The sequence below is a fragment of the Rana temporaria genome, chromosome 9 (genome assembly GCF_905171775.1).
Source record: "Rana temporaria chromosome 9, aRanTem1.1, whole genome shotgun sequence".
Classification (NCBI taxonomy): Eukaryota; Metazoa; Chordata; class Amphibia; order Anura; family Ranidae; genus Rana; species Rana temporaria.
This window is the reverse complement of record NC_053497.1, coordinates 113,568,244-113,712,422: the sequence shown is the minus strand read 5'-3', so window position 1 is coordinate 113,712,422 and position 144,179 is coordinate 113,568,244. Positions and strand designations below refer to the sequence as shown.

The window sequence follows — 144,179 nt, the reverse complement described above, 5'->3', positions numbered from 1 at the left end:
AGAGAGAATTTCCCCGAAGGAAATTTCGCTGTTAGTTATCTCGGGAACACGTGTCCCCCTGTTCTCTTTCGTTGATTACTGTAAAGTTTTGGATTTTCCATTACTTTATACTCCAGTAACTGTGGTCACCAGGGCTAATAGAGAGGGCAAATCTCCCCCAGCGGAACATAAACAATAATATAACCCGGACAGGGTTTCAGAATATCCCATCTTCATCTATAACTAAAAAACTTTTGGCTTTAGAGCGACTTTTAGGGAAATGCATCAAACATTGATGTAAAACCCTCCTAGTTTAGAGTAGGCTGTTAGGCAAATTTAGTTGGCTCCTCTGTAATCAGTGGAGCAGGGTTTCATTGCTTTGGGCTGTTCAATGTCTCAAAGGCTGCTGTTCTGCTACTTTCCCCTGTCTTTTGGAGTTTTTCTAGAAGTATAATGTGAGGGCAAGCAGAACAGGCATTGTGAATAATTATGAAACAGCCAATCCCTGGAGAGGTGTGCCCAGTAGGTGGCAAGATAGCCTATAATTGTTTTGAGGCCTTGCAGCAGTGTGCAGACTTCAAGGGTCCAGCCTTCTGGAGGAGACCCCTGTGAGACAGTGGAGAAGTCTGAGGAGTCCTTTTTGAGGACATCAAGGTCTCAGCTAGGCTTAGCCAGAGGTACCTACCAAAGAGACAGAGCCTGGATCAGAGCCTGAATAGAGCCACCAGAAGAGGGGTGGGGAAACTCCATTATTCTAGGACTGAGTGAGTACAGGCAGCACAGTGGTGTAGTGGTTAGCACTTTCACCTATCCGTAAAAGGGTCGCTGGTTCAATTCCCGACCACAACACCATCTGCCTGGAGTTTGCATGTTCTCCCTGTGTCTGCGTGGGTTTCCTCCGGGTACTCCGCTTTCCTTCCACACTCCAAATGCTGGTAGGTTAATTGGATCCTGTCCAATTTGGCCCAGTGTATATGTGTGTATGACTGTGTGTCCCAAGCATGTCAAGATCCTACGAGGTAAATGACCGCAACCTCAGGAAGACACTGGCTGCAAAAAGCGCCTAGAGGCGATTCATTTCGCATGTGTAGCGCTATACAAGTCACTCATTCATTCATTCTTATTCCTACTACACAGAGGAGAAGTGACTGTGGGGTGCTTTCCCTTGAAATCTGTGCAGTGCAGCCAGGAGCTGTGCAATACAACCAGGAGTTGTGCATTACCGCCTACGTATCTCCAGTGCAGCCAGGAGCTGTGCAATACAGACAAAAGGCAGCGAAGACATTACAGTGCATCCTAAAGTTGTGCAATACAGCCAGCATTTTGTATAAAGAAGCCAGAAGCCTAGCAGTCCTCAAGTTCTTCAGTTCGGAATATCCCATGCTCCCCATCTCTATCCAAGTTCCTGTTCAATAAAAACCTAACAAGAAACCATTGGACTGATTCTTGAGCCAGTGGAAGAATGCCAAACATTCCATGTGCCTGGCTGTGCATGCTGTGAGGGGAGAAATCATTTCAATTACCAGTGGGGGGAACACTACATAGAGATGACAATGATTGGAAAATTTGAATGAAAAAAGTTGTCCAGAAGAGAAACCTGGCAGACACTAATAGTTCCAGACTTCTGTCTGTGAGTACCGGTATTTAGAAAGGAAATGTACTCCCAATCAGAGCTGACATCTTAAAATCTATCCAAAGCCAAAACCTTTTTGTTCTGGATTAAGTAGAGAAAGATTAAAACCTTTTTTTTCTCCTCTGCTGAGATTTTCCATCACAGAGTGATTTCTGCCTGGCACTACACATATAGTCCTAGCCAGATAGAGGGTACAGAGGGGAGCAAGTGAAGGGGTGAGGTTAAATCTAGCTGCCGCTATACTAGGGTGGGTTGAAAGAAAATGCATTGCCACTGACCACAGCTGGGGGGGACTTAAAAAAAACACTGCCACTGACCACCCTTGCGGTGAGGTTTAAGAACATCACTGCTATTGGCCACTTCTGAGGGAGGAGAAGGAGAGGCTTAAAAAAAACACTGCCAATGATTATCACTGGAGGGGGAAGAATATTAGCAGGTACAGTTAGTTTGCCTGACACTAGATGGCTCTGTTGCCATTATGGTATGGTAAGGGGTGGGGAAAGTTATGAGCAGGCAATAGCTCCCCTATTGGACCCCTTTCACACTGGGGCAGTTTTCATGTGTTTTAGCGCTGGAAATAGCCTCTGCTAAGCACCTGAAAACCGCCTCCCATTCATTCAACTGTCACAATTCACACTCGGCGGTGCGCTTGGGGGTTCTTCCGAAATTGAAAAATTGCTAGACTTCAGCTACTTACCAACCCCCCCCCCCCCCCCCCCAACAATTAGCTATGACCCTTAAAACTCGACCGTTCTTTTATTTTTTTTCTATGTTTTTTTTTTAACCTGCCCCCGTCTGCACATCGCTGATCTACCAGGATGATGAAGATGAAACAAGGGTGGAAATTTCAGCAAGACAATGTTTCCAAACACAAAGCCAAGGAAACCCTCAATTGGTTTCAAAGAAAGAAAAGAAATCTGCTAGAATGGCCCAGCCAATCACCTGAAAATAGAAAATCCATGGAAAGAACTAAAGATCAGAGCTCATAGAAGAGAACCTTCAAGATTTGAAGACTGTTTGTATGGAACGTGGGCCAAAATCATACTGAGCAATGCATGCGACCAGATTCTTCATACAGGAGGCGACTTGAAGCTGTCATTACCAACAATGGATTTTGTACAAAGTATTAAATACATTTCAGTTAGTGTGTTCAATACTTTTTTCCTGTGTCATTCCATTTTATTACACATAACTTTATTTCTGAATGTATTTGTTTGGCTTTATGTATGGATTGCATGGGTTGTTACCAAGATGTGGTGAACATTTCATGTCAATAGCATCTTTAGAAACATATTTACCCAGGAAAATGGTGACGTTTTCAATACTTATTTTACACGTACATGCCCCTATGTGTGTTACATCACAAATATGGGGTTTGTGCAACGAGTGAAGGGAGGGCTTTTAAAATAAAATAAAAATTATGATTACAGGTTCTTTTTATGGAGACAATGGAGGGGGGAATATTAGTTTCCTTCCAGTGCTGCTGCATCCATGGCTACACTAGCCAAGAAATGATAGCTGTGACCCTGAAAATGGCACCACTGGTGGGTCTGCCCCATTTTGAAAGCCCCACAAATGTGATTGGGCAGTTCTAGAGCCACCTGATCACTTTCATGGGAAAGAAAATTATTTTTTGTTGAGGCAATAGACTGTAATGGTACCATACAGACGCTTAAAAAGTGGGTAATAAGTAAAAAATTAAATTATTTTTAGTTTTACAATATATTAAAAAAACATACAATATAAGCTCTGTAGAATATCTTGGATGAAACTGTAGGTATTAGATTTACCAGTTCACCCAGTATGGACTGTGTTGTTTGTTTTTTGGTTTTATATGACTAATATGTGTTTTTTTTTTTTTATTCTTAGTATGATATTTCAAAATTTGCTCTGTAAACCTCACCTCATACATATGCAATAAGCTCCTGAAGAAGCGGTGTACTGTCCCACAAATCATGTTGAGTGTGCTAAATACAGTCCATACCCGGTGAACTGGTAAAGCTAATATCTACAGTTGCACCCAAGATATTCTACAGAGCTGTTATATATATATATATATATTGTATGTTTTTTTTAATATATTGTTAAACTGACTAAAATTAATTTTTTTTACTTATCTTCTTTTGCAAGCATGTGTATGGTACAATTAAATTCCACTATAGCCTCAACAAATTTTTTTTTTCTAAATTTCTAGGCACTCCTAACACTTTCATGGGAAATTCCTTTCCAGCTCTTAAAGCCAGTATCAGCTGTGAGCTTTATTTAAAGGGTACCTTTAAAATAGCAAACAAAATATACAATTGCTACACATGTCATATTGTAATTGAATGTTATCAAAAATGACCTTTCATTTTTAATCTGTATCATAGTATTTTTCTGTAAATTAAAATGCAATGTGGCAAACTGGAGACAATCTGTGCAGACATGTCATTTCCTGCTTGTGTGATTGGCTCACTGATTTTCCCAGAAGTCTGCACCAAGATACAAGTCAGATTTTGGGCATTGCTTGCAACAAAACAACTATTTTTGCTGTGGTATTTTCAGAGGTAATTTACATCTAAAGGGGTGCAGACCCTACACCTTTGCTTGTTGGCACCCTGCAAGTGCAGCAGCTGATTGTTCTTTATAAATTCACTCCCATTCACATTCACTGTGCACATGGACACAGGCAAACCGCTTTTTCTTCAGAATAACTAAAGGTAGAAACCTGTGACAACGTTCTTTAAAATCCCTGCAATGTACCTAGATCACCCAGAGGGTTTTCTTTTCTCTTTTTATTCTTTAACCATTTGTCTTCCATGGCGTTTATCAATGTACCTTGGTAGACAACAAGTGGTAAATGTAATGAGTGTATCTTTAGTACTCCTTTAACTGTAAGTGAAATGGACCCATTTTTGCAAAAGAAATTGCAGGATTTAGGCTGCATTCACACCTTGGCGTATTTACGCCCGACGCTCGTGCCGCTGGAGGGGTGATTCAACATTGATGTCTATGGAGATGGTTCACATCTCCACATCGAACGCCGAAACGGCGTACGCCTGAAGCCCAAAACAAGTCCCGGACCCTTTTTTTCAGGCGGCTTTCGGCGTTCGGCATAGACAACAATGTTGTAAAAAAAAAAAGTTAAAGCGACTTGTTTGGTTGCGGCAAAATACGCCGCGTTATAGTGTGAATGCAGCCTAAGGGATTTTCTCAGACATTTATAAATCGAATTAACAAGTACAGATCAAGGTTCTAAAAAACTCTTGTGTGTGTGCAATGTTTAGCACCAGCCGGCCTTGCCGACATCACTACACCCTTGCCGCACCCACCCCACCCACTCAGCTGCCAGCTCATTATTTTCAATCCTCTTTGAGGACCTGGCAAAAAGTCACTAGAGAGATGATTTTTTATTGTGCTGACGATATGATTTTTATCAACATACTGATTCCCTTCCCTCCAGGAGAAAAGCAGCTACTTTCTGCTTATCATTAACTGTTTTTGTTTTCTATGTATTTTGTGATCCCCTCGAGGGCACGTTAAAATGCGTCCTGCCGGGCCTTCTTACACTGCATTATGCAACCCAATAGGAGGCAACGAGAATGTTGTTTGATGCGCTTGACAGTGGCCACATGACCTGCTACAGAATTACTGCTGATTCTACAGCTGTTGAGAGTCTAAATTGCCAGGCTAAAGAAGCAGAGGAGTTTGTTGCTATAAAGCATGGGTATTGAATTAAAATTCATGGAGGTCCGGTCACAAAGATTTCCTTCCACCAGAGGTCCAAATTGCATGTCTGTGCAATGACTCAGGTCCTTCATATCCCATCTCCCCTCCTCTTATATCACACACCCCTTCTAAAATTCTCAGCTCCACTGTACAGTATATCACAATCTTTATTTTTTTCCTCTGTCACTTCCTTTACATAACCCCCCCCCCCTCCCATTGCAATGTCCTCTCCCTCCCTTTACATCACCCTCCACAGTAGTGTTCTTTGCTCCCCTTCACATTACCCCCCAGTGATGTTCACTGCCCCCAGGGCCGACCCTACCATGGTTTCCGATGGATCCATGGGACCCAGGCGGCACTTTAAGGAGAGCGGTAACACGGGCAGATTGCCTGAGGCTCCCCCCTCTAGCATGCAGTGTCATGCTGCTTGCGCTGCCTTCAAATTTGGGGCTGCCCCATGCCACACTATGCCACTAGCATTGAAGCAGCTGTAGTAGTCCACAAGAAGCAGGGGAGGGAGCGCCACTGACTCTGACCCCGCCCCAATGTATCGTCAGGAGAAGGCTGCAGGTGCAGCTACGTAAGGGGTTCAAAGTGGGAGTGGCCACGCTTGGCTCCCTGGAGCACTGATCGGATGTGCAGCAAAATGCTTGGCAGGTACGTCCTTTGGCTGCTCCCCAATGCGATGCCTGTGTGTATTTTCTGACGAGGCTGCATTAATGGACACTGATAGGCTGCACTGGTGGGCACTGATAAGCATGCCCATTCAGCTCCACTCGAATGTTCTTCTGCCTTGGCTCAAGTCCCGGCCAGCCGCCTGCCTGCTTATCTCCTTGCCTTCCCTGGTGGAATGATCTTCCTCCACTCCCCACCCAGTAGTAGTCGGGCTCCAGAGAGTAAGACTTGACAGGCTGTGAGGCGGACGGCGATGGGCAGAGAGGCAGCTGAGCTCAGCTGAAGGTGTCTAGCAGCAGGAACAGAGGGGAAGCGGATCCGATCGTGGGGCTGCCAGTGCCTTAATGCTTCAACACAGGTGTGCTTTGCAGGTGTCTGTGAATAGACTCCATTGCACTTTGTCTGTCTCTCTGGCATATTGGTCATAAGTTACAAAATCGGCACCCAGCAGCCATGTTATGTGATCCACTGTGATGGAGCCAGCCAGAGCCATGATAGAGTGCCTGCTGCCTGTGAGTTATAATGCTGATGATCTTAACCAGTTGCCGATCGCCTGATGGCAGGTTTACTGCTACAGGGCGGTCTCGCTGCGAAGGATTGCGAATATATGCGATTCTGCATTTCTGGGTCCACCGGTACCCGCTGATCGTTATGTACACAGGCAAAACAGTGGTCTGTCTATGTAAACAAGGCATATCGCTGTTCTGTCAGTATGGGAGACATTGATCCTGATCCCCCACAGTGAGAAAACATTTGTTAGGCACACATTTAGCCCTTTGATTGCACTGGATCCTCTTCCCAGCCAGTGTCATTAGTACAGTGACAGTGTATATTTTTAGCACTGGTCACTGTATTAGTGTCACTGGTTCCCACAAAGTGTCAGAAGTGTCACTTAGGCCCTGTACACACGACCGGATCTGTCCGCTGAAACTGGTCCGACGGACCAGTTTCAGCGGACAGATCCGGTCATGTGTAGGCCCGACCGGAAAATTGTCCGGCGGATCGGACAGTTTCCAGCGGACAAATGTTTCTTAGCATGCTAAGAAATCTGTCCGCTGGAACCATGTCCGTCGGACATGTTCGGTCGTCTGTACAGACTCACCAGACATGTCCGACCGACCGCCATCCCTCGCATGCGTCGTACTGAATCGACATGGAATTACCTTATCCTATATCACAAAACACTGTATACAGGCACTTTGCACCTGGAATTTCTCTAAAGGCCCATACGCACGATCAGACTTTTTGCAAAGGTCTGTTTTATCAGACAATTCGACCGTCTGTATGCTCCATGGGACAATTGTTTTCAGTTTTTCAATGGACAAATGTTTGCTGTGAATGCTCGCAAACAAATGTCCAAAGTTCAAACACGCATGCTCAGAACCAATGCTAAACATCAGACAACAATAGCAGAAGTTGCCCAAAGGGTGGCGGTAAAGAGCTGAAAAAACACGTGATTTGTTCAATGTTGGCTGAAAAAGTTCTGCCGTGTGTATGCAGAACAAGTTCACGGCCAACGCCCCTTCTGACAAAAATCCACGGAAAAGTCAGATGGAAGCCCGATCGTGTGTATGAGGCTTAGGGATTGCTACTAGACTGGCACAGCTGTTTGCTTTGATTACATAACACTCAGGATTCTTATTCTATGAGCTCCAATTTGCCGGTGAAGATCATTTCGAGCCCTTGCATCCTGGACATTGTTATCCTATTGCTACTTAAAGGGACACACCACTAAGATCTAGAATTAGGATTAAAGGCATAATAGGCCAGCCTGGGATTCCCCATTTTGCAGTGATAGTATAGACGGACAGCAATTGGTAGCTTTCCTTAGATATTCATGCACATATTGTTTGTTCCAAGTTGTTATTTAATTACCGTATTTATTTTCCTATAGCGCGCACACATACTCTAGAAGGGAAATTCCTGGAAAAAAAATTGAATTACTTACAGTTTGTCCAAACGCCCCAAAACGTAGTGGGTAGGGGTATTTTCAACTTGAGTACCAAAGCCTTGACAGACTCTGAAAAATCTTTATTAGATAAGGGGTTAAAGTTTGCACCCCCACAGAGCCTAAACAGGTTTGGTACCTACATGGATATACACAAATTCATCAGGAAGATTCATAGAAAAGGGTACATGGTTGGAATTACTCCATCTGACCGACACTTAACTAATGGCTTTGTTCATTCTGGCCTATCCAATTCTTCTTTGTTCAACCCTCCCGGTGGAATGGCACCATCCTTAAGAACTTTTAGGGATGTTTTATTAAGAGACCTGGAGGGTATGGAAATTAAGAAGGCCAAACTTAATAAAGTCCTACAAGAGGGTCTGGATTCCCTTTGCAAAAATAAGGATCTAGTTATCCGACCGGCGGATAAGGGGGGGGGGGGGTATTGTTGTCTTGGACAAGGTGGATTATTTAAAAGAGATGCACAACATTGTTGACGACACCGATACCTATTCAATTCTCCCTAGTGACCCCAAACTTAAATTCAAAAGGGAATTGGAAATCCTAGTGGAGAGGGGATTGTTTGAGGGTATATTAACTATTAAGGAGAAACTCTTTCTCATTCCCAAGGCCCCCCGGACTCCCACTATATATTACCTCCCAAAACTACACAAGGATCCAGTCTGCCCCCCGGGACGTCCCATAGTGAGTGGGATAGATTCCATCACGTCCCGGGTGGGCAGATATATTGATTTTTATTTACAGCCTATAGTAAAAAAGATGCCCTCCTATGTCAAGGATTCGAGGCATATTATGAACATCCTAACCAACTTCACAGCTGCCTCTGGGGTGTGGATGGTTACTATCGACGTAAAGTCGTTATATACCATCATACCCCACGCCCTAGGTATGGAGGCAGTCCTGTATTTTCTTTCCAAGGAATCTGGGCTTTGTACTAAACAAGTGGAGTTTATTATGGCCTTGTTAAAATTTGCTGCCGGATCAAACTATTTCTGGTTTGATAATGTGTTCTATAAGCAGGATACGGGGGTGGCCATGGGGGCTAAGTATGCCCCAAGCCTGGCCAATTTATTTATGGCCAGGTGGGAGGAGGATGTCATCTATTCACAAAATGTACCCCAGGTTGCCCTTTGGGCAAGGTACATTGATGACATCCTCCTCCTGTGGGCTGGTGAACATGAGGACCTTGTTGGTTTCATTAACAACCTCAACTCTAATACTAGAGGGATTGAGTTAAAGTATGAGGCCAGCCAAACTAGTGTCCATTATTTGGATCTGACGATAAGTGTTAGGGATGGTTCCTTTGCCACCTCCACTTATTTTAAGGACACCGACCGTAATGCGTTTATCCCTATCGATAGCTGTCATCATGCCCCTTGGCTCAAAGGAGTCCCTAAGAGTCAATACCTTAGGCTAAGGAGGAACTGCTCGGACCACCAGGAGTTTTTAAATCAGGCTGGGGTTCTTACAGAGCGTTTCCTAGAAAAGGGTTACAATGAGAGAACTTTAAAAGGTACCCTTGACCAAATCACAGCTATGGATAGAGATGAACTATTACGTGAAAAGGAACATGTAGAAGGAAATCAACATTTTGAGGGTGTGCCTTTCGTCACCTCCTATTCCATCCAGCACCGGTCCATTTCACACCTGATCCATAAACATTGGCATATTGCAAGGAGTGACCCGGTACTGAGGGAAATTTTGCCAACAAAACCGAAGGTGATTTTCAAAGGGGTACAGTCCCTTAGAAATAAGATTTTTGTCAACGTGATTGACCCTCCCCTTAGAAGCATTGGCTTTTTTGACCAGCTTAGGGGCTATTATAAATGTAATAGGTGTCGTGTGTGCGCTCTTAGTAGTAACCAGCGAAGATGTGTCACCACATTTATTTCTACAGTCACCCAGAAGGAGTTTAAGATTGTGCCATGCGTTACCTGTGCCTCCACGGGAGTGGTATATTTGGTACAATGCCCTTGCGGGCTACAGTATATAGGCCGCACGAAGAGGTCCTTCCAAATAAGGGTAAACGAACACATCACGAACATTCTAGCAGGTTTTAGGAACCACTCTGTATCTAATCATTATAGACTCAAACACCATAAGGACCCCTCTAACACCTTATTTCTCGGAATCGATAAATTCAAGGTGCATTGGAGGGGTAGCAATTTGGTTAGGGAAATTTCCCAAATGGAAATGGGGTGGATCCATCGGTTGAAATCATACAGTCCTCATGGCCTTAACATTGAAACTGACATAAATGCTTTTATTAACAACGCCTGATGTGAACCTTTGGAAAGGGCCCTATGGGAACAGACGCGAGTTTTGCATTCTCATTCTTATTCTTATTTTTATTCGTTCAGGGTTATATATATATATATATATTTTTTATACTTAAAGAAAATCTTCAGGAGAAGTTCCCTTTTCACTTGTTGTAAATATTGTAATTTCACCTTCACTTTTTGTAGTGAGCACATTTATTTATGTTTAATCTACAACACTTGTGTCCATTCCCCCCCCCCCCCCTGGGGTATCTTTTCCCTTGAGGGTGGGTTGGACACGTACTATTTTTCTTTTCACGTCATTAAATTTCCCGACCTTTGTTGGGACTTATTAATTATAGTAATATTAAGTAATTAAGTTTATGTAAGTGTTTATGTATAAATTTAAACACATTTATCCACTGATCAATTTTTTGTTAATGGTTTGGTATACTATTTGGATTACTACCATCTAGTTAATATAAACACTAAACAGCACACTTAAAATATATTTTTGTCACTTGAGGTGTTTGTATCCTCTATATGTATAGAAATTTGTTTTTCTATTACATTAAATCAAATGACACTTAGACTAATAGTATAATTTTTATATTTTTTTGTTAAGATGTAGGCTTTTGGTCTCCCTAGGTTTTATATTACCATTATGTTAGACCTAACAAGTGGTTTCTATGTTACCCACAAGATGGCCACAGTGAGCACCGAGGAGAACTATCCTGTGCCGGATACAAACCTTATGTTTTCTCGGTTTATCTGTGTGCCAACTTCAATTAGTTTTTATATAGGTTCTATAACTTTTAATCTTTTTTTAAATCATCGCTTTTTGCAGCGAGTGGGAGTTCACTCCGTTGCAACAAGGTACTGTTTATATAGGTTAATACTCTTTGCCCGGGCCGCGTATGATATGCGCGGTAGTATGGGCAATTTTTCCCTCAACAAAGATGGCGGGGTCTGTTCCCATGGATCGCCCTTTGCATTGAGTGGCTGCTATATTATGGTGTCTCACTGCTGCTAGCCCTACCCCCATTGATAACGTCCATTAGTGACGAAACGCGTCTGGGAGGCTGCGTCAGTGACGTCACCACGCCAAGGAGGAGGGCTCCTCAAGCCGGCCGGCTTTATTTCTCGTTGCTACACGCTGTTTTTATCTTTACTTGTGTAAGTACACTACCATTTTAATATTTGTACCCTGCGGTATTACGCTATTGCGTCCCTTTTTTATCTCCCGCTATATATTTTTTGGACCACTTGATTGCTGCCGTCTTCCGATGGGTTGTAAGTGCGGGTGAACCGCAATCTATTTCCACCAAACTGCTGAGCCTGGGATCCTGCTGCTGATCACAAAGTGTCCTAACCTAAGTGTCCAGGGGATTGAAAGGCCGTGGCTGGGCTATAGCCAACTGTATTAAAGGCTTGCTGTCTGGTAAGCTGCTTATTCTTATGGTGGAGGATTTGCACTGAACGCATGCATGTCACCTGGTGGTTTGAGGTTTTGACTAATCACAGTGTCATTATACCAAGCAACACTAAAGGCTCCACCTGAAATATTCGATTGATTCTACGGGGGATTTCAGCATTTTTCCATCCGTTGAATGTTATAGACTTTTCTAATTTTAATTTTAATTTAGTTTGGCGCGGCTTTTTCTACTATTTATTTGTCGGTGTCTTGCCCGGCGTCCATCTGCGGCCTCGGTGGTGTCCTCCCCGCTTCTCCCGCGCTGTCTCTGAGCTCTCCCGCGCTGTCTCTGAGAGCCGCCGCCGACATATACCGAGCGCAGTACACCTGGGTACACTCGGCTATGCTCGGCCAAGCTCGGCTGCTCTCGCATAAAGTCTAGGAGGCGGCACAGGGCGTGACCGCGAGCCGAGCATAGCCGAGTGTACTGCGCTCGGTATATGTCGGCGGCGGCGCTCAGAGACAGCGGATCGGTGTATAACACGCACCCACGATTTTCCCCTGATTTTAAGTGCGCGCCGATAAATACGGTACCTCAGGGGACCTTTTCAACTGAGTTTTGATTGTTTACCCAGGACTTGGCTGACTACCGTATTTTCCGGCGTATAAGACGACTTTCTGGATGCAAAAACATGCATCCAAAGTCGGGGGTCGTCTTATACGCCGGGTACGCTCTCGGTACTCACTTTTTTTCCCCAGCGCTGACAGTCTAACATGCTGCGATCGCGATCGTGAATGATTTCAAAGCCGCGCCTTCACTGCAGAGTGTTCTGTGATAGGAGGAACAAATATCTTCCCAGCAGCGCCTCTGTTCTTTGTTCCTCCTATCACAGATGCCTTCTCATCCTCGGACGAGATGAGAAGACGTCCGTGATAGGCGGAAAACATAACAGAGGCGCTGCTGGGAAGATTTTTGTTCCTCCTATCACAGAACACTCTGCAGTGAAGGCGCGGCTTTGAAATCATTCACGATCGCGATCGCAGCATGTTAGACTGTCAGCGCTGGGGGAAAAAAGTGAGTGTTATTGCACTGGGGGGGGCAACAAGTTCAGGCACAGTGGGGGCAAGTGATGGCAATGTGGGGGCATGTAATGGCAATGTGAGGGGCAAGTGATGGCAATGTGGGGGCATGTAATGGCACAATGGCAATGTGGGGGCATGTAATGGCACAGTGGCAATGTGGGGGCATGTAATGGCACAGTCTGGGCATGTAATGTAATGGCACAGTCTGGGCATGTAATGGCACAGTGAGTAATGTAATGGCACAGTGAGTAATGTAATGACACAGTCTGGGCATGTAATGTAATGGCACAGTGAGGAATGTAATGACACAGTCTGGGCATGTAATGTAATGGCACAGTGAGGAATGTAATGTAATGGCACAGTGAGATTTGAATAAAGCCTGTTTCTGTCAGCGGTTCTGGCTCCCCCTCAGCTTCCAGAAAGACAGTAAGAAGGGGGTAGTCTTATACAGTGAGTATATCCCAAAATCAAAATTTTTCCTGGAAAATTAGGGGGTCGTCTTATACGCCGGAAAATACGGTAATACCCTGTTACACGACTCTCCCTTTGAACGAGTAAAACCAGAGAGAGATAATCAATCTGCATTGTGTCGGTGTGTTATTTAAAAGGTACATACAGCATGTCTGAACCTAAAGTTTCAGGAGGGCTCGCAGTTTACAGGGTCAAAGTGGCGCAGATGAACATGCAATTCTAAGCAACCCCCCCAGGGGGCAAGTGCTACATACAGCTTGTGTCTATTTGTCCCATGTTGGCACTCTATACATATGTATTTTTCAAAGCATAGTAGGGACTGGCCAGAGAGGGATTCCTTTGGTACAGTTGGCTAGCTTAAACATGTATTGCAATGTATGTGAAGCAAAAAAATCCCTGTTTTATGTGCAAAGTTTGCTAGAAAGGGTGTATAGCAGTGTTCAGATTGTGGGCAGAACGTTTGCTCCATTTTTTTGTGTTAAGAAGAGTAGTGCAAGTCTGTGCTTACACAACTCTTGGTTAACACCACCCCCCTTTAGTGTTAACCCCTAAACTTAACCTAACAACCTCCAGATTCATAACTTTAACCTTGAACATTTAACCTTAACCCACACCTTAACCTCATCTTTATTTCCAGACCAAATTATTACCATACCTTTTTAAAATGTTATACTTGCCTTATCAGTTCCATATTGAAAATTACCACTAAAACGCTTACAGTCAGGGAACTGGCATTTAAAAAGGAGGTCGGCAATGAGAGGGCAGATACCCCAATAATGTTACATAGTTACATATTGGGTAGGGTTGAATAAAGATAATAGTCCATCCTGTTCAACCTGTGTCAGTGTCGATAATCATTTCCCATATTCCTGTATGTTGTGTTCACTAAGATGCATGCCCAGGAGTCTTTTAAAAATATCAATACTCCCTTGCTGACACCACCAATTGTGGAAGAGCGTTCCACATCCTTATCGCCCTGACAGTGAAAAACCCCCTGCGTGTCAGGGTACCAATTTCACCAGACACAGAATCGCGCACATGCGCGGTAGAACAGCGCACGCACGTGGGCCCTTCGGAACCAATCAGAGGCCTGACCGGCCTATTTAAACCAGCTTCTGCCCTATGACAGGTTGCTGGTTTGTCATTAGCTGTATGTTTCCTGCTGCTGCGTTTACCCTGTTTGACCCGGATTTCCTGACGACTCTACTCTCACCCCTGAAACCTGACCTCTGGCTTACGTCCCTGGATTGCTGCTGTGTCCTGCCCTTGACCTTTGGCCTGTATCTCTGGAACTCTCTGCCTTCTCCAATCCTTGACCTACGACTTGCTCCTTGGATCCGTCTCCAGTTCTTGTTCCCGTCTACGTGCTCTGAGTTCCCGAACTGTTGTTACCTGATCCTCAGTTGTCACCCGTGAACCACCTCTGCTCAGCCACTAACTAGTGCACCAAGTCTACTACTCCACTCCTGGTACCGGTGCCTCCTTGCGCTCTCCCCTCTCTGTTCCAACTCCAGGGGGCGGATTGCGCCGGGTCGCAAAGGTGAGCCGCCCTCAGCATCGCGGCCTCTGTAAGTACGGTTCCTGATAGTACAAACCAGCCAGATGTCTGAGGCCGACAGGGCGCGTTCACCTTTTGAGACCCTCTGTCAGCAAGTCTCTGCTCTGACCGAAGCAATACAAAAATTACAGGAGGGATATCTGCAAATCGATGGCCGCCTTCAGCAACTGGCCGGTTCACCTGGACCTTCTGTTGCCTCTGCAGCTCCAGCTACGGGTGCTTCAACCTCTCAGACTCCCACAAGTCCGGCTGTGGTGGTGATTCACCCTGAACCTCGAGTACCCACACCCGAACGTTTCGCAGGTGACCGCAGGAAGTATCGGGCCTTCAAAAATGCCTGCTCATTGTACCTGGCCCTCCAACCCAGAACTTTCTGTTCAGAGGCCGTGAAGGTGGGGTTTGTGATCTCCCTTCTTTCAGACGAACCCCAAGCATGGGCTCACAGCCTTATGGAACCGAGAAGCCCAATACTAGACACCATCGACACCTTCTTTGGGCATATGGCTAAATTGTAAGATGATCCTCTGCGCTCAGCCACAGCGGAAGCCACCCTTCATAATCTGAGCCAGGGGAGGAGGCCCGTGGAAGACTATACTGCGGAATTCAGAAAGTGGTCAGCTGACACAGGCTGGAACGAGGTGGCCCTAAAACATCAGTATCGCCAAGGACTCTCCGAAGCTTTTAAAGATGAGCTGGCGAGAACTGAGATTCCCGCCTCGCTAGAAGATTTGATCCAGTCCGCCACCCAGCTTGACAGGCGCCTACGGGAGCGGCGTTCTGAACGATTCCAGGCCACCTGTCCCAACTGGACCCCGCCAAGATTTACTCCGGCTCCTTCACCTCTTCCGGCTCCTCCAACCACCTTACTACCAGACCCTGAGCCCATGCAGCTCGGCCTAGTTCGGGCTCCTCTCACCCCTGAGGAAAGACAACGTAGGCGCCAAGCCAACCTTTGCCTCTATTGTGGAGGAGCTGGCCACTTCCTCCATACTTGTCCAGTAAGACCCAGTAAGTTAAAGCCTCAACCTGCTCTCAATTATCATGTCTCCAACATTCCACAGACTTATGTTGTTCTCTTTCTCTCCCTACAGCTCCCGGAAGGGACAACCCGTCTACCAGCAATTGTTGACTCTGGAGCTTGCAGCTGCTTCCTGGACTCCACCTTGGCCCAGCAGCTGCATGTTCCTTGCCGCACCAAGGATTTCCACCTACAAGTCCACTTGGCTGACGGCTCTCTGCCTCGTTTCGGACTAGTCACTCATGAAACCCATCCTATTCATGTTATCTCTGATTACAGGCACCAAGAGTTTCTTCTTCTGGATCTCATTCCGTCCCCCATGTTCCCCATCATTTTGGGTCTCCCGTGGTTACAGGCGCACCAACCCTGTATAGACTGGCTTAAGAAAGAGGTTAACTTCACGTCCTCTTATTGTTCCCAACACTGCCTCTCGCCAACCATGGCCACTTGCTCTACTCTGACATCTCTACCAGAAAACCTTCAGCATGTGCCCTCTGTCTACTTGGAATTCAAGGATGTCTTCGACAAACAGCAGAGTGACCGCCTTCCCCCGCACCGGCCGTACGACTGCCCCATCGACCTCTTACCCGAATCCTGAGGTCCCCTTCGGTCGTATCTTCCCCTTGTCAGAAACCGAGTTAAAGGCCCTCAAGGCCTATATCGACGAGAACCTGGAAAATAAATTCATCCGCCCTTCTTCCTCTTCAGCCGGGGCTGGAATCTTTTTTGTTGAGAAGGACGGTTTCCTCAGGCCTTGTATTGATTACCGGGAACTAAACAAAATGACTATGAAAAATAGATACCCGTTGCCTCTTATTCCGGAATTATTCCAACGCTTCCGATCAGCCCAAATCTTCTCCAAGCTCGACCTCCGGGGTGCCTACAACCTCATTCGGATCAGGGCTGGGGACGAGTGGAAGACCGCTTTCAGATCTAGATTTAAGCACTTTGAATATTTGGTAATGCCCTTTGGACTCTGTAATGCACCCGCCACGTTTCAGCATCTGGTCAACGACCTCTTTCATCAACATCTGGATGACTTCCTAGTCGTGTACTTAGATGATATCCTCATCTTCTCGGCCTCAATTGAGCTGCACCGGTACCACGTCAAGAAAGTCCTTGCATACTCAGAGAACACAAGCTGTACCTCAAGGCGGAGAAGTGTGAGTTTGAAAAGACTTCGGTGCAATTCCTAGGGTTCATTAAACTTAAAGCAGTGTTCTCTTCTGCACCCGTTCTACGACACCCAGACCCAGCATTGCCCTTTATTCTGAAAGTCGACGCCTCTGAGTCTGCTACTGGCGCTATTCTGTCACAGAGACAGGGTTTAAAATCTCTTTTACACCCAGTAGCCTACGCTTCCCGGAAACTAAGCCCTCCGGAGAGAAACTATGATGTCGGGGACAGGGAGCTACTAGCCATCAAATTTGATCTGGAAGAATGGAGATACCTGCTGGAGGGGGCAGCTCATCCCATCATGTTCATTACTGACCATAAGAACTTAGAGTACTTACGATCTGCAAAACGTCTAAGACCCAGGCAAGCCCTTTTCTTTTTTTTTTTTTCTTTTTTTTTGGATGTCCCTTACATTGGTGGTTAGTGGGAGCAAGACCTTTTCTTTACCCGCTTCAATTTTCATATCACCTACAGACCCGGCTCGAAGAATGGGAAGGCAGATGCCCTCTCTAGGATGTTTCCTGAAACCCCCGGTACATCTGAACCCAGTACCATCCTAACTCCTCAGAACTTTTTTCTAGTCTTTCAAGCAGACTTACTAACTTCTCTTAAAGCGGCATCTCGACAATGTTCCGACCAGGAGGCTTCCTCCCTGGAGAGGTGGGATGACTTACTGTGGTCTCGAGGCAAGATCTTTGTGCCAGTGGAAGTAAGGCAGTTGCTCCTGAGCACTTTCCACGACCATAAACTGGCAGGCCATTTTGTAACACGCAAGACCTCCGAATTGATCTCTCGCTCCTTCTGGTGGCCAAAATGGAGACACGACTGCAAAACTTACGTTACGTCATGTACTCGCTGTCAGCGCAATAAGGGACCAAACACTAAGACCTGGGGACTAATTAAACCACTACCCATGGGCAGAAGTCTCTATGGACTTCATTGTAGATCTGCCTCCATCTGAAGGTTTCACCGCGATCTTAGTCGTGATCGACCGCCTGTCCAAGATGGCACACTTCCTGCCCATGGTGGGCACGCCCTCCGCTACAGATACGGCCAGAATTTTTTTCAAAGAAATTGTTAGGCTCCATGGGGTACCCAGGAGCATTGTGTCTGACAGGGGTACACAGTTTACGTCTAAGTTCTGGAAGGAGCTTTGCAAATCTCTCGAAGTAAAAATCTGCCTTTCCTCTGCCTACCACCCTCAGAGCAACAGGCAGACGGAAAGGACTAACCAGACGCTGGAACAGTATCTTCGCTGTTTCTGCTCAGTCTCCCAGGATGATTGGTCATCCTTACTACCATCTGCCGAATTCGCCTATAATAATTCCGTTCATTCCACCACCAACCAAACTCCATTCTGGGCCAATTTTGGCTTTCATCCTTCTTTCCTCCCAGATTCCATTCCTACGGCACCTGTTGCAGCTGTCCAGGAGCATATAACCTCCATTCAGCAAAATTTCCAGAAGCTGCGGGAAGTGATGCAGCAGGCCCAGGAAGATTACAAGAGGTTCTATGACAGGGGGAAGAAGGAGTGCCCGGCTCTTGAAGTTGGGGAGAAGGTTTGGCTGTCTGCTACTAACCTCAAACTGCCAATTCCCTCACTGAAGTTGGGCCCAAGGATTAAGCAGAAGATCAACCCCGTGGCCTTTGAACTGGTGTTACCTGATTCTTACAGGATCCATCCTGTTTTCCACGCCTCCTTACTTAAACCTGTTGTGTCAGATCCATTCCACGGCAGAGAAGAAATTCCACCTCCTCCATTGGAGATTGAAGGGGAAAAGGAATTCGAGGTGGAATCCATTTTGAGCTGTAGAAAAAGAGGGGGGCAACTCCAGTATTTAATCAAATGGAAGGGGTACCCCCCGGAAGATAACTCTTGGGAACCCTCCAGGAATCTTCATGCCCCTCAACTAATTTGAACCTTTCATCAGGAACACTCGGAATTGATGGCCAGTTTGGGCATCCGAAGTCCGCTCCTTGGGGGGGGGGGGGGGCACTGTCAGGGTACCAATTCCGCCAGACACAGAATCGCGCACATGTGCGGTAGAACAGTGCTACCGCGCATGCCTGTGCACGTGGGCCTTTCGGAACTAATCAGAGGCCTGACTGGCCTATTAAAACCAGCTTCTGCCCTTTGACAGGTTGCTGGTTTGTCAACAGCTCCTGTATGTTTCCTGCTACTGCGTTTACCCTGTTTGACCTGGATTTCCTGACGACTCTACTCTCACCCCTGAATCCTTACCTCTGGCATACGTCCCTGGATTGCTGCTGTCTCCTGCCCTTGACATTTGGCCTGTATCTCTGGAACTCTCTGCCGTCTCCAATCCTTGACCTACGGCTTGCTCCTTGGATCCGTCTCCAGTTCTTGTTCCCGTCTATGTGCTCTGAGTTTCCGGACTGTTGTTACCTGATCCTCAGTTGTCACCTGTGAACCACCTCTGCTCAGCCACTAACCAGTGCACCAAGTCTACTACTCCACTTCCGGTACCGGTGCCTCCTTGCGCTCTCCCCTCTCTGTTCCAACTCCAGGGGGCGGATTGCGCCGGGTCGCAAAGGTGAGCCGCCCTCAGCATCTCGGCCTCGGTAAGTACGGTTCCTGATACTGTGCAGCTTTAGGTTAAACCAATCTCCAATCTCATTGTGTTGCCCTGTGTCCTCTTACACTCCCTGAGACCGAATAGCTTTTCTATGCTGGGGATTACCATTAAGGTATTTGTCATCATATCCCCTCTCAAGCATCTCTTCCCTAGTGAGAAAAAAAATGTAGTGCTTGTCATTCCTCATAATTGAGGTCTTCCAATCCCTGTATTAATTTTGTTGCCCTTCTTTGGACTCTCTCCAGCTCCAGCACATCCTTTCTGAGGATTGGTGACCAGAACTGGATGGAATACTCCAGATGTGGCCTAACCAGAGTTTTATAAAGTGGCCGGATTATATTTTAATCTCTGAAGTATATCCCCATTTTTTATGCATGCTAATATTTTGATGGCTAATGTGCACTTGCCGTTCTCTAATCGTGAGCTGCAGCCAGGGGCGGACTGACAACTCATGGGGCCCCCGGGCAATAGAAGATTATGGGGCCCCCGGGCTTACAGATGGCCACCAAGCCAGGAGGCAGTACAGAGGAGGGGCAGCTAAAATCTCAGGATTTTCACATCAAAATCATGTCGGTTTTGGACATATCAGGGACAGATGTAAAAAAAAAACACAGATTTTGATATACTGTTCCTGGTTTTACTGAGCCTGGCAACCCTGATGGGGCCCCCTAGTGGCATGGGGCCCTCGGCAGTGCCCGAGTCCCTCAATGGTCAGTCCGCCCCTGGCTGCAGCAGGACCTGAGATGAAGGTTGTTTTCAGCTAAATGTTTATTCCTCTTTACAGCAGTTTGGGGTTGGAGGTTTTTTTTGGGGTAGCTGCTTTCTGAACGGTAATGTTGCACTTTGCATACCTTCCAACTTTTTGAGCTAGGAAAATACATCTTTTAGGACCAAATTTTTTTTGGCACAAGATACACCTCCATCACGCCCCCATTTTGTAAGATTTTGATTGGCAAATGTCAAATATCTTTAAAATTATTGAAAACATTTATTTTTTATTTTTTTAATGTCCCTTTCACACAAGCCGGTTATCTGCTCTTCTCTCCTCACGCTGTTCGCACAAGGAAAGGAATGGAATGCCGACAGCCGACTGATCGGACACAACTGATCACGTAGTAAAGGGATGCTGTGATAGGCTATTTTCCTTGATCTGTGATCAGCTGTGTCCTAAGGGAAACATTTTATAGTAAAAAATCTTTAAAGGATATTATAAAAGTTATAGATAAAAATAATGTTGTTAGTATTACCATTATTCTTTTTTTTTTTTTTTTTTACAAGTAGAAAATGTTTATTGAGGGAAAGATCAATCAGATACAAGCAATGCAGCATATAATACACAACATAGAAGATACAGGTATAAGAACATCTTCGCACTTAAACAAAAGATAGACGCAAGAAGTTCAGCGTGTATTCCAAACATATGATGAGATATGAGTTATATTTAGCTTTAAGGTAGGAAAATCCCATTAGTCTCCCGTCTGACAGGCAAACTACTCCTCGGGCCGCCCACAAACTCGGATCAGGGATACTACGTAGATGAGATAGGGTGGGATTACCCCACAAGAGTGTATTTGGAGAAATGGTCAGAGGAGAATGGCATTTAGCCCTGGCATTATGGCCACACCACAATGAGTAGTCTTCATTGGGCCGGTCTGACAAGTTCGATCTAGGGCCCCTAAAGAACAGGTTACCTAACATAACATAAAAGGGCAGACTCCAGAGTGGCTGCAGGGTTATCTCTGCCATTCTTACTATTTATATTATATTTATAAGAGCCATAAGTGCACCTATCCACCTTAGGAAATGGTGGCTGCACATCTGAGACCTGGGGCTAGCGCCCAACATGCCAGGGTCTAGCAATGCCTCTGATTCTAATGTCCCACCACAGTCACACACTAATATTATTATACCTTTTATATAGTTCTGACATATGCCACAGTGCTCTACAGAGAACACTGACTCATTTACATAATCCTCTGCACCAGAGGAGCTTACGCTCTGATGTCACCACCACGGATGGATATACATTTTTTAGCTCCGATATATTTTGCAGTGCTGTATAGAGAACACTAATCTATTTACATGTGTTTCTGCAACAGGGAGCTTACATTCATATTCCACAGTGCTGCTGGCCAACAACAGTAAAGAAAATGTAACATGCTAGTATATGTTTTTACCTGACAAGGAACATTGTGTTCATTGAACATTTTTTTGTTTTTCTAACAGTGCACAGAAATGACAATCTGGACTGATGTAGATGGCTGTTATTGCACACACACCACACATCGGTATCTGCTTTTTGGATGGAACAAGGACACGCCTTCAATGTGACATCATAGTGTCAGAGGACTCATCGTTCCCATTAAATGGGTGGGTTGTCTAAATTTCCAAATTAATTTACTCTAAGAAACATGATTTTATGTCAGTGAAGAACAGCTTGCAGGTCAAAAATGTTGAAAACAGATTGTACTGTTGCAGACCCCATCTGCTGCAGATTATTCATCTTTAGCTCTATGATATCGGCACTTTTAGTTTTCGACTTGGAGCTGTTATCTTTTGGCACTACTACTCCTGTATTAGAATAAGGTAGTCTACATGGTCAGTTATCTGCACCCCATTAACAAATCAATTAGTCATAAGCCTATTTTTTACAATGTTCATTCAATATGTATGGCTTCAGTTTTGTCATATTTAGCAGTAAAGTTGGATAGTTTGTTTTTTTGGGGAACCCAGTGCCAATATAATGTTACCTATGCATTTTCCTATAAGCAGAGCTCATTGTCGAATAAGATTTCACTGTAGTGAAGGTTTTAAACATCTACCTGGTCTAGTTGTGATAAAGTACAGTAACACGTTGAGTGTCACTTTCTATGTAGAACTGTAATATTATTATTTTCAAGCTGAATGGACAATTCTTGCTGTGTGGGAAGTGGTTGGAGAACATATTAGACCTTCCTTTTTATGTTTTTACAAATATCACAATGTAATAATTGGTACTATTGTGTGAGAAAGTAGGCAACATCCATTACATATTAAGGAAGAGGTTCTTCACAGCAAGAACAGCAAGTACTAATGGAAAAGTGCTAATGGACGATAAAGGGCTGGAATATTTGCTTATGACATTTGATATCATTGAGTATAATTACTGAAAAATAATAAAATAATATTTTTATCCAGGTAATAGCATTTTACAGTCCAGATTTATGCTTTTTTCCTTGTGAGGTAAAAGTGTCCACAATCACTCAAGTAACGAATGTTTTGTCTCCTCTGGATCAGAAATGTTATTGGTGAAATTACATTTCACCATTTTATTTTTACAATATAAGTCTGTTTTACTTCCAGAATTACCCTCTTTAAAGATAGTTCTGAGATTTCAAGAAAACCATATTGAGGTTGCCAATGTCAGGTCAATGGCCTTTCAGGTCAATGACCAATGTCAGGGCAGCTTCCTGAATATTCTAGTTGACTGGCTGTTAATCTCAGCTTTTCCTGAGTTACTAACCTGGAACAAGTTCTCAGAACCGGAAAGTCTAAAGTCCAAATCTTGCATACTTGACTTAAAATACTGAAGTGTAGGGGTCTACAAGACAGCCATTCAACTAGCATTTTCAGGTGAGGTCAACAATGGCAGATTTTATATTTCTTTTGTAACAGTTTTTCTGTTTAACCTTAAAAAAAATGTATTCTATTTTTTTTATCCACTTGATGGATCAACCCATTTGCCTTTCAGACAAGAAAACCATCTGGAATTACATTTGGAATTAAAGCAACACCATTTATAGGCAAAAACAACACCTAAAACCGCAGGCTTTCCAAACAGGTTTGTTTGTCTTGTGTCACACATTACTTGAAAAACAGCGCATTTCAAAAGCTTGTCTTTTTGGTCTATTTCGTAAGCAGATAAAAATGAGTACGCGACCCTGCGAGGTCGAGGTTATCTTTTGCCTATACCATTGCTGTTGGACATGTCTTGTATGTGTTACCTACAAAATTAACAATAAAGCTGATTATACAAAAAAAAAAGAGTGTGAAAACCCAACCTTTAACCTCTTCCACGCTGAGGGCAAAAACAGAGTCAATTTACCTGGAAGTGTATTTCTGGGTGCTGCCATCATCGTAGACGAAGGTCTGGTTGGTATAGCACTCGCTGCACATCTTCTTGTCCCCTGGGTGATGCTGGTGCTGATGGTGGACGGTAGACTTGTAAATCCCCTGAAGGCTTCTTTCTTTATCCGCAAATGGCATCCCAGCAGAGACTTGCAGCTGGTGGATAGGGGACACAGCATCAAGTTTCCAATTGCAAAATTACAAAATGTTTGATTCTTGGCTCTAACTTGTCCCCCCTGATTCTGCTGATGAGGGCAGCAGTGAAGCCAGTAGAGTGTCCCCTCCTCTCATGTCCTGCAAATGGACTGAGGCAGTCTGCTTCACTTTAATAATTCCAGGATCCAGGAAATGGAAAAGAAGCCCACATCAGCCTTCCAGCATCACCTGCCTGACATGTACAGCTGATATGTCTACATATATCCAGCAAGGAGGTCTGGGGACTTAATGAAACATTGAGTGGAAGACCCTTCAAAAGACATCAAGGCTCTCCCTTCCTTCTTCAATGTTTCATTTATCCATTGACGATGCTTTCTGAATTACACTTTTTCTTCTTTTGTTACGTTCTGTGCTATTTCTTGCTTTCTCTTTTTTTTTCTCTCTCGCTGAGAATTGATTGCCCACTTCTCACCGGGGTCTTAATATTTTCACCAGTCCTGTTGCACCACCTCCTGGCCAGTCCAGAATTGCATATACTGGTTTCTGACTGGTGGGATGGTTTATTTCTTTAATTGTATTCATTTCAGTAAAACCTTGGTTGCGAGCATAATTCGTTCCAGAAACATGCTTGTAATCCAAAGCACTTGTATATCAAAGTATTTTTTTATAGGGTATAAAAGAGAAGAGAGGCACCTCTAAGTGTAGCAATAAGTTGCTTAATGTTGTACCTTCATTAAATGTAACCATATTGCTACACTTGGAGGCTCCTCTCTTCTTTTTTTTATACTCAGTTGTGACATGACACTATTCTTACATCAAGACATCACTTGTATATCAAGGCAAAATGTATTAAAACATTTTGCTTGTCTTGCAAAGCACTCTCAAACCAAGGTTTTACTCTATATAGCACTGATATATTCTGCAGCACTGTACAACAACACTAAGCCATTCACTTTAGTCTCTACATCATAGGAGCTTACACTCTAGCATCACCACACAGTTTTGCAGTTTTGTTATAATGCATTTATATATCACTGCCATAGTCCGCAGCAATGTACATAGAGTAGAGACATTCACATCAGTCTCTGCACAAAAGGAGCTCACACTCTTATATCCCCACTACAGTCACTCACTATTATTATACATTTATACTTTTCTTACGTTTTCCACAATGCTGTGCAGAGAACATTTTTTTTTTTTTAAAGTGTATTTTGTGCGTGTACTCGAGAGAGGAGCCGGACTGCAGGAGTTGTGAGTAGGCAGGCCTCCCCCAGAGGCAATATGCCACCTTTCTCCATGCCCCGGGTGGCAATGGTGGGTGTGTGAGGGGGTCCTCCCACACAGCCCGCCCTACCTGCTCCGCTTTGAAGCCCAATGGGGCAGAGGGACTCCCTATAAGGGAGTGAGAGGATCTAGCCCGCTCAACCAGCCCCGTTAGTCCTTCGCCTCTCTTATTAGAGACCGCGTGGTCAAAGTGCGTGCATGTTAACCCAATTTCGAGTGCGTGTAAGTGTGGTGGTTTTTGTGGGAGGGGGGTGGGCGTACTAAGCGCAGGCTTACCTCGCATAGCACACCCACCGGGAGCCGGGCTGAGACCACCAAACTCAATTCACATGTAGCCGAGACCGGGATCCGAACCCCTAGCTGCAGAGGTGAGTGGCTTGTCAGCGCAGTGCCAATCGCGTTGAGCCACCGCAGCTTCCAGAGAACAGAGTTACAGTATTTACAACATTCTCTGCAGCAGTGGGTCTCATACTTAATGTCTATATCACAGTCACACAAGATTATTATCAGACCTTTCTATAGCTCTGACACTTTCTGCAGTGCTGTACATAGAACAATGAGCCATCAGTGTCTGCACCAAAGGAGCCTACACTCTAATGTTCCACCACAGTCACAAGCTATTATTTTTATTATTATATATTTATATAGCACTTGCATATTCTGTGCTGTGCAATGCTGTACCATGAACACTAATGCCCCGTACACACGATTGGAAATTCCGACAGCAAAAGTCCGATGTGAGCTTTTGAACGGAAATTCCGACCCTGTGTATGCTCCATCGGACTTTTGCTGTCGAAATTTCCGCCAACAAAAGATTGAGAGCTGTTTTTTACATTTTCAGACGGAACAAGCCATTCACATCAATTTCCACACCAAAGGAACTTACACTCTAATGTCCCCACATAGTCACATAATATTATACAGTGCCTTGAAAAAGTATTCATACCCCTTTACATTTTCCAAATGTTGTCATGTTGCAACCAAAACTGTAAATATATTTTATTGGAACTTTATGTGATAGACCAAGTTTTCATCTTAATGCATAGAATACATTAAGAGAAAAAAAAATTCTGCCTTTACAATCACTTTCATTTTAAATTGCATTAACCACTTAAGGACCGCCTCCTGCACATATACGTCAGCAGAATGGCACGGCTGGGCATATGTACGTACATGTACGTCCTGCACTAGTACCCAGCCATGGGTTGCGGGCACGCACCTGCGACGCGGTCCGAAGCTCCGGGACCAGCAGACCCAATCGCCGCTGGAGACCCGCGATCGGTCCCCGGAGCTGAAGAACGGGGAGAGCCGTGTGTAAACACGGCTTCCCCATGCTTCACTGTTGCGGCTGCATCGATCGTGTCATCCCTTTTATAGGGGGACACAATCGATGACGTCACACCTACAGCCACACCCCCCTACAGTTGCAAACACACTTCAGGGAACACATAACCCCATCAGCGCCCCCTTGTGGTTAACTCCCAAACTGCAACTGTAATTTTCACAATAAACAATGCATTTTTATAGCATTTTTTGCTGTGAAAATGACAATGGTCCCAAAAATGTGTCAAAATTGTCCGAAGTGTCCGCCATAATGTCGCAGTCACGAAAAAAATCGCTGATCGCCGCCATTAGTAGTAAAAAAAAAAAATGCAATAAAACTATCCCCTATTTTGTAAACTATATATTTTGCTCAAAAACCCACCGATAAATGCTTATTGCGATTTTTTTACCAAAAATAGGTAGAAGAATACGTATCGGCCTAAACTGAGTAAAAAAATATTTTTTTTATATATTTTTGGGGGATATTTATTATAGCAAAAAGTAAAAAATATTGATTTTTTTTTTTCAAAATTGTCGCTCTATTTTTGTTTATAGCGCAAAAAATAAAAACCGCAGAGGTGATGAAATACCACCAAAAGAAAGCTCTATTTGTGGGAAAAAAAGGACGCCAATTTTGTTTGGGAGCCACGTCGCACGACCGCGCAATTGTCAGTTAAAGCGACGCAGTGCCGAATCGCAAAAAGAGGCAAGGGGCCATATTCTCAAATAATTTACGCCGGCGTATCAGCAGATACGCCGACGTAAGTCCGATCCTATGTTTAAGTGTATTCTCAAACTGAGATACACTTAAACATGCCTAAGATACGACGGCCTGCGCCGTTGTATCTTAGGCTGCAATATTTACGATGACCGCTAGGTGGCGGTCAGCGTAGAATATGCAAATGACTAGTCACGCCGATTCTCTAACGTACGCTTGCCCGCCGTAGTGTTTTAACGTCGTTTCTGTAAGCGATACGCGGCGTAAAGATAAACATGCCCCCTAGGTGGCGTACTCAATGTTAAGTATGGCCGTCGATCCCGATGTCGAAATTTGAAAATTTAACGTCGTTTGCGTAAGTCGTCCGTGAATGGCGCTGGACGCCATTTACGTTACAGTCAAAACAAATGACGTCCGTGAGACGTGATTTAGCGCAATGCACGTCGGGTAATTTACCCGACGGAGCATGCGCATTACGATCGGCGCGGGAGCGCGCCTAATTTAAATGATCCACGCCCCCTACCAGGATCATTTGAATTAGGAGGGCTTGCGCGGGTGGACTTTACGCAACGCCGCCGCAAGTTTACAGGCAAGTGGTTTGGGGATCAGGCACTTGCCACTTAAACTTGCGGCGGCGTAACGTAAAGGACATACGTTCCGCCGCCTCAGATCTTTAAGAATATGCCCCAGGGTCCTTTAGCTGCATTTTGGTCCGGGTCTTAAGTGGTTAAAGTGTTGCTAAACCCACAACAGAACAAAATCAGTCTATATAAGCAGTAAAACATGCTTGTTATGCTCACTGTGGAACTGTGGGGTTAATTTTCCGCATTGTTTAAAAAGGTTGTTTGATCCTGTCCCCTCTAATCCTCCTCTTCTTTTACCATCCCCAATCCATATCTTGATAGTAAAAAGCCTTTGGAGTCACTCTCTGCACGTGTGCAGTTTGGTGTGTATTGCTAGAGAGGTGTTTTGTATTTGTTTTTTGGGAGGGTGCATGTGATTAGCACAGGGCCAATCAGCACTGTCCAGACAGAGGGTCAGGGATCATGCAGCTTCATAGGACAGTCAGAGGAGAATGAAAACTCCTCCTACAAGCTTTAACCAGTGCTGGGCTGTATCATAGAAGTCAAAAGACTGCTATATACTGCTGATGAGAAAGGGTATTTAGCAGTTTATATTTACTAAAATAATTGCATTTCTGTGTACTGTGGAGGACCAAATATAGTGAATGCAGGGTCCTGGGTTTTATAACAATTTAAAGGCACAGATTGGTCAAGAACAAACCCCCAGTCTGCTGAATGGACAATGAAGGAGAAGCAGCACTATTAGGTGTTATCTGACATGTCAGTCTGTTTCTTGTCAGCACATTTGCATCCAGCAGACTCTGATTGGCTTCTAGAGTTGCCGCTCCCTCTCCCAGTCTTAGTGCTGCTGTATAGGATATGCCAGGAGGCTGATATAAAGACATTTTAGGTACTCGCACTAGCTTCATATAAAACTCAATGTAATATTTTTTAATGTATCATTTTATTAAACTGTGTATAATGTAATACCTTACCATCACATTGCTGGGTATTACACATATGCGTGTTCCTTTTAATATGGTGGGTCATTTCAGGACCCCATTGTTGTAAGGCAACAATGGTTATTACTGAGCTGCCATGCTAACCCATGAGCTAGCCATTTCAAAAACAAATTAGACAGAGAAAGTCAGATGTTCACGCCAAATCAATAGGCCTTCAAGGAAGCTGCCGGGGCTAAATTGCTGTCATTGTGTTACCAAAGGAACCTCTGTGCTCCAAATGCTGAATGCATAGAAAAAGCAGGAACAAACGTCCTTGTGGATAATGAGCAGACAGAGGACCTGCTAAGTAAAAGCAATTAACCTTCTTTTATCCTCACCCAGCCTGCAGCAGGAATCTGACTCCTCACCCTATACCACTATATAAATCTCCCTCACATAATGCTTCTATTTTCACCAATGTAACCCCACCATTGACGATGAACTACAAGACACAGAATGCCCTTCTGCTAGTAGAGGATGGAGACATCAGGAGCAACAAGAGGAGGCAAATGTCACTTAACTTATCACTATAACATAACACATGTGGTAATTTCACCACCACAGACCTATTAAACTTTTTTTATATTAACCACTTGCTTACTGGGCACATATACCCCCTTCCTGACCAGAGGACTTTTTGCGATTCGGCACTGCGTCGCTTTAACTGACAATTGCGCGGTCGTGCGACGTGGCTCCCAAACAAAATTTACGTCCTTTTTTTTCCCACAAATAGAGCTTTCTTTTGGTGGTATTTGATCACCTCTGCAGTTTTTATTTTTTGCGCTATAAACAAAAATAGAGCGACAATTTTGAAAAAAATAATATTTTTTACTTGTTGCTATAATAAATAGCTCAATTTTTAAAAAAATATAATTTCTCAGTCTAGGCCGATACGTATTCTACATATTTTTGGTAAAAAAAAAAAAATCGCAATAAGTGACTGGTTTGCGCAAAAGTTATAGCGCCTACAAAATAGGGGACAGAATTATTATTTTTTATTATTTTTTTTTACTAGTAATGGCGGCGATCTGTGATTTTTATTGGGACTGCGACATTATAGCGGACACATCGGACACTTTTGACACATTTTTGGCACCATTCACATTTAGACTGTGATCAGTGCTATAAATATGCATTAATTACTGTATAAATGTGACTGGCATTGAAGGGGTTAACACTAGGGGGTGAGGAAGGGGTTAAATGTGTACCCTGCCTTGTTTTACTAACTGTGGGGGACGGGGAATGACTGGGGGAGGTGACCGATCTGTGTCCCTATGTACAAGGGACACAGATCGGTCTCCTTTCTCCCTGACAGGACGTGGATCTGTGTGTTTACACACACAGATCCACGTCCTTGTCTCTGTAACCGCCGATCGCGGGTGCCTGGCGGACATCGCGGCCGCCAGGCACGCGCATCGGCATCTCGGTGATGCGGCGGGCATGCTCGCGTGCCCCCCAGTGGCCAGGTGGAGCGGAGGCCGTAAAAAGACGGCGAGTCAGAGAATTACAACCACCCTGCGGCCGTATAAAGTCGTATGGCCATCGGGAAGTGGTTAAGGATGTTCTCAATTCTTTGATGTTTTTATAGTTGAATCAGGTTATTCACCACAAAGGCTATTACTTCTCGTTATACCACAATTTTTGCAGCATGTGCTATATGTAAAGGTTTGTTCCAAAAAGGGATGGAAGAGAGGAAATAAAGAAGCAACTATGGAAGTGGAGGAGGAGGAAGAAAGGATGGGGAAGAGAAAGAACAAGGTTGGGTGGAAGGATGGGAGAGATGATGAAAGTGGAGGAGGAAGAGAAGGAGGAAGAATGTAAGTGGAGGAGGAAGGAAGGATTGGAGAGAGGGAGGAAGGATGAAAGTGGATGAGGAAGAGAAGGAGGAAGGGTGCAAGTGACGGAGGAAGGAAGGATTGGAGAGAGGGAGGAAGGATGAAAGCGGAAAAGGAAGTGAGGGAGGAAGGATGAAATTGGAGGGAAAAGAAAGGATGGGAGAGGGGGAGGATGAAAGTGGATGAGGAAGGAAGCATGAAAGAGAGAAAGGAAGGATGAAAGTGGAGGAGGAAGGAAGAATGGGAGAGAGGGAGTAAGGATGATGGTGGAGGAGGAAGAAAAGAATGAAGAATGTAAGTGTAGGAGGAAGGAAGGGGTGGAGAGAGAGAAAGGATGAAAGTGGTGGCGGAAGAGACGGAGGAAGGATGTAAGTGGAGGAGGAAGAAAGAATGGGAGAGAGGGAGTAAGGATAAAAGTGGAGGAGGAAGAGAAGGAGGGAGGATGAAAGTGGAGGAGGAAAGAAGGATGGGAGAGAGGGAGGGAGGATGAAAGTAACGAGAAAAGTTGGGGGAGAGAGAGAAGAGGAGAAAGAGGGAGGATAAAAGTGGAGGAGGGAAGAAGAATGGGAGAGAGGGAGGGAGGAAGGATGAAAGTAAGGAGGAAAGTTGGGAGAGAGGAAGATAAGAAGCAAGCATGAAAATAGAGGAGGAAGTATGGGAGAGAGAGGAAGGATGAAAATAGAGGAGGAAGGATGGGAGAGAGAGGAAGGATGAAAATAGAGGAGGAATTAAGGGTGGGAGAGAGGGAGGAAGGATGAAAGTGGAAAAGGTAAGATGGGAGAGAGTATGGAAGGATAGAAATGAAGGAGCAAGGAAGAAAAAGAAAGCTTAGGAGAGAAGAAAAGGGCAAGAAAGTAAAGAAGTGAAAAAATGAAGAGGAAGGATCTGAAAAGAGAAAGGAGGGAAGGGCAAGAAGTAACAAAAGGAAAATGGAAAGGATGGAAGAAAAGGAAGTAGGGAGGAAATATAGATTGCACTTGTGACTAAGCGAGCTGTGAATGACTTGAGGACAGTAAACTCATGTATGCTATCGCCATCTAGTGGCTGCCATACTATTCTGTAATTTTTACATTACACAGTAGATGCAAACTAATTGAAAACTGAAATATTTACCATGCTAGGAATTTTCCTGTACCTTGGTGCATCTGGTGAAACATCGCTTTGCAAAGATTTCCTAATTAAATGTAAGAAAAACTAAGTATTTTTGCTTGCACAAAGTGATGGAAGTGATTAAACTATGGGAAAATGACCTTGGGAAAAAAAAAAATCCTTACCACATTTATAAAGTTTGGGGAAAAGGGATTTAGCCCAAAAAAGGCAAACAATTCTCCAAATTCCTATAGGGAGTGGTGCTTTGTACACCAGGTCTTTTCCTCTGTAAAATTTAAATGGACTTGCTTTTACATTTGGCAATTTGGCCCATGTTGCCTTTACATGACTCTGATGTTCTCCAGTTCTGCTAATTATTATCACAATTTTCTCAAATCCACACCTCTGTTTATTAAATTAGCTCTTTTGGGGGGGGGGGGGGGGAGTTTCGTTTTTTTAAGCCAGTTAAGTAAAGAGGTCAAATACTGTCAGCAAAGCCAAAAATGTAAGCCCAGCAGATGGGTGAGACATATTAGTATCTAGCCACTAAGTGAAAGGAAACAACACAAAGCATCAGTTATGCAAGACACAGTCATAACATACTTGTAATAAATGGAGATTAAAATGATCCCCTCTGTGATTTATATATATTTAGATGATATATGATGCAGCATAGTCTTTTATCAACAATGTATGATCATAAAACAGCAGCAGTCAGCTCTATGACAAATAAAATCAAAATAGGGAGGGGTAAATAACAAGGAAGCAGCTTTATATTATATGCCTTAAAATATACATGTAAAACACAATTAGGTGAATAATAAAGTAAACAAAAAAATGGTTAATGGTAAACAAGCCAAAACTGAATATTACATTTTGAGATAAATACTTCTGCTTGTGGTTTAGATTTTATATCCAGATGCCTCTGTCTATCCTGCAACCATTTTCCGGTAATCTGGTGATCCTGGAAAACACCTGAATGTGGTGCTGGAACATGCTCCCTGCTGCCTCCCACACATAAAAAGCCTGGCAAAAAATGCCGGTAGTGAGGTGCTTCACTTATACACCAATCAGATTCACTCCTAACTTGGAAATGAGAAAATGCAAATCATGATAAAGGTTGTAGTTCAGCAAGCAGGATCTTTAGCCAGAGGGAACGTAGTCAAGCAGATCTTCAACAGGAACGCAGGAGAAAGTCTCTTGTGATGTTAACACAGGTGAAGGCAAAGAGCAAATGAACTGGAAGGCTTTAACCACTTAAGACCCGGACCAAAATGCAGGTAAAGGACCTGGCCAGTTTTTGCGATTCGCCACTGCGTCGCTTTAACTGACAGCTTTAATAGCCCATTTTTTGCACATATACCCCCCTCCTGCCCAGGTGAAATTTCAGCTTCCGGCACTGCGTTGCTTTAACTGACAATTGCGCGGTTATGCAACGTGGCTCCCAAACAAAATTGACGCCCTTTTTCCCCCACAAATAGAGCTTTCTTTTGGTGGTATTTGATCATCTCTGCAGTTTTTATTTTTTGCGCTATAAACAAAAAGAAAGCAACAATTTTGAAAAAAAATCAATATTTTTTACTTGTTGCTATAATAAATAGCCCATTTTTTTTTCCAAAAAAAAAAATAATTTCTCAATTTAGGTCGATACGTATTCTTCTACATATTTTTGGTAAAAAAAAAAAAATCACAATAAGCACTTACAAAATATGGGACAGAATTATTATTATTATTATTATTATTATTTTTATATTTATATATATTTTATATGTATTTATTTATTTTTTTACTAGTAATGGCGGCGTTCTGCGTTTTTTTTATTGGGACTGCGACATTATGGCGGACACATCGGACACTTTTGACACATTTTTGGCGCCATTCACATTTATATAGCGATCAGTGCAATAAATATGCACTAATTACTGTATAAATGTGACTGGCACTGAAGGGGTTAACACTAGGGGGTGAGGAAGGGGTTAAATGTGTACCTGTATTGTGTTCCAACTGTGGGGGAGGGGGGTGACTGGGGGAGGTAACCGATGCTGTGTCCCTATGTACAAAGGACACAGATCGGTCTCCTCTCTCCCCTGACAGGACGTGCAGCTCTGTGTTTACACACAGAGCTCCACGTCCCTGCTCTGTCATTACCGATCGCGGGTACCTGGCGGACATCGCGACCGCTCGGCATCTCAGGGACGCGCCGGGCGTGCGCGTGCCGCCGCCGGCGCGCTCGCGCGCCACCCAGTGGCTGGAGGAATCCAGGACGTCAATAACGTCCTGTTGGATTTTCAGAGCCACCGTGAAGACGTCATTTTACAATGACCCGGGGCTCAAGTGGTTAATATCGACACACTTGCCTGTCCTGGAGTCCAGCGCCGTCTGCAGCAGAGGACGACCGATCGCCCGCAGTCTTCCCGCAGACTGTGGCCGGAAGCGGGTTCTTTAGACAGGTATCTGCACCCCTTCCCCCTGAAAGGTGTCAAATGTGACACCGGGGGGGGGGGGAGGGTTCCGATCAGCGGGAGTTCCACTTTAATGTGTATCTGAGCTAAAAAACTAAAACATTTGAAATATACCAGCCCCCCAGTCCTTAGATATGGTGACTGCATTAGTTTTTTAACCTTTTTCTTTTTTTTTTACTTGTTTATCCCGCCAGCAGCATAATTCCTGTCCCAGGATGGCAATGATCCCTCACTGTAGATGTATCTATGGAGGATCAAAGTTGTCACCCTAGGACAAGACAGCAGAACACCTCCACCTCTGCTCCCCTCCATAAAGATAGTGTAAAGGTGTTCTATAGCCCACAGAGAGATTTGGGAACAATAATTGGTAACAGTCAATGACATAATAGACATTGTACATAATGCAGTATGACCAAACAAGGGCTCTTACACTACCCAATCTCGTTGAATAGAAAAGTATTTTTTAACTGGTGCAAAGGGATTGGCAACATTCAATGCAATTCACACAAAAATACAACAATTGGTACACATGACCTGATATTATGTAAGTTTGTATCTTTTTATCAAGATAATGAAAACTGATAGGATTGTCCTGTTATTGATGTTGTCCACAGAGCTTGCCTGGTTGTACTCCACCGGAAGTATTGTTTACTCTTAGAATTCATTGCAACATACTGAACATTTTGAACATATCCTCCAGCTATTGCAACATTTCAGAATGACCCCAGCAAAGAAGAAATTCCACTGATATAAAAGGAAGAGTAAATGTACAAAAACTGCTAGCTACGTCGTAATATATATATATATATATATATATATATATATATATATATATATATACACACACACACATTTTTTATATCTGTAGTTATTAAAAAATATATTAGGATGCCTATTTATAACAGATTAATTAAAAAAAAAAAAAAATCATTATAAAGTGTACTGTGTAATTGGTTCACATTTTCAATATTTGATAACACTAAAATTATTCCAGACAAATCATTTTATTAAGATTTTTTCATATTGTAAATTTAAAAAAAAAAAATTTGTACATGTTTATTTCTACTTGAATAGACTTTCCGTTGTTCAAAAAAGAAAGTGTGGAAAAGATAAACCAGTTGCTAACTTTTTATGTTGTTTGTAGAATTTGAAGCATATGCAAATAAACCAATGATTTTCATAGTACATAGATGATTTGTATCAATCCTCCGGGGGTGAGACAAATGTCCCCATTGAATTTTGGGTTAATTGGCCCACAAGTATGTTGTGAGGGGACCAAAACACAGCAACACACCTTCATACAGTGCCTTGAAAAAGTATTCATACCCCTTGAAATTTTTCATATTTTGTCATGTTGCAACCAAAAACATAAATGTATTTTATTGGGATTTTATGTGATAGACCAACACAAAGTGACACATAATTGTGTAGTGGAAAGAAAAAGGATAAATGTTTTTCTTCTTTTTTTTACAAATAAATATCTGTAAAAAGGAGTCCCCGCACACAAGTCAGGCCGCCTAGCACACAGACGTTTTCACATTTGATCTTGCTTTATTAATACCTCTCATTCTTACTCGGGAGCACGGGTCCTTAAAGTATTTTATTTGCGATCTTTTGCTAACTCCACCATCAACAAGAAAGTCCCTTGGGGCGGGGAATTCCAGTTACCTCGACTTCCGCCAGTTGGAACGCACACTGGCTCCTAGACTGATTGGAGCAGTAGTAGATCCTTTACAGTAATTGCCAAATCATCCGGATGCCAGGGGGGGGGGGCACCATAATTGAGGTGATTCATTGTAGGAGACCCACCGGACCTGGAGAAAGACATGGAGCATTTGAAACTTATTATCACAACACTTGTGGACTTTTTGTTAATATAATTAATTTGGATTGTATATTTAGCGCATTTCTATATATTTTTATGTTTTATGTACTGTGGTTTATGTCTCACAGGAGATTTTCTGCTTAAATTTGTTTATGAGGTTATTTAATAGCGCAGTTTTTAATATTTTCTTAATTGGTAGAGTCATTCCCAAAAAGACTTGCAGCTGTAATTGCAGCGAAAGGTGTTTCTACAAAGTATTGAGGAGGGCTGAATACAAATGCACGCCATATTTTTCACATTTTTATTTGTAAACAATTTTGAAAACCATTTATCATTTTCCTTCCACTTCACCATTATGTGCCACTTTGTGTTGGTCTCTCACATAAAATACATGTACGTTTTTGGTTGTAACATGACAAAATGTGGAAAAATGTATAGGGTATGAATACTTTTTCCAAGGCACTGCAAATGGGTACTTTTGTTTAATTGGTTTTAAACATGTGTTCTTTGAAAGAAATGTTGGAAAAAATGTAGTTGGATATCTTATGTCGCGTACACACGATCGGAATTTCCGACAAGAAAAGTTCCATGTGAACTTTTGGTCGGAAATTCCGACCGTGTGTAGGCCCCATCGGAATTTTTCTGTCGGAATTTCCGCCAGCAAAAATTTGAGAGCTGGTTCTCAAATTTTCCGACAGGAAAACTTCTTCGTCTGTATGCAATTCCGACGCACAAATCTCCTACGCATGCTCGGAAGCATTTAACTTAATTTTTCTCGGCTCGTCATAGTGTTGTATGTCACCGTCTTCTTTGACGTTCGCAATTTCCGACAACATTTGTGTGACCGTGTGTATGCAACACAAGTTTGAGCCAACATTCTGTCGGAACAAAATCCACGGTTTTCTTGTCGGAAATTCAAACAGAATATTTTTTTGTATTTTTGGGTAAGCTTTTCGTGCTTTCAAATTATCAATTTTCTTTCTTTTTTTTTTTAAATCAGGAAAACGAATATCCAGAAACCACATAAATAAACTCACATTGCAGACAAAGAAAGGTAAGCTGTCTGTTTATGAAAAAAAAAATCTATATCGATATCCAACTTTGGTACAGATATATCTTCTGCCATTAACATGCTGATCTGCATGAATTTGACCAAGGTGGATGCATATATTTATTTATTCTACTTTTATTACATGTTCCATTGGTTCCTTTGTTCTGCAAAGTTCCAGACTGTTGTGCAAGCTGCTTTTCTATGGTATTGACAGCTGTGTCCAGCCCTCTGTCCACATGTTGCTTACTCTATGTATCCCCTCCCTCCAGCTCTGTCATTTATCAACCACCGAACATGCACTTTATTTTACTGGGCCTCTGTATTATACATCGCTTGGAAACTTCACATCAACAATCCACGAATCGTCGCTTCTCCTGGAAATAATGATCCCATCTGTACTGGTACTGCTGGCATTTACCGTGCTCTCTCCTGGGGGCTGCGTAGCGTGGGACACTACCGAGGTACAACTTTGTATTACTTAAATAAGGGTATTTTCTGGCGTAGGTTTACATTCCACGCTGTACAGCAGGATATTGGAATATGACCCCTGCTTTCAAATTTGTCTTTTAAACTTTGACCTTAAGAGGGTTACTATTTGAGAAGGGAATAACGAGCTAAAATAAAGAATTGAGCTAGGAACAGTTACTTTAAAACGAATTGAAATGCCGATTACATGATAAACATGCATACTATTTTAAAAGACATTTTTGTTATAGCACATGGATGATATAGCAGTTAGTTTAAATATGATTTTAGTTTACCTTAAATAGCATTTTAGTGCTTTTATGTGCTTTTGAAACCTTTAACTTAATTATTCTGGATTATTTTAATGTACAGTAAAGCCATTTATTACGTTTTAAAGGTGTCCCGAAAAGTGAATGTATTACTTCAACAGTAAAGTGGTGTTTAATCTGGATGCAGTTCATCTGTGTAATATTTAAATTAAAAATTTTTTTATTTATTTCTTATTTGTACAGATTAAAGTTGTAGTTATTTGAACAGGATAGATGCTTAGGCCTCGTACAGACGAGCGAACATGTCCGATGAAAATGGTCTGCGGACCGTTTTCATCAGACATGTCCGCTCGGAGATTTCGGTCTGATGGTTGTACACACCATCAAACCGAAAATCCCCGTGGACAGACAGCGCGGTGACGTGGCGGTGACGTTGACGCCGCCACGTCACCAAACCTGGAAGTAAAATACTTCCAAGCATGCGCCGAATCCATTCGACGCATGCGGGGGATTTCTGTCCGCTGGTTAGGTGTACTAACCAGCGGACATGTCGGACGGACGGGTTTCCAGCCGACAAGTTTTAAAGCATGCTTTAAAACTTTTGTCTGCTGGAAACCTGTCTGCTAGGCTGTACACACGGTCGGATCTGTCCGCTGAAACTGGTCTGCGGACCAGTTTCAGCAGACATGTTCGGTCGTGTGTACAAGGCCTTACTTTTGTTATGCCTTTTTTTAATGCAACTTTACTGAGATTTCTTAAAAACAATTTCTTATCTCAGTTGTCCTTTTAGAACTTCATTCCAAATTGATGATGACACTTTGGGATGCTTACAAGGAGCATGGTAATAGTTCAGTTTTTTTTTTATTATCCAGGCATTGCTGTAGTACAGGGGTAGGCAACTTTAAAGAGGTGGAGATCTACCTGAACAACATGGGAGAAGTCAAAGATCACTGGGCACAGTGTCACCTCACACCTGATTTAAACCTCTAATTGTCATACTGCCGTGCTGCAATTGCATATATTGCAAGGCAATCATTGGTTTAACCCCTTCCCGCTGAGTGTACACACATATGCATCCTCGGCTTTTGGGGGTTATACCGGGATGATGCCCGCAGCTGCCGTCATCATCCCAGTACCGTTTTTCAGAGCGGGCAATCGGCTTTCCAGTGATAACAACCGATGCGGCTCCTCCACTCTTAACGAGCCTCCTGTCCCACCAGGAGACCCGATCCACGATGCGCCACTTCCGGCGCCTAGAGACAGACTGGAACCAAGCCGGAAATGGCTAAATTCCAGTCTCCTGAATGTACACACCGAAGCGACGTCACTTCCAGTTTACTCAGCTGCCAATGGCTTCCTGATGACGTAACATACGAAACGTACGTCAAGGCGGAACCTGGTCACGCACAGTCACGAACTTCCTATCCAGCTGGTTTCTGGTGGTGAGGCGCACGCCAGTTTCTCCAGCTACGGGGCCATCTCTCCTTACAGATACACGCTCTGCAGCCTCAGTGCCGGGAAACAGGCACTGCAAATAGTAAGGAGCCATTTGGAATTTTGTTTTTATCTTCATTTTATTAAAAACGGAATTATACTATTGCGGTCCTTCCCCTTTTTTTCATCCTATATCCCATGGTTTGCTACTGGAATATGGTCGTTTGTTAAGGATTCCCTGAATTGCATGGAGCAGTACACTTTGTGTTAACAAGCTGTAATTGACCTCTTTCTAAACAAAAGTGTCAACAACTTTTGGTAAGGTGCCATCCTTATTTTGAGCACGTTGGGTGATCCTCTGTTTATAGTGGGTGAAGGTGGACACTTAACACAGTGGATTTGTTTGCAGCACGCAACAATATATCTATTTAACTACCAAGGACTTTTGCACAAGGATTGGTGGAATCACTGGAATATTGCACTTTTACTTGCATTTATACCACATGCAGAGTTTATGATTGGACTTTTGTTTCACTTTACAAGACTATTTCAAGTCATCTTATACTCATTTATTTATGTAATTTACACTATATGTATGATGTTTAGCACAACTTAACTACTTTTATCTAGCGCCCCCTACCCTCTTTCTTTCGCCACTATATATTTCAGGTACACTGATTTTTTGGGGAGCAGCTTAATATTTATTTTATTTATACTTATATTGGTGCGAGATTTACTAATTGCCAATGGCGCCAGATTTTAAAAAATATACAGTATTCAGAATCGCTGTTTTTGGGCGATCTGAATACTTTGAAGTGCAAAGGAGAGATTGGGGGTCTTTTAAACCCCCAATCCCTCCATAGAGAGTACCTGTCACCACCTATTACTGTCACAAGGGATGTTTACATTCCTTGTTACAGCAATAAAAGTGATCAATTTATTTAAAAAAAACACAATTTAATAATATAAAAATAAAAAAAATAAAAACAATTTAAAGCGCCCCTTTTCCCGCGAGCGTGTGCAGCAAAGAAAACGCGTACCGAAGTCGTGCCCGCATATGTAAACGGTGTTCAAATCACACATGTGAGGTATCGCCGCGATCGTCAGAGCGAGAGCAATAATTATAGCACTAGACCCCCTCTGTAACTCTAACCTGATAACCGTAAAAAATATATAAAGCGACTATGGAGATTTTTAGGTACCATAGTTTGTCCTTATTCCACGACTGAATGCAATTATAAAACGTGACATGTTTGGTATCCATTTACTCAGCATAACATTATCTTTCACATTATATAAAAAAATTGGGCCAACTCTACGGTTTCATTTTTTTTTAAGTGTATTTTTTCCAAAAAAGTTGCGTTTAAAACACTGCTGCACAAATACCGTGTGACATAAAATATTGCAACCATCGCCATTTTATTCTCTAGATTCTCTGCTAAAAATATATATAATGTTTGGGGGTTCTAAGTAATTTTCTAGCAAAAAATACAGATTTTAACTTGTAAACACCAAATGTCAGAAATAGGCTTAGGCATGAAAGGGTTATATCGGGTGGTGAGGAGGCAACATATCACCTCTTCCCCACCTGTCAAACTCACTGGGATCATTTTCAGAGGAGAGGAAGTGCCTGCTGCACTTGTGAATGAGCCGTGCAGTGCATCTGCGACTTTCCTGGGTTAGCTGTTCTTTGCCATAGACTTCTCTTATATCCTGCAGGTGTGGTACACATTCTGAAAGCGCACCAAAACTCCTGCATTCATAAAGTGCACCAAACTCGCAGGATATAATAGAAGCCTATTCCTATGTGCAGCAATATACGTCCATGTATAGCCCTGTCTGTTCAACAGAAGCCGGTTCCCTTGTATATATGGTTACCTATTAAGGACACTATTATTATTCAATATTCTATTTTTTTTTTCATTATTGGTACTTATTTTATTATAATTTTTGACTCACTTATTGCTTTTTTGCAATTTAGGTTTGTGTTAAGCGTAACTCTATTTACAATTGTGTTTTTTTATGACTGTGTTCATCTCACAGCAGAGTTGCTGCTTACAGGGAATGTGGATTATTTAGCAAAGTTTCTTCTTTTTCTTTATTCCCATATTTAACAACCCTGCATGTTTTTAGATGTTCTTGAAGACGCTTGATTCTGAGGCGCTCCTTTCGTATTTTGGCACAGAAAATGTCTCAGGTAAGCTCAAGTAACGACATGAAAATGGATCCATTTGCGTTTAGCTATTCTACTGTGAAATTTGATGATTTCTAATTGCTTGTACTGTACTGCATATACAGCGGGACTGCTGACTGTGGAGACATTAATAATATGATATGTTTGTTCTTGGCTCCAGGCGTCTGGTGCTGGTAGTTTTTCTACTTGAGGATTCTCTCTTCAAGAACCTTTTGTGAACGCGGAAGCTGCTCATTGTTTCATTAACTACTATACTAAAAACGACCTACCTCATCTAAACCGAAACATTAAGAGTGTATTATTTGTAGATTTTCAGTCTTTAGAGGTGGCTGCATGAGTTTACTTTTTCAGGCTTTTTGTCCTTTATTTTCATCTGGTGATCCTGCCAGTAACACATTTCTTGTCCAAGGATCACAACACTTACTCCCTGCACTGTATCTATGGAGGATCAGTTTTGTCACACTAGGTGGCTCTCCTAATTTGGTATACAAACACCTCCCCTCTCTTCACCTCTATTAGAAAGAGGGAAATTGCAGCTGACCGTTTCACTAGCCCTCAGGGCTCACTTCTCCCACAGTCCTCCCAGACTGACACTTTCTCCACAGTCCTCCCAGACTGAACACTCACCAGTAGGGATGAGCCCGATGTTCGAGTTGAACGTTAGTTCGACTCGAACACCGGGTGTTCGCCGAATAGCAAACAATTTGGGGTGTTTGCGGCAAATTCGAAAGCCGCGTAACACCCTTTAAAAGTCTATGGAAGAAATCAAAAGTGCTAATTTTAAAGGCTTATATGCATGGTATTGTCATGAAAAGTGTTTGGGGACCTGGGTCCTGCCCCGGGGGACATGTATCAATGCAAAAAAATACGTTTTAAAAATGGCAGTTTTTTCAGGAGCAGTGATTTTAATCATGCTTAAAGTGAAACAATAAAAGTAAAATATTCCTTTAAATTTTGTACCTGGAGGGTATCTATAGTATGCCCGTAAAGTGGCAATTTTTTCCCGTGTGAACAGTTCCTGCACAAAATTACATTTCTAAAGGAAAAGTTTTCTAAACTAAAAGTCATTTAAAACTACTTGCGGCTATAATGAATAGTCGGTTTCAGCAATACAGATAAAAGTATATGAAAAAAAAATGTCGTGGGGTTCCCCCCAAAAATCCATACCAGACCCTTATCCGAGCATGCAGGCTGCAGTAAAAGAGGGGGGGGACTAGAGAGCGCCCCCCCCCCCTGAACCGTACCAGGCCACATGCCCTCAACATGGATAGAATGTCCCCATGTTGATGGGGACAAGGGCCTTTTCCCCACAACCCTAGAGCCCGATGAAGCGACACGCATGCCTTGAACGCGCGCACCGCCCCGTGACCTAACCCGGAAGTGACGCTCCGCCACCTGGGCTCCACGGTTGCGTTCCACCACGCTGTCTCACTGCGTCCCTGTATCTCTATGTCCCACCAGTGCTGGATGCCACCTAGGGACATCTACAGATGCCTTGACCAGCGGATGAATCGCACAGTGTTTCTCCCTGCAGTGGGAGTCTAGAGCATCCGTCCATCCCAGGATCCCAACATCAGTGGAGTCCACCTATCCCGGGAAGTCAGCCACGGATGACACCCTATTGTGATATGCCTCTGTTTCCTGCAGTCTTGTGAGTAGTACCCTCATAAGAATTGTCCTGTTATTTGTGTTAATAAATTTAATACTACGCTTAGAGGGCACCGCTTTTTGTTCTTTTATCCCCACAACCCTTGCCTGGTGATTGTGGGGGTCTGTGGGCAAGGGGCTTATCAGAATCTGGAAGCCCCCTTTAACAAAGGGGACCCCCAGATCCCAGCCTCCCTATGTGAATTGGTAATGGGGTACATGTGGCCTGGTACAGTTCAGGGGGGGCGCTCTCTCGTCCCCCCCTTTTTCCTGCGGTCTGCCAGGTTGTGTGCTCGGATAAGGGTCTGGTATGGATTTTTGGGGGAACCCCACAACATTTTTTTTTATTTGGGCTTGTGGTTCCCCTTAAAATCCATACCAGACCCTTCAGGCCCCTACGCCATTTTTTTAAAAAAAAATTGGCACAGGGATCCCCTTAATATTCATACCAGACCCAAAGGGCCTGGTAATGGACTGGGGGGGAACCCATGCCGTTTTTTTCATTGACTTATCTGTATTGCCGGCAATTCATTATAGCCACGAGTAGTTTTAAATTACTTTTTCTTCCTTTTAGAAACTTAATTTTGTGCAGGGACTGTTCTAAACACGGGAACAATGTGCCACTTTACGAGCATACTATAGACACCCCCAGGTACGAAATGTAAAGGAATATTACTTTTATTGTTTCACTTTAAGCATTATTAAAATCACTGCTCCCGAAAAAAATTCAGTTTTTAAACCTTTTTTTAGCATTGATACATGTCCCCTGGGGTAGGACCCAGGTCCCCAAACACATTTTATGACAATACCATACTATGTCCCCTAGACTTTAACGTTGTTCGCACAAATTTTTTACATGTTCTGCTGCAAACCGAACCGGGGGGGGGAGTTCGGCTCATCCCTACTCACCAGCCTACCCGGCTGACTCTCAGGATATCTCCTGGACGTGCTGACCTGCTCCTGCTGTCATCTCACTTGCTCTCGTGCCTCTAGGAAGGGTTTCCTCCATGTGTTGTGGGGGATCCTTCCAGCACCCGAGCCCCAGACCTAAGGACACCCCTCCAGACTAGGGGGTGCCTAGCAAAAGCCTCCGACAGCCTCCTGGGCACTCCATCTTCCACCCGACTGCTCTTGCTGGCATGACTCATGTCCATTTATGAGGTAAGTCTGCCCCCTGCCAGCCCATTTGCTGGGGATTGGCCAGGGTCCTCATAAATATGCACAGCAGCCTTTCCACACCCTCCAGTTCTGGAAATTTTGACCAATTTCCAGACCAGGACAAGTGTCAGATACAGCTGCCAGATGAGTCATCCAGCCTCCTTGAGTCACAAAACCCTGACCCAGTTTCAGCCCAGGTCTGGTGCCCAGCCAAGCCAATTTACCTACACTAACAACTAAACTATGTACACTAGCTAGAGGGTGCTACATTGGAAAAAGAACCACATTCATAATAATGACAGGTACAATCTACAATACAAAATAGGGCGTTACAGACATATTCATCAATGTAGTTCCCTTTTGAGTATTGGCAAAATAACAAAGTGAATACATAGTCAACTCTTCCAAGGAGACTGTATACTCAGAACTAATATACCAATTTTTTCAAAAAAAGCACTCTGTGGAAAAAATTCAACAAAGTTTCAGTTTTAGGCCCATTTAATACCAATTTTGGTTTGTGGTGGGTATAGGGCTATTTACAAATACCAGCAACTAGAGGGGGTGAAGTCAGCTCCAGAAAAAATATGTTTGTTTTACATTTTTTTTTCCTTTTCTACAGAAACATAACACTATTTTCCTTCTTCCACAGCCTCTGACGTGGCATTCACAAACCTGACATGCACCTGTGAGGACACAGGGAGGACACCTCTGTGCTCTGCCACCCTCTGCATCCTTCACTCACACCTGGGGAAATTTATATTTACATTCCAGGATGGGTATTGGCCCGTCCATGTAGAGCGAGTTTTAAATGCTTCTCTGCACCACCTCATGCAATTTCCAAAGTCCTGCAGGTCAATAGGCACCACTCTGCACCCCTCTGGGGCGAAATCTCTGGTCACTTTCTGTGATGGACAGCTGGTGAGTCTTAGTTTAGTTTAGTCTCTGCTTCTATTTTTTTTTTTGTCAAAGCTTCATTGAACAAGCTGAAGTTAGAAGCTGATTGGCTACCATGCATAGTTGCATCAGAATTTGCTCTCTCCAGTTTTAGTAAATCACCCCACTCTGCCTTCTTTCTTTGCAACAGAAGAGCAGATAATAAATACCTGAGATTCTCACAAACTATTGGGTGGTAGCTGAACTTTTTTTACTTGGAATGTCTGCTCAGCTTGGGGGGAAAAGTGACCACCAAATTTGTGTACATAGACCTGGCAGCTTAAGAGATGTGGGGATATCAAATGGGAAAATGTTATCAAATATTTACTGTATTTTCCTTTCCTGGCGCCAATCCATGGCAGCATATATGTGATATAGCTCTGCCCCTATATTCACTTACAGGACCTGTTTAAATCTATAAAAGGAAAGCTAAAGCAACCTCCCCTATTCTCTGTACAAAATAACAAGATCAAAAAAGGGAGGCTTTGTATGCTGCCATGCATTGGCATCAGGAAAGGAAAATTGCGATAAGTTTTTGCTACAATTTCCCATTTTCCTGACGCCAACATGGCAGCATACATATGATAAATAATGAGCTAAACAGGGAGGGCTAAAATGTATAATAAAACATTATTACAATGGTCATGGAAACATGGACCATCATTCCTTTGAAGTCTATTGATGTACAAGCCCCTGGATCTTCCCCGTAGCGTCTGAGGCTGGTGCGCTGCATTAACCGGCCTGCTGCTTTGCAGATGTCTCCATAGGCATTTTGCATGCACTGCCCGAACTTAAAGATGTAAAAAATAGACCTACCTAAACAAGCCTCTATCACTTTGCTCATGCCTGGCCGCACTGTAAGTTTTCAGGATGACCTTGATGCAATCAGAGAATGGGGGAGATCCTGTGGGTGGATATAGGGGAGGACATGTATGCTGCCATTTTGGCGTCAAGGAAAACGTTTTTTAGGTATGCTGAAATAAGCTATTGACCGAGAAACCACTCTAGCATGCTTACATCCATTTAATAGTGACTAAAGTGGGCTTGCATTTTAGTTTGTTTGGGTCAATTGGACAGTTTTTAATAGTTCTTAGTAGCGTTATTTTTACATGAAAAAAATGATGGTGTTTTTTTCTGGCTAATAATTTTTTTAATCTATGTATTTTCCCAGCGTGGGTTTATCACGACGGATGTTTACAATTTCTTTGTCCAGCCACTAAAGAAGAGGAATTCTTTGCAGAGACATGGACTTGGGGGCCTTCATATAATGACCCGAGCAAAAATTGCACACACAGGTACAGAGACTGGATACCCTGCAATAGCATCTGCAATATCATTTTTTGAAGTGCAAAGTGTCTTGGTATGCATAGTATGACTTGGAGAGGCTTAAAGTACACATAGAATTGCAGTTATGTCTTGTACATCAATTATATAAAGTGACTTGACCTTTGACTGCCTTTTAGATTCACTGAAGCACCATGAAGCTCATCAACTGACAAAAAGAGCAGCTGTCGGGGTTAGACACCTGGAACTTCTGGTAGTCGTTGGCCATGATGTCTATCAGTTTCATCAGGAGGACACAGAGAGATATATTCTTACCAACCTAAACATTGTATGTACATAGAGCAACTCACTCCTTACCAATCTCAACAGCCAATGAGCTCTAGGTATATTTATTTAACCAGTTCTGCAGAAATGACATCTGGAATTTGATAGGGTTCCCATAAAGCCTCTGAATGTTTTCAATAATTTAAAGCAAAGGAGCTTTATTAAAAGAAAAACAATAGTTTAGTACAGGGGTGTCCAACCTTTTGAAGAGCGAGGGCCACTTAAGTGACTTGGTAACCGGTCGTGGGCCACAATGAGTGAAGCTGGCGGATGACAGGTCTGTGTCCACTCTGCATATGGAGAACGGACACAGACACAGCCCACTCTACTCTATGGGTCCTTCACTTCGATCCACCCCAGAACAGATATGCCCATATTTGTTATCACTCTGCCTGTGACAGGAGCCAGCACTATACAGGAAGCATCGGCTTATGCGGCTCTACTGCGCAGCTGCCTGCTTTCTCTACCCCTGTCTTCATTTACAATACTGATGCTCTGGAAAGACGATGCCAACCAGCCATCCCAGAGCAGGAGGTCGCGGGCCACATCAGAGGGCTCCGCGGGCCACTGGTTGGGCACCCCTGGTTTAGTATAATATTTTCCCTGCCATATCCAAAGTAAAAGCAATAAAAAAAAAAGATTTGGATAGAGCTATGCTTTAATTGCTTTCTTAACATAATGGCAGTTGTTTATAGCTCAAGCTGAATGACTCAATATATATACTGATAGGGATAGTATTTCTTAAGTAAATTAATTCTTAATGAAACCCAGTTATTCAATAAACTAATATTAAACATGGTAATTTTCTATTGTAGGGGGCAGAGCTGATGAGAGACGTCTCACTCGGAGCTGCGATTCGCGTGCACCTGGTCAAGATGATCATTCTCACTGAGCCAGAGGTGATGATTTCATCATAGAGGGACACTGTAGCTGGCATGGGGAAATCTGTATAACATGTCTGTCAGTTACCGCCAGTGACATCACCACTTCACCTCTTCACTTCCTTCAATCAGAGAACACTGTACTCATAAAAAAAGTCAAAAGGCATTCTGTAAATACTGGCTGTGCCATGTAAACAACCCACTGTGGTAACTTTGCAGAAGGATAGCTGCCCAGCACAGTACCCAGAATACCGCTGCAATCACTATAGTAGTGGATGAGAAGCAGAAGTCAGAATGTAGCTTTTGAGATGCAGCTCTCCATTAACTGGGGTATCACAAAGATTCTCTGGAGTATTGAAATGCTGGAAAATGGGAGTGCTATAAAGGTTTGAACAAGTCCAGTAAGTTTCTTATTTGTCAGGACATGTAAACAGAAGCCAATGCATAGAAAAATAGCACCAGGTACTAGTATTTATATACTATAATAATTATTCAGTACAAACTCAAATCCAGTGCTTGCATAATAAGGGGGAGTTCTCAAGCCCCGAAACGCGATTGGATTACTGTTTACCTGTCTTGATGGAGAAAACTTTTACAGGACTTGTTCAAACTTCTTTGTTATCCAATATTTTACATGATTTAGCATTGGCAACTCAAATTAAATCAGGTATTAGGGGATGTGTTTAGTTCACAGGGATCCTACGGATGCCAGATTTATCCAAAGCACCCTCAGCAACTTACACCTAAATCTTTCTGGCCCATGGAAGGAGTAAAAAAGACACTACATTTGTCAAAGTGCAAGATTGCTGCTAATCTGCAAATCAGAAAAAGAAAGATGTGATCAAGGATGAAAATAACAAACAAGCAAGCAAGAGGGAGGAATAGAGATAGAGGGAGGGGGTGAGTAAGGACTCATTTACACTTGCTTTGGCTTCAACACACATTACAGCGCCTACCGCTTCAATATGCTTTTACGATGTGTTTTTGATGCTTCAGTGGTGCTTCAATGACGCTTTGGTGATGCTTCCGTAATGCTTTTTTGAAACTTTGTTGAAGCTTGACAGACGCTCTGTGTGTGTGTGGATATCTCATAGCTGTAATTTCTCCAAAACAAAGTGAAGCTAAAGCTGAATTAAAGCCTCTCAAAGGCCACAGGTGCTTCAAGCAAGCTTTGTCATAGCGTTATATGGAGGCTTTTAAGACGCTTAGAAGCACCACTAAATGCTCATTTGCTTCGGCTTCAAACAGGCTTTGTTAAAGCTCTCTGAATGCTAGTCAAAGCTCCTGTCAGGAAATAAAATGGTTCGCTTCAGGGGTCAAGTCCTGGGGAAAAAAGTGTGGGAACTCCCACCCAAGATCCACTCCCCCACCAAAAAAAAAATGATACGCTCATATGCATAATTACTAAACTACATAGTTACATAGTTAGTCAGGTTGAAAAAAGACACAAGTCCATCCAGTTCAACCACAAAAAACAAAATAAAAAAACAAAATAAAAAACACAGTAAAATCCTATACACCCAACTCCATACCCACAGTTGATCCAGAGGAAGGCAAAAAACCCCAGCAGAACATGATCCAATTTGCTACAACAGGGGAAAAAATTCCTTCCTGATCCCCTGAGAGGCAATCGGATTTACCCTGGATCAACTTTATCTACAAATCTTAGTAACCAGTTATATTCTGAACATTTAGGAAAGAATCCAGGCCTTTCTTAAAGCAATCTACTGAGCTGACCAGAACCACCTCTGGAGGGAGTCTGTTGTTTTTTATTCCGATCCACTCTACCTTAATAATCCTTTATGTTACTGGCCGTTTAGCAAGTTCTTTCTAAAGCCCGCGATAACTGGCGGCAGACCTCCGCAATGTCTCCTGGGAACAATGACAAAAGCTCCCATGAGACATTGCGGCATCGAGGAAGTGACGGAATATCCACACACTACCTGATGAATCCATATACAGGAAGCGGCCAGTAACATAAAGGATTACTAAGGTTCGCCTGTGCCTGACAGTGACTCGAGCTGGGCATTGCCGCTTAGTGAAGGATTGGCTCGGGCGGCTCGGCTGCTCTAGTCCTGCAAAGGGAACTGCGTTCCTGCTGTGAAAAAAGTGCAGGAACTCTGTTCCCACGTGTTCCCGCAGGACTTGAGCCCTGGGCCGCTTACAGTCCTGTATACACCTTGCTTTTGCTTGGCTTCACTTCAAAATTTTTACCCCATGCAGCTTCAGTGGTGCTTCAAAGCCTCTAAAGAAGTCTATGGCAAAACCTTGCTTGAAGCCCCACCGAAGCCTCATCGAAGCACTACAAAGTCTCATCGAAGCTTCACCAAAGCCCCACAAAGCCTCATCGAAGCACTACAAAGTCTCATCGAAGCTTCACCGAAGCCCCCACGAAGCCCCACAAAGCCTCATCGAAGCACCACGCAAAAGCAGGTGTAAACAGGACAGTAAGCTAACCATTTTATTTAGTGACAGGAGATTTGACTGGCGCTCACAGAGCTTTAACAAAGCATGTCGGAAACCTTGTTTTGAAGCAAGTGTTAACTAGCCCTAAAGCTACATGGGGTATAATTTTTAAAGTGAAAGCCAAAGCAAAGTAAATGCAGGTGTAAACAGGACTGTAAGCTAACCATTTTATTTAGTGACTGAAGCCTTATTTTGAAGCAGATGTAAACTAGCTCTGGAGGGAAATATGCTAAAGAAAAGGAGAGAAAGGCAGAAAGGCAGTAAAAGGGAGTAGAGAGAGAAATATGATAAATTGCATATTACCTCCTACAGCCATTAATACATTTTTTTTTATACATAATTTAGCAGGATTTTTAATCCTGTGTGTAAACAGATTATCACTAAGTACAGAGGGTGGAATTAAAGCAGAGCAGGCACATCATCGTATTTGTCTTTACCATTATGCCAGCAGGCCGGGATCCAGATCAGCAACAACCTCACGTCGTCTCTGATGAGTATGTGTGAATGGAGCAGGAAAATCAATCCTCAGAGTGACTCTGACCCCCAGCACGCTGATCTTGTGCTCTACGTCACCAGGTATGAGATGAGGATAATGTAATATCAAGATATTTTAATCACAAGCTGCAGTAACCCATAGCAACTGCTTATAACTCCTCAAAACCCCTGCATGCTTTCATTTTGGTAATCAAGGTATGGAGGAAGAATGGAGAGGCACAGAATCAAAGTTGTGTGAGGTCCAGTGTGAAGTTTCCACAGTCTGCAATGACTGTGATATTCTAATTTTATGAGATACACCTGTGTGTGTATATACACTTTTTCAGTGTTTCTCAACTCTCTCAACCCATGGCGAGGCCTGTTCAGAGTGGAACCTGTCCTGTTAAAAGGCTGTGTGATCTTGGCCACCACACTGCAGCTCAGTTTCAGGGTCTTGGCAATCTTCTTATAGCCTAGGCCAGTGGTCTCTAAACCGTGGCCCGGCGGCCAGATGTGGCACTTTGCTTGCCTTTATCCGGCCTTTGGTGGACAATTGCTTCTACTGACCCAAACAATGGGGCACTAATCCTCTCACTGATACCAATGATGGGACACTGTTTCTCCCACTGATACCAATCAGGGCCGTCTTAATAGCATCATGGCCCCCCTGGGCAAAGTAATGCACTGGGGCCCCTAACAGTCTGTCCCAATTTACGCACCTAAAGAATTAAAGTATAAATAGTTAATAGAATTAAACATAATAAAATACATTTTAAACAATAAGAAAACATGCCATAAATCAAAGACTAATCAACACAAAGGGCAGTCAGGAGGGAGTCAGGAGGGAAGAATACTGGGACTAGGAGGGCACAGTACAGTTTATGGGATGCTGTCCGGGACATGTCCATCCTGGGTCAGTAGAAAGCATGCTTAGTAAAAAGCATGACTGTCCCGGCAAGTATGATGTAATGCAAGATCATGGGGCCCCTATACAACTGGGGCCCCGGGGCAGTGCCCAGAGGTGCCCATGCACTAGTCCACTCACAAATGCCAATGATTAGGCACTATTCCGCCCACTGATACCAATGATAAGGAACTATTCCTCCCACTAACACCCCCAATAGGGGCATAATTCCTGACACCAACAATGGAGCACTATTCCTTCCACTGAAACCAACAATGGGGCATTATTTCTTCCACTTACACCTACTATGGGACACCATTCCTTCCACTGACACCAACAATGGGGCACTATTTGTTCCACCGACACCAACAATGGCACACTATGCCCTACACTGTCACCAATGATGTGGCACTATTCCGCCCACTGACACCAGTGATGGAGGCACTATTCCTTCCACTGACACCAATGATATGGTCTTCTTTCTCCCACTAAATATGTGGCATTGTTTTCTACTGACACTGTGACATTTTTTACTCCATCTGACTACATTCCGGCCCCCATAAAGTATGAAGAACCATAAATTGGCCCCTTGTTTAGAAAGTTTGGAGACCCTTGGCCTAGGTCATCTATATGTAGAGCAATTATTATTTTTTTCAGATCCTCAGAGAGTTCTTTAACATTTTTTTTTTTTACCCATGTTAATCAACAATTCAGTTGTCTTTCTTTACTGAAGGTATGACCTAGAGTTACCGGATGGAAATAAGCAAGTTCGAGGAGTGACCCAGCTGGGTGGGGCCTGTTCATCCTCCTGGAGCTGCGTTATCACTGAAGACACTGGCTTTGACCTGGGGATCACTATGGCCCATGAGATCGGGCACAGGTAACAATTAATTGTCATAGTATTAAGATCAATGTCTCTTACAGGAAACCTGTAGAGAGAAAATAGGAAGCCTGCCATGGCTAACATCTTTTTAAAATGCTAGTTGCCTGGCTGTCATGTTCACCTAATGGCTTTAGTCACTGACCTCAAACAAGAATGTGGACCAATGCATATAATGCAGATATCCATCTCAGCATCAGAGGTCCCAACCCCATCTTGGCTAGTACCGCTTTGGGGAAACACCAGTCCACGCGATCAAACGCCTTCTTGGCATCAGTGGAAAGAATCAAGTATGGGGGCGGTTGATCGCGTGTCTGTGCCCAATGAATGAGTTTCAAAGCCCGAAAAGAATTATCTCGGGCCTCTCGGCCCACAATAAAGCCTGTCTGATCTGGGTGGACTATTCCGGGGAGGAGATGTTTGAGGCGATTGGCAAGGATTTTGGCTAAGAGCTTTAAATCTGTGTTCAATAAAGAAATCGAGCTGTAGCTCTGTGGGAGAGTGTGGTCTTTCCCTTCTTTCGGGAGGACAGTAATGTGGGCCAGCGAAGCCCCCCCAAGGGAAATGCCTTTCAGTAGCTAGAGAATTAAAGAGAGAGCACATAGGAGCCTGTAGCCTCGTGAAAAATTTCAAGTAGTAGGCTTTTGTAAAGCCATCCAGTCCTGGTCTCTTCCCTTCCGGTAAGGACTTTACCGTGGCCAACAACTCTGTCTGGGATATGAGAATCTCTATAGCTGCCTGCTGCTTGTGAGATAGATCGAAGAGACCCGATAAGGAAAGATAAGCCTCTATCCTCGCTTGTTTTCTGCGTTAAGTCCGCTGGTGAGGCTTCGGAATCTAGATTGTATAAAGCCGCATAATAGTCCCTAAACAGTGACACAGGTTTCGTGTTATGTTGTACTGGTTCACCCGAGGGGGAATGACGTTTTTGAGGAAACACGCTGCTTTCCGAGAGCCCTGGCTAACATCCTGCCACATTTTTTACCGTGCTCATAGTACTTATGAGCAACGTAGCGCAACCGTCGAACTAATCCGCCAGTCTAAGAGAAAAGCGTACGCGGTTCTGTCAGGCGACGAAGCACCCCCGTGTCTGTCGTTTTCTTGTGTAGCAGTTCAGCTTGTTGTAATGCCCTAAAAACTTGTTCATAGTCTGCCTATCTCTCTCTTTACTTTATTGCCCCATGCGATAAGTTTGCCACGCACTACAGCCCTATGGCCCTCCCAAAGTATACCTTTACTGATTTCCCCATTATTATTTTTGGTAAAATAGTGGGACAGAGTCTCCTCTACCCCAGACGCCACTCTAGGGTCATCTAGCAGGTTCACATTGAGTCTCCATGACCAAGATCTAGATGCCATATGGGGCAAGTCGAGCGTGAGGGTCACAGGGGCATGATCGGAAATGGTAATCTGGTCAATAGTGGAGTCGGCTAGGTGGTAGTTTCTGCCGCTTTCCTGTGATTGTGTTTATGATTCCTGGTGGATAGAAAGTGGTTAAAATTGACTGAAAAATGCCACGTGCACGGGCTGCTTAAAACGGCTGTCACCAGACAAGGTATCTCCACTGGAAGATTTCCCCTTGTTTCCTGTTTTGGTGACAACCGTACATTTTTGGATTTTCCTTAACTTTTGGGTGCATTTAATGAAGGCAAATAGACTGTGCACTTTGCAAGTTCAGTTGCACTCTGCACAATACATTTTCTCCTGAGCTTCGTAAATGAGGGGAAGCTCTGCTGACATCCAATAATGTGCAATCAAAAATGCAGTTTTTCTAATTTTTCTTGCATGTGATTGGGTATTCTTTGCACAGTGAAGCTTCACCTCATTTACTAAGCTCTGGAGCAAATGCTCTTGCAGGGTGCAACTAAACTTGTAAACTGGATGGTATATTTGCCTTTAGGAAAATCTACCCCTTCATGTCCCAATGACATGCTTCCAACAACACTTCTACAGCAAATTCTTTTCTGTTATTTTTTTAGATATACATGTAAGGTCCATGTTTTCCCACATGGGATGCGCATGTGTTCTGTATGCATGTGTGCAAGCAGTCCCATTCATGTCTATTGGAATACAGCCGCTGCAGGAACATAGCTGCTGATCCCAATTTGACAGCTGTGCACTTTTCAGTTTTACTAAATTAACCCCAATGTGTCCTATTTTTTTTTTTAGAAACCTTGTTAATGTGTATATTTTCTAATTACATATGTGTACAGTGCATTGTAGGAGCCATATTTGCTCATTACATACAGTCTGCAAGTTCTGCTTTTCCGCCCTATACAATGTTTGTGCTTTACTGCTCCTTCTCACAGTGCTGTGCTGTGAGTCAGCAGACACACTAAAAACAATGCTCTCCCTGTGTGGCTGATATTTTATGTCAACAGTTGTTTAAAGGAGAAGTATGGTCAGAGCTTTTTTGGATAACAGGAGTACACTTAGTTCTGCTAAAGCCCGCTGTTGGCTGACATCACTCAACCGATACCTGGCTTAGCCTTGAACGACCTAGTGAGAGCCTGAACCAGCCCCTCCCACCCCCTCCACAGCGAGAGCAAATCTCTTTACATTCAAGAAGTGTCTGGCGCCCATCAATCTACCTTGCATTACACCCACTATGCCTTGTAACCCACTCTACACAGAAGGATGTCAGCTGTCCCTAACTCTGGAGCTCACCATTGGACTTCAGGGACCCCCGGGGCCTTGCTACACTACAATAAAATGTCAGAGTTGGTTCTTGTAACCATCTCAATTATCTTCATGTGGGATAAGGCAAGCAATGTCAGTGGCCTGAATTCAGAACTTTTGTCATTTCATCAACATTATCGGATATTTTTTTCATTAATTCACCAAAGGTTTCACTTTTTTGGGGCATAGCTGATTTTATTCCCTTTTTCCTGCAGTTTTGGAATAAATCACGATGGGACAGAAAACAGATGCAGAGGAAGTGGCTACGTCATGGCAGGCGAAGGGAATCAAAACAACATCCATCTGACGTGGTCGGAGTGCAGTCGTGAGCAACTCCTTTACTTTCTCAGGTAATTGACAGGGAAAGACAAGAAGCTGTGCCACCTGCACAGGGCTGGACTGGGACAAAAATTTGGCCCTGGACTTCATCCAGACTGGCCCACTTTGACAGGTCTCTCCCATGGCGGCCGGATAACTCCTGCACCCCCCGGCCACCCAAACCCCCTCTTCCCCTTCACTTGCCACTAGCCGTTCTACTTTATTAGATACTGGTACTCTTATAGGCAGTACCAGTGGGGAAGCTAGACATTATTTTACCCGGGGCAAAGAATCAGTTTGGTGCCCCCCCCCTTATGGGACAAGATTAGGCAGAAGTGAGAAACTCCCAGGCCATAGCTGTTGAGTCAGCTATCTGTCCCCTCCCCCATGCTTCTCTGTTCCCCCCAGGTAAGCGCTGTGGGAAGGGAGAGACAGAGGAGTGGAGGGGGGCAGCGGTCCGCTGTCACTGAAGCCGGCCCACTGAGCCATCGGCCCACCGGGAAACTCCCTGTAGTCCCAATGGCCAGTCCATCCCTGCACCTGCAGGAGAGAACTATGCCAGGAGACTGACCCTCACTTTCTGTGTTGGTTATTGTTGTCACTGGGACAGGAAGGGAAGTGAATTTTCTCCATTGGGAACCAACAATAGAGACCCAGCAGTTTCTAACCCTTCCCTGTTTTGGCTGGAGTTCCAATGTAACTTTGATTTACTTATTTTAAAGGGAAACTACCTTTTATAATGTTTTTTTCAAGGAGGGCACATTTCAGTTATTATTACAAAGTTTATTTGACAGGGATTTCAATAGAGGGTTCACGTTTTTATTCCTTGTTTCATATTTTTATATCCTAAAATGAAGTGTGCCCTTATATTGGTCATTGGCATATCAGACAAATGCAAATATTTCCTTTGCATTGTGAAATTAAACAAGGAGGAAGCCTCAGCTTGTCCTTCACAAAATGCTAGTTTCCTGGCTTGGTCACTTAACCAGAACAAGTATGCAAATTAGAAGAAAATCGAACTAAAGTTAGGCAATCCTATCTGTGTACATATCCCAAACTGCCATCATTCACTGCAGTCAAATAATCGCTGACTGTAGTGAATTGAGGTTTGTTTGGTATACGTTGCTGCATTTTGCATACCATCATTGCTCCTTTATAAGCCTGTACATATGAGTAAATGATGTACAGTGACATGAAAGATTTCTCTCTGCTCCCTCTACAGCAGTAGCGCTGCAAACTGCGTCAATGACTTACCAGCACTAGAGGACAATATACCAAACCTGAAGCCTGGTCTGTATTATGGAGCCAATGAGCAGTGCCAAATCGCATTTGGAAACTCGGCGCTGGCCTGTACCTTCTCCAGGAATGATTTGGTAGGAGTTTGTTCCATTTCCATACTTATCTAACACTCTACAGACTATTTACAACCCACTAAGCCACCAGCAATCAGCTTAGACTGATCTAAATAAGATCAGCAATGTTAAATAAATGTATGATTTAATACTAAGAATAGGATTTGTTTCTTACTGCCAGATCTGGGTGTTAAAGCGGGAGTTCACCAGAAAAACAATTTTTAACATTAGATTTAGGCTCATTTTGTGAAGGGGAATCAGGTGTTTTTTTTTTAAATCAAAGCAGTACTTACCGTTTTAGAGATGCATCTTCTCCACCGCTTCCAGGTATGGTCTTCGGGACTGGGCGTTCCTATTTGATTGACAGGCTTCCGACAGTCGCATACATCGCGTCACGAGTAGCCGAAAAAGGCCGAACGACGGTGCGGCTCTATACGGCGCCTGTGCACCGACGTTCGGCTACTTTCGGAAAATCGTGACGCGATGTATGCGACCGTCGGAAGCCTGTCAATCAAATAGGAACGCCCAGTCCCGCAGCCCATACCCGGAAGCGGCGGAGAAGATCTATCTCTAAAACGGTAAGTACTGCTTGGATTTAAAAAAAAACACCCGATTCCCCTAGACAAAATAAGCATTAATCTAATGTTAAAAATTACATTTTTGGGTGAACCTCCACTTTAAGGAAAATAGGGAGTTTTACTTTGTCTCCTCTTGGCCCTTTTTATACAGGAATAGGCAATAATATATACCAGAATTTAATGGGCTACTTTGCTTCTAAATGTTATACTTTTGATATAATTAAAGGTGTTGTAAAGGTTTGTTTTTTATTTTCTAAATAGGTTCACTTAAGTTAGTGCATTGTTGGTTCACTTACCTTTTCCTTCCATTTCCCTTCTGTACATAAAGCCTTTTTTGGATAGGTTGTGGCTTGAAAGAGGGGCAATCTTCTCTTCGTTATTTTTTCCATGACCAAATTGTTTGTACCAAATAACTTAAAAGTCATTGAAAAATCCCTTGTTTGATGGTAAGGTTGTAAAAAAAAAAAAAACTCCTGTTAGTCAATCTTTGTAAAGTTCAGTCTAAAATTCACTTTGGGGGGGGGGGGGGGCAGGGGACATTTGCAGGGGTATTTGGGTATGAACTTTAATCCACAGAGCCCCATCTAAATTCACATTGTATCTTTTACTGTCAAAAAAAAATTCACATTGTATCATTTTATCGTGAAGTTGCATTATACCTTTTGTTGAACAATTATGGTGCTCCATACAGGATATGTGCAGCGTCCTCTCCTGTCACGTCAGTCGTGAAGATATGACTAGTTGCAACCGACTTCTCGTCCCACTTCTAGATGGCACCGAGTGTGGCCAGAACAAGGTGAAGTATAATGGGTCTTGTTAACTTCATTTGATCATGTAAGACTTGCCACCAAAGTAGTTGCTGGAATTTAACAGGGTCGCCCAACTTTACTAATGGTGACCCACTCTGTAGCTCTGCCTGTAAACACTAACATTCCAATCGCAACAATTAGGCTTCAGACACTTTAGTGTTTTCTGTACTTTATTTGCTCAATAGGTTATGGGGAGAGGGTCAAGGGTATAGGATACCCCAGAACAGCAAAATATCCCAGGCCTTATTATGTGGGGTAACAAACACAATCTCTTCAGAGGGTTAGGGAGCATATTACTGACAATGCAAGTATATGGCACTGACTACACATACATTTATCTTATTCTATATATTTATATGATATATAGAATATTAGATACTCTTTTATATTACTTTTAACATGAGGTTACTGTCTGGACAAAATATAATACAGTTTATTTACCAGGGTCATATACCACACCACCCTTCCCAGCCCAGTCTACTTCTGCACCCACCGCCCCCCCCCCCCCCCCCTTCCAAAATATTTTATTCTTATTACTTTAAAAACATTGCAGCAGCCTAGATCTAACATAAAGTCAGGCCTTTAAAACATGTCTATCTGTACATGGGGACTAGTATAGTGTGACCATACATCCCCGGTTTCCAGGGACAGTTATCGGATTGAGGAGACTGTCCCTGGACCAAGTCTGTCCCTGGTTTTGTCCCCGGATTGGATTTGAACAGGGGCTCGGGCAATTTCAAAGACAGTCAGTGCAGAATTAAAAAAAAAAAATCTAAATTACACACTACCACTCTGCCACTCCTACTAGCTTAGAGGGGTGTATTTCTTTCCATTATCTGTGCCCCTTTCTGATGATCATGTGCTGGTCGAAGCAGAGGGAATATTTCTTCAGTTTCGGGCGCATGCCCATTCAGCTCTGCTCACATGTTCTTCTGGCTGGCCACCTGCCTGCTTATCTCCTTGCCTTCCCTGGCGGAGTGGTCTTCCTCCGTTCCCCACCCAGTAGTAGCCGGGGCCCGGAGAGTAAGACTTGGCAGGCTGTGAGGCGGGCGACGGGCAGAGAGTCGCTGATTGGTGCCATTACTGGTAAAAAAAAAAAAATATGTCCCTGAATTTTATTTAAAAAATCTGGTCACTAGTAGGTCCTCCTGTTAATCTATTGAAGCTAAATTATAACCTTTCACATGAGAAGTTTTGCAGATTTGTTCTGTTCTATTCCACAGTGGTGTCACAAAAGTCACTGCAGATCCCTTGAAGAGCTCAATCCAGTTGCGGCAGTGCATGGCGTCTGGTCCAGCTGGAGCACATTCTCACCCTGTTCTCGGAGCTGCGGAGGTGGAGTGATTGTGCGGAAAAGGCAATGCAACAATCCCAGGTAAAGCAGATGCTTGGAGGCTGTGTGACTACAAGCATTGTATCCTGACACCTAGTATTGCTAGTGCAGCCAGGAAGCTAGCATTTTCAGGAGGAGGAATTCTCATAACTGACATTTTTTTCCGTTTATAAAGCTCCACAGTGCACCTTCTCCACTGCACATTTGAAATTCTTCAATTTCTTTCAATCTGAAAATGGGGACTAGTTATCCAAAGGAACTGCTGAAAGTTGATACCTGTCTGCTACTAAACATCACTGCAGTATGAAATAAGCCCAGTATATTTAATCTCCTTTCCTCCACAGGCCAGCATTTGGTGGTCGGGACTGCAAAGGATCCGGTCTCCAGGCTAAAATGTGTAATTTGGAGGTAGGTCTCTACCAAATGCAGTGATCAGTAAAAATATGAAAACTGCAATTTGGTGACACTGTGACAGGGGTGCAAGGGTTAACTGGGGAGGTGATCGGGGGATGATTTATGTGCCTATGTGTACTGGTGTTAGTGTAGTGTTGGGAGGCAGGGACATACAGGTACGCCCATATGTCTGCCCGTGTCATTCTGTCGACGTATATCGTTGTGTGGTGGTCGGCAAGTGGTTAAGGCAGGGCAAAAGGGCATAATTGTTGTGGGGCCCAAAGCAGCTGCCTTATACTTGCCAATCACAGTTTAAATTTCCTTGTCCCTTAAAGTTTTAGTGCTGTGCTGTGTCCCAATATCTCAGTGTGAAGTTCTGTTACTAATGCTGCAGACCCTGTGTTTACATGTAAATAACCTGCATTGATATGTAAATTGTTGCGGACAGGCGGCATTGATATGTAAAAAGACAGCATTCATATGTATATAATGTCCCTCTGAGGTCAAATCCAACATCACTTATGCTGAATGCAGCCCACTGGGAGGGTAAATTGGCATGCTAGAAAGTCCTGCCTTAAACTGTGGTCATTAAGCCTACCATCAGCCTGTTCTGCAAAGATAAGCAAATTGGAGGTAGAACCCTTTTTCAAAATAACATGGTGCCACAGCACTGTGAATTTTGGTGCATGTGAATACACACATCTCAGCCGATGTGTGAGGGTGTCCTTAACAATCAATGGCACTGCTGTGTATCTGCTAAAGGGCAGCACGTTTCTGTGGTGTCAGAAAAACGATTTTGCATGTGTTCCTGACACACACAAATGTGAGCACAGGCTAAATGTCTCAATTACATTGGGGGTCAGTGTAAAGCTTCTCATTGGTGTACAATCCTTTCATTCACACTCGTGGCCAGTGTGAAGACCCCCCTTACATTGTTGGTCAGTGTAAATCCCTCCTAACATCGGTGGTTACTGTGAATGCTCCTATTACATTAGTGGTCACTGTAAATCCCCATTACATTGGTGGTCAGGGTAAATTCCATTTACATTGGTGGCCAGTGTAGAAACTCGCTGATTGGCCAGCCGCTCGCTCACCTACCAAGATACACAGCTGACCTCCCGCTCTCATCGGCTCGCTGAGCCGCCTGCCTGCTCACCACCCAGCTGCCCGGCATGCCTGCTCTCTCAGCCACCTGCCTTGGAGACGCCATGTGGAGCTGCCCGAGGAGCCGCCTACTCTCTCACCCGCAACAAATTTATCGGGGGGGCAATTGCCACGTTGCACCCCCCTGGATCCGCTCCTGCATCAACCCCCCAGCATTGTCACTGATCACACCCCCCCTCCCCCAGCATTGCTACTGATCCCATGAGTCTTAGGATCTCTAGGAGTTTTCTGTCTATTGATGGGTCCCCTCACCTCCCCAGTCTATGGTGTGCAGGTAGTGGGGAGATGTGCATGAACCTTTAGCAACCAATGAGTGGGCAATAATGATGCGCACAAACCTCTTGCAAAAAAATCATTGAGCAGTAAGAATATCTAGTAACCTCTATCAACCAATCAGTGAGCAGTGTTGATGTACAGAAACCTCTAGCAACCAATCAACAAGCAGAAGTCATGTGCTGTAACCTCTAGCAAATAATAAGTGAGCCATAATGTGTGCTGTAACCTCTAGCAGCCAGTCAGTAATGACATACTGTAACATCTGGCAACCAATCGCAATCGCTGCCTGATCTGATTCAGTAAACTGATTTTGAGTCTAGCTGCCAATTATTGTATGACTCAGAGTAGGTGGAGAGCGAAATTGCATGGGGGGAATGTTTGCCCAGTGTCCAATCAGTATTAACGATGGCCCTGATTGAAGTGGTTAATGCTTTCATTGTGCCTGATGGTGTATTTATCTTTAACTTGTCACATTCAGATAAGTGGCAATGATAGAAATTGCCTACTAGTCTAAAGAACATTTTTGGTGTGTTTGTCTTCAAGGATTGTGAAAAGACACAACTAGATTTTATGACAGAACAATGCGCTGCTACAGACCACAAACCCCTCGTCTTGTCCCCTGGGGTCATTTCAAAATACAGCTGGACATCGGCTGCTGCCTTTGCCTATGGTAAGTGTGTCTATCTAACCAAAAAATAGTTGCAAGAAATGGCAATACTATCATGACGCATTGGGGTTAATTTTGTAAAGGCAAATAGGCCTTTGCAAGGTCATTTTCTCTTAGCTTAGTGAATGAGTTGAAGTTTCACTTTGTAAAGAACACCCAATCGCTTGCAAGGGAAATAAAAAAGCAGCAGTTTTGCTTGCACGTAAATTAAAGATGGAAGTCAGCAGAGCTTCACCTCATTCACTAAGCTCTATTTGAGAGAACAGCCTATTTGACTTTATTAAATCAACCCCTTTGAGTTAAAATGTAGTAACTTTATATGAGATCCTGCATTGCAAAAACACTACCAATGCATTTCAACATGACCATGGAATGCTGATGCAATTATGGGATAGTTCCAAGGTGTAAGCGTGTCAAGATGGATCTCCCTCATTTCATGCCACAACAGGAGGATTTTTTTTTAAAGTACGGGAAATTCCCTTTTAATTATCACTGGAACAGGTGTCCCCATTGGAGGATTTCCTCTCCATTACCGTTTTGGTGACAACTGTAAAATTTGGGGTTTTCCATCACTTTCTGTCTTGGTGACAGTGATCACCAAGACAGATTGAATGGGTGCATCTCTGCAGTGGTCACACGTTCTAACCTTTCCACACTTCATTCAAAACAAGAAAAAGTCAGGCCCAGAGGAAAAATCCAGAAGGAATAGATAGAGGGACAGAGGGACAGTATGACTGGGTTAAAGGGGGAGTGGAGGACATGGGTGGAGAGTTTTGTAAGTATGCAGGAGGCAAAGAAGGAGGGGTACTGATAGGGTTGCCACCCGTCCAGGATTCACCCAGACAGTTCGGGTTTTGGACCGTGTCCTGGTTTCAGTCTACCTAAAACCCAGACACAATATTCAGACAGGGATGTGGCTCAGTCCCATTACTGTCCTCTTTAAAATTTGTCCCCGGTCTGCTACAATCCTATAGTGTATGCTTTTTTTTTTTTTTTTTTTTGCTGTGCGCTTCTAAAGTGTTCGGGTTTGGCTTGAAGAAAAAGTGGCAACCCTAGGTACTGACCTGATTGGTGAAGTGGACGAGACGAGAGGGGTCCATATGGCTTTGTAGGTAGGATGGTCCCAAGAAAGTTTCAGTAGGAAGACAGCAGACATCAAGGAATCTTCCTGCCCTCCCTCCCCTGTAATGTTGGAGTTTTCGATTCTGTCATGGGTGAGTTGCTGGTAGATTGGGGATCTGTCACGGTGGCTAGCAGAGAACGACGGCCATACTTAACATTGGTTGCCCCTCATATAGCAGGGGCAACTTTACGCGTCGCAAAGGCTACGGAAACGTCGTAAATTCTCTGCGTCGACCGCGCGTACGTTCGGGAATCTCGCGTAAATAGCTAATTTGCATAGACGACGGGGAAAACGATGAGGCGACACCTAGCGGCGTGAAAAAAAATTGCATTTAAGATCTGACAGTGTAAGAGCCTTACGCCTGTCAGATCTAATGGATATCTATGCGTAACTGATTATAAGAATCAGTCGCATAGATACGCCGGGCCAGATTAGGATTTACGACGGCGCAAATGGCGTTGCGCCTTCGTAAGCCTTTTAAGAATCTGGCCCTCAGTCTTTTGCTTGTTATTTGTTATGTATATTTGGTATTTTTATGGTAATTTAATTAGTTATTTATATTGATAATTTTGGTAATTAAAGTGGCTACTGTGGCCATTAAATCCCAGTTGGTGTCAGTGTGTTGTTATTCTTCTGTTTGAAAACCAGGTGACGAGCTTTGTCAGCATATGTGTCAGGCACAGGGGATGAGTTTCATGGTGCGACGAGGAGAGAGCTTCATAGACGGCACCCGATGTCAGCAAAGCACGGAGGCGAATGGCATGTTTAACATCTGCATTGCCGGCCGTTGCAAGGTGAGACCGGTAAAAAGTTACTATAAGTGTTGCTTCTTTTTTTTAATATAGTAACCACTGAATGTTATCCAATAAGAACAATAATATCATGGAAATAAATTGTAATTGGAAAATAGTGGCATCACTAATGTAAAGTAAAACTGATCACTGGACAGCAGCAATGTCAGTCCAGAATTTATACATTTTATTTGCATTCTGTAAAATATATTTGAAGGGTGATGTCACTGCTATAAAAATCTAACATCATTTTCAGAAGTGACATTTCTGCTTTGAAAAATTTAATGTATTTAGAGGTTTGTGATTGAAAACCTTATTTGATGATCATCCTATATAATATTTGATATATAGCTTCTTTTTGTACAGTAAAGCTAACATTTAGAGGGGGTAGTTTTGGTCCTATAAAATATGCTGATCTCACCTTTACAGTATAGGAAAGATTTGTAAATGCAGGAGAGCCTAGACAGTTCTGAAATGACATAGGTCAAGGTGGGAATTTCTCTTGAAATGCCCTGTACACACGTGCGGGATTTCCGACGGGAAAAGTTCCCGTCGGAAATCCAGAGAAGAAAGCCGAGAACCTGCTCGGGCAGTCTTTCCCCCGACACACGGCTGGTTTTCCCAACAGGAAATGGAGCTTTGGCCGGGAATCCCGGCCATGTGTTTGCTCCATCGCAGTTTTTCCCATAGGAGAACTGCCAAAAACCGCCGTGCAAAAGTCAGAGAAAAAAAGAGAGCTGGTTCTCTTTTTTTTGTCCGGCGGTTTTTCCCGTTGGAAAAACTGCAAGGAACATACACACGGCCGGGATTCCCGGCCAAAAGCTCTCCTCGCATTTTTCCCATCATGAAAACCGGTCGTGTGTACGAGGCAAAAGAGTAGAAGGGAAGAAGGTGCGGAATGAGTCTTTGTAAAGCCCAACTCTAAACTTTTTTAGTTTTGGCCCAACTTCGGGAAAGCATAAACACCTATATATATTTCTGTTGTGGGCCCTGACCTTATTGGGAAGATTTTCCCTTATGTCCTGTCAATACAGCAAGTGATGGTAAATATCTCCAGCGGGAACACATTTTTTCAGTAAATTAGGGAATGGTTGGAATCTCTGTCAGGGTAGAATTACTGTTCTAGTCTTTCTGCCTCAGTGACAACTGCTCCCCTCAATTCTTGACCTGCTGCCACATGTTGTCCGAAAAACAGGAATGAGGTGAAATCTCCTCAACAGGTTCATGGGCAGCAATACATTTTTGACAGAAGTATTTACTTTTTCCAAGCCTATCCAAAATGAAAAAAGGTTGGGCTTTAAATCTGCCTGTGTGTAATGCAGGTGTCTCGCTCAGGTCTTTGGATGCGATGGAGTGATGGATTCTGCGATGGTGGCGGATCACTGTGGAGTCTGTGGCGGGGACAACAGTACATGTAACAAAGTTAGTGGCTCTTTTACAGAAGGAATAGCTGGGGGTAAGTTACAATCCTTTCAATAGTGAAATCTAAATCCAAACTGGCTAAAATGCTAAATCTGCTGTCTATCTATCTGTACTTTTTTTTATATTCTTATGCTGCAGATTATTTCACATTCCTGACCATCCCAGTTGGAACCATGACACTTAGAGTGACCAATAAAAAGCCGCTCTTTACTCATTTAGGTAAGAAATAACAAGCTATCCCACAATCCCTTGTATAGTCATATCATGGGGTAGTGAGGGCGGTAGACTCTAATTTGAGAAATGTTTGTTGCATTTATGTATTTTTACATTTGTATCATGCCACAAAAAAGAAGCTGTCCATGGCCATGTTGGAAACTTTCACAGATATCTGCATTTTTCTGTTGTCATCCAGCTATTAAAGAAAACTCTGACTACATTGTAGCTGGAAAGCAGAGTATCTCCTTAAACATCACTCACCCCTCTGTCGTGGAGGACAAGCAAATGGAATACAGATTGATTTTAACTGCTAACAAGCTACCCAGTTTGGAAGAAGTCCTCGTCAGTGGACCCACCTCCACCGACATTGAGGTCCAGGTACAAAATGATGTGCTAATTTTTAACTTTTGTTTTTGTTGTTCAATTTTGGAATTATTAAGGCTACTGTCTTCAAAGGTCTACAGAAGATATGGGCCAGAATATGGAGAAGTCACCAATCCGGACATCACCTACAGCTATTATGTTGCCAAAAAGGATCATTCGTACGCCTGGTTACAAGTCTTCGCACCCTGTTCAGCCAGCTGTGGAGGAGGTGAGACCACTAAAACCTTTCTCTTCATACTATAAAACAAATTGTATATTTTATTTTTCCTGATAGAAAGCAGAATGGGTCAGGTTTTGCTTGTGATCCCACCATATAATAAGAACATGGAAAACTGGAAGAACACAATGAGATTTACCAGCAAAGGCTTCAGTTCTTAATGAGACTATATGGTGGTATGGTGACATATAGTGTGTGTATATATATATATATATATATATATATATATATATATATATATATATATATATATATATATATATATATATATATATATAATATATTTTTTTAGCTAAGTATTAACTTTTGGGTGCATACTTATGTAAAAACACATGTAAACATGAATTTAGCTCTATTTAGAAGCCTCCCTATTTAGCTTTGCATACTTTGTCTAAACCTAACTTGAGAGCCAGAAGTTAGCGGTCACCTAAGTTTTGACAATTTCTGTCTTGTCAACTGCCTAACCTTTAAGAGTTGATGTACACTACAGCTTCTAAACTTGTATTACACAGGTATCTGCCCCCCCTCCCCCCTGTACGGTGCCAAATGTGACACCGGAGGGGGGGGGGGGGTGGGAGTCCAAAAAGTGGAAGTTCCATTTTTGGATGGAACTCCACTTTAAGGAGCTTTTGGCACTTTTTTGCCAAAGCTCCTAAACACGACTACATAAAAGCCTGTGTGTCCATGTACACATACACATAGGTTTTTACAAGAGTTTAGTAGCTGCTGCAGTTAGGGGAGGTTCAACCTTCCTCACCTTCCCTCTCCTAAATGCGGAAGAATCGCGTTCAGGACAGGAACGTTTTGGCCACAAAATTGCGGTTTCCCGCGGCTGACGGTTAACATAGTCTGTGTGTACATGAGCCCTTACACTGTTCTGGATTTGCACAACAGTAGGTGAAAATGTGAACAACTACATGGCTCTGATATTTGACACTGTTAGGCGTTCTTGGAAGTCAGGAGACAGGAAATGCGGTCAAGAAGTTGACAGGGCAGCAGCTGTCAGGCTGTAAGTGACCATTGACCCTTGACAGAATAAGCAAAGGCATTTTAAGAGGCAGCTATATAAGGCTAAATTTTGCGTTTTTTGTTAAAGATCCAACATAGGTTACACTCATGCATTGTATCTTAGCATAAATATCATCATTATTAATATTCTGTGCTTGTAATGTCATCCTCTAGGATTTCGAAATATTGTCTATGAATGCTTCGACCACATTCTTCAAATGCCAGCTGAATCCAAGTTTTGTAATTATTCTGAGATTCTTGGCCCAGCACAGGAACCTTGTGGAGATGACCCCTGCCCTCCGAGGTGTGTTGGTTTTATTTGGTCAATATTTGGATGGAGTATTATAGAGGACATTGCATTATAATCGTATTAGAAACCAAATGCTTAAAAGGGTTGTAAACCCTTAGGCCTCATACACACGATAGGTGAACCAGAGGACAACGGTCTGATGGACTGTTTTTATCGGTCAAAACCGATCGTGTGTGGGCCCCATAGGTTATTTAACCATCGGTTAAAAAAAAGCCAACTTGCTTTAAATTTAACCGATGGATTCCTAGCCGATGGGAAAAAAAACGATCGTTAGTAGGCACAACCATCGGTTAAATATCCAGGCATGCTCAGAATCAAGTCGACGCATGCTTGGAAGCATTGAACTTCGTTTTTTTCAGCACGTCGTTGTGTTTTACGTCACCGCGTTCTGACATGATCGTTTTTTCCATCAGACCGTTCTCATCGGATGGACTGATCGTGTGTACGAGGCTTAACATATACCCAGTGAAGTGACTGGCCTCACGTGATTATCAGAGATTAAACAAATCTTCCTATATCAATTGTTCCTGTTTATCTAATCTGGTTTCCTTCATATGCCCAGAGAAAATCCATTTCTTTTCTTTCCCCCATCAGCTGCTCAAAAAAAGGCCACACCTGATGAGGTGGAGGTAGCTGGCAAGTGATTTGCAGCCAGGTAAAAAAAACTTCCACTGTCAGAACCAGCTTTGAGCAGATGGACTAATGCCTCAAGCCGTGTACACACGATCGGTTTGTCCACTGAAAACAGACCGATGGACTGTTTTCATCGGACAAACCGATCGTGTGTGGGCCCCATTGGTTTTATTTCCATCGGTGTAAAAAAATAGAACATGTTTTAAATTTCTCCTATGGATAAAAAAACGATAGAAAAATCCGATCGTCTGTATGGAACTCCATCGGTCAAAAATCCACGCATGCTCAGAATCAAGTCGACGCATGCTTGGAAGCATTGAACTTCATTTTTTTCAGCTCGTCGTAGTGTTGTACGTCACAGCGTTTTGGCACGATCGTATTTTTGAATAATGGTGTGTAGGCAAGACTGATGAAAGTCAGCTTCATCAGATATCCAATGGAAAAATCCATCAGATTAGATTCCATCAGATATCCGATCGTGTGTACAGGGCTTAACAGTATGCAGCTTCTTTAAAAAACCCAACTATTGTGGGGAGCCCCTCTCCAATTGCTACCAGAGTAGTGCAATTCCAGTGGTGTGGCACTTTGCTCTTGGGCCTTGGATCCCTCCAGTTGTTCATCTGCGTTACCAGATCTACTGTGGACTTCACTGAGAGGGATTCTGTTTATGAGAATATTTACAAGTAGTTGTTTTTTTTTCTTATTTTTTATAAAATGATAATGCTTAGCTTGTTGTTATAGAAATGTATAGACTATGGAATGCAGCCAAATATTACCCTGCTCTAGTCAAAGAGACATTGCTGTGAGGAATCCATGTTTGTACAGTTTTCCTTATTCTCCGGTGTATGCATGTTGTTTGACATCCTCATCCTGTTATGAATTATTACTATACTTCTAAAGTTTGCATCTGTTTAGTAAATTGCAAGCTACAGTTTACCAAATAGGTGCAAGTTAAAGGGGTTGTAAAGGAAAACATTTTTTTTTCATAATAATCATCCTTTACCTGCAGACATTCCTCTTTTCACTTCCTCATTGTTCGTTTTTGCTCAGAAGTTGCTCTATTTCTTCTCTGTTCTGTTCACGTCCTGCCTGTCTGATTTTACTCACCACCGTGAAGGGAGGCTTTACTGCGGTGGTCAGTAACGTGCTCACCCCCTCCTGGGAACTACATCTGTGCGGCAGGACGCTCTCTACGTGTTAGAGACCTCAAGGAGGTGTGAATTACTGGGCGTGCCGCAATGCATACTGGGAAATGTAGTTCTTACATGAACGAGCGATGCAAACCAGGAAGTGAATGAGAGAACAGAAACAAGAACGCCGGAGGTGATATAGATGAAGGAATTTAATAGGTATTTACTCGTTTTTTAACAGAATCATTACACGATTCTGTCTGTCTACCTTGCAGACATTGGGCTAGATTCAGAGAACAGTTACGCCGGCGTATCAGTAGATACGCCGTCGTAACTCTGAATCTACGCCGTCGTAAATTTAAGTGTATTCTGGAAACCAGATACGCTTAAATTAGGCTAAGTCTCCTACGCGGTCGCATCTTAGGGTGCATATTTACCCTGGCCGCTAGGTGGCGCTGCCGTCGATTTCAGCGTAGAATATGCAAATGAGCTGGATACGCCGATTCAGAAATGTACGTGCGCCCGGTGGATTTTTTTACGTCGTTTGCGTAAGGCTTTTTACGGCGTAACGTTACTCCTGCTATATGAGGCATAGCCAATGTTAAGTATGGACGTCGTTCCCGCATCAAATTTTTTAAATTTTACGTTGTTTGCGTAAGTCGTTCGCGAATATGGCTTTGCGTAAATTACATTCACGTCTAAAGCATTGACGATTTGTGGCGTAATTTCGAGCATGCGCACTGGGATTCTTTCACGAACGGCGCATGCGCCGTTCGTTAGAGACGTCATTTACGTGGGGTCATGTTATATTATGACATATGGAGTGTGGCAACTGCTGCATCCTTTGTAATTCTCTGTCATAAATGTCAGCTTTAAAGTGCACCTGTCACCAGAGAAAATATGGTAGTTGGTCTCCTTTTGAAATTTAAATTTTCTGTATGTGTTTTCAGTATTTCCAAGGCACAGACCTGGAATACATATTTAGCAAATTAAAGTTTGCCCATGACTTGTGAGAACTCTGGAAGTCCAAAGATTTTCTTTTTACAATTCTCTCAGTTCTACATTACTGCCTCTATTACATCTCTTTCAGTATGTCTTTTTTTCCCCCCCAGATGGGACGTAATGGAGTCCTCTGCATGTACCGCCTCCTGTGGAGGGGGGCTAATGAGCAGGACAATCCAGTGTGTCCAAAAGCTGCGTGACACTGAGACCGTTGTGCCGGAATGGCAATGTGCCCACACCTCTAGGCCAGAAGCCTTTGTTTCCTGTAACACAGAGCCGTGCCCAGCAAGGTATCCCCATGATATGGAAAGCAGTCGTAGATATTAAAAAAACATTCTAATATGTAACTTCCCTCTTATCCTTCATAGATGGGAATGAGGGAACAATAGTAACACCAGAAAATTTGCCACCTATGTGAAAGAGGCCATAAAATGATTGAACTGTATGCCATTTTCTTTTTTTTGCTCACTGGATGTACAAAAACCACTGAGAAACTGTGTAGCATTTGGCCAACTTGTTTCTGAAGGCTGACATAAATGTTTTCCTTCTGTGCAGGTGGGAGGTGTCAGAGACCGGTCCTTGCTTAGCAATCTGCGGCTCGGGGACAGCAAGGCGCCAAGTCTCCTGTGTACAATCTCAGTCTGGCTTGGACACTGTGGTGGATGCCTCTAAATGCCCAAGGCAGGAGAAGCCATCAGAACATGTTCCATGTGTGATCAGTGTGTGTCCTGTTGGCTGGGAAAGGGTGAGTATGCTTTGTCTTCATATACAATCTAGAAAGAAAGAGAAATTCACAGGGGAGTTTAACATGGTTTCCCTTCGAAATTGGAATAAAATAAAGTTGTTTATTTTAAGGACTATAGCACCTTAGACACTAAACTTAAAGCTGAACTCCAGGATAACAGATCTAATACACCCGTTGTGTATTGCCCAGGGATTTGTATTTACTGTATATCAAGCCCTGGGAATTACACAGCTGTACCAGTCCGCTCAGCCAGCCTGGTGATCCTACTTTTCTCTGCTGTAGTCTAGCAACACAGGTAGGTCTCTTCCCCACCCCTGGACTGTGGTTGGACAATGAAGGAGCAACAATTGCCTGATGAGATCCTGTCATTGCCTGTGCTGTCAGAATACTTCTTCGTTCAGGTGAAATTCCCCAGGGAAACCAACATTTTCAGTAGTGTCTATTTATTGCATTTGCTAAAGTGTTCACTGATTCTACCTGCCGACCTCGGCATCCCTACAGGACACAGTATTGATGTGGAATTTGGTGGTAGGAACCAGTGAGTTGTGAGGGACCAAGAAGATTAACATTCTTGGAAGTGCCGGTTTTGCAGCTGACTTTGTCTCCTGAACAGTGTTGTTCTGTCAACATGAGCAGGTATGCCTATTTGACATTTTAATGACAGGATCACCTTTGCAAATTGATGACAGAAGACTGTGACTGTCTTTCAATGGAGCTGGTTCACACATCTCCGAGGTGGCCGCGGTCCGCACTGGAAAGGGGTCCTGTGTGTCTTTGGCTCAGTTTCAGGTCCGAATTCAGGCAAAAATTCTGACCTGATTCGCACCTGAAACAGAGAACAAGAACGCACCAGACCCCCTTGCTGCGAGCCGCAGGTAGTGCGAACCCAGCTTTAAAGGGTCACTAAAGGAAAAAAAAAAAATGTTTTTTTCAATAACAAACCTGTTATACTTACCTCCACTGTGCAGTTCATTTTGCACAGAGTGGCCCGATCCACATCTTCTGGGGTCCCTTGGCGGCTGTCTCTGGTCCTCCCCGCAAGAACTCATCACATTCATGAGAGCTCGTATGGTGATGAGTCTTGCGGGTGCGCTCCCGTGATACAGCGAGCGGCCACAGACGCTCACTGTATCACTCGGCCCCGCCCCTCGGCGCGCCGCGTCACTGGATGTGATTGACAGCAGCGCCAGCCAATGGCTGCGCTGTTCTCAATCCATCCGCTCTAGCCAATCAGTGGCCAGGCGGAGCGGCGAAGAGGATCTCGGGACCGAGCACGGGACTTTCAAGGGGTCAGGTAGGTAAAACGGGGGCTCTGGGGCTCTGGGGGGGGCCGGAATCATCAGATGTTTTTTTACCTTAATGCATAGATTGCATTAAGGTGAAAAAGTGTTTTAACTCCTTTAAGGTCAACCTAATCTTTAGTAAAGTCTTTCTTTATTAACACCCCATTTTTGCCAAGTCATTAAATTTCATAACTTTTCTGTTATGTCCTTTTCCAGATAAAAATCTGGACCTACAGTACATGTTTATATTGATATTCATCGTGATTTTTTTCTATTTTTTTTCTTGCCATCAGATCATTTCTTCAGTAAAAGGAGATTTGCCTCTCAGCATCTTCCCCTTCTGGAATGATACGCAGGTTTTTGTGTGGAGCCCAATACAGGGTGAATGTTCTGTGACCTGTGGCACTGGTGAGTCTGGATTATCCACTAACAAATAAAGTTGCTCTGCTGTCATCCATGCAAACGCAGGGCTCAAGTCCTGCGGAAACGCGTGGGAACGGAGTTTCTGCACTTTTTTCACAGCAGGAACTCCGTTCCCTTTGCAGGACTAGAGCAGCCGAGCTGCCCGAGCCAATCCTTCACTAAGCGGCGATGCCCAGCTCGAGTCACTGTCAGAGGCAGGCGAACCTTAGTAATCCTTTATGTTACTGCCCGCTTCCTGTATATGGATTCATCGGGTAATGTGCGGGTATTCTGTCACTTCCTCGATGCCGCAATGTCTCCTGGGAGCTTTTGTCATTGTTCCCAGGAGACATTGCTTCTTTCTAAATCCCGCGATAACCCGCGGCAGACCTCCGCAATGAAGAAGAAAAAAAACATGCAGTTTAGTAATTATGCATATGAGCGTATCATTTTTTTTTTTTTTGGTGGGGGGGGTGGTTCTTGGGTGGGAGTTCCCACACTTTTTTCCCCAAGACTTGACCCCTGTGCAAACTTCATATGCATTCAATCTGACAGCAATCACTATACTTCAAACTCAACTCCAGGCAAACGGCTACATTTGCAGATGAAATAAGGGAGCTGCTTTACCTGCAAATGGATTTGTATTTCTGTTCATCCAGTTCTGAGATTACACAGCCCTGTCACACAGCACAATATTTTCTTTATTTATTTATTACAGGTACTAAGGTGCATAGGATGCATTAAGGTGAAAAAACATGAACCTTTACAACCCCTTTAAAGCGGTAGTAAAATCTGTACTACCACTTTCACTTACAGGTAAGCCTATAATAAGGCTTACCTGTAAGTATAAAGAATATTTCCTAAACCTGTACGGTTTAGGAGATATTCCCCTCCCATGCGCAGCGGGGATCTTCGGCTAAAGGCCCAGCAGCCGCGGGACCTTGCCGGACAGAAGTCTCCCGCGCGCATGCGCCGGTCCAGCGACATCATCGCCGGTCCAGCCAATCACAGCGCTGGAGCGGCGATACCCGGAAGATACGCCGAGGCAAGATGACATCTCCCTCGGCGTGGACCAGGTAAGTTCCCCTAACCTCGTTCCAAGGTAAGTATTTCATAATGAGCTAGTATGCGGTGCATACAAGCTCATTATGGCTTTTGCTTTTCAGGTATGGGAAAAAAAAAAATCAGCAGCGGCTTTACTACCGCTTTAACCTAGGAAGCTCTTGATTGTGCTAATCATACTCTTTCTCTTTTTAGGAACTTTGGAACTACATTATGTTTGTGTCCAGTTTTACTCCAAAGAAGAAGTGCCTGAAAATAATTGCAACCAAACACTGAAACCAGACGCACATCACCGACCATGCCGACCGCAGAGCTGTCCACCTCTGTAATGAGCTCCATTCAACGAAATGTCTCAATATTTGTCTTCATTTATTGTGTTCCTACAAATATATAGCACTGCCTCTATTCGCACCTGTTTAGGCACTACAGGTCTCCGTTTACCCTGCCTCTGACAAATATAAGCTTATGCTAATTTGCTTGCTTGTGCTGTCCCCTAGGATCTCTCCCAAAATCCACAACAGTTCTGATTGTTGTCTGATAAAGCCATCTGACAATGTTTTTCAAACCTAGGACTTTGCATATTGAGTTTTATTAAAGACCTGGAATCCTTCTGGACATGGTTATCGCATGGGGGGGGGGGGCATGTGTCGCCCCCCCCCCCCCCCTTGGAGCAAGGTGTCCCCAAACGCAGCCCTCCAAATTTCAACTTGCCTGCTCGCATTTGGCCAGTGGAAATTAACCGAGGGTGAGTGTGGAGAAGGGGTGGACTGGGCTGACATTTTCGCAGCTTGTATATAAATAGCCAGCTGCTGTCAAACAAAGCCCCACCTCCTGGACTGGCATTGAAATGGTGTGCTGTCTATTAGAGTAGCTGTCTAGGAGGCAGGACTTTGTTTGACAATGGAAACTTTTCATATACAAGCCACGTCTTAGGGGGAGATCCCCACTCTGTGTTATCCGGCCAGCAGATCTTCCTGATTCCTCCCTCCTGACGCATTGCTGGGCACTGATAAGAGTGCACATATGGGCATTGATAGGCTGCGTTAGATACTGATATGCTGCGCTGATAGGCAATGATATGCTGCACTGATAGGCAATGATATGCTGCACTGATGGGCTTCATTGATGGGCTGCATTAATGGAATGCATTGATGGGCAATGATATGCTGCACTGGTGGGCACTGATACGCTGCACTGGTGGGTAAAAATACACTGCACTGATGGGCAATGATACGCTACACTGATGGGCAATTATATGCTGCACTGATGGGCTTCATTGATGGGCTGCATTGATGGGCAATGATACGCTGCACTGATGGGAAATAATACGCTGCACTGATGGGCACAGATACGCTGCACCGATGGGCACAGATACACTGTACTGGTGGGTAAAAATACACTGCACTGATGGGCAATAATACACTGCACTGATGGGAAATAATACACTGCACTGATGGGCAATGGTAGGCTGCACTGATGGGAGCTGATGAGGCTGCACTGATGGGCAATAATGAGGCTGCACTGATGGGCACTAATGAGGCTGCACTAATGAGGCTGCACTGATGGGACTGTACTGATGGGCACTAATAGGCTGCATTGATGGGCAATGATACGCTGCACTGATGGGCAATAATTTGCTGCACTGATGGGCACAGATACACTGTACTGGTGGGTAAAAATACACTGCACTGATGGGCAATAATACACTGCACTGATGGGCAATGGTAGGCTGCACTGATGGGAGCTGATGAGGCTGCACTGATGAGGCTGCACCGATGGGCGCTGATGAGGCTGCACTAATGGGCGCCGATGAGGCTGCACTGATGCGCACTAATGAGGCTGCACTGATGGGCACTAATAGGCTGCACTGATGGGCACTAATATGCTTTATGTTAATAATGTTAAAGTAGTTGTTAATATTTATTTGTGGAACTTAATTTACGAGGGCGTGTTTAGGGGCGGGGCAGGGTAGGGGTTAAAAACAGATTAGACATTGCTAATCAGACAATGGCAGCTTGATCCTTCTATTATGCGTTTGCATCGGGTTTCTCAAACCTTTGCATGCCCGTGCTTTGCTCCGGAGCTTAGCAAATGAGGTGAAGCTTCACTGTGCAAAAAATTCTCAATCTAATGCAAGGGGAAAAAAAAAACATTTTTGCATGCACATGATTGGATGATGGAAGTCATCAGAGCTTCCCCTCATGTACGAAGCTCTGGACCAAATTCCCTTGCAGAGTAGAACTGCACCTGCAAAGTGCACAGTCTCTATGGGCCAGATTCACAGAAAAAGTACGCCTTTCAAATTTGCCGCGTCGTATCTTTATTTTGAATTCACAAACAAAGATACGACGGCATTTGGCTAAGATCCGACAGGCGTACGGCTTCGGATCTTAGGATGCAATACTTCGGCGCCCGCTGGGTGGAGTTTGCGTCGTTTTCCGCGTCGGTTATGCTAATTAGCTGTTTACGGCGATCCACGAAGGTACGCGTGTTCGTCGCATTCTCTTACGTCGTCGCTAGTCTGCTTTTCCCGTCGTAAAGTTGCGATTGCTATTTAGGTGGTGTAAAATTAGACAGCCCATGTTAAAGTATGGCCGTCGTTCCCGAGTCGAATTTACATTTTTTTTTTTTTTGCGGAAGTCGTCCGGGAATACGAAAGTACGTAACGCACGTCGCCGTTCAAAACATTACGTCGGGGCGACGTAATTTCGCGCAAAGCACGGCGGGAAATTTCAAAACGGAGCATGCGCAGTACGTTCGGCGCGGGAACGCGCCTAATTTAAATGATACACGCCCCATAGGCATAGGGCCAGATTCATGTAGAAATCCGGCGGCGTAATGTATCCCATTTACGCTACGCCGCAGCAAGTTTACAGGCAAGTGCTTTGTGAATCAAGCACTTACGCTGAAAACTTGCGGCGGTGTAACGTTAATGGGATACATTACGCCGCCGGATTTCTACATGAATCTGGCCCTATGCCTTTAGTAAACCAAGCCCAGAGTAATGTTCTCATCGATTCGAATTACTTTTCAGATAACTCTGCACATATGTGATTAGGTGGTAAATATATTGTGTACTTGTCTGCACAGCTGGGAGGTTCAGGAGTTGTCACCGTGTCCGCTGACCTGCGGAGGAGGAATAATCCCGCTTTCTGTCACATGTGTCCGAAAAGAAAATGATATCTCATACCGAATGGCCCCCTCCAGGTGCAGCCACTTACCTCATCCAGGCTTCATGAAAGCATGCGCCACGGAGCCCTGCCCAGTCCGGTAAGATCCATAACATATTATTAACACATATTTAGACCTTTATCTCCTAAATAGAAATATCAGTTACCTATAGAGCGCTGTGAGCAAACCGGTAACACATTGCTTTGCTTTTTAGGTGGCGCTACAAGACCGGATCTTGTAGTGTGACCTGTGGAGGAGGAATTTTACAACGTGTTCTCTATTGTACTCGGGATACTCAGCAAGGCAGTACTGAGGAACAAATTGTGGCAGATATGGAATGCCAGCACCTGCCTCATCCTCAAGAACAGGAGCCCTGCAACCAACAGCCTTGTCCACCAAGGTAAACTCATCCAATGTGTATCCTCATGAACATTTTATTATATATGGTTAGTAGAGAGGAGCCAAACATGCCTGGTTTTGTTTCAAAGCGGGTTCATCAAACTTTATTTAACCACTTAAATACCGGGCTTTAAAACCCACCTCCTTCCTGGGCCTATTCTGGCACTTCTCTCCTACATGTACAAATCATCATTCTTTTGCTAGAAAATTACTCAGAACCCCCAAACATTATATATGCTTTTTTAGCAGACACCCTAGGAAATAAAATGGCAGTCATTGCAACTTTTTATCTTGCACAGTATTTGCGCAATAATTTTTCAAACAGCTTTTTTTTGTAAAAAAAATGGTTTCATAAATTAAAAAATAACAAAACAGTAACGTTAGCCCAATTTTTTGGTAAAATATGAAAGATGAGGTTACGCCAAGTAAATAGATACCTAACATGTCATGCTTTAAAATTGCGTACACTCATGGAATGGCGCCAAACTTTGTTACTTAAAAATCTCCATAGGCGACACTTTAACATTTTTACAGGTTACCAGTTTAGAGTTACAGAGGAGGTTTAGTGCTAGAATTGTTGCACACGCTCTAACGCACGCGGCGACACCTCACATGTGTGGTTTGAACGACGTTTACATACGTGGGCGGGACTTACGTGTGCATTCGCTTCTGAGCGCGAGCTACCGGGGACAGGGGCATTTAAATTTTTTTATTATTATTATTTATTTTTTATTTTACTTATTTATTTATTTTTTACACTTTTTTTTTCAATCGCTTTTATTCCTATTACAAGGAATGTAAACATCCCTTGTAATAGGAAATGTGTGTGACAGGTCCTCTTTAAGAAGAGATGCGGGGTCAATAAGACCGCACATCTCTCCTCTAGGCTGGAAAGAATGAGATTGTGAAAAAAAGATTCACAGATCTCATTCAAACTAGCCGCAATTGCGGTTTGTTTACTTACGGGGACCCGGGCGTGACGTCATCACATCGCGCCCGGGCCTCCGACGGTCATAGAGATGACTGGTGACCATCTGGTCACCAGTCATCTCTATGGCAAACATCCGGCGGACGGCGATCATCTCTCCGGACCCCTGATGGGACGGGAGAGCCCGGAGAAGCACCGGATGGCGGCAGGAGGGGGGGGATGTCCCCTCCCGCCGCCTGTAAGAATGATCTAGCGGCGGAACCGCCGCTATGATCATTCTTACGGTGCGCAGGATCGCCGCCGCTAAAAAATGATATCTCAATGATGCCTCTGGGTGCAAGCATCATTGAGATATCCCCCCGCAAAGCCCAGAACGTCATATGGCGTCCACCCGGGATAACAACGTAAAAATTCAAAATTCGACGCGGGAACGATGGCCATACTTAACATCAACAAGGATACGCCTCATATAGCACGGGTAACTATACGCCGGAAAAAGCCGAACGCAAACAACGTAAAAAAATGTGCCGGCCGGAAGTACGTTTGTGGATCGCCGTATCTAGCTAATTTGCATACTCGACGCGGATATCGACGTAAACGCCACCTAGCGGCCAGCGGAAAAATGCACCTAAGATTCGACGGCGTGCTAAGACGTACGCCTGTCGGATCGAGCCCAGATGCAGTCGTATCTTGTTTTGTAGATACAAAACAAAGATACGACGCGGGAACTTTGAAATACGCCGGCGTAATTCTTCTGTGGATCTGGCCCATTGTTTTTCTTTAAGCAGCTTAGTAGATGCCTCCTATGTATTCTTATCTGATAGTGCAGTGTTAATTTCAGCGTCAAATTTCTATTTAGTTTTAGTCATAGTCTTTTGACTAAAATGCTATTTTAGTTTTAGTCGTATTTTAGTCATCTCAATTGTTTTAGCTTTAGTATTAATTTAGTACTTGAACATTTTTAGTCGACTAAATTAACACTGCTTTCAATACCATGACAGATTTTTTATATTATTTGAAAAGACATACAAACGCTTTAAATACAGTTGCTGAATTAAAACCCCATTGAAATCAATCAGAGCCTATTATTAAAAAACAGTAATGGCCCATTTTGGAGGTTAACCCCTTCAGGCCAACCGTACGCAAATATACGGCCCCACTGGACTGGGTTTTTTTCCGTGGGGGCCGCACATTTGTGTATCTCCCTTTGTGATGGGAACGCGCTGCACAATGTTCACTTTTAGGTCACCTAATGGCTGTGATAGCCTCTGATAAGCTATGTAAGTGATCCGTCACTTTAAAGCGGTATTAAACCCAAAAGCACACATTTATTATATTGCAGCTTACCAATTCTATGAAGTCTGCACTAGTTTTCTTTTTTAGGCCTTTTTTCTTTTATTTGCACCTGGTGATCTGGTCAGTAAATCTTATTTTTTTTCCAACAGAGCAAACTGTCCTGCAGATGTAGCAGCTTGAGAAAAAAACATTTCTCTAGTCGTCTTCCAGGACGGCACCCTGAGAGATGACTGGCTTCTCCTGACAGGAAACACAATCAAAAAGAGGTTAAAAACCCCGCCCCTTCCCGTGCTCCTCAGTTCTTGATTGTGTTTCCCCACAGCGAAACGTTTATTTTTTTCTGACCTAAGGCCTGGGGCTGGTGGTCCCCCCCTGGGAACTGAACCGCAGGCACTGGGTAGCCTTTGGGTTTAGCGAAGATTTCCATTCCTAGGGGGTCCCTTCTTGCTCAGGGGGGCCTCACTATGTGGGTTGAAGAACCCCCCTGAGTGCTGGAGTCTCCTGGGGATAGGTGGCTATTCTGGAGCTCCAGGGGCTGATCCACTCTCTCTCTCTGAGCTTTCCCCTTACCTTGGAGGTCTGTGGGTCAGGCTCTCTCCGGTGGTGGGGGTTTTCTGTGCGGTCTGGGGCTGCGACTGGGTCGTCCTGGATTCCCTGGAGCGTTCATTGCCGTTTTCGAATTTGGCGCCAAAACCGGCGTCTCACAGAGCCGGCGGCGCAGGGCAATGACGTCACACGCGCGGCGCGTGTCACTTCCGGGTCGGCTCAGCAAAGATGGCGCGCTGCAGCTCCAACACGCCAGTCGGCTTCCCACGGCACCGGAGACACACGAAAGGGCAGCAGCAGCCGAGAGAGAGCGGCGCCTTCATCCTCACGCGATGGAGCGAGAGGTCCGGTCGTCTACGACCCCGGCTGCGGAGGAGACCACAGGGGGTGAGTCTTCCTGGACACAGGTATGGTGGGCTGGGACCCAGTAGTTGTTCCCTAGTATTTACATACATGCCTGTGTATCCTTTTCTTTCTAGGGGAGGATTTTGTTGCCCAGGGGGGTGCTAGTCGTTCAGTTAAGGACACTAGTCGCTCCAAAAAATGTGGCTATTGTAGTTGCAAGTTACCCTCAGATTATTCCAAACCCTTTTGTGCTAAATGTATCATTAAATTGGCAGGGAAGGAGACCTCTGAAATTCTGAAAGGATTTCTTGAGGTCCAGTCTGAGATGCTCTCTACTCTTAAAGAATTTCATGTGTCTTTAAAGAGCAAAGAGCCTGAAGCCCCCATCGCAGGGCCCTCTTCTCAAGAAAGTTCCTCTTCGCAGATTTTTAGAGTCCGCCAGGAATCCCTTGGTTCCTTAGTATCTGACTCTGAAGATTCAGAGATTCCTCCCCAGGAGGAAGGTTCTATTGGTCAGGCGGAAGAAGAAAATGAGGATACTAGGACAGGCAGATATGTCTTTGCTGCCGACGACATGGAAGGTCTCCTTGAGGCAGTGTACGCCTCCGAGGAGATTCCACAGCCTACGGAAGAAATTTCCACACAGGATAGGTTATACCAAGGCCTGTCTAAACCTCAGGCCAAAGCTATTCCGGTACATCAGTCCCTTAAGGATATCATCCTCAGGGAATGGGCAGAACCAGAGAAAAAGCTTTTAAGATACAAGACCTGGAAACGACGTTGCCCCTTTAAAGAGGAGGAGGAATCTAAATTTTTTAAAATACCTAGATTAGATGCTCCCCTCGCGCAAATTTCCAAACAGTCGGACCTCTCCTTTGAGGACACAGGCAACTTGAAAGATCCTATGGATCGGCGGGCAGAGACCTCCTTGTGTAGGGCCTGGGAAGCTAATGCGGCTGCCTTGAGCCCCGCATTGGCTTCGGCCTGTATTGCTAGGAATGCTAATTCTTGGATCTCCAAGTTGATGGAACATGTGTCCCAGGGTTCAGACTCTAAGGGGATTCTAGAATCCCTTCAGCTCATAGGGAGCGCAGTAGCTTATTTAGCAGACACCTCAGTAGAGACGGTACGTTCTACCGCAAAGACAGGAGCCCTCCTCAACTCTGCCAGAAGAGCAGTATGGGTCAAGATGTGGAATGGGGACCTTGCGTCTAAGAACCGCCTTTGTGGTCTTCCCTTCGAGGGCTCCCTTCTCTTCGGTACGGGCCTGGATCAGGCCCTGACTAGGTCCTCAGAAAAAGGGGTGCGTTTTCCTACTAAGCCTAGACAAAACAAGAAAAAGTTTTTTCGAGGCCCCCAGGGGGGGTTTGGAGGTAAGAACCGTTCCTCGGAGAAGAAGGCCCCTTACAACAGACGTTGGGGTGCTGGGAAGGAAAAACAAAAAGGGGGTATCCTTTTTTCCAATCCAAAACCCAGCGACAAGGACTCCAAATGACGGGAAGGTCGGGGGAAGACTCTCCCAGTTCCTTCCCAGGTGGGAGAGTATTACTCAAAGTCCCCACATTCTCCAAATCGTAAGGGAGGGGTACAAACTAGAGTTCCGTCAGCTTCCCCCTCCAAACTTTATTCTGACTCACTTACCCAAGGACCCTCTCAAGTCAGCAGGCCTTCTGCAAAATGTCTCAGAACTGGCACAACAGGGGGTCATAGTTCCAGTCCCTGTGTACCAGAGAGGGTTGGGAGTGTACTCCCACATCTTTGTGGTCCCCAAGCCTTCAGGCAAATTTCGATTGATTATCAATCTGAAACCCCTGAATACCTCCCTCCTCCACAAGAGGTTTCGAATGGAGAGTATTTACAGCCTCAGGAGGCTCCTACTAAGAGAGGTATTCATGGTCACCATCGATTTAAGAGACGCGTACCTCCATGTCCCAATCTTCTTGGGTCATCAGAGGTTCCTCAGGTTTGCGATTGCCTCCGCCCAGGGAGTACAGCATTGGCAATTTGCTGCCCTTCCTTTCGGACTGGCCTCCAGTCCAAGGGTCTTTACCAAGGTCCTGGCGGAGGCGATCGCTTTCCTGCACCTACAAGGGATAGCGTTAGTTCCCTATCTCGACGACTTGATACTATACAATCAAAGTCGAGATCTCCTTCTTTCGGATCTAGCCACTGTGATGACTACCCTCGAGTCCTTGGGTTGGATCATCAACAAGGAGAAATCCTCACTCCTTCCAGAGCAGAAGAAACTCTATCTAGGGTTTCTGATAGATTCCTTGGAGAGGAAGCTCTTTTTACCCAACGACAAGATCCGGGGTCTCATGTCAGTGGTCAGATCAACGTTAGAAGGAGTAGAGTCCTCCTTCAGGGACATCATGAGAGTTCTAGGCCTAATGACCTCCTGTATTCCAGCAGTCCCGTGGGCTCAGCTCCACTCCAGACCCCTCCAATTTTTCCTTCTTTCCTCCTGGGACGGAAGAAGGGAATCCCTAGAGCTCAGAGTCAGTCTCCCAGAACCAGTGAAGCTCTCACTGGGCTGGTGGCTCATCCCACAGAACCTACAGCAAGGTCTGTCGTGGGGCCAGATCAATCCGGTCAGGATCACCACGGACGCCAGCTCATGGGGGTGGGGCGCACATCTGGACGATCTCCGTGCCCAGGGTACCTGGGGACAACGACAGAAGGGGGCCTCTTCAAATTACCGCGAGCTATTAGCGGTCGGAGAGGCTCTGAAGGCATTCGAGGACAGAGTCTTGGACCAGGAGGTCCAGATCATTTCCGACAATGCGACCGCGGTGGCCTTCCTCAACCATCAGGGGGGCACCAGATCTCGCACCCTTCTAGACTTGTCCTTAGAGATCCTGGGCTGGGCCGAGCAGAGAGTTCTCTCACTCTCGGCGGTACACCTGAAAGGGACCCTCAATCTGGAGGCAGACTATTTAAGTCGCCATCCCATTCTCCAGGGAGAATGGGAACTAAATACAGAGATTTTCAGTCTAATATGCCAGCACTTTGGCAGCCCAGAGATAGATCTCTTCGCCCGCAGGGCAAACCGGAAGGTGAAGAGGTTCTTCTCTCTCTCCCGAGAACACGGCTCGGAGGGGGTGGATGCACTGGCACAGGTATGGAGGTTCCAGCTAGCCTATGCCTTCCCTCCCTTGAGCCTGATTCCGAGAGTCCTGCAGAAGGTAAATCTAGCAGTAGGGAAGTTCATTCTCGTCACACCCTGGTGGCCCAAGAGGGCCTGGTTTCCCGCTCTAGAGCGAGGGTCAGTGTTGCCTCCCCTACTTCTCCCTGTCCGGGCGGACCTTCTTCGTCAGGGTCCGATTTATCACCCAGAACCCGGCTTCTTCAAGCTGACGGCCTGGTGCTTGAGAGGCGGAACCTGAGGGAGAAGGGCTGCTCCGAGAGAGTTATTGACACGCTTCTAGCCAGTAGGAAGGTAGTCACTAGGCGTATATATGCCAAAACCTGGGGTATCTTCTCTCGCTGGTGCTCAGAGAGACAGAATTCTCAGCAGGAGACCTCGGTCATCTTAGATTTTCTCCAAGATGGAGTAGACAAGGGGTTAGCCACAAGGACTCTAAGGGTTCAGGTGGCAGCCTTGTCGTATTTTTTGGATAGACGTCTATCCCTGGACCCCCTGGTCAAAAGGTTTCTTATAGCCAGAGACAGGTTGTCCCCAGTTCAGATCTCTAGGGTTCCACCCTGGGATCTTTCGTTAGTGTTAAACCAACTTACCAAGGCTCCGTTTGAGCCAATTGACACTATCCCCATCAGGTTACTCACCTTTAAATTTGCCTTCCTCTTGGCAATCACGACAGCCAAGAGGATAGGTGATATGCAGGCGCTCTCCATTAAAGAGCCATTTTTTCGCTTATTTGAGGACAGGGTTGTTCTAAGTCAGGACCCCCTTTATCTTCCTAAGGTAGTGACAAAGTTCCACAGGTCACAGGAAGTAATCCTCCCTTCTTTTTGTTCAAATCCCCAGAATGAAGGAGAAGCTTCCTTTCATTGTCTGGATGTTAGACGATGTCTATTAGCTTACTTAGAAAGAGTTACAGTCTTTAGACGTTCTACTCATCTATTAATTTGTTTTTCGGGTCAGAAAAGAGGCCTTCAAGCGTCCAGAGCCTCTATTTCTAGATGGATTAGGCAGACAATTTCCTTAGCTTATGTACAAGCCGGTAAGGTAGCTCCTAATGTTAAAGCACACTCCACACGATCACTAGCAACCTCCTGGGCAGAAAGGGCCGGAGCTTCGGTGGAGCAAATTTGCAGAGCAGCGACGTGGTCAAGCCAGAACACGTTCCTGAAACATTATAGAGTTGACCTACTGTCACCTCAGGACTTGGTTTTCGGGAGAAAGGTCCTGCAAGCAGTGGTCCCGCCCTAAGGTAGGCCTGAAGCTACTTGCTTCTCTCTCAGGGTGCCGTCCTGGAAGACGACTAGAGAAATGACCAGTTACACTTACCGGTAGCTGTATTTCTGGTAAGTCTTACAGGACGGCAGGCCTACTTCCCACCCTTGTGATACATTATTGGTTTGTATTATATTTTCTGTGGTGTTTTTCCCGTGCACTGGTGGGTTCATACTTTATCTCAAACTGAGGAGCACGGGAAGGGGCGGGGTTTTTAACCTCTTTTTGATTGTGTTTCCTGTCAGGAGAAGCCAGTCATCTCTCAGGGTGCCGTCCTGTAAGACTTACCAGAAATACAGCTACCGGTAAGTGTAACTGGTCATTTTTTTCTTTATTGCTGACAGGGGTGCTTACAATGATAAGCTTTTTTTATGTAAAACCTTTTTTCAAAAAAAGAACAAAACCATTACTCTAACTGCTTTAAAAGTGTTAGCTGGAGTTTGGCTTCAATTTGTTAGTATATCTACATCTCCTAATACATCTAAAGCCCCCCCCCCCCGATAGACAATACTACTGTCTAAAAGTGTCTCTGTTACTGCCCAGATAACCAGGTGAAAACAGAGGGAACAAACCTTACAAAAGGAAAACAAATGCAGCCATCAAAGCTAAGGATTGGTAAGCTGCAATATACAGTGGGACCTCGGATTGCGAGTAACGCAGTTAAAGCGGTTGTAAACCCTCCTATCTTTTTCAGCCAAGGAAGCTGCCATCTTGGCCTTTGTTCAATCTTCAACTGCCATGAAGCTGCACATGTGATCAGTTATGACACCAGCCATTGGATGGTTTGACAGTTTGGTTGAGAGCACAACCAATGTGCAGTTAGCATTCCCGGCATGCCGGGAATGTTAACAGTTTTTTTAAGTGTTACATCGATGGGTTTACAACCGCTTTAACAAGTGTTTCGCAATATGAGCACTGTATTTTAAAAAATCCTAACTCACTTTGCGAGTGTTGTCTCGCAAAACGAGCAGGATTCAGGCCAAAGCGGTGTGCAGTACCGCGTTTGGCCTGAGGTGGGGGGCACCGGAGCCGATCGTGCCGTTCGGTAATGCTCGGAAAGACACTGTTCCTGAGCCTTTCCGATGTTTGCCAGCCGAGCTGTCCTTGGGCCTTTCCGGCCGTTTCCAAGGCTCTCCGGCACCCCCTCCACCTCTGGCCGCATGTGGTATTGCATGCCATTGAAATCAATGCGGAACAAGTTATTTTCGTTTCCATTGACTTCAATGGGGAAACTCGCTTTGATATGCGAGTACTCTGGATTACGAGCATTCTCCTGGAACGGATTATGCTCGTAATCCGAGGTTCCACTGTATTACATATTTGATTATGGGTTTAAAGGGGTTGTAAAAGTTTGTTTTTTATTTTCTAAATAGGTTCCTTTAGGCTAGTGCATTGTTGGTTCACTTACCTTTTCCTTCGATTTCCCTTCTAAATGTTTTTTTTATTTGTTTTCTTTGTCTGAATTTCTCACTTCCTGTTGCTCCTCAGTAAGCTTTTCTGGCTGACTAACCCCCAGCCGGAATGGTTGGAATGATGGGGGCAAGCTTACTGAGGAGAAACAGGAAGTGAGAAATTCAGACAAAGAAAGAAAAAACATTTACAACCCCTTTAATACTGCTTTAAATGTAAATAGTACCCCAATGATATGTGGTCATGAATTCTTCTTGGTGTCCTAAAAAGAGCTTAAAGGAAAAAAGTAGCGTCATTTAGCATTTCGTTTCACATCTCAGCATTGCTGGTAATAGTGTTCAAGATGAAACAAACATTTCTAATAAGCTGCCTTCTTCTTTTCGTCCTCTAGGTGGCGAGTGGTGGAGAGCGGTCCATGCTCTGCTGCTTGTGGCTATGGTGTATCCAGGCAGAAGGTGGTGTGTATGCAGACAGTGGCAGGGATAGATACAGAGGTGGAGCCCAATTCTTGCCCATCTCATGAGAGACCCTTGTCTGCTGTTCCCTGCTTTATCACCCAGTGCTTCTACACTTGGGACCTGGGGCCCTGGACAAAGGTACAGTGCACAGGCCATATACAGTAATTCGTTCCTTTATTCAATTCATTGAAATGTTTCAAACCCAAGTCAACTGATCTAATTTGTACTTGCAGTTGGCTGCAAAGCTGTGTTGACCTTTTTTTAATGGAAACCTGTCATGTGAGAATTATACTTTCTTCTGAAAATGCCAGTTGCCTGGCTGTCTCTGATTTGCACTCGGAAAAAATACAAATGCAGCTTGAAGCCGACAATGCTCAGATGGGCTTTTAGGGTGAACTCTGGGCAAATATAAATGACACAAACCAATGCAACACTATTAGATCAATATACGGTATGCATTTTTAAAAGTAACCTGAAAGCAGAGGGACAGAGAGGTGAGCTCCTCACTCCCAGCGCTGCTTTTCCTTTCACTGTCCAGTTAGTTCTTTCAGACAAGCGATGGATCGTTTATTAAAGCATGGAAAAGCAGCTGGCAGGTGTTCATGAGGTGCTACTGCTGCTTCCTGACACCTGTTCAGGGCCGATCCTAGGGTCCGAGGCGCCTGGGTGCAGAAAGATTTCTGGCGCCCACACATGGGCGTGGTCATCTTACTAACTCCTCCCCTTTACAAATGTTTCTATGGCTACGACTCAAACACAGAGATGCTCCCCTAAGAAGTCTTCATTAGTGTCCCCCATCAGAGCCCCCCCCCCCAGCAGGTGTCCCCCATCAGAGCCCCCCCCAGCAGGTGTCCCCCATCAGAGTCCCCCCCAGCAGGTGTCCCCCATCAGAGCCCCCCCACAGCAGGTGTCCCCCATCAGAGCCCCCCACAGCAGGTGTCCCCATCAGAGCCCCTCCAGCAGGTGTCCCCCATCAGAGCCCCTCCAGCAGGTGTCCCCATCAGAGCCCCTCCAGCAGATGTCCCCCATCAGAGCCCCCCTCAGCAGATGTCCCCCATCAGAGCCCCCCCAGCAGGTGTCCCCCATCAGAGCCACCCCACAGCAGGTGTCCCCATCAGAGCTCCCCACATCAGGTGTCCCCATAGATCAGTACTTGTCCAATAGATCCTTGTAGCTTGGGCGCTCTGGGGACAGAAGCACATTACAGGGGGCGGGGCATATGTGGCATCTTTGGTTACTTGGAGGGTGGCACTCGGAGACCATTTCTGGGAGTGAACGGGATGATTGGCAGCAGCTCTGGACACAGACAAGGAGTAGGGAGGGGAGCACTTTGGAGCTTTGGCGCCCCCACCTCTGCGGCGCCTGCGTGCGGAGCACCCCGTGCACCCTGCCTAGGATCAGCCCTGCACCTGTTTTTTATTGCAGAGCAGCAATTTTACATCGCAGGACCGCGCAGCAACTGCAAGACAAGCAATTGGCTCATGGTTGCGGTGTAACCTCATTGATCTCAGTGTGTGAGTTTAACAGGTGGTGCTGCCTATCAAACTCTGCAACTCTGTAATACTACAACTCAGCCACCTGACTATTCGGTGTGAAAGAGCCCTTACAGACTAGGGAGGATCCCGGATGACCTGAACAAAGGATAAATGGATTGAGTGATGCTAGCCATCAGACTGAGGACATGTAGTGGCACAAAAAAGTACTGCAGAGAAAATCTGTATTGAAAGCATAGGCGTGCGCATGAGGTGTACCATGTCTGCCTGGGCACACCCTAATCTGGGAATCAGCAACCCGTCGATTGCGATCTACTCATTGATTGTGGGCAGGTGATGGGTAGACTGCAATCCTTTGCCGACCCCGCAGCCTAGACAAGAGGGGTGGCATTTACTGGAACTGGATTTGTATTTTACTCCTGAAGCAGCTGAAAGTAGGCTTCTCCTCCTCTCCCTCCTGCCGGCATTCAGCTGCCACAGAAGGCTGCCCCTCCTGTTCCTCTTCTTTTTGCTGCCTGGGCCTCCTTGTGTGTTCCACTGGTCCCCCCTTTTCAGCCCAGTGCTGCCAGCTTACCCTCCTCTCCTGCTGGCTGCAGTGGGGGATTGTTTCAGGGGCTGAAAAATATGTAATTTACTGATCACTTACTGTATTCATTGATACCCGATTCATAGTAAACTCTGTTTACTATGCTTCAGTTTGTGAATGAACAGGAAGCTGCTCAGCACAAAGCACTTCTCATTTATTCACTGTTCTGTGCAGCTTAGCCTAAAGAGAAAAGGGACTGGGGAATCTCTGTCCCAAAAGTGAGAAATCAGGGGTCTGTTTAGATCCGCAATATTTCACCAGAGGCTACTAAATTATACAAAAATATATACATTATATTGTAAACAAAAATAAATAAATTAATTAATAAATGTAAAAAAAAAAGAAATATTGACACTGTCCACTGCCCTACTGATACCATCTTCTGCCCTACTGACACCATCCACTGCCAGTGGCAGCCCGTTCATTAGGGGCGCCGGAGCGCTGCCCCCTCTATCCACGGCCACCACCCCCATCCTCTATCCACGGTCGCTATTTTTCAGGACACCGTCACCTCCTATTCATGCATCTGGCTCCAGAGGCTCTAATAGGCTTCAAAATAGGGTGGGCTTGTGTCGCAGAGCATTGTGCCAGGAGCCCACCCAAGTGGTACAACAGCGAATAAATATTCGATATTAAAACACAGATCCTCAATCCGGCCAATCAGTGGCAGGTCTGAGACTCATTTTTCGATTGGCCACCGAGGAGGGAGGAAACGGAAGCCAATGCGAAACCCGTGGAGAGCAGGGGAAGGCAAAGCCGCCGCCGAGCAAGGGAAGTCGCCGGTGAAGCCTGGGAGGAGCGCTGCCCACCATAGATCCAGTAAGTGCAACAGACTAACCCGACCGAGTGGGATCGTGGGATCTTACCATTTGCCACCCCCCTCCAAATAAAATTACCACTGGCCACCACTGCCCTACTGACACTGTCCATGTTTGAATAGATTATAAAATGTTTGTTTACATTTATTTATAAGTGTGTGTGTGTGTGTGTATGTATACTGTGTGTGATGTGCTGGAAAAACAAGTCTGATCCATAGAGGCCCCACCTTGTAACTTACAGGACTAAGGCTGGACTTACACCTGAGCATAGCGGGAACTAGCTTTTTTTTTAACACGTCCGCATGTGTGCTTGAGCTTTGGGGTGCACGCCCTAATGCAATAGGCTGCACACACCTATACACCTGTCCTAATTCTTTCCAGCCTCCATGTATCAAGGGTGTGTATTTTGCATGAATATTTTTCTTGTCCCTCTTTTCCAATCCGTGTCGGCTGCCAAGGCAGAAGTAATATGTTTGTGACTGAAATGTCTCTCTCTCCAGTGTTCAGCTACCTGTGGTAATGGGATTCAGCAGCGAGAAGAATTCTGCATCAACTCAAAGACCCACCAGCATGTCACCCCCGCGTTATGTGGCCACACGCCAAAACCCATCACACTACGTGGCTGCTCTGAAAAGCTATGCCTGCAGGACACACAGACCACCCGACCGGATGCTGCCCATACGTTGATAGGAACACCACAGACCTCTGTTGCCCCAGATCACCAAAGACCTCAATATAGATCCTCACCCCCTGGCAGTCATCACACACCAGAGAGGCCCGGCGGAGCAGCATCAGCCGATGGTGCAGGAGATGAAAAAGGTAGATCTAGAAACTTCACCCTCATCACCACCCAGGTAGCATGGACCTAAGCAGCACCACTCAATGCCAAATGGCAGCTGTGAAAGAGAAGAAAATCTTGTAAAAAAGGAGATAAAAGCACCCGACATATAATTTTACCTCTGTATAAATCACTAAGGCCACAGGTACAATAGGTGGCATCCAGATTAAAGTGCCACGTTGTAAAAGAGGTTTTGGAGAAGCTTCAGAGGCCAACAACTAAATAAAAAAAAGAGAGGAAAATATGATTTGGGGTAAATAATTAGAAAAGTTGGGAACTTTGGAAGGTCTACCTTAATCTTAACCAGTAGTTTCCAAACTGCGGCCCATAGGTTGGATGCAGCCTTTTGCTTGCATTTATCTGGCCACCCGATACGAGGCACTATTTCTCCTACAGACACCAATAATGGGGCACTATTCCTTACACTGACACCAATAATGGGGCACCATTCCTTACACTGACACCAATAATGGGGCACTATTTCTTACACTGACACCAATGATGCAACCCTAGGCGTCTCTTGATACTGTTTAACCTAGGTCTCTAAACACAATAAAGTGGTTTTACTCCTGATCAAGTCACGTGACCGTGACGAATACGCGTCGAGACACCAGAGGCACCGGAGGTGACGTGTGTGAGCATGCTGCTCGTTTTATGCAGATGTTTATGCACTTTATTGTGAGTACCCTGATTTATGTTTTATGATTTATGATTTGTGTTTGTTAACTTGAACGAAACGCGTCGGGCTGGATTATTGATGCCACTGTTAATCTGATTTTATATTCATCTTAAATGTGAGTGTAAACTTTTTATTAAATACTGTAAGTTATCTTACAGAGTTACACTATGTGCGCCCCTGTTTTTTCTTCTTATTCCATATATCCTAAACTGCAACACTGATTGGGTGATCTAATGTCAATATTGGAAGTTTCCATCGGTGCAACTTGGACGTTTTTTCTTGCTGGATTTTATATATGCAGTATGCTGTTTCTATCCATTTGAATGCTCCAGAAGTTCCATCAAGAATACTTGGTATCCGAGCGGATCTAGGGCCAGATTCACAGCGGACTTACGACGGCGTATCTCCACGTACACTGTCATAAGTCCGAATGTGAGCCGTCTTATCTATGCGCCTGATTCTGAAAATCAGTTACGCATAGATTTGGCCAAGATACGCCGTCGTATCTTGGGTGCAATATTTACGCTGGCCGCAAAGGGCGCTTCCGTAGAGTTACGCGTCGAATATGTAAATTAGGTAGATACGCAGATTCATGAACGTACTTGCGGCCGCTACGCCGTTTATGTAAGGCTTACGTCCGGCGTAAAGTTACCCCTGCTATATGAGGCGTAGGTAATGCAAAGTATGGATGTCGGCAAGCGTATCTTTTTACGTCGTTTACGTAAGTCGGACGTGAATGGGGCTGTGCGTAGGTTACGTTCATGTCACAGGCAATGGGCCTGGCGTATCTTATGGAGTAAATTAGACGTGATACTGAGCATGTGCCTTTCGTTAGGCGCGTCATTTACGTGGGGTCACGATTGATTTACATACAACAGGCCCACCTCTTCCAAATTTGAATTACGCGGGCTTACGCCGGCCCATTTACGCTACGCTGCCTCAACTTACGGAGCAAGTGCTTTGTGAATACTGCACTTGCCCGTCCAAGTTGCGGAGGCGTAGCGTAAATAGGATACGCTACGCCCGCACAAAGTTGGTTTGGTTTGTCTTCATAATTTTCACTTTAAAGAACACTTATGGTGTGTTTTCTGTTAATTTTATCTGTTAAAAGATATTTTGTAAAGTTTTTAGTGCTACATCTGTTTTTCTATCGTTCTTTTTCACAAAATTGGTCTGTTTTGTGGTGTTGGCTGCTATTTTATTTATTTACGTTTAGAGACCGTGCGGTGTATATATATTTGTATATATTTTTTTTTCTGTGTTTTTTTTTTATCCATAAATATTTTAAACTACTATACTATTGGCGTATGTATCTCTCTTTGTGAGGATCACTGCTGATATATCAGACGGGGCCCCACAGGGAGACTCTGTTTAGAGACCAAGGTAAACAGTATCAAGAGACGCCTCACCAGGAAACAGCTGGAGTGTATGCCGCTTGTACCTAGAAAGATCTTTATATGCTGTTATCTTACAGCAGTAAGGTGAGGGGACATCCTCACTAATCACCAGGGGAATAGGAGCACTTTCCTATTTGATATCCACATTGGCAACTTGACACCAGCACTGGCACTTTATGTTGTTGCTGTTTGCACATGGATACTAAAGTTTATACATTGTTGCAATATTGAAGATTTTTGAATACAACATTGTATTTCAGTACTTTTTTTTTTTTTTTGCACAATTGCACTCAGCACTTTATCTTTTTAAGTTTTATTTATTTTGGCTTTATATTTGTTTGAGTGTTACATATGTTTCATTTGTTTTAACATATGTCCTACATGTTTTACATTTGATGTGATCGCTATTTCTTAATACTAGTTATATTCACTTAGTCCCTTTCCCACTCACCCTATACAGCGCAGCATTACCCCCCTTCTGTGACTGTTTTTGGTTTGATACACTTTCAGTGCTGCAGCCGTATCCCCCTCCCCTTCACCACACCTTGGTAGCGCGGGCATACTCCATATATCCAACGATGCAACACTATTCCTTACACTGACGCCATTGAGGGGGCACTATTGTTTCCACTGACACCAACAATGAGGCACTATAGCTCCCACTGACATCAAGATGGGGCACTATTCTTTCCACTGACAACAATGATGGAGCACTATTTCTTCCATGGACATCAGCGATGGGGCACTATTTCTCCCACTGACACCAATGATGGAGCACTATTTCTTCCATGGACATCAGCGATGGGGCGCTATTTCTCCCACTGACACCAATGATGGGCACTGTTCCTTCCACTGACACCAATGATGGAGCACCATTCTTTCCATTGATACCAACAAGTGGGCACTATTCCTTCCATGGACACCTGCAATGGATCACTATTCCTTCTATTGACACTAATTATGGGGCACTAATCCGTCAACTGACAACAGCAATAGAGCACTATTACTTCCAGTAACACCATTGATGGGGCACTATTCCTTCCATTGATACCAATAATGGGGTACCATTCCTCTCACCGACACCACTGATGGGGCACTATTCCTCCCACTGACACCAACAATGGAGCATAATTCCTTCCTTTGTCACCAACGAGGTGGCACTAATCCTTCCACTTACACCAGTGTTGAAGCACTATTCCTTCCACCAACAGTGGGTCACTATTCTTTTCACTGACGCCAACAATGCGACCCTATGCCTTCCACTGACACCAATGATGGGCACCATTTCTTCCACTTATATCAACGATAAAGCACTCTTCCCTCCAATAATGGGGCACTATTTCTCCCCTTACTGACCAAAGGCGCTATATCATTTTTTTACTGGGACATTTTCTACTCCCACTGGCCACAGTCCGGCTCGCCTGAAGTCCGAAATTTAGTTAACTGGTCCTTTGTTTAGAAAGTTTGAGGACCCCTGATCTAAACCGCAGCTGCAGGAAATGTGAAAGGCTAAACTTGATAAATATCAACCCGAGACCTGGGGGACCTGCTGCCCGCTGTCAGGATATAAGAGCCGGCAGCAGAAGAATTTTTACTGTTTAGTGTGGATGAGGGAATCTAGATTTCTCTCGTTCAGTCCCTTTACATGCTGTAAACTGCCCATACGCTAGCAGAATTCAGTTCAAATTTTTATTGTTTTAAGAACGTTCATTCAATTTTCTAATTGTTTGTTCAAATCTCTGTTCGTTTTTGACCGCATTGATGATAAAATTAAAGCAGCAAGAGGGAACATTTTCTAGAATGTAGTTTTGGTTTGGTAAAGTTTTTTGTTCCTAAATCGAATTATATTTTGAAATACTTTTGAATGACGTTCGTCATGTCATTGAATGTTCAGAGACTTTCCGTACGAATGTTCATACGAATGTTAATGCAGGAATTTCCTAGTGTATGGCGAGTGTTAGCGAGAATACTGGTAGAGGGACATAAAGTTAACTGTTCTTCTAAACTCCTCCAGGTGTATGCGGGCAGCTTTTCCTGAACGCCTCTGGAATAATCAACACCACCGGGATTCTGGAAAACGATTGTATATTCTCGATCGGACGGCCGCTAGGAGAGATTATTATCATCAAGATTCTGTCCAGCTCTCTGAACTGCTCAGCTGGTGGGTGTTTTTGGTCCTGAATCTTCTGTACATCTAATTGTCTTAGTTTAATCAAAGGTGTATTAGTGCCAACCAATGACATAAACGGTGTACTACACCAATGCTATCCTCAGTGAGCATAGTTTGATGCCACTGTGCTCAACTTTTTAGTGTTTGAGTATCAACTATACCATCCATGCAGAGGCGTTCCTAGGGAGGTGCGGGGGGTGCGGTCCGCCCCGGGTAACACCCGCTAGAGGGGTGACACCATCCTGATTAAAAAAAAAAAAAAAGGGCTGTGTAGTGTAAAAGGGTCCAGAGGTGCAGGGGGCTATGTGATGTAAAGGGGTGCAGAGGTGCAGGCGGCTGTGTAATGTAAAAGGGTCCAGAGATGCAGGGTGCTATGAGATGTAAAGGGGTCCAGTGATGCAGGGTGCTGTGTAATGTAAAGGGGTCCAGAGATGCAGGGTGCTATGTGATGTAAAGGGGTGCAGAGGTGCAGGCGGCTGTGTAATGTAAAAGGGGTGCAGTGGTGCAGGGTGCTGTGTAATGTAAAGGGGTCCAGTGGTGCAGGGGCTGTGTAATGTAAAGAGGTGCAGGGTGTTGTGTAATGTAAAGGGGCCCAGAGGTGCAGGGTGCTGTAAGATGTAAAGGGGTCCAGTGATGCAGGGTGCTGTGTACTTTTAAAGGGGTCCAGTGATGCAGGGGGCTGTGTAATGTAAAGAGGTCCAGAGGTACAGGGTGCTGTGTAATGTAAAGGGGTCCAGTGATGCAGGGTGCTGTGCAATGTAAAGTGGTCCAGAGGTGCAGTTGTGGAGAGGGGGTACACAGTAGTAACAAAAAGATATTGAAGGATGCAGAGGTATGCAGGGGGCACAGTGGGGTGTTTTTACAATTAAACGTGGGGGGGGTGCCAGATATTGGATCCGCCCCGGGTGCCAAATGCTCTAGGTACGCCCCTGCATCCATGCTATGTACACAGGCCACAATGTTATGCCAAGTACACAATGAGAAAATGGGCCGAAAAATAGCGCTCTCAAAGCGATCATGCGATAATCTGATCGTTAGTACACAGCTTTTGAGAGACGGTCACAACAGTTCATACAAAATTATCCAAAGGGACACACATGAAAAAATCTCCCTCGTACGATACCAGAACGAACGATTTTTATTTAATCTATACAGACCGAGACCACGCATGATCGGAGATGAAAGAATACATTACAATACAACACATTACATCATTTCCAAAGTTGTCGTGTGGCGTATGTGAATTTTTGTATTGTAAAATGACGGGCACAAGGTGGCTCTCTCATCCTGGGATGGCGTCATGAGACATCGTCCCACGCTCGCCGCCTCTATGCGCCCGTGGGAACGTGCCGTGATCGGTGGTGCATTCTGTCCCTGGGACACGACGCGTCACCGTTAGCCGATGACGAGGCTCTTTACCCATGTGATCAGCAGTGTCCAATCACAGCTGATCACATGTAAAGCAGGAAATGCCCGTTATTGGCATTTCTCTCCTCACACTGACAGCGTGAGAGGAGAGCTGATCAGTGGCTTTTCTCACAGGAGAGATCTGTACAGATAATCAGGGCACTGATCATCAGTGCAGGCCTAACAGGGCCCAGCAGTGATGCTAATCAGTACCCAGCAGTGATGCCAATTAGTACTGCCTTCAGAGTGCCAGTCAGTGCCTGCTTATCCGTGCCGCAAACCAGTGTTGCCTATCAGTGCCCATCAGTGGCACCTATCAGCGCCACCTATCAGTGCCCATCAGTGCTCCATATTAGTGGCATCTCATCAGTGCCCATCAGTGCAGCCTCATTAGCACACATCAGTGAAGGAGAAAAATTACTTATTTACACAATTTTATAACAGAAACTAAGAAACCCCTTTTTTTTCAGTCTTTTCAGCAAAAAATTAAAAACCCCAGTGCTGATTAAATACCACCAAAAGAAAGCTCTATATGTCTCATAAAAATGATAAAAATTTAATTTGGGTACAGTGTTGTTTCACCGCGCAATTGTCATTCAAAATGCGACAGCACTGAAAGCTAAAAATTGGCCTGAGCAGGAAGGGGGTAATAGTGCCCAGTAGGCAAGTGGTTAACCACTTCCATACCAGCAGGGCCGGCCTTTGGGGTGTGCAAGCTGTGCGGCCGCACAGGGCGCCATGGGCAACAGGGGCGCCATGCGGCCATCCAGAGGGGTACTAGGGGTGGGGGCGTACCACACACTGGGGGGGTGTCAGACCGGCAACGGGGGGGGGGGGCTACTCTGAACAGGGGAGTCTGCATTGAAGGGGTGGATACATTGAAGGGGGGTCTGCACTGAAGGGGGGGTCTGTGTAACATGCAGGGGTCCAGAGCTGCAGGGTTCTGTGTAATGTGTAAAGGGGTCCAGTGATGCAGGGTGCTGTGTAATGTAAAGGGGTCCAGAGTGCTGTGTAATATAAAGGGGTCCATAGGTGCAAGGTGCTGTGTAATGTAAAGGGGTCCAGTGATGCAGGGTGCTGTGTAATGTAAAGGGGTCCAGTGATGCAGGGTGCTGTGTAATGTAAAGGAGTCCAGTGATGCAGGGTGCTGTGTAATGTAAAGGGGTCCTCTTTGTATATGTTTAGGTGACTGGCGGGTGCCACATGATTAGTTTGCATAGGGCGCCTGAACACCTAAGGCCGGCCCTGCATACCAGGCACTTATGCACCTTCCTGCCCAAGCCAATTTTCAGCTTTCAGCGCTGCCGCACTTTGAATGACAATTGCGCAGTCATGCTACACTGTACCCAAACTATTTTTTTATCATTTTATTCCCACAAATAGAGCTTTCTTTTGGTGGTATTTGATGACCGCTGCGATTTTTATTTTTTGCGCAACAACTAAAAAAAGTCAGAAAATTTTGAAAAAAATAAAGTTTTTATTTTTTTCTGTTAATTTTTTTGTAAATAAGTTATTTTTCAATTACGGGCACCGATGAGGTGGCGCTGATGGGCACCGATGAGGTGGCACTGATAGGCATCACTGATGGACACTGATAGGCGGCGTTGGTATGCGGCACTGATGGGCACTCATAGGCGGCACTGATGGACACTGAGGGGCGGCACTGATGGGCACTTATGGGTGGCACTGATGGGTACATATGGGCACTGGGCATGGATGGACACTGAGGGGTGGCACTTGTTTATTTACTATTTTGCCAGTCAGTGCCCATGTTGCCAGTCAGTGCCCATTTGTGGGCACTGATTGGCATCTATTGTGCCTATTTTTTTTACATGTGGATGGCCATGGGGGATGTACCTGGCCATCCACATGTTGCCCCCATCCCTGGTGGTCCTGGCGGCTTCCCTGTGGTCTAGTGTGAGCATCCGAGGGGGGGCTGCGCTGATAAACAATCAGCGCGAACCCCCCCTGTCAGGAGAACCGCCGATGGGCTCTCCTCTACTCACATCTATCAGATCAACGGCTCTTCCTGTTTACATCGTGATCAGCCGTGATTGGACACGGCTGATCACGTAGTAAAGAGCCTTCGCCGGAGGCTCTTTACCGAGATCGGAGATGCAGGGTGTCAGACTGACATTTGGCACCTTTTGGGGGGCGGGAGAGGGGAGCAGGTAACCGTTTTTGACAGGTACTCGTCCCCACTTCCGAGAGACCTCGCTGCGGCCCCCTCCTCCTTCCATCGCTGCCAGGCCATTTGGAAAGCGCTGCATGCTTCGTACATGCGCACTAGGAAACCGGCTGGGAAGCCGCAAAGCTTCACTGTTGGTTTCCCTTACGAGGTATGGCAGTGGCAGCACCCAAGAGCCAATTAAAAAATTTCCTGTGGTACGAGGAATGGCAGCGACAGTACCCGAGAGCTGATTGGAAAATCGGCTGAGGTGCCAACATCGTGGGGTCCCTGGACAGGTAAGTGTCCTAATATTAAACAGTATTTGTAGCTGCTGACTTTTCATTGTTGGAGGGGAGGGGGCTGGAGCTGCGCTTTAAGTCAGTAAAAGTGCAGCCTGGAAATGACAGACCAAGTTGTCACTGAAGGGCTGCCATTCTTTGAATCTGTAAAATTTAAATTGGCCAAAAAAGAATCACGTGCAGAAAATGCAGTCCTGCCTAGAAGTACTATGAAAAGCCTGCTGAATCTGGCTGCAATATACAGTACATTACAGGACTATGATTAAAGTAAATCTGCACCCTTTCATTAGGGATACAAAACGTAAAACTTCCATTAAGCTCCCTTTGCCTAGTTTGCACAATAATATGACGGATAATATTTTATCAGACCTTCTGGCAAAGATTAGACTTTCCAGGGTGTAGGAAGAATAGGGAAAGTCTCCCCAACCCCATAGCCAGGTCCAAGCACTATGATATGAGGGGAGGGGCGGGGCCCGAGTCAATACAAATAGTGACTTTCAGAAAGTCAGTAATTGTTTAGGGACTTCTACAAACTCTGGGATTCATTCTTCACTGATTGATTTACTTCCTTTGTAGGGGAGCTTGTATTGTTCTATGGCAGAGCTATGTGGAGAAAGGCTTGTACCCGTATCTCAGGGGTCACAGTGCAAACACGATCGAACACAGTGACGGTGAGACAGCGCCAAGTTCACCCCGGTAATGGAATAGCCCTGGAGTACTCAACTAGACTGGTCTCTAAAACCTATCACCAAGGTATGCCCATATCATTTACTGGAACATAATGCAATTGTAACCGAATGTGCCGGGCTGTCATACTGGTCCTCTCACTTCTGCATACCTCCCAACTTTCTGAGATGGGAATTAGGGACACCTATCAGAAAAAGTATGCAGGCATAGGACACACCCCCTGCCACGCCCCCTTAAAGGAGAATTGTACAAAAAAATCAAGATTGGTTAAACCCACAGGTGCTTTTTTTACCACTACTATTCCTTTATATTGGCTTTTGGAATTTACAAATGCAGCAATTTAGAAATCATTTAGAAAACATTTATTGCTTGGTAAGTAGCAGCCAATGTACACGGCTATGATCGCTTGTTCCACAAAATAACACTGGATTGGACCCTGGACAAAACAATTCTTGTGACGTCACTTCCCAGCCATTTTCGGCTGTGTCCTCTGCAGAGCTTCTGCCACTGGAGACCGGACCGGAGCGGCTTCAGAAAAGGTATGTATAGCCATTTCTTCTTTACAGGACTAGGATAGGTTAGTGTTAGATCGTGGATGTAGAAATGTTTGTGTTTTCCCTTTCCCTTTAAGGCAGGGGTCTCAAATTGGCGGCCCTCCAGCTCTTGCAAAACTACAAGTTCCATGAGGCATTGCAAGGCTGACGGTTACAAGCAGAACTCCCACAGGCATTGGCATGATGGGACTTGTAGTTTTGCAACAGTTGGATGGCTGCCAGTTTGAGACCCCTGCTTAAAATTGGTTCCTTTAAGCTAGTGCATTGTTGGGTTACTTACCTTTTCCTCCCATTTCCCTTCTAAATGTTGTTTTTCTTTGTTTGAATTTCTCACTTCCTGTTTCTCCTCAGTAAGCTTTCCACCATCATCCGAGCGGTGGAAAGTCAGTCAGAACAGCTTACTGAACACCTTACTGAACAGTTTACTGAGGAGGAACAGGAAGTGATAAATTTAGACAAAGAAAAAAAACATTTAGAAGGGAAATGGAAGGAAAAGGTAAGTGAACCAACAATGCACTAACTTAAAGGAACCTATTTAGAAAACAAAAAACAAACCTTTACAAATCCTTTAAGGCCTGGTTCACACCTATGCATTTTTTAGTGCGTTTTCAGTTTTGCAGAAACCCACTACAGTCCATATAACATGGTTTCCTATGGGTCACGGTCACATCTGTGCATTTTGTGGAAAGGGCCAGGGACTTTTTTCTGGTTTTTGGTTCCATAGACTTCAATGGATCAAAAAAGTGTATTGAAAAACGCAAAATGTACCTGGGATATGCAAACTGTAACCTGCATAGGTGTGAACCAGGCCTAGAGCAGTATTAAACCTAAAAGCAAACATTTTATATATTCAAGTTTACCAATCCTTAGATGTGGTGGCTGCATTTGTTTTCTTTTTTGGGCTTTTTTCCCTTTGTTTATACCCGGTGATCTGGCCAGTAACACACCTCCTGTATTTGAACACTTCCACTCTGGATAAAGAAATACAGGGGGCACCCTTAGACAGCAGCATTGTCAGTCTGGATGGGAGTATTTGATGTACTAGCAGATTTCAATACACTAACAAATTGAAGCCAAACGTCAACTTTATAAGCAGTTACAGCGAAATTTGTTTGCCTTTTTTTGGGATAAAGGTTTTACATAAATAAAAGAAAACTGATCATTGTAAGCACCCCTGTCAGTAATAAATGGTTTGTCTGATCCATTGTAACTGCTACATTTGTAGAATTTGTTCTTTTGAAAAACACCAGACTTACTGGCTAGATCACTAGACAAAAATAAAGGAACAAATGCTTAAAATGTAAAACGAATGCAGCCATCACATCTGTGCAATACATTTGAATGTTTGCTTTTGGGTTTAATACAGCTTTAACTAAAGCAGATGAGGTTGGAAGTTGATTGGTTGCCATGCACAGCAGATTGTGTCCCCCTCACTATTGTATGTACACATGGGATGATGTATAGACAACGTTCGGAGTCTGATGGAGCAGCAATATGACGGCCCTCTCCTTCCTTCCCATAGACTGTGATGTGCAGCTGTTCGGAATGCGAGGGGACATACGAAACCCTGTACAGCCGCGGTTTGAGCTGGACTCTCCTGCTTGCCGTATCTTTATTGATGTGCCTCCTAAGTATACCATTGCAGTCCATGCTTTGTATATGGACCTTAAAAATGGGACCAATAAGACGCAGTCAGATTACATCCTGGTAAGTCACTAGTCACATTGCCTATGCAGGGCTGAATGGACAGACTCCACCAAAAACACATATGTAACCTTTCCATGGTTGTTGGCAAGTGGAATCACATGACATACACTGTATTACCAAAAGTATTGGGACAACTGTCTTTACACACACATGAGGGTAGATTCAGATAGATTTGTCTATCTTTATGCCCAGCGTAACGTATCTCAGATACGTTACCCCGCTGTAATTTAGGGCGCAAGTTCTGTATTCAGAAAGAACTTGCGCCCTTAGTTACTTTGGCGTAACGTATCTGTATCGGCGTAAGCCCGCCTAATTCAAATATGGATGATGTGGGCGTGTTTTATGTATATTAACTGTGACCCCGTGTATTTGACGTTTTTTACGAACGCTGCATGCGCCGTTCGTAAAAAAATCCCAGTGCGCATGCTCGAAATTCCGCCGCAAATCGTCATTGCTTTCGACGTGAACGTAAATTACGTCCAGCCCTATTCGCGAACGACTTACGCAAACGACGTAAAATTTTCAAAACTCGACGCGGGAACGACGGCCATACTTAACATAGGATACGCCTCATATAGCAGGGGTAACTATACGCCGAAAAAAGCCTAACGTAAACGATGTAAAAAAAAAGGCGCCGGCCGGACGTACGTTTCTGAATCGGCGTATCTAGGTCATTTGCATATTCCTCACGTAAATCTATGGAAGCGCCACCTAGCGGCCAGGGTAAATATGCAGCCTAAGATACGACGGTGTAAAACACTTACGCCCGTCAGATCTTAGAGAAATCTATGCGTAACTGATTCTATGAATCAGGCGCATAGATGCGACCGGCCGGACTCAGAGATACGACGGCGTATCTGGAGATGCGCCGTTGTATCTTCTCTCTGAATCTACCCCAGAAACGTTAATGGCATCCCAGTCTTAGTCCGTAGGGTTCAATATTGAGTTGGCCCACTCTTTGCAGCTATAAAATCTTCAACTCTTCTGGGAAGACTGTCCACAAGGTTTAGGAGTGTCTATGGGAATGTTTGACCATTCTTCCAAAAGCACATTTGTGAGGTCAGGCACTGATGTGGGATGAGAAGGCCTGGCTCACAGTCTCCACTCTAATTCATTCCGAAGGTGTTTTATCGGGTTGAACCCAAGCCAGTCAATTTCCTCCACCTCAAACTCGCTCATCCATGTATTTATGGACCTTGCTTTGTGCACTGGTCCAAATCATTTGGTGGAGGGGGGATTATGGTGTGGGGTTGTTTTTCAGGGGTTGGGCTTGGCCCTTTAGTTCCAGTAAGGGGAACTCTTAAGGCATCAGCATACCAAAACATTTTGGACAATTTCATGCTCCCAACTTTGTGGGAACAGTTTGGGGATGGTCTCTTCCTGTTCCAACATGACTGCACACCAGTGCACAAAGCAAGGTCCATAAAGACATGGAGGCGCGAGTTTGGGATGGAGGAACTTGACTGGCCTGCACAGATTCCTGACCTTAACCTGATGGAACATCTTTGCAATTAATTACAGCGGAGACTGTGAGCCAGGCCTTCTCATCCAACATCAGTGCCTGGCCTCACAAATGTGCTTCTGGAAGAATGGTCAAACATTCCCATAGACACTCCTAAACCTTGTGGACAACCTTCCCAGAAGAGTTAAAGTTCGCATTTTAGCTCTCATAATACCTGAACAACAGGCTTTATAGCCTAACAACTTGATTTTTATAATTTGCTACTAAAAAGTACCACTTTCACACACCAGGTTCCTCTATGTGTTTTGGATTAATTTGGCTAGCGCAGGAGGCCCCTCTTCTTAATACCACTCTCACAATGTTGTTCTTTCTCTACCGCTGTATATTTGGGTCGGTGGCGGCTGGTGCTCGGTTTGGGGGGGCAGCAGTAAACAAAGCTGTGCACGCTGCTTTCCGAGCCCAAACTTTTTGAAGACAATCAGAGCCTCCCAATCTAATCGCATGCTTCAAGAGAAAAAAACAAAAACATTGGAATCCATGAGGCCCATGCAGGGCCGATCATCCCTATAGGCTGACTATGAAAGCCGCTTAGGGCCCCGCAAAGCTGTGAAGGGCCCCCCAAATTACTAGAAGCCCTGCCTGGTGAGAAGTAATTTTCGCCCCCTCACCCCGCTTCTAAACTCGCTGGCTGAATCATTTCCGACAGCAGAACACCCCCTCCCCCCCGCTTCTCATTTTTAATATGCCAGGTCATTTTGCTTAGGGCCCTAGGGAGGTCAGGATCGGCACTGTGCCTATGCCCTGTGTGTAGATTAGAGGCCAGACGCATTGATTGGGGGGCGGCGCCCCTGGGCCCCATATGGACAGGCCACCACTGAGGTGTTGATCTGTGTGTGTTCTCATCTCCAGATTCGGGACATGAAGTCGATGAAATCCACCGCTTTCCATGGAAACAACTTGTTCTACTGGGAGTCCACAGGGAGCCGGGCAGAGGTTGAATTTAATGGCGACTTCTCACAGGACAGAGTCAGTTTCCAAGCGCAGTACTGGGCGAAGGAGAGGGGGAAGCCAACTCAGAATGGAGAGTCTGTTGTCTGACCAGCCAATGGTTGAGGTGGTGGAGCGTGATCGTGATTACCTTCAAAACAGGAGAAGGTCTGCTGCCCTCTCATGGTTACTTACCTGTAGTGCATACTGTACATATAAAGCTGTGACTGATCAATTTGTCGCTCATTCAATGCAATTTTTTCAGGTTCCTGCCGTGATAAAAATCATTATTCATAAAAACAAATCTCTGTTCCCCTGATCCAGAAACATTTACTCACATTCCCCAACACCCAGATTGTCTTGATGTTTACCAGAAAATCCGCAACGTGGTAACATTCACAACTTTCATCAGAGCCGATGTTCTATTCTCCTTCGGTGATTGTTGGCCTACCAGCTATTGCCTAGAGAGATGTGGCCTGATTGTCTGAGTCTGACCCATATATGCCACACTGCAGATGCAGATTGTAGGCTGAAATATCTATTCCCATCTGTTTGTATGCATATCCATCATTATTTGGAGGGTTAATGTGGTCAGATCCAGGCCAATGTGTCAGGAACCCAGCAAATTGTATTCATATGCCCCTATGAAGAGCTGTGTTGGAGGTATGGGCACAGTTATGGGTCACGTTGCGCACACATACACTGCAGTTTTAAGCAATAAATATTTTTTTTATTGAGATTTCTACTTCAGGATCCACTTCAAACTGTAACTTCATGGTAGGTGAAAGTACTGGGGGCAGTCTGTGTGTAACATTACAACCATGGGCTTAGTTATAAATGGTTGTATGAAGATTCACCAAGAAATCACCATACTTGATGAACTATTAATATGATATGTAAAGCACAAATGGGTAATCCTGGACGTCCACACTCCGATGCAACACCTATGACTAAGCACCAAATCGAGGTGTGAAACGCGTCAGCTGCTTGTATCCCCCCTCTTCTGTACTGTATGGACTGACTGTCATGTATTGGATTTTAATACAATAAAGGTGTTGCATCAGAGTGCGGCTGTCCAGGTTTACGCGTTTGTTCTCGGATCCTATGCAGAGCCTGCACGTGCCTGCCTCATTAAGGGTGTGTATTACATGGAAACTGTGCTTTTAGAGCGGCATTCCTTTCTCTTCTCTGTCACAGACTGGACTATGAGATGTAAAGCACTCAACTATACCAGCAACAGGAAAGCCACACTGACACACCTAACAACATTCTTCCTCTATCAACATAGGCGTGCGCACAGGGTGTGCCAGGTGTGCCTGGGCACACCCTAATCACCCTGTGCTGGGCAGATTCCCTCTGCTGCATGGCTGCAGAGAAAGGGACTGAGGAATCTCTGTCCATGGTTCCTTTCTTTGTATCAAAAGTGAGACATCAGGGGTCTAGACCCTTGATATTTCACCAAATGGGGCTCATAAAAAAATTGTAAAAAAAATTAAATAAAAATGATTGTATAAACATATTATAAAAAATAATGCAATTGTAAAAATGTAATTGAAAAATAAACTACTAACACCAACCTCTGCCCTACTGACATCGTTCAGTGCTCTACCTACGATGTCCATTGCCCTACTGCCCTATGGCCCAGATTCACAAAGACTTACGACGGCGTATCTCCAGATACGCCGTCGTAAGTCCGAATGGCCGCTGTCGTATCTATGCGCCTGATTCATAGAATCAGTTACGCATAGATTTGGCCAAGATACGAGCGGCCTAAGTTTCCTACGCCATCGTATCTTGGGTTGCAATAATTACGCTGGCTGCTCGGTGGCGCTTCCTTGATTTCCGCGTTGAATATGTAAATGAGCAAGATACGCCGATTCGTGAACGTACGTATGCCCATCGCAATTAGTTATGCTGTTTACGTAAGACATACGCCGGCGTAAAGATAAATCTGGTCTCTAGGTGGCGCAGCCCATGCAAAGTATGGACGTCGGAACAAGTATCTTTTTACGTCGTTTGCGTAAGTCGTACGCGAATAGGGCTATGCGTAAGTTACGTTCACGTCACAGGCATTGAGACGACGTATCTTTGGGCGTAAATACGACGTGATACTGAGCATGCGCGCGCATGCGCCGTTCGTTCGGCCATGCATCTACATGGGGTCAAGCCTCATTTAAATACAACACGCCCCCTACCAGCCTACTTTGAATTACGCGCGCTTACGCCGGCCCATTTATGCTACGCCGCCGTAACTTAGGACGCAAGTGCTTTGTGAATACAGCACTTGCCTCTCTAAGTTGCGGCGGCATATCGTAAATACGATACGCTACGCCTGTGCAAGGTAGAACGGCCGTACCTGAATCTAGGCCTATATATTTATACACACACGTGTGTTTGAGCTTTGGGGTGCACATCATAATGCAATAGGCTGCACACACCTATGTCCATCAAACTATCCAGCAGGAACAGGTTCTATTCTAAATTTTTGCACCATGCACGGCGCTTGCTCTGACTATTAAGATGGAGGAGGCCCTTTGTGTTGCACCTTGGTGTACTAGTTCCGCTTGCTGGTATGGGTGAATGGGTACGGTTGTTTGCTGTGGTGGAGATGAGTCGAGTCAGCATGTTGTTGTGGAACCTGATCCCATCTGGAGTGACAACATGTCAAATATTTGACATTGAAGGTATAAAGTACCATCATTATTTGAAGGCATTCAATCCAATAGAAAAATTGTTGGATGTCTGTATTTTATTTTTATGCTAAATAAAACCTGTACTGAGAGAAATACAAAGTTTGCTATTACCATTGACCTCATTCTGGAAAATGCTAAGTGCCTGGTTATTCCATGCATCACTATACTGAGAACATACAAGTAGACTGTGAAATAATAACCTGCACATTTATTCCAAGCCAATGACTCAATGTACTAAAATCACAGGATCAGGTGACAGCCAGACATTAGCATTTTCAGCAGAAGCATACTTAAAGGATTAGTTAACCTTTACCTAAAAACTGCCTGTGCAGGTAAGGGGCACCTTTACACAAATAATAAACGGTGCAGCTTTGACTAAAGTTGAATAGGTGTAGGCCATTTATAGGTGATACTGGTTAAATAACTGTTGACTAGTGGCCTACAAATCTGAGGTCCACGTTTAGTCTATTATCTTTTGCGTCAATTTGAATTATCATCCTTAGTTGATATTATTGTCAATGTTTTTCTCTGTGATATGGGCTCTGCATAGCCCAAACGGTTTATAAAATTGGAATGTCTTCTACTGCTCCGTTCATAGTGTTGTCGCATATACTGTATGACCAGTTTTCTTTATTCTTGTTTTGTACTTAGCGTTGTACAATCTAAAACCTAAATAAACACCTCTTAAAAAAAGAATTCTCATTCTCCCAAAATGTTCCTTTCCTGAGTAGCTTTGAAGTTTTCTTTGAAGGAGAGGTCCAGCCTGAGCTTATTTGGCTGGGCTTCTCCTTTAGGTCACAGGAGTGCAATACGTTTTGCAATCCTGTGACTCGTTTTCAGCAGAGAGCGGGCTAAAGTCTGCTCTCTGCTGACGTCACTGGAATCTATCCAGGCACCGCGTCATCCCGACAAAGTCTGGATCTGCCAGGTGCCTGGACTGATACCTGTCTCAGCCTCTCAGCGAGCCGCTGAGAGACTGTGATGGCTGATCTCCACAGCTCAGCGCTCCAATGAGCATGGAGGAGCAAAGCAGGAGAGCTGGTGACTGTCAAGCAGCTCTCCTCTTGGGGCTCTGTGAGCATTGAACCATCAGCGGTGGCTCCATTCTCAGTGTAGAGGGGACAGCTATCCACCTAGGTAACCTGTGGCCCTTTGGTATATGATGTGCGGCCCTCGGACCCCAGCAGGATGTAGTGGGAACACTGATTAGGGTAATTGCACTGATAACTACTAGTCTCATGTATCATGTACCCAGTTTCATATTGTCTTCTGCAATATATTCTCAGACAAAAATGTAGCTTTACCACACCCTCTGACCCTCATTTACTCTATTAGGTCTACAGTTTCAGATGTTCCCCCCAAGTATTGCATATATTGAACCTTATGTGTGGCCCTTTGGTGATGTCATGGGCTGAGCTTGAGGCTCCCTTTAGCTGATGAGTTGACAACCACTGTTCTAAATGTTATGTTGCAAATTTTATCTGAAAGTTTATCAGTCAGATCTGTGTGTCAATATTTAAGTAAATCCAAAATGTGTTCCTCCTGCTCTATACTGCTACCCACCTGGGTTTTGAAGGTCCCTTGTTTGTAGTCAGATACTCTGAATGCAATGGTCTTTATGAATGGATATTATAAGGTTCCTTATCACTATCTTCTTGGTCATGTCAAACATGCATATCTCTTACAATTTGTTTTATGAAGCTTATATTTTACATTGTTTGTAGTTTTCTTTGTACGATATTTTTACTGTATTTTACTGTAGAATGAATATGAGAAATTGTGCATTTAGCAAAAATCTCATATTTGGAGCTGAGATTGCTGGGGACAATGACTGCACAGAACAGGGAGTGCTTTCTTGTTTAAACAGTGATCCATGACTTGTACCAAGTGAGCCTGAGTCATCTATGAGCCGTCTCTCCAGGCACATGACCTATGATGTCATCTCTACATACCATCATGCTTCCCTAACTGTACCGGTTTCCAAATCAGCTGACTGATCATTATTGTCATATTACAGTGTTTACACGGTTTAATAAATACCACAAAGGACACAGAATAAATAAATACCACAAAGCACAATTCTGTGTAATGAATTCGGAGAGTGGATATTATACTCCTGTACAATACAAGACATGAGAGAGTAGTTGTGTCCTCCCTGTACGTTATATCCCCTGAAATTCATAAAGACTGTCACAGACAGATTTGGTGAAATCGTCTCACATGCATTCTAAAAGTGGTGCAGCGTGCGCCAAATTCCGGTTCCTGTCTAGAACTTGCACTTGAATTTGAGTCATGCTGCAGCACCTTTAGAACACATGAGAGACACCTTTGCAAAATCCGTCTCTCTACACCAAAAAGAGAGATTGTGCTAATTAGCTCCACTTTCATAAGATACAAACACTCTGTATTTTATTATGAATTTGGGACAAGTGTCACTCCACAATGTACAAGTACGGCAAATTCGAACTATTTGAATTTGGGGCACGAGCCGCTGTCGGAACCAAAACTGACACAGATGTTTTTTTTAATTAGGCACAACACAATAACAAGAGCAATTAACGCCAGGAAAGTGGCGCAGCAGCTTTATTGAATTCTCCTCATTATTCTTAGAAAATAGATATGACACTACTGTACTATTTATTACATTATGACCACTGACGAGTAAAGTAATTAACATTGATTATCTCATGACAATGGCATCTGAGCGTAGGTTCACACTGACAGTGGGTTAGAAATTGTGCGACTTCGGGAGCGATTTCAGAGACATACAAATCGCACCCTGAAGACGCCAAAAGCAGTACAGGAACTACTTTTGGGAATCGATGCCATTGCCAGTAATAACCACCGATTTGGCATGAGTTTTGACAATGTGTACCAATGTGAACCTAGGCTAAAAGTCGGTGGGATATATTAGGCAGCAAGTGAACCTGTTGTCCCTGAAGTTGATGTGCTGAAAGCAGAAAAAATAAGCAAGCGTAAGGATTTGAGTGACTTGGACAAGGGCCAATTTGCAATGGCTGGACGACTGGGTCAAAGCAACGGCAAAATGGCAGCTCTTGTGAGATGTTTCAATCTCAGGAGGGCTAAAAATTATAATGGGCACACATACACATGAAATTGACTCTCACAGTGACACTGACAGCCTTGTGCAGCGCAGATGATGATGACACCTCACTGACATGACACGTCACCTCCTGAGTCACAGTGACAGTCTCTCTCCACACCATGTGGTTCCTTCAGTCCAAACAGCACTGACAGTCCCACTCCCGACTTGCCTTGCTTCCGTCCCACAGACCCCCACACAAGACTCTGGCTGCTCCGCTGCCTTGCACTATGACATCACACAACATGCTCAGGCAATGCCTCTGCCAGACCCACCCCCCGCTGGCCCCACCCAAACACACTGTAGCAGGCACTTGGATGGTCTGGGCTGGCTCAAACTGGACATGGCTCAGAGCTGATGTGTGTGTCACAGTCCTATTTTTTTTTTTTCACAAGAAACCCGTCCTATTTTTTTACTGGCAACCTTTTTCCTGTCACTGACATTTACTGGCAGGAGAAAAGTGCCTGTTTTTGACTGGCCAGTGGTAAAAATAGTGATGGTTTGGCAACACTGCTTACTGTGCTGTAAGCTCCCGATGCATACTTGCAATTGGAAGCTTTTCATTCATGTGAGCGCTGTGACAGCCGATTACAGCAGTCACATGACCCAAATGCCCACCTCTGCCTCCCAGCCCTTGAGTCCCGGTAAATACTGGTGTAATGCAGGAACCAGTGCGATTCCTGGGTGGGTTCCCGCATCGCATCTGACTTGAAGGAAGTTCACACTGACATCTACGAACCGCTGTGGGTGTCAATAGAAAGTTAATGACACCCCAAAATTGGTTCACTGAACGCAGTGTGAACTGTGGAATTGGTTTGTCTGAACACCCATGTGATCCGATTCCAGTGCGGCCCAAAAAAAAAGCTCCTGCATCATTCTGGCGCGAATGCAATGTGATTTCAGCCATAAAAACTGTATGGTACAGACATTGCATAAGTGTAAACCCAGCCTGAAGAGCTCTAAAAGCAGGGTCGGTGCAAAGGGGTTAAAGTAGTTGTTAAGCCAGGGATGGACTGGCCATTGGGACTACAGGGAGTTTCCCGGTGGGCCGGTGGCTCAGTGGGCCGGCTTCGGTGACAGCGGACCGCCGCCCCCCTAGCTCCTCTGTCTCTCCCTCTCCGCAGCGCTCACCTCCTCTCCCTCCCCACAGCACTCACCTGGGGGGGGGAAAAGAAGCAGGGGGGACTACAGAGGAGCACGGGGGGGGGGGGGACAGACAGCTGACTCAACAGCTATGGCCTAGTAGTTTCTCACTTCTGCCTAATCTTGTCCCATAAGGGGGGGGGGCACCGAACTGATTCTTTGCCCCGGGTAAAATAATGTTTAGTTTCCTCACTGGTACTGCCTATAAGAGTACCAGTACCAGCCGTTCTACTCTAATAAATAGAACAGCTAGTGAAGGGGGAGAGGGGGCTTGGGTGGCCGGGGGGGTGCGGGAGTTGTCCGGCCGCCATGGGAGAGACCTGTCAAAGTGGGCCAGTCTGGATGAAGTCCAGGGCCAAATTTCTGTCCCAGTCCAGCCCTGTGTTAAGCCACTCTAATCTGTTTGCACCATCAGGACTGCCTCCTAGTGTAGTATCCCCCTCTGTGTGTGATTTATAAAAATAAATGCTGCAAATACCTCATTTCAGAGCCAAGATTGCGATCACGTGACTGGCCGAGTCTCTCCTTTCCTCCTCTGAGAGATGAGATTCCCCCGCTGACGACAGTCGGGAGGGAAGGAGGAGAGAGTTGGCCGGTTAGTGTAATTTAAGCAGTGGGTGGGGGGGGGGGGGCACTGTCACAAGATGACAGGCAGGTAGGGGACGGAGGAGGACAGGAGAGCTGCAAATGACAAAGGCACGTAAACTGACCACGGTGTCAGGGTTCAGCAGCCATGATATACCGTGGTCAGTTTACAGGGGGAGGGTATAGCCAGGAAGGATCAGACAGGTTTTTTAGGTGTTACAGGGGGCCAAATGACACAGCACAAGCACTGTGTCATATAACATGCTTTACTAGAGCAGGATCCATTTAAACGCTTTAAAGCAGAGTTTCACCCAAAAAATTGAACTTTCTCTTTTCCGGTTCCTCCCCCCTTCTGCTCCCACTTCCTGGGACCAGATCCCCGAGCCACCTTCAAGTATTACGCCCCTTCCGGTGCCTTCTCCGTCCCCCCTGCTGACTTCTGGGAGACACACGGGTCCGGGAAGAACGCAGGGACCAGTAGGAACACGCAGCGTGAGTTGCGCATGCGCAGTAGGGAACCAGGAAGTGACTTCCTAATTCTCTTACTGAAGATGGCGGTGGAAGGTGTTTCTGTACTTATAAAAAATGATAACACTCCATTATAATATACCATCATTTTATAGATTGTATATATAAAAGGACACTGCTGTACAATATATTTGGAGAGTTGTCATGCCCTATAACAACACATTGCAGTGAATTCACACACTTACAATCCTGGGATAAAGATCCTTACTTTCATACAGAAATTACAATTATTTTTAGTTCAGCCAACAAGATCTGAACATTCGAGGAGCTGGAAAAATATTTTCTGGATAGTAACATGGGGTGTGAAGGGGTTAATGTGTGGGCGGAAATGAGCCGGTTGCATAGTATCAGCCGTGTCTGGCCTGACGTCACCCGGTGTCCCCGCCCCCAGACAGAGGGATCCCTTCCAGCATGCAGTGCGGCGGACAGTGACGTGTTCTGAGGAAACTATTGTCATCCTGATCCGAGGAGGAGAGAGAAGAAAGGAGCGGTATGTGTCCTCCTGTGTCATCCCCATCCTCTCCCTCTATATCCTTCTCTATCGTACTGTCCTGAGGGACCTCCTCTGTTATATTCTCCGTGTACACATCACAGTGCATGGAGGACACCCGGCTACTGCAGCTAGAGAGTAGTACTTATTCTATATACTTCAACGTTATATCCCTTCTACACTGTCAGTGCATATCTATATTATGGCGTCATGTGGATTGCATGTACAACTCTTCTATATGTTCCAATCTGATTTATTTATATGTGTGTTTTTATATATATATATATATATATATATATATATATATATATATATATATATATATATATATATATATATATATATATATATATATATATATATATATATTACATTTGCTATAAGTCTCTACACAGTATGTGTGTGTAAAATATGTACACACACACACTTATAGCATGCACTAATATATATATATATATATATATATATATATATATAAGTGCTGTCAAGCGATTAAAATTTCTAATCGCATTAATGTCATAGTTAACTCACGATTAATCGCGCGATTAAGGAGGTTCACCCTTTAAAACATTTTTTTTTTTTTTTGTTTTCTTATTTATTTATTTATTTTTTATAATATTAAATTGTGTTTTTTTTATTTTTTTACATTTTGATCACTGTTATTGCTGTCACAAGGAATGTAAACATCCCTTGTGACAGCAATAGGTGGTGACAGGTACTCCTTTATGGAGGGATCGGGGGTCTAAAAGACCTCCGAGCCCTCCTTTGCACTTCAAAGTATTCAGATCGCTGAAAACTGCGATTCTGAATACTGTGTACTTTTTTAAATCCGGCGCCATTGGCAGCCGAGAAACCCGGAAGTGACGTCATGACGCCGCTTCCGTGGTTTCAATGCGGAGACTGAATCAAAGCCGTTTACGGCTTAGTGTCAGTCTCCGCCTGAACACAGAACACGGCGGATGGAGGATCGGGTCTCCCGGTGGGACGGGAGGCCCGGTCAGAGCGGCGAAAGGCGGCGGGAGGGGGGGATGTCCCCTCCCGCTCCTCCGGCATAACACGCTTTTAGCCGCATCGGTTGTTATGTTTGGATAGCCGATCGCCCGCTCTAAACAACGGTACCGGGATGATGCCTGTGGCTGCAGGCATCATCCCGGTATAACCCCTGAACGCCGAGGACGCATGTACGTGCTGACAAAAAAAAAAAAAATGTTTTAAAGGGTGAACCTCCTTAATCGCGCGATAAAAAAATTGACGGCGTTAAAATGGGTTTGTGTTAACGCCGTTAATAACGCTTTTAACTGACAGCACTAATATATATATATATATATATATATATATATATATATATATATATATATATATATATATATATATATATATATATATATATATATATATATATATATATATATATATATATATATTATTAGAGCTGCACGATTCTGGCCAAAATGAGAATCATGATTTTTATTTTATTTTTGCTTAGAAGATAGATCACGATTCTCTCTTGTTTTTTTTCATTGAAGTGTGTCTTTTTCCCAAAAAAATTGCGTTTGAAAGACTGCTGGGCAAATACAGTGACAAAATATTGCAGCAATTGCCATTTTATTCCCTAGGGTCTCTGCTAAATATATATATATATTAATGTTTGGGGGTCCAAGTAATTTTCCATCAAAAAATATAGATTTTTTTTTTTTTAACTTAAGAAACAAGTGTCAGAAAAAGATTTGGACTTTAATTGGTTAAACTTCCTGCATTTACACACAGACATGTGCTCTAAGGGCCCTTTCACATGGGCGGACAAACGGTCCGTAAAGGGACTTGTAATGCTTCCCTATGGGATTGCAGACGTTAGCGGATGATGCATCCGCTAACGTCCGCAAACATCCGCGTCCGCAAAGATCCGCTTTTTCGGACGGAAGAAAACCCTATTTTTCTTCCGTCGAACGGAACGGATGAATACGGACACACGATTCCCCATAGGGGAGAGCGTTGGAGAGACAGGGCGGTCTCTGCACAGTGTGCGGGGACCGCCCTGTCCGCCGACGGCTCAGCAGGGATTTACGGATGATCCCCGCTGAGCCGAGGGACACACACGGGGCGGATCAATACGGATCCGCTCCGTGTGAAAGGACCCTTAAAAGGAAGTTAGTTACAATGTTTCATGTTATTACAAACTTGGCAGACTGCCCGGATTTCTTTCTTAAGGGCCCTTTCACACGGGGTGGATCAGTGATGATCCGCCTCTGTGTGACCGTCAGCTCAGCGGGGATCCTCCATAAAATCCCCGCTGAGCCGTCGGCTGACAGGGTGGTCTCCGCACACTGTGCAGGGACCGCCCTGTCTTTTCTCCGCTCTCCCCTATGGGGGGGTCGGATGAACACGGACCGTATGTCCATGTTCATCTCATCTGATCCTACGGGAATGGAGGGAACCTGAAAGGAGAATTGTGAGACAAAAAGTCTGGAAAAGGAGGTTTCCCCTTAAAGAGGTTGATGAGGAGACCCTTTTTTAAGCTCCCAAAACTGGACGCCGCTCTGTCTCAAGTCACCAAGCAGTCTGACCTCTCCTTTGAGGATGCAGGCAGTGATAAGGGTCTGATGGACCGTACATCAGAATCCCTCCTTAGAAGGACTTGGGATGCAAATACATCAGCCTTGGCGGCAGCCTGTGTGCCCAGGAATGCAGACTTCTGGGTGGAGAAGCTGACCAAACACCTGTCACAGGAATCTGATGACATCCTTGACTCCCTATCAGTGATAGGAAAAGCCATTGCATACCTTGCAGATGCCGCACTTGAGTCTGCAGGAGCCTTGGCTAAGACGGCCGCATTAATCAACTCGGCTAGAAGGGCTGTCTGGATATAGGTGCACCGAAATGAAAATTCAGGTGCTGAAGCCGAAAATTCAGGATGTTCTTGGCCGAAACCGAAATGGATGTTTTTAAAGACAAAAATGATATTGTATTCAACTTTTTAATTAACTTCATAAATTTAAATGAATATGAGTTTTTGAAGTGATTTTTGCATTAAAAAAAAAGCACAAGCAGGCTGCACTCACACATGGGGGTTTTGAATTGTGGGCAGATTTGCCACCATTCTGCCCACGATTTCAAAAATGTGCATGACAAATCGCACAACTCACATTTTAGATGCCATTCATTTGAATAGCACCTAAAAACGCTGTGCGTTTTTGCCACATGATAAATCGTGCTGCAATCATGGCAAACTGAATCACGCATGTTGCCCAAAAGAAACTCCTGAACTTTTTTCATGCAACAAGCTTCAGCTGATGCGGTTGGCCATGATTGCACTTCAAGTGATACTAAAGCTTTGAATATTTAAAAAAATTAAATAATAAACATGTCATACTTGCCTCCACCGATCATTCTCTTCTGGGATCCCTCGGCGGCTGGCTCGGCTCCTTCCCGCTTCTGATAACCCCCTCTGGGCGGTTACCCCCGCTCCCAGAGTGCTTTCACACGGCAGCGGTGCGGTTGCAGAACGGGGGAAAAAAAGTCCTGCAAGCAGCATCTTTGGGACGGTGCGGTAGTGGTGTATACACCGCTCTTCCACCCCCTCTGCCCGTTAAAGTGAAGCTGCAGCGTCACAACACGGGCACTATTAACCCTTTCCCCTGCCACTACTGAGGTTTAAAAGTGCCCCGCTAGTGGCCGAAAAGCACCGCTAAAACTAACAGTGCTTTACCGCTAAGGACGGCACCGCCCCAGTGTGAAAGGGGTCTAAAGTGAAGGCTTTAACAAGTCTGCATGAATAAATTCCAGGTCACATGTCACTATAGTATTCTTTTTCCAAATATTTCTAGACGTAAATTTTTTTACCTTCAGTTAGGTCCCCTTTAATAACAGAACAATTCTTTGTATACACAGACAGTATGTGGACATTCCCATAAAAGAAGAATAAGCGTCTCGCACACAAGGAAGAGTGAAGCTGTGGGGCACTGAGCACCAAGGTTTCCTGTGAATCCACTCTTGGACTTAAAGACGCCAATATGAGTGCGGTGGAACCAGACGCTGCAGCACAGAACACAACAACCACTCAAGATGATGGCATGACTTGGTGGTACCGTTTGCTATGCCGGCTCGCTGGTGTCCTGGGTGGTATATGTAAGTATACAATCAACTCAAATGCTTTACAAGTGTCTATATAAGGTGCCGTCACAAAGTCACTGTGATCCTCCTGGGTTGCAGTACTGGCTGTATTACTTGCCTGTTTCCCACTCCAGCCAAATACAATACTCTTGTCCAGGGCCGCCATCAGGGGGGTACAGGCAGTACACCTGTAAGGGGTCTGGAGGTCCCCAGGGCCTCAGATGGAAACCCCCCTTTTTTTTTATTTATTTTTTTAGAAAAAAAATACAAATTTTTATATATTTTTATTTTATTTTTTATTAAAGGCCCAATTTTTATTTATTTTTAGAGGTCCGGAGGTGCCCAGGGTGGCAACCCCCCCTTTTTAAAAAAAAAAAATGTTTTTATTAAAGGGCCCAGAGGTTCCGGATGGCAACCCCCGTTTTTTTGTAATTTCTTTTTACAAAAAATAAAAATACAATTTGTATGTGTGTATTGTACATTGTGGAGAATGGAGTGCGACGGTGGCTGGCCTCAGCTTACAGAATCCGCTACATGGGAACAGTCGCAGCACTGGAGGGCCCTGCTGAAGGGATAAGGTAAGTATTTCTTCTTATTGCTTTACCCCCTAGCCATAACTAGCATTCAACCCTTACAGTGTGGGGTGGGGGAGGCACATTGCAATGTGGGTTTTCATGATGTTTATAGAGCTGGACTTTAAAGTGTTCACATGTGGTGTGCAGGAATTCATAGGGTCAGTATTAAAAAAAAAAAAAGTGGAATGGGCAAGGTCACAAGTTCGCTTCAAAAAAAATCGTTTTTAAAGGGGTTATGCAACCACGGGAAGCAGAATTTTCAGCAAGCACTGCTGGACACTGACTCTTGCGGGATGTGCTGGAACCTGTAGTTCCTCAGCTGCTCGGTAGCAATAGCCAGGATATGTCTTTTGGTTTCCAGTAATGATCCTTCAGCCCTCTCCCCACCCCCTCATCTAGACCCGTATCCATCCAAAAATAGTTTAGTCAAGTCATTTGGGTGACATTTATTGCGCAATGTAAGCACACCTGATCTCTCCCGTCTCTCCATGTGGCTGCAGCTTAAAGTGGAACTATGGCCAAAATCAAAGAATAATGGAGTTATTGACGGAATCACGAGGTAAAGAAACTTTATTACGGCAAGAAATTAGAAAAAACAATACCACAGTGTCAATGCTATTGTCAAACTCCAGCATAAATGTCATGGTATTTTTGGCCATGGATCAATTTTAATTAATATAGCTTAAAGATATAGCATTTAAATAAAATAAATAACCCCAAAAACAGTATTTTGGGGGAAAAAATATAACATTTTTATAAATATCAATATATTTAGAATAAATTAGCATTTTATATAATTTTTTTTTTTTTTTAAAGGTGTTTATTTTGGTTTTGCAACAGAAAAAACAACATGGACGGACTGCTATTACATGTGTGTAAGGTGCACATAGCAGTACCAATCACATGGTATATAAAATAGATACGTTTAACAGTCCGTAAGGCTGCATTCACACCTAATCACTGCGTTTTGTCCCGCGAATTGCGGCGACAAATTGCAGCGTTTTGTATCACGATTTGCGGCGACAAAACGCCGCAATTTTAACCCCCATTAACCCCCAGGTCCACATCTCCTATGTTGAACGCCGAAGCCGCCTGAAAAAAAGGGTCCGGGACTTGTTTTGAGCTTCAGGCGTTCGGCGTTTCGGCATTTGGCGTGGAGATGTGAACCATCTCCATAGAGGGCAATGGTATTTCTCCCCTCCAGCGTATCGAGCGTTGGGCGTAAATACGCCTAGGTGTGAATGGAGCCTAAGTATCAGAAGTACCCCAACAACATACATTCACGCATTCATACTTGCACTCACTCAAGCCCACAGCACATATGACCTCACAGCAACAATAGAAATCCAGGATCCCCCCAGGCGTTGGATGTTTCATACAAGACAATCTCTGGTTATTTATTTGGTGTCTTGCCGAACAGTGTTACTGGATTACATTGGTGGAAGACTCGCTGGGAAAGCTGTGAAGTGAGGACACCCCCCCCCCCCCCCCCCCCTAGCCATGGTTGCCATATTTTGGTGACTTTCTTAGGGCATGAATTTGGGGAGGACCCCATGAACAGTGTGAAAGAAAGCGTGGGCTGAAAGGGGGCCCACATCCTTCCAAAGTAGTAAGATGGTTTTACGTGCATAAAATAACAGTATATGTAACAAAGTCCTGGCGTGTGTACGAGGAACATGGTCATTAAGAATTCCTAAAAGTCCAACTTCCGGAGTGTGAGGTATCAGTAGGGGCAGTTTGTGGTAAAAAAAAAAAAAAAAGCAAATAAATCCTTCCAGAAGGTTGAAAGTCCAAAGCATGTCCAGAATATGTGAAAAAAATTCAGCAGCAATCATATCCCATCTAGCACATGCAATATCCTGGCCCAGGCCCATCCAAACCAGCCTAGCTGGCGTATAATGCAGGTGGTGTATAAACTTAAACTGGTCAGCAGTGCTAATTAAATATCTTGAAAACATCTCGGTTGCTTCTTTCCAGTCCTCTTCGGAAAGCTCAGGCATAGTCAACAGCCATTTGCAATGAGAATTCTGGAAAGGATCCACTCCCACCACCTGAGCTGGAGGCGACAATAAAAAGTTGTCACCAGCTTGGCAATTTACATTTTGGCTCAGATTATCGTAGATGGACGTAAAACTGCGGCGGCGTAACGTATGTCATTTACGTTACACCTCCGCAAGTTTTACAGGCAAGTGCTTTATTCACAAAGCACTTGCCTGTAAAGTTGCGGCGGCGTAGAGTAAATCACCCGGCGCAAGCCCGCCTAATTCAAATTGGACGGGTAGGGGGCGTATAGCATTTAAATTAAGCGCGTTCCCGCGCTGAACGTAATGCGCATGCGCCGTCCCTAAAATTTCCCGATGTGCGTTGCGCTAAATGACGTCATTGGTTTCGACGTGAACATAAATGGCGTCCAGCCCCATTCACGGACGACTTACGCAAATGACGTAAATTTTTAAATTTCGACGCGGGAACGACGGCCATACTTAACATTGGTTGCCCCTCATATAGCAGCGGCAACTTTACACGTCGCAAATCTAACGTAAACGTCGTAACTTCACTGTGTCGACTGCGCGTACGTTTGGGAATTCGCGTATTTTGCTAATTTGCATACTCGACGGGGAAAACGATGGAGGCGACACCTAGCGGCAAAAAAAAAAATTGCATATCTAATGGATATCTATGTGTAACTGATTCTAAGAATCAGTCGCATAGATACGATGACCCAGATTAGGACTTACGACGGCGTACATTGTGTTGCGCCGTCGTAAGCCCTTTTAGAATCTGGGCCTTTATATTTATATTAAAATATTACTTTTTTTTTTTTACCCCTTTGAACTGACTTTTAGGGAACAAAAAAAAATACCTTTTGCGGTGGGTCTCGTCCCTGCACTGCAAGTCTGAAACGGGACATCAGTAGCGCTCTGACATCATCACGTACAATGCAGGAGCAGCAGTCCTACGTTGTAAGTAAGGAAGTCAAGAGCTTGACCCCACATCCTAAAGCATTAGAGCGAGAAGGAGATAGCTAGCTGCTGGGGGAGCAAGAAATTAGGTAAGTAAAAGTTTTATGCTTTTTAATGGTACCTTAGACAGAAACAAGCATGGGGGAAGCCCAACTGCAAGGGTAGAGTGTTTGTTTTTTTTGTTTTTTAATTGTATGTATTATTTATTTATGTTTATGTTTCCCAGAGATCAGCTGTAAAGTAATGTGCTGATTTATAATTGGGTTGTTCCTACTATTGTTTTTTTTTTTTTTTTTTGCTGCCCGCATCACAGTTACCGTAGATGGAAGTTCTTTTTCTTTATTTAACCTAACCTGGTTGCATAAGACATACATGTTTGCGTGCTCTCAGCTGACGCCCTGCAATAATTATACGCTCCTGAGCCTCTCTGTTCCCATGCCGTGCTGTGTCCCCGTTTGTCACCCATGTGCGGCTGATGTTCCACCAGCAGAGAGGACTTGGAGCTGTGTTCCCCCTGCTGTGCCCTGTCAGCTGAGAAGAGTGGGTGTATCGTATGTGCCATGCACAATTAATGAGCACCCGCCATCACACAATGCTGGTTTTCAGTTCCGAAAGACTCTTCCCCTCCCTGCTCAAGCCTTTGTTTTCTGCTGCACTCTTCGATTAAAGGGACACGCATACCAAGCAATCAAAAGCTGCGAAATTGTTCCATTCTGTAGTTAGAGACTGGTAAACGTGAAGGAATGTGCACCTAAAACAAAAATGAAAGCTTTTGAGGAGGCCAATCTGCTGCCATAGGACAATACACTCAGGATAGGCCGGTTATATCAGTTACATCATGGCGACACAACCGTTATAACAACTATAGGGCCGGTATGTGCTATGTTATATCTGCCTGTTCCTTATAGCTAGGGTTGCACCGATACCTGGACAGTCAGGGATGATCGGTGCGGTGTTGGGAGTTACAATCACTGATCTCCCTGTGCGGCTTTCAATAAAGCATCAGATCGCTTATTGTCCTCTTCCTCCCCCTGTGGTTTTCAGCTACTTTTATTGAAAGCCACACAGGGAGATTGTAAATTCCCTCACTGCCACACTGATCACCCCCTCTGATTTCCCCCCTGTACCCTCCTCTGTGCTCCTCCACCCCCCTCCCCATCCCAGATCTTTCAGGATGGAGATCGGAGGAAGGAGTCGGTAAATATGTCATTTACCGGCTTCTCCCTTTTCTATATGGACTCTGTCCTTTCATAACTGAGCATAGTAAACTGTTTTTACGATGCCCATGTTTATGATTGGAGAGGAAGGGACTGGGGAATCTGTGTCCTCAGTCCCTTTCTCTGTCTCAAAGGGGAGATGTCAGTGATCTGTTTAGACCCCTGATATCTCACCAAAGCCCGCCCACTCCTCCAACAGGGTTGATTTAAAAAAAAAAAAAAAAAACATTCACTACCTACCACCCCACCCCCCCAAACAGAAAAATATATAAATTGTAAAAAATGTAAACAATAAAATTGTAAAGTTAAAATAAACTACTGACGCAGTCCACGCCTCATCGGTGCTCATCAGTGCCACCTATCAGTGGTATCGGTGCAACCCTACGTATAGCTATAGGCCAAGTGTGGGAACCGTTGCTTTATTGTGCAGATGTTAAGTAAATAAATAGTTGAAGTGTATTTAAAGTGGAGGTTCACCCAAAAAGTAAATTTTTAACATTAGATTGATGCTCATTTTGTCAAGGGGAATCGGGTGTTTTTTTTTAAAATCGAAGCAGTACTTACCATTTTAAAGAGAGATCTTCTCCGCCGCTTTCGGGTATGGGCTGCGGGACTGGGCGTTCCTATTTGATTGACAGGCTTCCGACAGACTTCCGATGGTCTCATACATCGTGTCACGATTTCCCGAAAGTAGCCGAACGTCGGTGCGCAGGCACCGTATAGAGCCGCACCGACGTTTGGCTTCTTTCGCCTACTCGTGACGCGATGTATGCGACCGTCGGAAGCCTGTCAATCAAATAGGAACGCCCAGTCCCGAAGACCATACCCGGAAGTGGCGGAGAAGATCTATCTCTAAAACGGTAAGTACTGCTTTGATTTTAAAAAAAACATCCGATTCCCCTTGACAAAATGAGCCTCAATCTAATGTTAAAACTTTTTTTTCGGGTGAACTCCCGCTTTAAACGCTAGCGCAAATATGTAATGTATTTCAGCTTTCCAGATTCTTATTTCTTTTCACTTGGTGATCCTGCCAGTAACACACTTCCTTCTCAAGAGTAACAGGACTATAGAGGAGCATGTCACCCTAGCCTGCCCACGCACAGATTTGGACTACAGAACACTGCCCCCTCTCCTTATCTCTAGAACATTACAGTGACATGTTCTGTAGTCCAGCAGGTAAGAACCTGGACAGGGCTGATAACTGTTTGGTGATGTCATACAGTGAAAGTAAAGATTCAAAGCATTGACCAGCTTGGGCACAATGCTGCCTGAGTCGGGGGGGCACTGAGTGAGTGCGCTCGCAGCACAAGGCAGTGGCACCATCTAAACTCGTATATGTGGAACCCTGGTGTTAAAGCCCACTGCCGTGCTGTCACATGTATACATACACCCATCAGGAAAGGGTTAATCAAGGCAGTCTTGTGCAGAGAAAATTGAGGTGTTTCAGCTTTCTGTTGAAGAGGTAGTCCATGTGATATGGTAAGATATGGCAGTGGAATGATCAGCCTGAAAAAAGTTTTGATGGCTTGTTGTTCAGGCTTCTGAAGTATCCATAAGTCCCGGGGTAGTAATGAAATTCTGCTTGTTGTGTTGGGTAGGTATGGACACAAAGGATGTTGTGTCTATAGGGGTGTTCTGAACATAACCAAAAGTTGACATGCTGCTTAGAATGACAATTAGGATTTGTGACTGGCAGTTTGGGTAATAACTGTGTTTTGTCTGTCTTCTTCTTTTGCAGCCTGTGCTGTGGCGGGCCTATGGAACTGCATCACCGTCAGTCCATTGAATATTGCAGCTGGCGTCTTTATGATGTGAGTATGTGTGGGAACTGACCTATAGGTCTCATGCTTTGGTATCTGCACCCCCTACGTATGTTGTATGGGTGTATAGCATAAGAGCGGGTATAGCACTATCCAAAATATGAAGTTCTGCAGACATCTTGCCATTCAGAGTTGAAAAACTTTTAGCACCCATTGAGATTGGGCTGATGAAGGGGATAGGCATCCCGAAATGCATTTTACACAATGGAGTCCTGAATTTGCACAGAGATAAGAGAGGCAACCATCAGGGGGGGGGGGGGGGGGTGTAGGAAGCAGGAGGCTGGAGCACTGGACCCGGCTTCTGTCGAAGGGGCATGAATGAAGGGGTATGAACGAAAATGGTCTGTTGGATCAGCGCTGACCAGAGTGTTCTGGCGGGGGCAGTATCCTCTGTCAGAACACAATATCACAGCAAGGGAGATTGCTGCACTAACATCGGATAGTTAGTACAGCAGGTCCCCCTTGGCTGTTTTTTTTTTTTCATTCAGCCTGGTTGGGTTGAATAGTGTGTATCAGGCTTAAAGTGATTGAAAAGTCTTGATTTATTTTTTCGTTAAAAATAACAAACATGTTATACTTGCCTGCTCTGTGTACTGGGTTTGCACAGAGCAGCCCTGATCCTCCTCGGGTCCCTCTTCTCTGCTCCTGGCCCCTCTCTCCTGCGGAGTGCCCCCCACACCAAGGAGCTTGCTATGGGGGCACCCAAGGCGAGTCACAGCTCCGTGTGTCTATTCAGGCACAGAGCCGTGACCCGGCTGCGCCCCCTATCTCTTCTGATCTCTTCTGATTGGCTAACTGACTTTGACAGCAGCGGGCGCCAATGGTGCTGCCAATCAGGAGGGAAAGTCTGAAGCGGCCAAGACACTCTTGGATATGGCTGGACAGATGGGGCTCAGTTAAGTATTAGGGGGGCTGAGGGCGACTGCTACACACAGAAGGCTTTTTATCTTAAAGCGGAGTTCCACCCAAAAGTGGAACTTCCGCTTTAAGCACTCCTCACCCCCTTACGTGCCATATATGACATGTAATTTTTGAGGGGGGGGGGGTGGGGGCTTCGGTAAGAGTGGGACTTCATGTCCCACTTCCTCTTTCCGCCCAGGGACCGCCTTGGCGACTTTTCTTCTCGCCTTAGGTGGCACCTCCCTTTAGGCGATCTCCAGGGACACGTGACAGGTCCCAGGAGATCGCCTGTCCATTTATAGAGCGCAGCGCGACTCGCACATGCGCAGTGAGTGCCCGGCCCAGGTGCCCACACTATGAATGGAGGCGCCGGGCGGCCACGTCGCTGGACCGTGGAGCAGGTAAGTGTCTTTATTAAAAGTCAGCAGCTATGCTTTTTGTAGCTGCTGACTTTTAATAAACACCAAAAGGCTGGAACACCCCTTTAATGAATAGGATGCGTTAAGATAAAAATCTTCCAACTTACAAATCTTTTAAGAGAATTCCTGATAAAAATTTACACGCACTTAGAAACCCTCACCTCCTGAGATTTCACATTTAGCCTAGGTTCACACTACTGCGTTGCGAATTTGATCCATTTTTTTGGTTCTGTGAGAGGTGCGAATTTGCCTTGCAATTTGAGGTGGACAGGTGCGAATTTCAGGAGGCAGACAGTGAACAATTTGCAGAGATGTGAACTGTGTGCTGCGAGTTTACTGCAAGTTCAATTGACTCCTATGAAGATAAAATTTGCACTGCACGATAGGAACACGCACAGGACCCTTTTTTTTTTTCTTGCACCAAATTTGCAACGTATAGATGTGAACCAAAGCTATGGAATACTATGCTTTTTACATGACCTGCAAATCTGTGTGTTCCTAAATGCATCAAACCCACTGTAAATTTGCATCAGTGTGAACCCAGGCTTAAAGGGTCACTAAAGGATTTTTTTTTTTTTAGCTAAATAACTTCCTTTACCTTACTGCAGTACTGGTTTCATGTCCTCACTGTTCGTTTTTGCTTTGAAGTAGCTGTAATTCTGCTGTGATCTCCACACTTCCTGGTTGCCTGTTTCCTTATAACCATTGTACTGGGAGATTTTCACAGTGGTCTAAGCTGTCATTACTGTGTGTCTAAAACTCCTCAGAACCAATCAGATTCATTTTAAAAACAAAACACTGCCCTGGATTCGTTTGTTTTTGTTCTGTGAGTCTTCCCGACTCACCTCTCACCCGGAACTTCATGTATGTCCTTTAAAACCGAAAGTGAAACTAGATGCACATTATATGATAGATTAAATTAAATTAATCATTTTTAAAAGCAATCAGTTAACTTTTATGTCTCTATACCCAATAAACAGTCATTTCAGCAAAAACATTTTTTCCTTTAGTGACCCTTTAAAGTAGTACTATAGGCAAAACATTTTTTTTTACCTGGTAGAAGTTTGCAGAATACTGGACAGGAAGTGAGAATACTGGACAGGAAGTGAGAATACTGGACAGGAAGTGGGCTGTGTGTGGAGAATATCTTCCCCAAATATACACCAATACATACGTTTGTGAAATTTGTACATTCTTGTGAATTTTTAAATCTGTACTATAATCACAATTTTATATTCATCTGACTGTCATTTGTTTTATTGACCCCTGCAGGGTGAATGCACTTGTTCTTTTTCTCTGCGAGGCTCCATTTTGCTGCCAGTTCATTGAATTTGCAAATACTGTCTCCAGCAAAGCCGACCGAATGCGGCCTTGGCAGAAGGCCCTGTTTTACTGCGGGTATGAAACCAGAGATAAGGAAATGTGTTACGCATACAACATTAAATTGTTTACTAAAAACTGTGTAATTCCAGAGCCTGATCAAACATTTTCCAGAAACTTTAAGGGGAAAAAATCGAAATAATGCACATTTGTTACCAGTTTGACCAGTGATCATTTTTAAATGTGGTGTGTGTTTTTTTTTTTATTTTTTTTTTATGTACATTACAAATAGGTAGAAACAAACTGTTCTGCCACTAGAAGGATAACATAAGTACCGTATTTATCGGCATAAAATAATCACTTTCCCCCCCTGAAAATAGGGGGCAAATCATGTGTGTTATACACCAATACCTGTCTGCCTTCGGAGGGGCAGGAGGGGGGGAGCACCACCGGATTACAGAGTAGGGATCTCCTGTGTTCTCTGCACTGGCAGTGACACACAGTCCCGCCTACTGGCATAGACATCACATGTCCTGACATTGGACCAGTGTTCTGTCTATCATAGGAGCCGTGCCAGGAGGTGGGACTGTGTGTGACTGCGAGCGTCGAGTACACTGGAGATCTCGGCTATGTGTCATCCGGTACTGGTGAGGCTGCATTGATGGGCAAAGATGAGGCTGCAGATGTGTACTGATCAGGCTGCAATGGTGAGGCTACAGCTGGGCACTGAAAAGGCTGCATTGATGGGCACTGACCCTTAGAGCCCATTCACACAGGGGCGGCACAACTTTGGGGGCGACTCGGTAAGGCGACCTGAAAATGACTTCAGAGGCGACTTGCAAAATGACTTCTGTATAGAAGTCAATGCAAGTCGCCCCGAGTCGAGTCGCCCCCAAAGTCATACAAAAACCTTTTTCTAAGTCGGAGCGACTTGCGTCGCTCCTATTAGAACGGTTCTATTGAACAGAGTGGAACGCGACTTGTCAGGCGGCTGTCGCCCCTGATGAGTCGCCACTGTCTGAATGGGCTCTTATTTTGCTTCAAAGTTCTTTTATTTCAAATTTTTTTTTTTTTCCTGAAACTCCCCCCTAAAATTAAGGTGCATGTTATACGCCGATTTAAATATGGTACATTTGATTGATACGACAAAATTTCCATTTTCACAAAAAAAGGTATTTAACCTTTTTTTCAAACAAACAACATTTTCCTATTCTAGTTATGAGGTCTGGAGGGGGTAGGGAGATGTGCTTCTCCAGTCTCTCCCGTGCGATCAGGGAGCTGGAGAATGACTCGGTTTACTATAGAGCTGGCCATGGACCAGAACCTTCCTTCCTTGCCCCTTTTTTTTTTTCTCAGGCCTTCTAGCATAGAGGATTGATGTGGAGATTCGTATACCCCAGATCTCTTCATAAATAGGACCTGTCATGCCCTATTCCTATTACAAGGGATGTTTACATTCCTTGTAACAATAATAAACGTGATCAAAAAATTAAAGAGGAAAGTGTAATTTTTTTTTTTTAAAGTGCCCCCATCCTCTCGCGGCCGCATACGTAGATGGCGTCCAAACCACATGTGAGGTATTGCTGTAAACAGAGCAAGAGCAATAATTCTAGCACAAGTCCTCCTCCTGTAACTGTAAACTGGTAACCTGTAAAAATCTCCATAGGCGACGCTTTAAAGTACTGAAGTTTGGCATCATTCCATGAGTGCGTGCACTTTTAAAGTGTAACATGTTCGGTATCTATTTACTTTGCGTAACTTCATCTTTCAAATTATATAAAAAAACATTTGGGTAAATATTGTGGTTTTGTTCATTTATTTCATGAATGTATTTTTTTTTTGGCAAAAAAATTGCTGCGCAAATACTGTGTGACAAAAAATTGCAACGACCACCATTTTGTTCCCTAGAGTCTTTTGCTTAAAAAGAAATTCAAAAATTATATATATATATATATATATATATATATATATATATATATATATATATATATATAAAAAATTTATTTACGTTTGAAAAACTGCTGTGAAAATAAGTAACAGTCACCATTTTATTCAGGTTCTCTGCTTTAAGAATATATATAATGTTTTGGGGCTCTAAGTAGTTTTGGCCCAGTAGGGAAGTAGTGGATAACTGGTCGCTTCTAAAAGGCTCCAGATCGGTCATCAACAGCTTACCGTCAACTACTAGCAATCGGTAGTAAAGGCTTCTGCTTATGTCATCACTGTACAGCCATACATATACACTTATTCACCTTTGTCCTTGTTTACCACAGGATGGCGCTGTTTCCAATCTTCCTCAGCTTCACAATTACTACCCTCTTTGGTAACGCTATCGCCTTTGCAACTGGAGTCTTATATGGGCTGTCTGCTCTGGGGAAGAAGTAAGTTGTTATGGATAAAAGTCATATATATTTTCTTTAGCTCAGCTTTATGTGGCTGCTTTTAAGTTCAGTCACTTGCCAGCTTCTTGTATCTCTGGAGGCTCCAATGATGAGAGATCTCTAACAGAATGCCTCATTTTTCCAACTGTCACAGCTGTTACAAATCCAAATAATGATTGCACACTTCCCCAATGGGTACTGCCTACGTAAGTGGTATATTTATGCCCACCAGCCACATAATACCTTTTTGTAAACATAAAATAACACAATTTAGTTAACCTTATACTACTGTTATTGTATTGTCTATCTATCCAAATGGATTGAACTTCGCTCTCTTGATGTAATGATCTCTTTTCCCTGGTATGTTAGCTTTCACTACTGGAAGATCAATGCTGGTAGTTATTGGCACAGAGGTCAACCCTATGAACCCCATAACACTAACCCTCCCTGTAACCCTCTCACCAACACCCCCCCCCCCCAACTCTGATACAAACCTGCCCCATCACCCATCCACTGTATATATAGGGCCAGATTCAGGTAGGGAGCACGTATTTGTGTGCGGGCGTAGCGTATCCTATTTACGCTACGCCTCCGCAACTTTGACAGATGCAAGCTGAAGTGCAGTATTCACAAAGCACTTGCTCCGTAAGTTGCGGCGGCGTAGCGTAAATAGGCTGGCATAAGCCCGCCTAATTCAAATGTGGAAGATGTGGGCGTGTTTTATGCAAATTTATTGTGACCCCACGTAAATGACGCTTTTTCCGAACGGCGCATGCGCCGTCCGTGAAAGTATCCCAATGCGCATGCTCCAAATGACGCCGCAAAGACTCATTGGTTTCGACGTGAACGTAACTTACGCCCAGCCCCATTCACGGAGGACTTACGGAAACGACGTAAAACGTGAAAAATTTGACGCGTTCCCGACGTCCATACTTAACATTGGCTGCGCCTCCTATAGCAGGGTTAACTATAGGCCGGAAAAAGCCTAACGTAAACAACGTAAAAAAAAATGCGTCAGGCAAACGTACGTTTCTGAATCGGCGTATCTACCTAATTTGCATATTCAACGCATATATATACGGAAGCGCCACCTAGCGGCCAGCGTAAAATTGCAACTAAGATACGACGGCGTAAGAGACCTACGCCGGTCGGATCTTAGTCAAATCTATGCGTAACTGATTCTAAGAATCAGGCGCATAGATACGACGCCACACACTCGGAGATACGCCGTCGTATCTCCTACCTGAATCTGGCCCATAGTGTGGAAAATAATTATTTGATCACCTGCAGATTTTGTAAGTTTGCCCACTTACAAAGAAATAAAGGGTCTATAGTTATCATAGGGGCATTTTCAATGATAGAGAAAGAATATCAGCCAAAATAACATGATACAAATGTTATAAATTGAGTAAAATAAGTATTTGATCACCTACCAACCAACAAGAATTCTGGCTCCCAGTATGTGCTCATGTGATACACAGGTTAGTCCTGTCGATTTTAAGACGGTGCTCCTAACGGCAACTTGTTATGTGTATAAAAGAAACCTCTCCACGGAATCTTTCTTCTATTTCATACTCCCCATCATGGGCCGCTAGACCAAAGAGCTATCAGAGGATATCAGGGACACGATTGTAGACCTGCACAAGGCTGGAATGGGCTACAAGACCATCAGCAAGAAGCTTGGTGAGGAGACAACTGTTGGAGTGATTATTCGCAAATGGGAAAAAATACAAAATGGCCATCAATCACCCTCTATCTGGAGCTCCATACAAGATTTTGCCTCATGGGATAAGGATGATCATGAGTAAAGTGAGGGATCGGCTCAGACATACATGGGAGGAGCTTGTGAATGATTTCAAGGCAGTTGGGACCACAGTCACCAAATAAACAATTGGTAACACAATATGCCGTCATGGATTGAAATCCTACAGCGCCTGCAAGATCCCCCTTCTCAAGAAAGCACATTTACAGGCCCATCTGAAGTTTTCCAATGAACAGCTAAATGATTCAGAGAAGGATTGAGAGAAAGTGCTGTGGTCAGATGAGACCAAAATTTAGCTCTTTGGCATTAATTCAACTCGCTGTGTTTGGAGAAAGAGAAAAATGCCGACTGACCCTAAAGCCGCGTACACACGACCATTTTTCATGTCATGGGGAAAAAAAACAAAGTTTTTTCTCAATGTGATTCTTGTCAAGCCTGCCTTGCATACACATGATCGTGAAAAAAAATGCTTGAGCAAAGCGCGGTGACGTACTACGGCACTATAAAGTTCCATTCCATTGGCGCCACCCTTTGGGCTGATTATGCAAATTTCCCTTCTCATAACTTGCTTTTGAGCATGTGCATTTTTTTCCCCCGTCGTTAAAGCCTACACACGACCGCTTTTCACGACGTGAAAAACGAAGAGAAAAAATAAAGCATGTTCTAAATTTTTAATGCCCATTTTTCACGTAGAGAAAAATGCTCTGGAGCCCACACACAATCGTTTATAATGACCAATTTAAAAAATGAAATTTTTCTCATCATGAAAAACGGTTGTGTGTACGCGGCTTAAGAACACCGGGCCAGATCCACAAAAGAGATACGCCGACTTAACTCGATTTTTCTAAATTTACACGGCGTGTATCTTTGCGCCCGATCCTCAAAACGAGAAGCGCCTGAAATTCGGGCTTTTCCGTCCTACCTAAAAATATTACGCCGGCGCATTCTCGTGCGCAAATTACGCTAGGCACGCCGCTTTATTTGATAGGCAAAGATGCAAATGAGGGAGATAGGGCGATCCACAGAATTAAGTGTGTGCGCCGTAGATTACGCCCTGTGCGCACCTGTTAGTTTTTTGGTGGGATTTTACACATTATAAAAGCAGCCCTAATTTTACACATGCCGTCTGAATGTCTGCTGAAGCAACACCATTCAGGAAGAGCTCAGCACACAAACGTTCAGGACTGAAATCTCTCTGCCAAAATGCCAGGACCAGCAATGATACTAGCTGCATTAGTTGATATAGAGACACAAAGAAGGAGGAGGGCACAGAGGAGGAGGATGAGGGCACAGGAGAGGGTCTACCGCCCACGGCAAGATTTGTTTGGCATGCCTGCTTGTGAAGTTTACCGCACCTACAGATTTACCCGTGAGGCCATCCTGGAATTAACATCAATACTTCAGGATGATATTACCAGCCCAACCCAACGCTCCCATGCCCTGCAGCCACTCACCAAAGTACTGGCCACTTTGCATTTTCTGGCCACTGGCTCATTCCAACGCACAAGTGGAGGCGTGGCTGGGATGGCACAATCCTCCATCAGCAGGTGTGTGCACCAAGTGGTCCCTGCAATCCTGCTGCGCATGGGAAATCAGTTTCAGAAACCCACCCAGGAGGATCAGCGTTTAAAGTCAATGACCGACTTTTACAACCTTGCCAGATTTCCACGCACCATCGGGGCCATTGATTGTACCCATGTGGCACTACAACCACCCCATGATACTGAGCACATGTTCCGGAATCGTAAAGGCTGGCATTCCATTAATGTGCAAGTCATCGTTGATGCCCATGGCCTCATCTGGCATGTCTGTGCTAAATTTCCTGGATCCTGCCATGATAGTTACATTTACCGGCAGACACAGATCTCAAGAGATTTTGACCAGAACATGTATGGAGACAGCTGGCTGATTGGTGAGTGACATGTGTGTCAGGTATGTCCCCCCCATGATGCTGACATCACAAGGGGCACATGCATGACTAATATCCTCCTGTCTTTTCCCTTACAGGTGACTCTGGATATGCCTTGGGACCTCATCTAATGACCCCATTCAGGAACCCCCAAACCCCAGGAGAGCAACGCTACAACCAGGCGCACATACGAACCCGGGGAGTGGTTGAACGGACCTTTGGGCTTCTGAAGTCCCGCTTCAGATGCCTGGATAAGTCTGGGGGTACCCTGCTGTATTCCCCTGACTTTGTGTGTCAAATAATTGGGGCATGTTGCATACTCCATAACTTTGCCCTCAGAAGGGGACTGCATATTGACTTATGTAATGACCTGACCCCTGACCCAGGCAATACTATCCCAACCAACTCTACCCGGTCTGCTGAGGGCACAACAGCTAGGAGACGCCTTGCAGAAGGCATTTTTTCCCAGTAAATGTACATGATTAATGTCACAATAAGTATGTTTTTTTTCACTGTAAATGCACATGATTAATGTCACAATAAGTATGTATTTTTTCACTGTAAATGCACATCAATAAAGTCACAATGATAATGCATGAATGCACACCACTGTGGTTCCTTGCACAGACACATCACATGCACATCGAATTGGATTAGATCCAAGTCCCCCCCCCCCCCCCCTTGGGACTTGGGAGCAGTAACGCCACGCCACGGCTCCAATTATGTCACTGTGCATTCATACACCATTCAGGAACCTGGGATTGCCCTTCTCCCTGGTCCTGGGGATCCCTTCTCCACCAAAACTGAGGGTGACAACCTTAATTTCTTAGGAATGCCACCCCCCCACATTCACACATCATTCACACACATAAACCAAATCATAAGTACAGAAGACAAAATAAAAAAAAAAAAAAATGCATAAACAAAAAAAAACAAGTATCCCAGCAAATTTTTTAGCGGCGGCGATTGCTACGCCTTGGCTGGGCAGGGGCACGGGCACGAGCAGGGGCACGGCCACGGCCACGCCGTCGCGGAGGATGTCCATTGGGGGGGTGTTGAGCTGGGGAAGGAGGAGCCTCCTGGGGGGGTTGAGCTGGGGAAGGAGGAGCCTCCTGGGGGGGTTGAGCTGGGGAAGGAGGAGCCTCCTGGGGGGGTTGAGCTGGGGAAGGAGGAGCCTCCTGGGGGGGTTGAGCTGGGGAAGGAGGAGCCGCCCCTGCTGGCCTGCCCTCCATGGCCCCTGCAATGCGAGTGAGACAGGCAGTGAGGGCAGCCGCATTGGCCTGGCCAGACCTTGTATTGTCCTGCACAGCCTGGGTCAGGGCACTCAGCTCATGGGCCACGCGCGTTGTGGCGGTCTGTATGTCATTCAAACATGTTATGACCGCCGTTGAGTTGGTGGCCACATCACCGAGTGCCTCCATCATTTCACCATGGCTGTGCTCCATCTGCGTCAGTTTTTCCAGAATTTTTCCAAGAATGCGGGTCTGCCGGGCATTGTCCTTCACCACACTGGCCGACAGACGCTCGCCCACAGCCACGGTCTCCTGGGTTGTCCCCCTGGCTGCCGCTGAGTCTTGCGGGCCTGGAGGAGGGGAGAGAGTGACCCTGGTGACTGGAGGCCTGTTGGGGGAGAAGTGGGAGGGGCTACCCCTGATGGTGGCCTGACTGGTGCCAGCCTCAGGGGTAGTCTCAGGGGAAGACTCAAAGGTCATCATATCAGTGGCCAGGAGGACTTCCCGGCCAATCTGCATATTTTCCTCCTCCTCCCCCTCATCATCCTCCTCCCACTCAACCTCAACCTCCTCCCCCTCAACCTCCTCATGAGTGTAGGTTTGGCCAATCCCCTCCCCTGGGGAATCCTGCCCTTCTTGGGACTCATCATCTGCCTGTCTTGGGGGTGGTGCTGCAGCCTGGCCCGATGGGCCTGCAACCTCCTGGCCTCCAACCTCCTGGCGTGGAACCTCCTGGCCTCCAACCTCCTGGCGTGGAACCTCCTGGCGTGTAACCTCCTGGCCATCTGTGGAGGACACAAAACAATCACATGTTTGTGGAACCACACACTTGGCACATCTTCCCTTCCCCCACCCACACATGCTAATCAACAGAGAATAAACCAAAAAACATACCTGTCCTCCTAGGAACATCTGACGTATAGCCAGGCAGGCCCACCACCTGCTGTGGGTGGAAACACTGGGCCACTGCCCATTCCTCCTCCGTCAGTCTGACTGGGCAGGGTCCCCCTCCTCCAGTGCCCCTGGTATGGGCGTCGATCCTTGCCATCTTAGTCCGGACGACGCTTCTCAGATCGTTTATTTTTTTCTGTATGCCAGCGGGGGTCCTAGTCTCCCCCCCCCCCCCCCCCCCCGCCGCATTGATCTGGTCCGTTATCTTTTTAAGAAGCTGCCTCCTCCTGGCCGGGGTGGTGTTCTGGCTCTCAGGGCCATGCAGAAATCGCCCATATTTCACAATGCCCCGAGCAAGAATTTGCTTCTCTCCCAGGGTGAAATTAAGCTTCCTGCGTTTAGGGGGCATCTCATACACCACCCAGCAACAACAAACACACCCGACAAACAATCGACAATACACACCCAAAAACCTGACAAAAATCTATACCACAAAAAAATCAAGAAAATCTAAACACACAAGGACACAGCTAATAGTAATTCAAAAAGAAACACGCACCAACAAACAAACAAAAAACAAACACCAAAAAACAAACACCAAAAAACAATCAGCAAAAACAATAACAAACAAATTAAATAAATACACTTCTCAAACACAAACAACAACTAGACTCTCCAACTCCTCAAACACTTTTCTCACAAACACAACTTACCAACACACAAACAAACAGAGCAGAAGCAAATTGCTCATGGAAGGGGAACAATGGGATATACTTTAGCAAGGGAAGTGTGTGTGTGTGGTGCTTTTTAGACACAGGGCGATCCTCAAACTAAGTACACTTGGCCTTTTACCTATCTCACTGATTGCGCCGAGATAAGTTCTGCACATGCCCAGTGAGGTCCCGATTCGTGCGCGCATGCGCAGTAGGGCCGGCGCCTCATTTGCATGGGGTCACGGCTCATTACAATGAAGCACGCCCACTTCCTTCCCACTTGCAAAAACCCCGCCTTACGCCTCTGAATTTAAGTTACGCTGGTGCACATTTAGACGCAAATGCGCTGTGGATACGGCACTTACGACACCAACTTAGGGCAACGTAACTTAAATCACATAAGTTAGGACAAACTAAATTTGCACCGCTGGCTGAGGATCTGGCCCACCGTCCCTACAATCAACCCCCGGAGGTGGAAACCTTATTCTTTGGGGCCGTTTCTCTACTAAAGGTACAGGCCGACTTTGCTGCATTGAGGGCCCAATGGACAGGGCCATATATTGTAAAATCTTGGATGAGAACCTTCTTCCCTCAGCCAGAAGACTGAAGATGGATCGTAAATGGGTCTTCCAGCATGACAATGACCCAAAACACACCGCCAAGGCAAAAAAGGAGTGGCTCAAAAAGAAGCACATTAGGGCCATGAAGTGGCCTAGTCAGTGTCCAGACCCTAATCCTATAGACTGTATCTGGAAAGTATTCACAGCACTTCACTTTTTCCACATTTTGTTATGTTACAGCCTTATTTCATCATAGATTAAATTCATTATTTTCCTCAAAATAAAAAAAATGAAAATGCCCCATAATGAAAAACAAAGAAAAATATCACATATACATAAGTATTTACAGTCTTTGCGAGGACACTCAAAATTGAGCTCAGGTGCATCCTGTTTTCACTGATCATCCTTGAGATGTTTCTACAACTTGATTGGAGTCCACCTCTGGTAAATTCAGTTCATTAGACATCATTTGGAAAGGCACACTTGTCTATACAGGGGCCCACGGTTAACAGTGCATGTCAGAGCACAAACCAAGCCATGAAGTCCAAGGAATTGTCTGTAGACCTCCGAGAAAGGATTGTATTGAGGCACAGATCTAGGCAAGGGTACAGAAAAATTCTACAGCATTGTAGGTCCCAATGATCCTATCATCCATAAATGGATACAATTTGGAACCACCAGGACTCTTCCTAGAGTGGGGCACCCAGCCAAACTGAGTGATCAGGGGAGAAAGGCGTTAGTCAGGGAGGTGACCAAGAACCTGATGGTCACTCTGACAGAACTACAGTTTATCTCTGTGGAGAGAGGAGAACCTTCCAGAAGAACAACTATCTCTGAAGTACTCCACCAGTCAGGCCTGCATGGTAGAGTGGCCAGATGGAAGCCACTCCTCAGTAAAAGGCACGTGACAGCCCGCCTGGAGTTTGCCAAAGGGCACCTGAAGGACTCTTAGACCATGAGAAACAAAATTCTCTGGTCTAATGAAACAAAGATTGAACTCTTTGTCCTGAATGGCAAGTGTCATGTCTGAAGGGAAACCGGGCACCGCTCATCACCTGGCCAATACCATCCCTACAGTGAAGCATGGTGGTGGCAGCATCATGCTGTGGAAATGTTTTTCAGCAGCAGGAACTGGGAGACTAGTCAGGATTGAGGGAAAGATGAATGCAGCAATGTACAGAGACATCCTTGATGAAAACCTGCTCCAGAGCACTCTGGACCTCAGACTGGGGTGAAGGTTCAACTTCCAACCGGACAAAGACCCCAAGCACACCGCCAACATAATAGAGTGGCTACGGGACAACTCTGTGAATGTCTAAGTGACTCAGCCAGAGCCCAGACTTGAACCCAATTTAAACATCTCTGGAGAGATTTGAAAATGGCTGTGCACCGATGCTCCCCATCCAACCTGATGGAGCTTGAGAAGTCCTGAAAAAAAAATAGGAGAAACTGCCCAAAAATAGGTATGTGCATCATACTCAAAAAGACTTGAGGCTGTAATTGGTGCCAAAATATTGAGCAAAGCAGTGAATACTTTTAATCTTTTCTTTTTTTTTCAAATTAAATTTGCTAAGTTTTTAAAAAATCTGTTTTTCACATTGTCATTATGTCTTATTTGAAGAATTTTTAGAAAAATTTATGAATTTTATCCATTTTTGAAGCGCTGGGAATACTTTCCAGATGCACTGTAGAAAATGTATGGAGGGAGTTGAAACTTTGAGTTGCCAAGTGAAACACCAAGAAACCTTAAGTGCCGGTTCACACAGGGGCGACCCAACTTACAGAGCGACTTTGCAGGGCGATTTGGAGGCGACTTCAGCGTGACTTTGAGCAACTTACAACGCAACTTGAAGTTGCCTCCAGGACAGGCGACTTTGGCCAATAACAGAATAATCAGCTCTGTGGGAGGGAGGGGTTTGCCTGGGTAAACTATTTTCTTTTCCTGTAAAGTTACTTCAGTTAAGATGGAGATCCGACTTTGGAGGCAACTTCCATTGAAATCTATGGGTACAAGTTGCCTAGAAGTCGCCTTGAAGTAGTACAGGAACCTTTTCTGAAGTCGGAGCGACTTCAGTAGTGTACATTAAGGCCCCTTTCACACTGGGGCGTTTTTCGAGCGAAGCCTCATCTGCAATCCCAATGTGCTAGTAAAGCACCGCTAAGACCCTAACGTTTTAGTGCATTTTTGCAGTGCCTCAGTGCGAAATTGCAAGGCGTTTTTACAGCGCTTTCAATTCATTTCAGTGGAAAGGGGCCTTTTTGGAGCGTTTTTTTCATCGCCCAAAAGCTGCTCCAAAGATGCTGCTTGCAGGACTCAGTGTGAAAGGGTCCATTGATATGCATGGAGAGTGGTTTATGAGCGTTTTAAAAGCGCTATTTTTAACGCTAAAATGCTTCAGTGTAAAAGGGGTCTAAGACTGCTCTTATTCACTTCAATGAAATTTCTTATGTCAAGCGACTTGGGGCAAATTGAGGTCTGACAAGTCGGATCCCAAGTCGCTGTAGTGTGAACCGGCACTAAGGATTTAGAGAAGATCTGTAAAGAAGAGTGGACCAAAATCCTTCCTGAGATGTGTGCAAACCTGGTCACCAACTACAAGAAACATCTTACCTCTGTGCTTGTCACAAGGGTTTCTCCACCAAGTACTAAGTCATGTTTTGCTTGGGGGATCAAATACTTATTTTACTCACCGAACTGCAACTCATTTATGACATTTGTATTTTTTTTTTTCCTGGATTTTTGGTTGATATTCTGTCTGTCATTTAAAATATATAAAAAAAAAAATTAAAGACCCTTTTTGTTTAATTATAAGTGGGCAAATCTGCAGGAGATCAAATAATAATTTTCCCCACTATATTGTTGGTGGGATCCTTTGTGTTGAAGGCCAACTCTTCCCATGCGGAAGGATCGAACCAGAAACTCTTGCCCCCATCTTTCCCAGCTCTTCTCCTGCATTATTTGTGCTGTCAATCACATTGGTGTGGTGATAAGGTGGCACAACACTGTGACTAATTGTCTTTCTTCTTTACAGGGGTGATGCTATTGCTTACGCCCAGCTTCAACAACAGAAGAAGCAGACAGATGAAGAGAAACAGGCCGGGACATAAATAATTTAGAGTCTCACACCTAGCATTCTAGCTTTTAACCAGTTCCATTTTTGTATTTTATTTTATTCCTGATGTGATCTTAAAAAGACTTTTGGACCGTTTTGCATCTAAATGAGAATTCTTCTCCCCCCCCCCCCTTTTTTTTTTTTTTATAACTGACGATCTAATTTTATAATAAGCTTCAGATATTGGAACTCTTTCTGGCAAACCTTACAAGTTTTGTCAAACACACAAAAAGGGAAATCTTGTGTCCTCTTCAGAATCTGCAATGTCCAACAAGGAATCGGATGTTCCAGTGGTTGCAGACCCAACATTTTTTGTCTAACTTGATAACTGAGCTGAATTTCTCGTTTTGGATTTAGCGTTTAGAGTAATTCCAATAGGGTGATCTGAATTTAGTTTCACTATCGTCACTCCATTGACCATCTGAAAACTTTTAGCAGGTGATATCGGAGTCTGGGAGTTTTGTGAATCTGCGCATCATCGTCCTCGGGTTGGCTTTGCTATTAGTAATAATCTATTTAGTGATCATCTAAAGGTTCATGCATGATGTTGTTTGGAAACTGTTTTGAGTGCAGTGAAGGACAAGAGTATGAAAGCTCATCCGATGTGCTTGGATTGTTTCGATGTTCCTGGAACCAGAAAAACCTTTAACACAAGTCATTTGGGAAGATTTTTCTGAGAACCATTGCTACTAAGATGGAAGGTTTTTGAGCACCGTGGTTATTGGAAAACCCACCCCTGACTGTTACAAAGCCACTCTGGGATAATATTTATTGTTTTTAGAGACTTTCTGTTGGTAGGGTGAGGATGTCGCTGATGATTTGCTCTGCGCTAAAGTAGACAAAACCTGGCATTTTTAGTAGAGATGAGCATCTCCGTTTTGTATCTTGCTGCTCCAAACTTTTATCAATAGCAGTTATTTGAATGTTTTTTAGTAGGACCGTAAGACTTGGATTTTGCAGGCGGTTGTGACTTCTTGGTTCAGTGCTCTCCAGCAATGCCAGGACTCCTCTTGACTCAGGAAAATCTACATGCAGGGATACCACCATCCTTTACTCTCAGAGATGAAAGAAATATTTGCATACAGAGTACATCCAGCAGGCTGGAAACTCCGTCAGAAAGTGCCCAGTGCTTGATCTTGGACTGACACTTCACAAAGCTCTTTGTCCAAATATTGCGCCAACATTCAGCGCAAGCCCCCAACCTGGAATATTTGCAATAAGGAAATGTCGATTTTTGCTTTTTTTAAAATGAGCAGCACTGATAATCTCAAATGCAAGTTCAGAGTTTATGCTGAAGTCTGCCTATGAGGTAAAAAAAACAACAAACTAAAATTTCCAGCTCCCATACCAGCCAGCCTGCAACAAACTGAATTGTCCTGTCAAACGGTTAATGTCTAAAACCAAGGGGGATTAGTTGGCACACATTTGCAAATACATGTGTAAGCCACAGCAGCCACTTTACAACTCCCCAGTGTACTGCAGTCCTAACTCTATAAATATGAGTGTCCTTAGTTGGAGCCCATATATTATAATGAGAAGATTAAGGACAAGCATGCTTGGAGGGAGCCAACCCCTCAAAGTTATAGGGACGCACTGGACACCAAGCAATGGCAGCAAAGGTATCCAGTGCGTCCCCTCACTAATTCCCCAACTAGACAAACAAATGGCAACCACCCCAACCTATAACTAGCCTTTGCAGCAAGGAGAACATAGAAGAGTGACGCATGTCAAAAAACAACAAAAATGTATTCTCACCTTACTTGCCAGCCTGCAACTAACCAAATTGACCCCTGTCTGTTTCCATTAAAAAACATGCGGTCTAGTTGGCACACATTTGGAAATGCATGCGTAAGCCGCAGCAGCCACGTTATGACACCCCAGTGTACTGCAGTCCTAACTCCTATAAATATGAGAGTCTCCTGCGTTGGAGCCCACTCCTCCCTAAAGGTATAGGGATGCACCGCTAAACACCTAGCAATAGCACAATGTGCGTTTGGTTTGCGTAAAATGTATAGCATTTACAATATACACTTATTGGGATTTTCTTTTAACCAATATGTAGCAGAATACATATTGGCCTAAATTGATGATCAAATAACACCAAAAGAAAACTATTTGTGAGGGGGGAAAAGGACGTTTAAAAACTGTACCCAGTTTTACCTGGGTACATCGTTGCACGTTCACGCAATTGTCAGTTAAAGTAACGCAAAAAATGGCCTGGTTATGAAGGGGGGGTAAACCTTCCAGGGCTGAAGTGGTTCCTTCTCTCTTGCCATTGGGAGTGAGTGAAGGATTGGTTCATTTCATACATGTATTTTCCAGCAATTTGAAAATTCTTTATGATGGCTGGGCCATTAAAAGGGCTAATTTTTTTCTTTTTAGGGTAGTCCTATTTAGGCCGGTAACCCTGACTGTGGATTGGGACAGCATCTGGCTATTTTAGGCGCAGTTCCCTACAAGCAGAGTCTCTATAGGAGCTTGGCATATGAGCAGTTCCCATCTTTTAGCGTCTTTGAACAACTGCAGGGCAGAGGAGGACAGTAACCCGGATGGAGGAAGATGATATTTATTTCTGTCCTCAGAGTGGCATAAACGGACATGAAATGTAGCAGGGCAAACACAGAAAAATGCCATCTCTCTCGCTCTTATCACCTGTGGCAGACAGAGATCATTGACCTGCCTCTTTCTTCACTCCTGCTCCATGTCCGTCTCCATTTTTATAGTTTTCGTTTTGAAAGAAAACGTGACGGAGCAGAGGAAGACCTTTATCAAGTTCCAAGCAGAGTTTGAAGGGCTGGTCCACTTGGAACTGGAAATATTTTTTAATGGATGCTGGAGGGTTCAACCACCTTTTTTAATATCCCTCAAGGACTTGGTGATCCCTGGGTGGGTCCTCCTCGGTTCTACATCGCTGCTGTTCCTGCAGCTTTTACATCTTGCTTCTTCTGTTTGGATTTTACGCTACAAAATGGTGGAAGAAAATTGAGCTACTTTCTGTAAAACCACGCATCAAACTCTTTCAAGTAGAGACTATTGGGATATCCACAGCAGAATGGGCTCTTGTGCATAATTAGAATGTTAACATTCGTTTTATTGTAGGTCACTTATATTGTTTACATAATTTTAACTGCTTAAATTACTAGGATATGATAAGGGACATTTTGGGGGAGATTTATCATCTTTGCTGTTTAGCAAGAAGTGCGAAGTAGGAGCAGAATTGTGTTTTATTATCCAGATTCGCTATAGGCTCGCATCTTGTCTCCAAAATTGCCTCTCAGGAATAACAGTGGTCCAATATAAATCTGGCCAGACCAATTCGTACAGCTCTGTGTCTTTTCAAGGATATTTAGTGTTTTTAACTTTAAAAGAAAAAAAAAAGTGGTTGTAAAGCCTCAAGGTTTTTCACCTTAATGCATTCTATGCACAAGTGCAGCCGCTGTCTGCTCATTGGACAGATTAATAGCAGCAGGAGCCATTGGCCCCTTCTGGAGTCCCTTGGTGGCTGTTTCTGGTCCTCCTCCCCGCAATTACTGACAACAGTTATGCGACAGCTCGCATGGTGGTGAGAAATTGCGGGCGCGCTCCCATGATACAGCGAGTGGCCATAGCCGCTCACTGTATCACTCGGCCCCGCGCGTCACTGGATGTGATTGACAGCAGCGCCAGCCAATGGCTGCGCTTCTCTAAATCCATCCGCTCTAGCCAATCAGCGGCCAGGCTGAGCGGCGAAGAGGATCTCGTGCCTGCGCGTGATGTTCGAGTCAGGTAAGTAAAACGGGGGCTCGGGGGGGGGGGGGGGGCGGCATTAACATCAGATGTTTTTTCACCTTTAATGCATAGATTGCATGAAGGTGGAAATTTTTTTTCATTTACAACTCCTTTAAGCATCACTAAAAAAAAAAGCTAAAGAAACTGTAGTTGGATTCAAGACAAAATGCTACTGTTGGCCAGGCTGCTCTCCCCAAACGTTGTGTTTTAAAAGTGGTTGTTAACCTCAGACGTGAAATATGAACAAAGCATATCCCTCTATAGTGTGTACTTGTCTCAATCCAGAGCACTAAGTGTCCTATCTGTCATAGCTGCTTTTGTTCCTTCTGCTATCAGCATGAGTCACTTCTGACAAGTTTTTCTGACACCAAGAGAAAAATGGTGACGGGGAGGGATCTCTAACAGATTGACAGCCTCAGCTCTGTGGATGGGGGTGTGACCCCCCTCCCTCCAATCAGCTCAGAGCTCTCCTCGCTGATGCAACTTCAACTCCCCACCTCCTGCTGTTCAGAGCTCAGCGATGCTGTGTAAAGATTGTTGTAGATAAACGGGTACAACTTATGCAGGGAGGAATTGTTTAATTTGGGAGGCCAGTCACTTCACTGGGAGGGTTTACAACCACTTTAAATGTAGCAAGCTAGAGAATAATGCCCTGACCAATGGCAGTTGGTTTTCTTAAAAACAAAAGGTATCTTGAGATATTTGGCAGGGGTGTCCAGGAATGTTGGTGTAGATTTTTCTTAATTTAAAAGTGAAAATATCCTTCTAAAATATCATACGTATGGAAAATAAGTGTGATAATTATTGTGGCCGTGTATCCTGGAGCACACAGGATCAGACGGGCATAAAGCACATGTGACAACATGAATAAGAGGCAGCAGCCAGTCTCCCCGATGCATTTCAATATTTTATTTTATTCCCCTAGGAGTAATAGTGAGAGATGTTTTAGGAGAACGTTCTTAAATTTTGTCTGTTTTTTTTCTGAGCAAACTGTTTTGTGTATTTATAACTTGAAAAGGATGACCTAAACCGGGGGTCTCCAAACTGCGGCCCGAGGGCCAGATGTGGCCCTTTGCTAGCCTTTATCCGGCCCTTGGGTCACTATTCCTCCCACTGACACCAACAATGCGGCACTATGTCTTTGACCGATATCCCCGCATGGGTGCTCAACCTGTGGCTCTCCAGCTGTTGCGGAACTACAATTCCCATGAGGCATTGCAAGCCGCTGACAGGTACAAGCATGTCTCCCAAAGGCTGAGGCATTATGGGAATTGTAGTTTTGCAAAACAGCTGGGGAGCCACAGGTTGAGCACCCATGCCCTAGGGGATACTATTCCTCCTACTAATTGGGGCACTACTCCTCCTCCTATTGACCACCGACCCTGAGGCCATATATATTTTCACTGATGCCGGGCCTGGGACATTTTTGGCCTCTGCTGCCACAATCCGGCCCTCCTAAAGTCTAAAGGACAATAAACTGGCCCTTTGTTTGAAAATTTTGGAGACCCCTGACCTAAACTAATATTTACTAGGATCAAACCTTGCAGCTGAGTGATGTAACAAGTTCATCAGTGATCACATCCCAAATTTAGGAGCCCGTGCTGGTAAACGGATGTTTGAAAGCAGTTGGGCGTTTTTTTCAGCTGCCCCTGAACTCTCCTCTGTTATCTTATCAGTACATGTACTCAGGGTCGTTTAAAGTTGTTTGAGGCAGTTGAGTTTAGAAGCATTTTATGGAATGCAAAAAAATGCGTTCAGGACGGATGTTTAGAGGCATTTCAAACGCCTGAAACGGCTTGTAAACGTGGTTACCCGCGTTACGTTTGCAGGCGTCTTTAGTGGAGATACATTTTTGACTGTTTTGAAGGTAATTAAAAACATCCATTTTGCCGCGTTTTTTTTTTAACGTCTTGTTACTATCTGTCAAGTTAAATTGTTCAGGAGAGGTTTCACGTCCCGTGTACACTAAGCCTTAATGAATTCTGTACAAATCAAAGCTGAAGTCTAAAACTGGGCACTCTGTGGCACTACAAGTTGTCTCATGATTTTCACAGGTGGCACCATAGAACCGAGCTTCCCTTTGTGGTAATCTGGTCATAAAAGAAGTGATTAGGAGGGTTTGGAAATGAGAAACCTCAACCTTGCAACCTGCTGTCCTGCTATAGGGAAATTTTTAGTTGATACAAGAATGGACAAT

General features: G+C 44.5%; 3 protein-coding genes across 3 annotated transcripts; all 3 read left to right on the top strand.

The window, feature by feature from the left end:
- Positions 1-36,900: 36,900 nt before the first annotated feature.
- ADAMTS13 (ADAM metallopeptidase with thrombospondin type 1 motif 13) lies at positions 36,901-104,075 on the top strand. Its single transcript, XM_040324175.1, has 33 exons — positions 36,901-36,956; positions 37,223-37,414; positions 41,255-41,318; positions 44,770-45,038; positions 46,225-46,348; positions 46,517-46,665; positions 47,477-47,560; positions 50,460-50,584; positions 52,120-52,266; positions 55,161-55,295; positions 56,486-56,636; positions 57,885-57,989; positions 59,226-59,377; positions 59,680-59,743; positions 61,712-61,838; positions 63,607-63,752; positions 65,085-65,205; positions 65,310-65,390; positions 65,584-65,765; positions 65,844-65,979; positions 67,171-67,300; positions 70,182-70,361; positions 70,627-70,816; positions 72,393-72,507; positions 73,759-73,888; positions 76,654-76,833; positions 76,949-77,134; positions 86,467-86,671; positions 89,931-90,249; positions 94,359-94,505; positions 98,967-99,143; positions 101,154-101,338; positions 103,710-104,075. The coding sequence occupies exons 2-33, from the start codon at positions 37,337-37,339 to the stop codon at positions 103,896-103,898; spliced, it is 4,773 nt and encodes a 1,590-aa protein (XP_040180109.1). The 5' UTR covers positions 36,901-36,956; positions 37,223-37,336; the 3' UTR covers positions 103,899-104,075.
- On the top strand, positions 79,657-82,227 carry LOC120913871. The gene is made up of 2 exons (XM_040324176.1): positions 79,657-80,895; positions 81,082-82,227. The coding sequence occupies exons 1-2, from the start codon at positions 80,574-80,576 to the stop codon at positions 81,741-81,743; spliced, it is 984 nt and encodes a 327-aa protein (XP_040180110.1). The 5' UTR covers positions 79,657-80,573; the 3' UTR covers positions 81,744-82,227.
- An 8,150-nt stretch (positions 104,076-112,225) lies between the features above and the next one.
- CACFD1 (calcium channel flower domain containing 1) lies at positions 112,226-138,310 on the top strand. Its single transcript, XM_040324174.1, has 6 exons — positions 112,226-112,329; positions 116,218-116,454; positions 122,933-123,005; positions 125,606-125,731; positions 127,927-128,034; positions 138,134-138,310. Exons 2-6 carry the CDS (start codon positions 116,340-116,342, stop codon positions 138,207-138,209), a joined length of 498 nt encoding a protein of 165 aa, XP_040180108.1. The 5' UTR covers positions 112,226-112,329; positions 116,218-116,339; the 3' UTR covers positions 138,210-138,310.
- The last annotated feature ends 5,869 nt before the right edge of the window (positions 138,311-144,179 follow it).

Bases quoted from the DNA above. Each gene is read 5' to 3' on its own strand.
- ADAMTS13 (XM_040324175.1), top strand. From the start codon at position 37,337: ATGATCCCATCTGTACTGGTACTGCTGGCATTTACCGTGCTCTCTCCT. The intron at 37,415-41,254 runs GTACAACTTTGT...GCATGTTTTTAG, and splicing joins TAGCGTGGGACACTACCGAG to ATGTTCTTGAAGACGCTTGA. The intron at 46,349-46,516 runs GTACAGAGACTG...ACTGCCTTTTAG, and splicing joins AGCAAAAATTGCACACACAG to ATTCACTGAAGCACCATGAA.
- LOC120913871 (XM_040324176.1), top strand. From the start codon at position 80,574: ATGCTCTCTACTCTTAAAGAATTTCATGTGTCTTTAAAGAGCAAAGAG. The intron at 80,896-81,081 runs ATAGGTTATACC...TACCTAGATTAG, and splicing joins GGAAGAAATTTCCACACAGG to ATGCTCCCCTCGCGCAAATT.
- CACFD1 (XM_040324174.1), top strand. From the start codon at position 116,340: ATGAGTGCGGTGGAACCAGACGCTGCAGCACAGAACACAACAACCACT. The intron at 116,455-122,932 runs GTAAGTATACAA...CTTCTTTTGCAG, and splicing joins TGGTGTCCTGGGTGGTATAT to CCTGTGCTGTGGCGGGCCTA. The intron at 128,035-138,133 runs GTAAGTTGTTAT...TCTTCTTTACAG, and splicing joins CTGTCTGCTCTGGGGAAGAA to GGGTGATGCTATTGCTTACG.